General features: G+C 48.8%; 2 protein-coding genes, 1 long non-coding RNA gene and 1 pseudogene across 9 annotated transcripts; 3 read left to right on the top strand and 1 right to left on the bottom strand.

Moving 5' to 3' along the window:
• Positions 1–18,207: 18,207 nt before the first annotated feature.
• On the top strand, positions 18,208–84,500 carry TRAF3IP1 (TRAF3 interacting protein 1). Of its 5 annotated transcripts, none has more exons than XM_036858712.1 (18): positions 18,208–18,395; positions 21,546–21,614; positions 22,040–22,201; positions 23,997–24,140; positions 24,248–24,649; positions 27,054–27,125; positions 28,189–28,264; positions 31,221–31,322; positions 32,833–32,928; positions 37,569–37,670; positions 40,221–40,241; positions 41,210–41,294; positions 41,735–41,818; positions 44,510–44,633; positions 44,850–44,883; positions 47,685–47,761; positions 81,563–81,786; positions 82,259–84,500. In XM_036858712.1, exons 1-18 carry the CDS (start codon positions 18,273–18,275, stop codon positions 82,422–82,424), a joined length of 2,163 nt encoding a protein of 720 aa, XP_036714607.1. In that variant the 5' UTR covers positions 18,208–18,272; the 3' UTR covers positions 82,425–84,500. The 5 variants fall into 5 exon arrangements, with proteins under 5 accessions (XP_036714607.1, XP_036714608.1, XP_036714609.1 ...); XM_036858713.1 differs by having other exon boundaries at positions 44,510–44,615; XM_036858714.1 differs by lacking the exon at positions 32,833–32,928 and having other exon boundaries at positions 82,259–84,499.
• LOC118898646 lies at positions 46,096–46,195 on the bottom strand (annotated as a pseudogene).
• Positions 84,501–101,020: 16,520 nt separating the features above from the next.
• ASB1 (ankyrin repeat and SOCS box containing 1) lies at positions 101,021–121,978 on the top strand. The gene is made up of 5 exons (XM_036857646.1): positions 101,021–101,147; positions 104,983–105,124; positions 107,219–107,521; positions 114,524–114,909; positions 116,097–121,978. The coding sequence occupies exons 1-5, from the start codon at positions 101,108–101,110 to the stop codon at positions 116,300–116,302; spliced, it is 1,077 nt and encodes a 358-aa protein (XP_036713541.1). The 5' UTR covers positions 101,021–101,107; the 3' UTR covers positions 116,303–121,978.
• Positions 121,979–123,776: 1,798 nt separating this feature from the next.
• On the top strand, positions 123,777–130,355 carry LOC118898445. Of its 3 annotated transcripts, none has more exons than XR_005020699.1 (3): positions 123,777–126,155; positions 127,417–127,688; positions 129,040–130,355. It is a non-coding gene; the product is annotated as an uncharacterized LOC118898445 (long non-coding RNA). The 3 variants fall into 3 exon arrangements; XR_005020701.1 differs by having other exon boundaries at positions 129,175–130,355; XR_005020700.1 differs by having other exon boundaries at positions 123,777–125,718; positions 125,999–126,155; positions 127,417–130,355.
• The last annotated feature ends 10,640 nt before the right edge of the window (positions 130,356–140,995 follow it).

Below are 140,995 nucleotides of genomic sequence, written 5' to 3' on the forward strand. Positions count from 1 at the left end.
GGCAGAAACAATCACTTCCCCCTTCCAGAGAACTGACTGTCCTTGCTGGATGCCTCACCTGGAGCAGGTGCCCTGCAAAATGATGCTTGCTCTCCTCAAGACCTCCTCTCAGCATGCCTCTTTGATTCCAGCCCTATGAGGGGGATCGGATTTCAGCATAGCTGGAGCAGGGAAGATAAGCCCTGCCCGGGCAAGAAACAGCCCACACGCCGAAGGAATTGCAAGCCTGGTTGACACGTACCACCAGGACCTGAAGTACCTGTGTGATGGCGGGTCTTCAGAGTGCTGCAGGGGGAGGACTACCAGGCTAGGTTGGTGGCTGGAGAAGAATTCACTGGCGTGGGGCACTCTTCTGTGGTTTAGAACTTAACGTTTTGGCAAGAACACCGGGAACTGGCTCTAATCATTTCTTGGGGGTGACTCCCGTGGTGTGCTGGTAAAAGTTTAACACCTGGGTCTCTGGAGGGAAAGAATGTTTGCCATGGTGTAAATGTCCCCACTGTGGCCAATTTCCAGCTACCAATGTGACTCTCTTAGGAAAGTGGCAATGCCCACCAAGGCCAAACCGTGAAGAGAAAAGATCCACACCGGCCTCAGTCCGGTAAGGCTGACGGAAGCGTTTCTTTAGAAAATAGAGTGAATTCACTCACTTGCAAGGAGAATTGGGTCTTCCAAAGTTCAACACCTAAAAGACTCTTTTTCACAACTCTTTGTTTAGAAGATTTAAAAAGAGGCAAGTGTTGCCAAATAATCTGAATAAAGTGTTCATTGTAAAAATATTTCTCAGGGTTATTGAGGCCTCTGGCCTCTTGTAGGAGGATTCTGCTGTAGGTCAGTTCCCGCTGGACTTGTAATCATGGCTCTTGAGACGCTGTTTGGGACAAGGACAGGCCAGTCCGCGGTCACAGCACTCCTGCCCTTCACGGCTGTGCAATCTACTGTCGGCCCAGAGGAGGCGGCCCAAGTGTCTGTCCTGAATGAGGGCCCAGGTACTGGTGTAAGTCATCAGGGCTCCAGTGAAGGAGAAGTGGCTGCCAGGCACCCCTGTCTCATCCCCTGGGAATGACCCCTGCCCTCCGGGATGTTTCCTCCCGCCCCTGCCTCTCACATCTGAGCCAGCCCTCGGGGTCAAAGGTCAGGAGGAGGTCACCAGAAAGTCTCAGTGTCCCTGACAGATTGTTCCTCAGTGGTGGGGGGTAAGCATGGCCAGCAGGGGATGAACTGTGCCCAAGCCCCCCGCCCTTGATGTCGAATGTTGGCCTGAGAGAGCCAGACTTGCACTTTATTGAAAGAATATGGACTTACGTTCCAGATGAGGTGCACAATTAACAGCCTATGGTTTTTTTTGTGTTTTTTTTTTAATTTTTGGCTGTGTTGGGTCTTCGTTTCTGTGCGAGGGCTTTCTCTAGTTGCGGTGAGCGGGGGCCACTCTTCATCACAGTGCGTGGGCCTCTCACTATCGCGGCCTCTCTTGTTGCGGAGCACAGGCTCCAGACGCGCAGGCTCAGTAGTTGTGGCTCACGGGCCCAGTTGCTCCGCGGCATGTGGGATCTTCCCAGACCAGGGCTCGAACCCGTGTCCCCTGCATTAGCAGGCAGATTCTCAACCATTGCGCCACGAGGGAAGCCCCAACAGCCTATGTTTTTAGGGGCGTGTGTTTGTGTGACTGTGTACATAGAGGAAAACCAAAAAGGAACATCAAAACTCTTACAGTGATTTTTCCCTGAGTTGTGGAATATGGGTGACATTAGTTTTCTTTTTTATACCATACTTTTCAGTGTCCTTCATATATTCTATAATAAGCATTCATTACATGTTCTATATATTTGTATAAATTCTAGATAATCTACATTTATATATTATAATAAGAATTGTTATAATTAGAAAAATATAGTTTTAAATGTTATAAACTACTAAATATAAATCAAAAATTAATTTTGAGTTTTTACCATGAATGGATGGTGAATTTTATCAAAATTTTATCAATTTTATGCTTTTTCTGCATCTATTGAGATGATCATGGGGTTTTTGTCTTTTCTTTTGTTGATGTGGTGTAACACACTGATTTGCAGATGTTGAACTAAAAAATTAATGTTGAATAGGATGCTTAGTATCAGTTTAAAATGGCTGGCTTTGTAACCCCAACAGAGATGAAGAATTGGGACCAGAGCAGTAAAAAGCAAAGACACTGAATTCTTCATGCTGTGAAGTTACTATTTTTGTTTGACTTCTCTTCATTTCCCAGTTTTTGTCTTCAATAATTACATAAATATGAGTTTCATGGTGTTTTGAACAACCACTGCTAGAGATTTACCAAGCATATATTTATTGTCCAAACCTTTGCAGAAATGATAAACAAATAAAATATTCTACAGAGCCAAAGTCAGATGATAGAACAATAAACTAACCACAGAAAATAATGTGACAGACATAGGTCAGGCACAGCCATGAGTGCAACAAACGAACAATGGAAATAAGAGCAGTGGGCTTTCAGGTGGGGCAGAAAACACCTAATATTTGGGGGCTTTTAAGAGTCAGGCCAAGACACAAATGCTACAGAAAGGTAAAAAAATAAAATAAATAAAATGATGAGCTTGGCTATATCTGTGAAACCAAAAAATGTAGATGTGGCAACATTGCAGAAAGGCAAAGCAAAATTTGTGCTTTTGGGTGTACATATCTTACATGTACAACCATATGAAGCATTTGTGCCAATGGGGAGTGCAGGGAGGGAAAATGTGAAAGCAATACGCTTCTGTCGGGTGGGTGGAGTGGAAGTGGCTTCCTCACTGGTTTTCCAAGCTCTGTTTTGCTTGTACAAACAAACAGGGGATGCTAATTCCTGTGCTTTCTCAGCTAGATTTTAAACAAAACAAAACAAAACCTTCTAAGCATGTTTGCTTAAAGACCATGCATCTAGCACAACTTATAATAGCCAAGACATGGACGCAACCTAAGTGTCCATCAACAGACGAATGGATAAAGAAGATGTGGTACATGTATACAATGGAATATTACTCAGCCACAAAAAGAATGAAATAATGCCATTTGCAGCAACATGGATGGACCTAGAGATGATCATACTAAGTGAAGTAAGTCAGACAGAGAAAGACAAATATCCTGTGATGTCACTTACATATGGAATCTAAAAAAATGATACAAATGAACTTATTAATAAAACAGAGACAGAGAAAACAAACTTATGGTTACCAAAAGGGAAAGGGGGAAAGGATAAATTAGGAGTTTGGGATTAACAGATACACACTACTATATACAAAATAGATAACCAATAAGGACCTACTGTGTAGCACAGTGAACTACATTCAATATCTTGTAATAACCTTTAATGGAAAAAAAACTGGAAAAGAATATATATATTCAGTTATGCATATATATATAAATACATATCACTTTGCTGTACACCTGAAACTAACACGACATTGTAAATCAACTCTACTTCAAAAAAAAAAAAAAAAGACCAGGCATCTCTCATGAGTGGGATTTTGGGGAGCTAAGGCGGAGGTGTGGCAAGAGGCTCTTCCTGGAGCGGGTCAGGGCAGTGCGGGGGAGCCCTGGGGGCGGGCGGGGGGCTCCCCCTGCCGCTGCCCGCCGCCTGCGCACAGCTGGACCCCCGAGGCTTTAGCGCACCTCCAGGTCACTTTTCAGCCCCTTCCTCCTCCGACCCCCTGAGGCTCCGGGTTGGAACACGGGTTGCCTGCTTGTGCTCCTCCATCCATGAAGACTGGACGTGGCCCTGGGTGTCATCTGGGTGAAGACATCAGGCCCCGACACGACGGCGTCGGTCAGCGCTGGGTGAGGGCGGATTTGCATCCTGGAAGTCGCCTCGTGCAGAATCTGTCCCAGGCTCTCACCTTCCGCCGGCCCTGACGCGGGGACACTGTGTGCCCATGCCCGCCACCCGTCCCCGACTTCCTCTCTGTCCTCACCCTCGGGACTCCAGCGTTCTTCTAACACTCGGAACTCCTCATCCAACTGCCGCTTTCGGGAAACATCTGATGGCATCCCTGCCCCGGATCATGGAGCCTTTTTTATTCTGAGGGACTAAGTTCTCGCCACCCTGGCTCTAGGTTTAAGAGTGCTCTTCTCCAGATCTGTTTGGAACGCACTCTTTTTTCCAAGGACAAGCTTCCCCTCATCCTATCCAAAGGTTTTTGCCTTTTTAAAAAAAATTAATTAATTAATTTTATTTTTGGCTGCGTTGGGTCTTAGTTGCTGAGCGCGGGCTTTCTCTAGTTGCGGCGAGCGGGAGCTACTCTTCGTTGCGGATTCGCGGGCTTCTCATTACGGTGGCTTCTCTTGCTGCGGAGCACGGGATCTAGGCGCATGGGCTTCAGTAGTTGTGGCAAGAGGGCTCAGTAGTTGAGGCACATGGGCTTAGTTGCTCCGCGGCATGTGGGATCTTCCCGGAGCAGGGCTCGAACTCGTGTCCCCTGCCTTGGCAGGTGGATTCTTAACCACTGCGCCACCAGGGAAGTCCTTTGCCTTGTTTTTGTTTACATCTTTTGTCCCCGACATTCCCCTCAATATTCTCTTCCCTCCCCCTCGTTGTTCAGGTCCTCAAGATTTCAGGCCACATCTGTGTCACTCCAGAGATGAACTCTCCTCTGAGACACCCTTTGCCGGCCAGTAAAGGAGCTCCTGGCAGGCTTGTACGTGGAGCTCCTGACTGGGAATTGTCCCTCCAGGTCTTTGGAGGGTGCTCAGGCCAAGGCTGCGTGTGATACCTGGGAGAGCCATGTCTGTCCCTGGGGGCTCTGGGGCTCCGGCTGCATGGCCCAGTGAGGGGTGTGTGTGTGTGTGTGTGTGTGTGTGTGCACGCGTGCGCTTGTGTGTGCGTGAATGCCTATCATCAGGGACTAGCGTCTTTCACCGGCATCAAAAGACTGACCCACTTTCTGCAGCCACCTTCTTGTAGCCGACGAAGCCTTTGTTCAGTTGGTATGGGAGGGCGGAAATGTGTCTCCAGTTGGGCCGGGTTGTTTTTAAGAGAAGTGGTAGGGGCTTAGCAGGTGGGAAGGAAGCCTGGCCGTGGCTCTCCTGTGAAACCTCACCTCCTTTCTTTCTGGAAAATTTACAAGACTCTGGTTTCCTTTTGCTCAGTCATAATGGAAGCCTCTCTTTAGGCATAAGGTCAACGGGGCGCAATGGAAATACCCTGAAAACATCACCCCCTGTTGGTACCTGGGATTCAGGCCTGTGAAAGCCCCCGTTCCCCGTGGTGATGGACGCCTCACGGGCACCAGGCTCAGCTCTGGCACACGGCTGAGCCCTGAGTTTGCAGAGAGCTTCAGTGAAAGGAAAGTTGAGTGCACTAAGCATTTGCTGAGAGCCTACTAAGTCCCAGCAAGTGGAATTGGTTTTGGTTTGTTTGTAAAATTTCATTGCACTTACAATAAAACCAATTGCTTTAACTCTTAAACTGTTCCATGCTCCTCCTGCGCGTGGACCCCCCAGGAGTCTCAGGGGTGGGCCTGGCCTCACTTAATGGCTCCGTACAGTGATGCAGCCCTGCTTTCTTCTAGAAGCTGGCATTATGCCTAGTGTTAGCTGTCCTAAATTTGTAACAATTGTTGGGCACATATAAAATTCATCTGTTTGGACTGCACAAAGTGAATGGACAAGACTAACATTTAAATTGTTAGCCAAATTCTGCCTTTTGAAGAAACACATCACGCCTGGACCTCTGCCTCAGCTTTTTGTTTGCGTTCAGTGAACATTGTGGGAATTGATATAAATGTTATTTTCCTGTTTCTCTGGCTTGTGTTATTTTTGTTTTTACAATGTTGATTTGATTTGAAGGCGAGTGCATCAGAGGGAAATAAATATCAAATCTTGTTCAGATGGTGGTAAACAGGCTTGTTTGGGGGATCAGAGACCAACTTGATGGACAAAGTAAAGGAAAAGGAGTGGGGTCGGTGAGGAGGGGACAGTGCAGGCCTTGTGGGATGTGGTAGGGGAGGGTCAAAGGACATCTGGGGTCTGACCATCAAAATGATCCCCAGGACGTGGCCTGAGAAAGGGGTTAGGTGGATGGGCCCTGGGGACCAGCTGAGGTGGGAGTCGAAGGTCTCACAGGAGATGCAACCTTGGGCATCCTTTGGTTTGTTTTTATTTTTTAATCTTATCCAAAAAAAAGTATGTTGTGTATAGTGTGCAGAACAGAGGCTTGGGTTTCATAATTCATGTAGCCGGATTTACAGCTTATTTAAAAATTCAACCATGTTCCCATTTGTTTGTGCTTGAGGAGGTCTGACCTTACATTGGGACCCCAACTTCCGGTGGTGACTCCTTTTCCTGCCTGCCGGTCTGTGGGCACAAAGAGCCCGAAGTGACTGGTGACAGCCATGACTTACAGTTCAGTGGCACTCTTACTGGGTACCCTGGAGGAAGTGGTCTCCCTCTGGAGGAGAAGCACAAATTCTCCCAGTGAATGCCTGGAAGTGAAGGAAAGGGCACTGCTTCTAGTTTTACTCCTTGGTTCCCGGACCTATGCATTTTATCAATTGGAGACAGCAATTTATAATGCTTTAGGGTACGTTCCGTGTCCTAAAGGATGGAGTCGCATCATTATAGGGTATTTTCTCCCACCTGGGACCTCAGCTTAGCCTTCAAGAGGAGCGCTCCATCACTCACCTGGGCGCGCAGCTTCTGGGTGGAGAGGTGAACAAGAGACCTTGTGGACCCCATGCTCATGGGCCTAATGCCACACCCCCTTTGCTGTCAAGTGGGTCCTTTGGTCTGGAGCAGTATTATGTGCTGCTCTATACCTGACGATCGAACATTCTTATAAGCCCCAGAGAGTGACCATACAGGCAGGAAGAACAAATCCACACTTGGAATATGCGTTGATTCAGCCAATATGAATCAGCCAACATGAATCATTGCCCCTTTTAGGGTTTGAGGGTTTAGGTTTAGGGTTTTAGCCTTATGGCTAAAGGGAGTTTGCGGATGTCATTAAGTTGAGGATTCTTAGATGAGAAGGTGATCTTGGATTATCTGGGCAGGCTCAATTTAACTATAAATGTCCTTAAAAGTGAAAAAGGGCAGCAGGAGGGTCAGAGTCAGAGAGGGAGATGTGACGATAGAAGCAGATGTTGAAGTGATGTCATTGCTGGAAAGAAGTCACGAGCCAACGAACTCAGGTGGCTTCTAGAAGCTGGAAAAGTCAAGGAAGTGGATTCTCCCCAAGAATCTCCAGAAGGAACACAGCCCTGCCATCACCTTGATTTTAGCCCAGTGAGACCCATTTTGGATTTCTGACCTCCAGGATTATATGATATTAAATGTATATTGTTTTAAACTCCTAAGTTTGTGGCAATTTGTTGTAGCAGCAACAGTGAAACTAACACACCAAGTTTCTCCTCCCTGGGAGCTTGGGAAGATTGCATTTCACCTCTGCCTTTCAGGGACACTGAGTGAGGCTGTAGTGTAGCACTGCTGTTTTTAGGCACATTTTGTGCCCCACCCTGAGCCAACCCATCCACATAGGAAGCTCAGCTCCCTTCTTCCTCTGTCGGCTGGTCACAAGTGCCACCCTAACCCAACACAGCAATAGGTGGAGGTGAGGGGCAGGCAACTGGGGCAACAGCAGTAGGTGATACGAGGGTCTGGGCTTACGAGGTTTGCTTTCGTCCTCTGGCCCTGCTCGTGCCCGATCCTGACGTACTACTTTCTTCTTCCAGTGGATCGCAGTTGGCTGTGCCTGTTCTTGCAACTTGGAGGGTCTGGTGGAACCCAGCTCTAGTGGCGTGGTGACCACTTGGTGTCTTGCGGTCAGGCACTCCTCTAGGACACAGAGGCGTGCCAGCAGCTACTGGTCTTTGCTGCAGGTAGTGTGTGGCCTTGCTCCAGAAACCTAGGGGTCTGTGTTGTGATTCTCCTCCTGGGGCTTGCCATAAAATTACCACAGGTTTAGTGGTTTAAAGGAATATGGCACCGTTTCCCAGCATAGGTACCTCTAGAACCACGGAATCTTCTAGATCATATGGTCTAAGTGGCAGGGATGCTTGTACCACAGCCTGCACCTGCTAGAGTTCTTTGCTGTTCTGGGACCTTTCCCAGAGCCACTTGGTAAGTACAGTGGGACATTATTCCCAAGTGTGGCCACTCTGCCACCAACATCCGAAGAAGCTACGAGGCGTTGTGGGTCTTTCTGAGTGGTGAGAAGTGCAAAATGCAGCATTTGTCCTTTCCTTTGGAGCAGATGTCCGTTAAGCTCCAAACCACTGGCCTCCTAAACATTGGTGCTGCAGGCCCCTGAGTCTTCACAGGGTTTCTCTCCCGCCCTCTGCAGCAGGTGTATCTTTTTTTTTTAAAGAATAATTCCCATTATTATTATTATTATCATTTTAAAATTTATTTATTTATTTTTGGCTGTGTTGGGTCTTCGTTTTTGTGCGGGGTCTTTCTCTATGTGGCAAGTGGGGGCCACTCTTCATCGCGGTGCGTGGGCCTCTCACTATCGCGGCCTCTCTTGTTGCGGAGCACAGGCTCCAGACGCTCAGGCTCAGTAGTTGTGGCTCACGGGCCTAGTTGCTCTGCGGCATGTGGGATCTTCCCAGACCAGGGCTCGAACCCGTGTCCCCTGCATTAGCAGGCAGATTCTCAACCACTGTGCCACCAGGAAAGCCCAGGTGTACCTTACCAAAGCCTCTGATGTGTTTTCCTCTTGTTCATCTAGTTTAATTAATATGATACCACTAATATGCTGGACCAATATGGTGTCATGCAGAGGTCCCAGACAGTCCAGACTATGTTAGGACAGAGGGAAAAGAGTTAACATAACCCTGGGGCAAGACCATCAATGTGTCCTCTGTCCATCCTAAATGAATGTAAACTGCCTCTGGTCCTCCTTTTTAGTAGGGATGGAAAAGAATGTATTGGCTGCCTGCCACGGACTTGAGAATGTGTTGACCTGCTCTGGAAAAGATACAATAATTGGGGCTACTACTTGTTTGGGTTTGCAGTACTCCACTGTCATTTTCCAGGATCCAACTGAATTTTATAGGAGTTAGACTGATGAATGAAATGGCTATATGATGGGGAAAACTATCCATCTTAAGAGTGGGGCAGATCCCATTCTTATAACTGCTGTCATTCTCACCAGTATACAGTATCATTTTGGTTTACTCTCCTGGCCGAGGTTGAGCAGGGGCTCCCATACAGCCTTCCCTACTTCTATAGCTCTTATTCCACAGTCCAAGGACCTGGCCAACACGGGGCTTATCCCACCAGCTAAGTATGTCCATTTCAACTATGCGTTTAAGGGCTTGGGAAATGACCACCAGGTGGGTCCATAGACTCAGTGGACCTCACAAAATCTAAACAAACCTACAGCTAACTGAAGCAAATCTTGGCCAGGACTTTATTTATCACTCGGCCCTGAATGCCCTCCCTCTAACAGGGGCCATGATGATGTTTCAGGCCCCCAGGACCCTGTGTCCAATATTCCTTGAAATGGTTGTGTATACCTGCCCCCATCCCCCCAGTGTAGGGCTACCTGGATGAGTGACCTTAGGTCCCTTTGGAGAAAGACTGGGCGAGATTATGGCTGTATTCAGTGGCAGTGATGTTGGGAATCTGGGCTTTCCTTCAGTCAGTGGGGTCCAGGTCTGAAAAGTGAGTAAGGGATAGAGGCATTTAATTGGGGACAGATACGCTCAGCCTCTGGATTATCTTTGATTTCTTTGGTTGCTTAACCCTCACTGGCTGCCTGTGCATCTGGCCCCTAGGAACACTGTGTTCTATCAACCATCTTCATAGCTGTCTGCATGTCAGCTCCTGCTGCTTACCACGCCAACCTTGCCACTCTTTACCGTAATTGTATCTACCCTGTTTCTGATCATTAAGCACCGCTACTTGGCCTCTATTATTCTGAGATCCTGTCGTCCCCATTGTTATCAGGGAGCTCAGACTCACAACACCATCTCCCTACCACGAGCCCCCGCCGAGTGCACTTCTCACCAGTCATTGCTTTGGTAAAAGAAGTGATCCACCAGGACCTCCCATGGAAGCAAGTTGGCTGGTGGGTTTGCTGGCGTTATATACTATATCTACTCTAGCAGGACTACTTCTCTGAGCCTTTGACCCTTTTCTCCACCATATCCCGTGGCAGGGATGGCAGTTTTCCTTCACTTAGTGAAGGCCACAGCGTTTTGCAGGCTTTCAAGAACCACACTAACAACTAACATGAATGGGACTGATATTTGAACAGGACATCTGGATTGATGTGCTCAAAAATCTAGAATCTCCACATTCCCCTGAATCTTCTGGGCTTACAGAAGTGGTCCACTCCTCCCCGTCCATTCCTAGTCCCGTCTCCCTGAGCCCTTGCCAGGGTCGTAAGTCCTATACTGTATGGCAGAAGTCCTCCCATACTGACTAACTTTCTCTCATCCAACTTTTCATTCTATCCCCTGCTGATCTAGCATGTTGGGATGCCGTCCCAAATACGGTCTTCAGGCTCTGCTGGGTCCTGCAGCTCCTGTAGGGTCTAGTGCCTTCTCCCCTTAGCGGGCCCAGCAGGCCCAGACAGGTCATGTCGTGGCTTGACCCTAGTGACAGCTCTGGGGCCAGGAGGGGGCTAATGGGGCAGATCCCGAGAAAGGCGCGTGTTGTCTTGCATGCAATGACCTCTATATTGTCTTCGAGAAGGGGGAATGCTAGCCCTTTACGGGGAGGGGTGGACCACTTCTGGAAGCCCAGAAGATTCAGGGGAATGTGGGGATTCTAGATTTTTGAGCACATCAATCCAGATGTCCTGTTCAAATCTCGGTTCCATTCCTTCCCAATCAGATGTCTCATCTTGGCACAATAGACTTCCTGGAGTTGAGAAATAAACCTTCTCTGGAGCTCCACTGCCCTTAAAATTAATGTTGGACCCGATCCTCAGCTATTTCTGATCTTTGGCTGCAAGAGACAAGAGTTTCTTTACGACCTGCCAAGGAGGTCCTCTGACCCTCAGACTCAGCCTTCATTGTCTTTATCCACTGCCCTGGCAACCCCACAGCCACCAACTGACCCCATGGTTCTTTCAGATGCTGAAGATAGCGCCCTCTTGCTGGACTTCCATCCCTCCAGCGCTGGGGAGATTTTTCACAGTTGCATCCCTACTGCACCAGATGCTCCGTTCTCCCACTCTTACATTAATCATGGGGATTTCAGTTCAGCTGGCCAGTGGGTGATTCTGCTTCAAAGTCTCAGGTTAGGGGCTGCTTCCCCTGACCACTCCTGATAGCAACTGTATTAGCTGGAGGTCCCTGAGAAAGTGGGTTTGTAGCCCCAACTCGAATGGGGACTCCCCGGGGGGGAGGAGGGTGGATGTAAGCCGCTTCGGTTGAATTTCCCCAGAGAGGAACTTAGCTGGGAGCCAACAAGGACCAGTACTCTTTGTGGAGTGGGCTTTGGTCCGAGAAGCATCTGGGTGGCCGTCCACAGCATCCGTGACGGTGGTTTCAGACTTTGGCTCATTTAGCCAAGATGCACCGTGTGTACCGAGGAGACAGCAGAGCAGGCTCCTGTCTTCCTGGAGCTTGCGTTCTAGTGGGGAGGAGGCACCGTACATCCCTTTATACAATTCTCGTTTAAGTGCAGCCCGGAGGAAGCCGATGGGCGGCCGTGGGCCACCCGACGAGGCACCCGGAGGTGCAGGTCAGGGGAAGCTCCCCGAGGAATGACCCACAAGCCTACAGGGCTTGCAGGGGTGGTAGGCTGGCATAGTTTGGGTGGAAAACTCACAGACAGAAGCTGTACTCTTAAACTCCGCTCTGAGGCGTGGACGGTGTGGCTCACGCTGGTAGGCGCTCCAGAGGGGCTGGGCCCAGTGAGGCGGAGGGGCAGCGCTGAGCTTCCTCAGGCCTCGGCACCCGCCCGCCTGCCCTCCTGTGACACCTACTCTGGCAGAAAGCGCCACGTCCACGTGTGTGCCTTGTCCTCGTGCTTTCGGGCAAACCGTGGCTGACTTTGGACACTAGTTAACCAGGCTTTCCTGGAAAGGGCTTGCTTGGGTCTCTGACAGCAGATGATTCTTGCCCTTTGTTTGAGAACCAGCCCCCCTGTTCAAATAAGAGGAAAGCCATGGACGCCCCCCTCTTCCACTCCAGGAAGGTGCCCTAAACAATTATTCTGTCTGTGTTGTCATGGATGTAAGGGCCCTCCGTCAGATCTCTAGGTCCTGGGAGACCCCGGTTTATGAAAATCCTGGTGGAATCTGGCTTGGCCCGGATTCTTCCGCGGGGCATTGCTCCAAGGGCTTGTCATTAGGGATAATTATCGGAGGAGGCATTTGAGCTTATCTATTTCAAATCCCTCACTTTCCCGGTGAAATAGATGAGGACCAAAAAGGCCAGAATTGACCAAAGTCACACAGCTGGTTACAGGTAAAGTGACAGCTGGTCGCTGCTAATTTGGGGAGCTCACCACAGTACCAGGTAAACTTCAGTCTCCTAAATGATCCTGTTAGATGCAGTTATATTTGAATGGGGTATAAATGGGCACCCAGAACATTCACCAACAAGGCATCAATACTGTGGTTTTTCCTAAGTGGGGGCTTCCTCTGACAACTTTTAACTTTTGTTTATGATTGAAAAGTTATTATTTATTGAGAAATAAATCTAAATTACAATGAGGTATAAAGAAGCAGAGAAATGTCCCATTATCCCAACTCCAAGATCATCTCTGAAACCTTGGGACTGCTGGACTTATTCACACACTCAAACACACTCACACAAGTACACATTTAACATGACTGAGATCATATTGTCCACATAACATCATAGTTTGATTTTTTCATTTAAACTTGCGGTATAAGTGAACCATGTTACTAAGAGCCCTTAGGAAAGAGCAATTCTACTAACCGCATAAGCTATTCAGCGTTTGGCAAATAGGTATTGAGTATTGTATGCATCTGACAATGTTGAAGGTATAGGGGATTCAGAGGTGAGCAAATCAACCTGTACTCATGGAACTCACTTTCTGGGGGGCATCTGGGGTGGGAGAGGAGACAGAAAATGAAAAGGCAGATATGAATTTTAAAAATTACTTCCAGAGAGTGATAAGTACTTTGAAGAAAATAAAGATAACAGGCTGGAGAGTTCAGATGTGGTTTACTTTTGACATCTCTGAGGATGTCACATGTGAGCTGAGACCCAAATGGCAAGGATGCAGCCATATGAAGACCTGGGGGACCAGTGTTATTCAGCTGAAAGGACCAGCAAGTTCAAAGGTCCTGGGGCAGAAATGATCTTAGCAAGTTTCAGAACAGATAGAAGGTTTTGTCTTCTAGGCTCACTTGGAGAGGAGGGGACAAAGCCTTCTAGGCAGACCCCTCAGGTTTCACAAAATGATGTCAGTTACCTCGTGGCCTAGATGATGGAGTATACAGCAAGGCACTTGACTGGCCATACAGACTGATACCTGCCCTTCTGAGGCTGTCCCCAGGCTCTGGCCACTTCTCCTTCTCCTGGTGCCTGCCTCCCAGCCCGTCCCTCTGGCTGACCTACATTCTGGGCTCTTCTCAGATGTGGAGCTAAGGATTGGGCCTCCCCAGCCTCTGTGGGCCTTTGTCTCTAGGAATGTTCGCCTCTCAGGCAAGGGAAGGTAGGGCCTGGAAGCGACCTTGCTTTGTGGACTTTCCCTCCTGGGGTGAGTCCTGGCCACAGTTACTTCATTCATTCATTCATTCAGAAACTGCCGATTTCAAAAGCATCTCCTGCCAGGCTTTTATGTTTCAAACACTTTCTTTGCTGTGATTTTCTCTAGTTATTTAATCAATTATCTTTTCTTTATGAATGGCGCTTTTTTTATGTTCTCTGCCTTTTTCTCTAATCCTTTCATGACTCTGAGGCACTCAGGGGGAATTCAGGTTACAGACGCCCCACTCCCTGCAGCCCCCAGAACTGGAGGCCCCAGGCTGGCACCCCCTCCTCCCGCCCCGACTCCTGAGGCCTTGGTTCCAGGTCTCTTTCCTGGAGTCAGGAATCCTTAGCTGCATCCACTAGCCCTGCTTTCCCAGGGCCCAGAATGCCGGCGCACCTGCCTTCCGGGTGGGAGGTGAGGACTCTCGTAGGGACAGTGTTAAGGACGTGACCTACGGGGACGCATGTCCACTCGACGGTCACTTCCGCCCAGACAGGCCCTCCGTGCGGGGTGGTGACCCTGCTCCCTTGTCCCAGATCTCAGATCTCACACCCCCCTCACGGTCCCCCAGGGAGGGGCCAGGCCTGTGCCCTCCGGCCTCCACAGGGCCTCCTCGGCCTAGACGTCCCCCTGCTCGCCACAGCTGTGGGAGAAACACGATTCCTCCTCACGCGGCACTGGCTGGGGCCCTCGGTGGACCCTCGGGGCCAGAGGACTCTCCATAGCCATGCACCCTCCCCCACCGCTCACAGACAAGCCGGTTACTGGCCACAGCTGCCCTGGCTGCTCCGGGCCCAGAGGAGGATTCTGCCCGGTGTGAACTTTCTGGGCAGGAGGCTGGGGAACCTCTGTTGAGAAGGCAGGGCACTTGGGGTCAGAGGCCAAGGTCAGTGACCTCCCTGAGTTCCCCCTCTGCCCCTGCTCAGGCCAACCCCAGCCAGTGTTCAAAGCTCACAGGTGGGTGCTCCTGATGGGAGGCTCTGGGCTCCCTGCTTGGCCGCGGTGGGCAGGTGGAGGGAGGTCCGGGTGGGACGCGCCAGCTCTCAGACTCCACAGCATGTGCTGCATCTGGTGCAGCCCCGAGGGGCTCCACCTGGCCGCCTGTGCCGGTGAGTTCCCCTTCCTTCTCGCCCTGACACCTGGAGGGCAGGAAGCGGGTGCATCCTCATCTAAGGGCTGAATCACCTCAGAGCTTTGGGCCAAGCTTCATGAACTAAGGGCCCAGCCATGGAGAAGTACGCAGTCCCATTATGGTCTCCCTTTTAATAGACTTCCAGGGGGCCTGAGGTGGGGTCGGTGGTGGATGGGGAGGGGGAAGGGAGTGAATACCATTCTCCATCGTGATGTGAAATACTAGCACCAGCGTGGGTGAGGATACTCAGAAATGATGAGGCAGTTGGGAAACTGGTTTATGCTTCTTTATGGCGTTTGATGGACTGTTTAAGAATGAATGTTTGGGCTTCCCTGGTGGCGCAGTGGTCGAGAGTCTGCCTGCCAATGCAGGGGACACGGGTTCGAGCCCTGGTCTGGGAAGATCCCACATGCCACGGAGCAGCTGGGCCCGTGAGCCACAACTACTGAGCCTGCGCGTCTGGAGCCTGTGCTCCGCAACAAGAGAGGCCGCGACAGTGAGAGGCCCGCGCACCACGATGAAGAGTGACCCCCGCTCGCCGCAACTAGAGAAAGCCCTCGCACAGAAGCGAAGACCCAACACAGCCATAAATAAATAAATAAATAAATAAATAAACTTCTTTATTAAAAAAAAAAAGAATGAATGTTTGTTCTTGGGAAACAGGACACATGTGTGATAAAGATAAGTGTGTGGACAGCAAGGAGAAAAACAGGAACGTGAGAGCCCTGGAAGGAGCCTGGTTCACAGTGTCCACCATCACCCAAGGGACCAAAGCGCCAAATGCCACAGGGGACTGTCCTACCAAGACCTTGGGTTGTGAGTCTGGATGGGAGAACCCAGACTCTGGGAAATGTACTGCTGGGAGAAAGGGAATGGATGGGAAGACAAAAGCTCCCATGGGTAGAGAGTGGGGTTTCCAGAAAGTCAGGAAGATTTGATAAGGCAGGGGTCAGAGGATGGAGGTGCTCTGGCCGAGGGGTGGACTTGGAAGTTGGGAAGCAGGGTTAATAACCGAGGGCCACCCGGGAGGGAACCTCTCCGAGAGCACGATGCTCCGGGGCCTTTCTTCCTCATGGACCGTGGAATAGCTCTACACAGGGAGTGTTATCAAATGCCTTCCCTCACAGCTTGTCACCTCTTAGGCTTCTCTCAACCGCTCAGTAAAGTCTCTTACAGCCAGCCCACCTGCATGGTGAAGTGTGGAAAGAAATGATGTTGACACTGCCGGAGGGAGATGAGCTCTGGCTGTTCACTTGGCCTCTGGCTAGATAACCAATGCTCACGTGGTCCTGGATGCAGCTAGCAGCAGAGAGGGCTATGGTCCTAGGAGCAGTGAACAACAGTGGATGTTGTGGAAGTTGCTTACTAGAAGGTATGTAGTTCCACAGAAATCCCCAGCACCTAAACAATACTCAGCACACAGCAGTGATTCAATAAATGCCTGAATGATACTCTGTAGGCTATCTTCACCAAATATATATGAATGCCCATGAAAATGAAAAGTGTACATATACATGAAAAGTGCTTGAAATCAGTAATTACCAGAGAAATGCAAATTAAAACCATAATAAGATACTATTACATACCTATTAGAATGACTAAAATTAAAAAGACTGACACATCAGGTGTTGCCAGGGGATATGGAGCAACTGGGAATCCCATACGTTGCTAGTGGGAGTGAAAACTGATGCAGCCACTTTAAAAACAGTATGGCTGTATCTTGTAAAGTTAAGCATATTCTTACCATATAATCCAGCAATCCTATTTCTAGGTATTTATCCAAGAGAAATGAAGACTTATGTTCATACAAAAACTTGTATGTGAATGGTCTTAGTAGTGTTATTCATAAATAATAAGAAACTAAAAGCAACTCAAATATCCATCAACTGTTGAACAGATAACCAAATTGTACTACAGAATACTACTCAGCTGCAAAAAGGAATGACATATGGATGAATCTCAAAACATTATAAAGGAAAGAATTAAACACAAAAGACTATGTACTGTATGATTCCATTTACATGGAACTCTAGGAAAGGCATGGCTATAATGACAGTTGCAGTTGCCTGGGGCTGGGGTGGGCGAGGAGATGAACTGCAAATGAGCAGGAGAAAATGTTTTAGGGTACAGGAACTGTTCTGTATCTTGATTGTGGTGATGGTAGCATAATTGTGTAAAATTACCAAAATGCATCAGGCTGTACACTTAAAATGGGTGAATTTTATCGAATGTCAATAATAATCAGGGACATCCCTGGTAGTCCAGTGGTAAAGAATCTGCCTTCCAATGCAGGGGACATGGGTGCAATCCCTGGTCGGGGAACTAAGATCCCACATGCCGCGGGTCAACTAAGCCTGAGCGCCACTACCGAGCTCTCACGCCTCAATTAGAGAGCATGCGAGCCGCAAACTACAGAGCCCCTGCGCTCTGGAGCCCAGGCCACAACTAGAGAGGAGAAAACCCGCACGCACGCCACAGCTAGAGAGGAGAAAACCCGCACGCACGCCACAACTAGAGAGAAGCCCGCGCGCCGCAAGGAGCGCCTCAACGATAGATGCCACATACCGCCAACGACGATTCCGCGTGCTGCAACGAAGACCTGACGTAGCCAAATAAATAAATAAATATTTTAAAAAATCAAATATAAATTTTAAATTAAAAAACTCCACATCCAAATACATCTTGAGCAAAGAACACATAAAGAATGTAGCGCACTGAAAATGGTAAAAATGAATGTAAATAAAAATTATAAAGGTATCCAATAGAAGAACTAAAAACAGACTACAAAGCTTCAAAATTGATAGAAGGATCTGCAGTGAGCCTGTGCGTGGCGGATGGAAGACAGATGGGACAGAACCACAGACACCTGGTAGAACAACAAGGGAGCGGCTTCATCCTGGTTACAAAGCCCTGAAGCATCGTTTGGTCCTCATCTCCCTGGGAGTTAGGGAGGCTGGCACATATTATCCCTGCTTTATAGGAACAGAAACAGAGCCTCAGAGAAAAGGAGTTACTCTTCCAAGAAGCCATATTAAGTAACAACAGGATAAGGTATGTGTCTTTCGGGATAACTAAGTCCAGTCCCCCTGAAATGAATCTTGGAAGCTGTGTTGCCGCTCTCCAGTCCTCGGGCGGTCTCCTCTAACGCGGGGCGAACAGCTTTTTCCCGAGGCTGCTGAGCGGTGGAGGGGTTCGGCGCTGTCACCGGGCAGGGACGCTGAGGCAGCCCCACCGCAGACGCCGCCCGCGTGCGCGCGCAGCCAGACAGGGGTCGGGGCGCCGCCGCGGGTCCGTTGCTAAGGCCGCGCCGCCCTGGCGACCGAGGGCTGCGGCCCCGCGCACGCGCCTTGGCGGACTCCGGTGCACTGTGGGATGGAAACTCGAGCGGCGCGTCCAGGCCGGACCTGGCGGCGGCGGCGGGGCCGGCGGCGGCCGGGGAGCGGGGCTTAGGCTCGGCGGCCGGCGAGACGCGGGCGGCGCCGCCATGAACGCGGCGGTGGTGAAGCGGACGCAGGAGGCTCTGGGGAAGGTGATTCGGAGGCCGCCGCTGACGGAGAAGCTGCTGAACAAGCCCCCGTTCCGCTACCTGCACGACATCATCACGGAGGTGAGCCCTGGGCCGGGGCGGGGGTCGGGGTGCCGGCCGGGGTTCATTGGGGTCGGGGCCGGGGTCCCGGTGCGCTGTCTGGCTGCGGACCAGGGGTCAGGGCCCTTGTGGGGGTCGGGGTGAGGGCCGGGATGCGGGTCGGGGGTCACTGCCGGGTTGGGGGTCGGGACCAGGGCTGGCGTCAGGGTCGGACCTCGCGTCGCTGAGCGCGGCCCCTGCCCGAGGAGCCGGGCTTTGGCCGGATTCCGCGGCGCCTCTGCTCTCACCCCTGCGCTCCCTTTCGCGCCAACCCCCTGGGCCCCCTCTTCCGGGGAGACTCCCGGCCCCTTGGGGAGCATTCTTATTTCTTCCCATCCTACCCATGTATTTCTTAGAGCACATCTTCCACTCTTCCTGGCAAAGCTGTTTCTGTGATTTTTTTGCTGCGGTGTCTAGCATGTGGAGAGTGCTTACAAATCCCGGGAGAATGGAATCATTCTTTTTTTTTTATTTTCTATAAACCCCCTCTCCCCAAGTTTCCCTGCACCTGCTCCACTGTGGTCACCACATACTGGATGCTTAATCGGTACCTGTGGGTGAATTGATTGAAGGTGGTTTTAGGGAACCTGAAAAGGAGAAGCTATAAAAGAGCACGTCAGTATTTGCTGATAAACGGCAGAGCATGTCTTGAGATTGGTTGTCTGTAAACTTCTCCCCACTGGCTGGTGAATTCCTGAGTGACGCGGACGGTAGCTTGTTTGTTGGCATATCCTGGGTACGGTACACAGAAGGTGCACGACAAACATTCATTGTTGAATGGAATCGGTCAAGGCTCCTGTAACTCAGGGTGGCAGCGCCCATTTCCTTGGTGCACCTGAGTGCAGTGTTGACCTTGGGAACTCGGGCATGCTCTTGGGGAGTTAGGAGTCAGCTCGAACTTGCAGGTGTCCAGGGGCTCAGGCTCCCCACTCTTGCCCCATGTTTGTCCTTAAACTTCACTTCTCACTCTTTCCAGTAGGTGCGGCGTCTTACACAAACTTTGCTTTGCTTGTTTTTGCTATCTTACCTTAGCTAACAGTGTGTGCCTCTCTCTGTTAAAAACCCTAATCATGCTTACAGCTCTCTTGAAACCCACCCACAACCCAAGGGCTGCCTTGACTGGCCTCCCCTTCCTCCTAAGCTAGTGCAGCACTTAGACCTGCCCTGGACAGTGTTTGGGGAAGGGACGTGGCTGCGTGGAGAGCCTGGTGGGAGCCGGGCCTTGAGCTGCATCACCCCTGCCCTGTGAAGTAGGCAGGTAGCGTCCTCTAACCCAGGAGGGGTCAAGTCACTTAGCCAGGAGGTGAGTGGCCAACTACAGCGGTTGCCGCCCAGCCTCACACTTTCATTTTCTGCGTGATTCCCATCTCCTCACTGAAACAGAGCCAGGAAGGAGGCTGGGGGCCATACCTCGTCCTGTGGGTCTTGGTGTGGCCCTGGGCTCATGGTGGCTGCTGTCCCCACCTCCTGGAAGGTCGGAAGGAGGAGGAAGGTTCGGGCAGGAATCGACTTGGTTGGCCAGGTAGCCAGGGTGTGGGGAAGGAGTTCCGTGTTCCCAATTGGGACCCACTGGTCTGCTTTTCTTCCTCAGGTTTTTCCTAATGTCAAAATTAATTTCTCTACCTGTGTAAAGATAAATACGTTAATTGTCACCTACTCAATGAAGATGTTAGGACAATTGACATCTGGAAAGCATTTTCAGATAATATGTGCAGATCCTCATACGAAAATTCTTCACTGCCCCGAGTACTGTATTCAAATCTCCGTGTTAGTATTTTAGCTACTGCTAAACCAACTCTGCCTCTTTCATAAATTGAAGCACTGATCCTGCGAAATTCATGTCTCTTGTTGGTTAAAATGATTGCTCACAAGTTTAACTGTCAGCACACTGGAAAAACCTCAAAAGGTTTTTCCTTTTGAGGATGCAAAAGTTCCAGGAATGTTAAATGCAGGATACTCTTAATATTCCACCTGTCTTGTCAGGAAAAAAAATAGCACAGCTGTTCAGTAGTTTGAGGAATGAAAGCTAGCTTAATTAATAGCTAGCTAGTTGTAGCTTGGTCTCAGAGAAGGAGTGTCATATTAGTGTGGGACTGTCTTTTTTTTTCTTTTTTAAGGTAATAAATACTCTTTATATCTGACCCAGGACACACACATGTAGGCAGTATTCATCCTTACTATGTACAGTGCAGTCTGATATTTTCTTATCTGTTTTATTAAAAAAATGCTTATTGCTACCCATTACATTGACTTTATAGTGACCTGCCGCATTTTGAAAACCTCTGGTCTGAGAGAAGCCAGGGCCCTGGTGTGTCTGGAGGTGGGGAGGAACGGAAAGCATCACCACCCCCAAAGCCTGACTGAGGGGTAACTGGGAGGTCCAGGTTGACTGAGGAGAGGAAGAGGTGGGGGGAGAGCAAAGGTGATGTGGCACAGAGCAGCCCTCTGTCCCAGGAAGTGAGTGACACGGTGGTGAGGAGAAACCCAGCTGGGAAGTTCCTCTTCTTCCCAAAATCCATGCTCTCCACTGCCCTGAGCCGTCCTCGCAAGAGGCCGTTTCCTGTTTGTGGACCTCTCGGGGCCTCCTCGTGGTAGTGAGGCTAAGTCCATACTCCTGATGGCTTCGAAGGCCATCCAGTCAGGCCCCTGCTGACTCCCTGGCCTCAGGCTCCTCTTGTCAAACTTCTTCTGACCCCTTGAACAGGACCTAGTTGGACCTTGTGGGACTGTTTCTTTTGCCTGGCACGTGCTTCCTCAATACCTGCTCCCCCAATTCTTCTCCCGTAAGCTTCTGGTCTTAGTTTAGATATGATTTGCTCTGGGAAGTGTTCCCTGACTCCCCGGGGCCTCCTGCACTTGGATTAGGAGTGATCCTGTCCCCCCTTGTAGCCCCGCGGGTCCATCGTGTTTACCTGTCGTCACAGCCAGGCTGAGTTCTGTGAGGACCAGGCTGGCTTCTGCCCGGGACGAGGCCTTGCACGTGGCAGATGCTCAGTGCTCGTTGTGTCAGTGGGTGAGTGACATCCTGGGGCGTAGACAGATCCAGGCGGCCCTTAGCGTGGGCAGTGGGCGAGGCCAGGGCACGGGCCGTCCCGTGGGGTGCTGACCACGGCCTCGCTTTATCTTTTGCAGGTGATCAGGACGACTGGCTTCATGAAGGGCCTCTACACAGACGCCGAGATGAAGTCCGATAACGTTAAGGTAGGTTTGAGGCGCCGTCCCTGCTCGCCTTCGCGAACAGGGTTTTTGTGAGTGGCGCGCTGTGCTGGCCCCTCGCTCACTGCTGACCTGTGGCTGGCATGCGAGGCCGGTGGCTCTGGGAGTTGCCACGTGCCCTTCCTCACTTCGTGGTCTTTGCGGCAGCCGCCTAGCACGCTAACGTTATCCTGGAGAAATGGAATGAGTGTTCCAGAGGTTAATGCTAGCCCACCACCTAAAACTAAAAGCTTTACCGAAGATTTTATTTTGGTGGTGGTTGTTATAAAGAGTCGGGATTTCTAAATTTGACACACATCTAAAAATAGCTTTTTATCTAAACGGGAACTGTGCCTGTTGGACGTACTGAAGATAATGCAAGCTCTTTTTGAAGTATTTTAATATTTGTGTTTTAAATGGAAATCTTTCAGGATAAAGATGCCAAAATTAGCTTCCTTCAGAAGGCCATAGACGTGGTGGTCATGGTCTCCGGAGAGCCACTGTTGGCAAAACCGGCTCGGATCGTGGCCGGGCACGAGCCTGAAAGGACCAACGAGCTGCTCCAGAGAATCGGAAAGTGCTGTCTCAACAAGGTAGCGCCGCCCCCGAGCTGGAAGCTGCCGGCACGGGAGGGATGACCAGACGGGGAGGGCAGGCCACCCAATGGAGCCAGAGGTGTTTAAGGAGGGGGTTTTAACCCTGTGCTTGCAATCTGATCCCACCTCTCCTGGAGCCTCAGAGTTGCAGAAGTAGTTTAAAGCTGTACGGTGAAACAGATAAGGCAGTGCTACGCACAGGGTCTACGAGCTGTCAGTATCACACAGGGACTCCGCAGGCACTTTGCTCGTGGGCACGTGGCTGGAGGCTGCGTGCCCAGCCTACTGAGCCCTGCATTCTCTCTCCTTCTGGGCCTCCTTTCAGGGCAGGTGACTATTTCCAACCTGGTGGCCGGAGCAGCTGCTTTTCTTCGTCTTTGGGGCTTGTGGGACGTCCCTGTTCTCTGCCCGCCTTTCCAGCCTCTTGGGTCTGCTTCCCTCCCTCTTTCCCTCCTCGCCTCCATCCCTCCCTCTCCCCTGGTGGGTGTTTGCAGAGCTGTGCTGCCTTCAAAGAGATCCTGTTTCACTGGTGCGGGGACTGGATTTCCTGGGATCCTCACCATGGGCTAGAATCTTGCCTTTTCTGGCCTCAGAGTCCAGCTGGGGCCGTGGGAGCAGGTCATCCCCAGGGCCTGCCTTATTTGTGGGATCTGAGTAGCCCCCAGGGGAGCGGAGTTGGACCTTTATCACGGGCGTGGCTAATAGAGCCCTTCATGGACCTGATGGGCTGGGGGCTAACCTTCCATGTTACCAAGATGGGAAAGGTGGGTTTCAGCTCACACAGCAGCAGTGGGAGATGGGGAGTGGGATCAGACTGGCCCCCGGGGCCTCAGGATAGCCTCGCCCTGGTGTGCTGGGTCCAAGGCATGGAGACGCAGAGGCTGATCTTCCAGTGCGCTGGCTTCTGTCCCCCGTCCCCACCCCCAGATCCTTCTCGTTGATCATCTTTCCAAAAAAGCAAATCTGACTAGTCTTCCTGCTGAATCCCTTGCCCCCAGCTCCGTGCACCGCTCACGAAGCCCCTCTCCTCTGCTCCTTTTCTCTCGTCTCTCGCCTTGTGCCTGCACCCCTGAGGTCTCCTGCCCTGGTCTCACTCCCTCGCTTGTGCTGCTGGTTTCTCTGTGCGGAGCTGCTTCCCGGGAGCCGTGTGGGATTGGCTGCTCTTGCTGGAACCCCCGTCGTGTTCCCCCAGCGCACTGACTTTTGCTTGTTGTATTTGGCCGCCTCGCTGGTGTGCAGTGCATCCTCGGCCCGGGGTCTAGTGCCTGGCGTGTAGCAGTCACTCAGCGCAGGCTTGCGGAAAGCGGAAGTGTGTGGGCCAATGGGATTCCTGACCCGAGGTGTTCAGAGACTCTGGGGGGCGGTCAGGGATGCTGCAGAAGGGATTTTGGCATTTGATGGGTCTCCAGGTAGATCATTCCTTAGGCCCTTTCGGTGCTGGGCCTCTGTGGCCCCGTGAGAAGTGAAGGGTGTTGTAGCGTCGTGTGGTCAGCTTTGGTGTCCTTGAACAGCACACACGTCCACGCTTGGCAGCTCGGGTAGAAGGGACCCAGGGTTCATTTAGCTTGAGCGGACTGTGCTGTTAGCGCAGCAGTGCTGGAGGGGACGGTGAGAGGAGATGCTGTACGTTGTCTGTGGTAACGTCCATTTCCTTTTAGTATTTTATCCTCTGAAATCAATTAGGAGACAGAGGTTCCATTTAATGAGCAATCTTTGACTGTTGACATTCATGTTTATTAAATGTACTAATTTCATCGCAACCTTGCATTTTATTTCCTCACGTGGGGACAAGCTCTCCAGCGACGATGCGGTGAAGAGAGTGTTAGCCGGAGAGAAGGCGGAAACAAAAGGAAGGTCCTCACTGACGTTGAAACCTCAAGAATTGGATAATAAGAACGTGAGGGAGGAAGCGTCCAGGGTCCCTAAAGATAAAGCGGTGAGTGCAAGTCACGTGCATCTGAAAATGAAGTGATGAGGCTTCTTGTGGTTCAGGTAGACAGTTATAAGTGATATTGTTATCCAGCTTTTTTTTTTTTTCCCTAGGATAGAAGAAACTCTGAAATAAACGAGAGAAATACAAGCGGAGGTCGAAAACAGAAAGAGGAATTAAAGGAAGAAAACAAACCAAGAGAAAAGGAAAGGGACAAGGAAAAGGCCAAGGAGAATGACCGAGACAGACACAAAGATCCCGAGAGAGACAAGTACCACGAAGGGGAGAGAGAGCGGGCCAAGAACAGGGCCCGGCCGGAGAGGGACAGGGCCAAGGACGCAGAGCGGGAGAGGGAGCCGAAGAACGAGGGCGGGAAGGAGAAGGAGAAGCGGAAGGAGAGGGAGAGAGAGCGCGAGCGAGACAGGGGCCGGGACCGGCAGAGGGTGCGGAACGGGCAGCACGGCGGGGACCCCGACAGGGAGAAGAGCCACGAGCGTGATAAGCCGGAGAAGAAGGTAAGTCCTGTTGGAAAACCTCTGCCTTTAACTTGGAAAGGGTTCGTGGTGTTCTCCAAAATGCCTTTGGTCTTGGTTGTAGTGTGATTAGGAAACTGGATTTCTTTGTCACCAATTGAAAATTCTGACAGTCGTGGATTCCTAGGAGAACCTTAAAGTGACACTGGGTTTTGCTTCTCCTGTCTGCTGTGTGTGTGTCTTTGGGCGTTCTCCTGGAGACTGGGGCTCAGTGGGTCCCGTGGCTTTGTGAGCAGCGTTTCCAGGCAGCCTCAGTGTGTGTGGTCCCTCGGGGTGTGGGCAGGGCTGCGTTTATTAAGGATTAGAGCTACTTTCTAAGTCTCTGAAGCATTAGCAGATGAGTAAAATGAGACCTCAGTTTACTGAATTTTGTTTAATTAAATTTTCAGGTAAATTTAGGATTTTCCAGAAAATTCTTTTGGTTTCAGACACTGTTTTTTAGATGTGCAGGTTATTTCGGACTCGCTGTAGATAGGGTAAGTCTCCTGGCAGGGCTGGCGTTGCAGATGCTGGTTCTTGTGGGGACATCATATAACTGTAAAGTGTCCTGGGCAGGTCCTGGAAATCCTCTGGTCTCCAGCTGCTAGAAAGGAGGAAGCTGAGGTCTGGAAAAGTACAAGGTCTGCTGGGTGAGGCGGCCAGGCGGTGAGGGGCCAGCTTGCTCTTCCCTGCCGAGCCGGCCTCTGGTTTTGTGGCCTTGCATCCCTGGCACCGGGAGGTGAGCGGGCCCCGTGGGACAGACTGTGCGCCAGGCCTGGAAGCTGGTCTGCTCGGTGGTTCTGTTGGCTGTCAGTATGCTACCTGGGACCCTGGGGTCTCCCAGGGACACCCCGGAGTCAAGTAACCCACCACGGCGTATGTGTCATAAAAGCCTGGTTTCCCATAGGGGTTTTAGAAATAACAAAGACCTTCCCCGTCTTTTGCTTCTTTTTAGAGGTCTAAGAAAAGTCTTTTTCACTGAGCCGGTTTTAGTGTGGTGCTTGGACATTCTAGCGCACTTTACTGTGCACGAGGCAGCCCCTGCCTGGGGCACCTTCTCAGCCCTCCAGGCCTTCAGACCCAGTGTCCCACCCGTGATGTTCACTGAGGTTGCTGGTGATGTGACTGGTTTTTTAAGTAGAGAGACAGTTCCAAAGAGAACTATTATAGGTGGATATATGGGACGTATTGGAGCCATGAGCGAGTGACGGTTTTGTTTAACGGTGTGTGAGACCAGGGTGAACGGACTGCGTTCCTGCTCCCAGCTGGCCCTCGTTGGCCGAAGGCAGGTGTTCAAAGACTTGTCGTGGTGATTTTGCTGGACTGGCCCTTCTGTGTCTGTCTGGGGCTCCTTTGTGGAACAGGGCTCTGGGGGCAGGCTGCTGTTTCCCCCAGGAGTGGTGGGACCCCCAGAGAGCCGAGCCTCGAGGCTTCCGGGAGGGCAGCTCCGGGGAAGAGGAGACTTGGCTCTCACGCGGGCCCTGCTGGGCAGTCTGCAGCCTCCGGTCGAATCCCATGACTTAGAAGAGACGATGGTGAGACATTCTCAGCCTGTGGAACAGCAGGTGTGAAGGCACTCTGAGAAGTCACGGGTGTGTCCCCGTGTGGCGGTGGAGGATGAGTGAGGTCAGAGTGGCCACGTGTGGGTGCTGCCCTCCTCCCATGTCTGCAGGGAACTGAGCACTCTGGGCTGGGGGACCCCAGGCACAGAGCCCGGCCCGCACAAGAAACTACTTCGGATACGGTCTGCTACCTTCATAATTAAGTTATGAGGACAGTTAATTGTTGGAGTATTCAACAGGCATCCATTGCTTTTCACGGAGGAAAATCTCAGTGATTGTGTCTCTTCTACTCCTTATGTCGAGATATGTGTTTCTGAGAGTTGATTTAAGTGTGAGATTTTTTAAGGTGTTGATTTAACATGCTTACAGTTTTCACGTCATTTTTGTTTTGAGAGTGCTTTCCTGATGTGGCGTCTGAAGACTTTGCTCAAAAAGAACCGCTCCATTGGGAAGTGAGAGTGGTTCCTTCACAGAAGATAGGAGTGGGGCGACTCCCTCGTTTCCAGATTCCCTGTGTGTCCCTGGAACACCTCCAAGGAGTCTGGCCTGGTGTAGGGACCGCGTGGGCCTGGGAGACACTGCCCCCTACAGTCCCCTGCGAGGCCCCGCCTCTGATGCCCTTGGCCTCCTGGTCAGCCCCCGGTGGGCAGAGATCTTGGATGGGCCTTTGGAGATCCAGGCCACACGGCGACCGCAGGGGGTCGGGGCTGGGATGTGACGTGGTGCTCCCGTGTGAAGGGTTATCTTGTTGTTGGTCAGTGTTAGAGGAAACATCTCGGTGCGTTTTTAGATGTTACAGACTTGAATAATTCTAGAGTTTGAAAAAAAAAATTTTTTTTTTATAGTCCTCAAGCTCAGGAGAGATGTCTAAAAAGTCGTCAGATGGATCTTTCAAAGACTCCAAAGCTGAAACAGAGGTAAAGTTGAAAGAATAATTTTGAGAGACGTAAACCCGTAGCTGTATTGAAATAGTAGGTGCTGTGTGGTCCTCCCCCCGTCCACGGAGGCACGGGGCGGGGCGTGGCGGAGGCTCACACACAATAGGGCCATATTTATTTTGTTGTAAAAGTACCGATTTAAATGGTTTACTGCCTGTAAAGTAGGTGGAGTGTGTTTATCGTCTGCTTCTCTGCGGTGGACTCTTGGGTCTCCTCGTACCTTTATGTGACAAGTATGATGTATGGTGTACGGAAGGGTAGGGCAGTCATTTGGGAGAGGATGGAGGTGGCACTTCGGAGGAGTCTGGGAGAGGATTAAGTCACAAGGCAGACAGGGACCGGAGGGCCGGCTGGAGGGACCCGTCCAAGCTCCGCCTGGCCCGGTGGGACCCCGCAGTGCATTTCCTGTGGGTGAGGTACAGGCCAGGCCGGGCTGTCTTGGGGAGGTTAGACTCACCCCAACTTCATCGTCCAGTCTGCATTTCAGAAAGTGTATCCGGGCAGCCACAGGCAAGATGGACAGGCGTGGAGTGGAGGCTGGGAGGCTAGTTAAGAGGCCCTCATGGCAGGTTGAGGGAGGGGTCGGGCCAGGGAACTGAGCCAGCGGTGGGAGGGACGGGATGTGCTGTTTTCTCTGATTTGCACTCTGTTTAAACACATCGTGTACGTTTTCACTCTCAGAGTCGTTCACAAATGCGTTGAAGTAATTAAGCATGTAGCGACAGAAGTCGAGTCCTCGTAAACTCATCTGACGAGACAGTGATTCTCAAGGTGTGGTCAGTGGACGGCTGACCTTTTTAGGGCTGTACCAAAAAGTGGAATTCTGCATTTAGAGTGAAAGAGCTTTCAGCTTCCTTCTAATTCACACTCTTAGGTCTTAAGTGCTTAGCTGCACTGACTTGGAGTCAGTTCCCCTTTGAACGCGTACGGATATTGTTGTGTTTCCTATTTGTTCTTCCTTGAGCTTGAATAATAAATCTGCTCATGATGTTGCTCTGTGATGCATCAATTAATTTTGTTTTTTCATTCTCTTTTCTTTAAGACTGAGATTTCCACTAGAGCATCCAGGTCAGTGACGACAAAGACATCAAAACAGCGATCCAAAAATTCAGTGGAAGGTACTGCAAAATTTATCATACAATGTAGCTGAAAATACTAGATTCTTTTTTTTTTAAATTTATTTTATTTTTGGCTGTGTTGGGTCTTTGTTGCTGCGCGCGGGCTTTTCTCTAGTTGCGATGAGCGGGGGCTGCTCTTCGTTATGGTGCACAGGCTTCTTATTGCAGTGGCTTCTCTTGTTGTGGAGCATGGGCTCTAGGTGCGCGGGCTTCAGTAGTTGTGGCACGCAGGCTCAGTTGCTCCGCGGCATGTGGGATCCTCCCGGACCAGGGCTCGGGCTCGAACCCGTGTCCCCTGCATTGGCAGGCGGATTCTTAACCACTGTGCCGTCAGGGAAACCCAATACTAGATTCTTTGCTTTAACCACAACATCTAGTAGGAAAAAGCTTCTGTGACTAGAAAGCAGATTTGCCTTTGGAAGGAATGAACAAAGACTGTGTGAAAACGATGAAGATACATGGCTTTCACACCCACACGCCTGTGCATGCCCTTGCACACGTGTGTGAGCTCACGACACCAGGGGCAGAGTACACCTGCGTGATCTGTGTTCCAATCTAAAAGGTGTGATTGAATGTTAATTTTCCAGAAATATTTATCAGTCATGCGTGTCTCACTGACTCTTCTGAATGGGTAAAGCTGGTTTAGTCCTGATGCAAGATGGACATCAGGAGCACCCTGCCCTTAGACAGGTGATGTTTATGCATTTAAAACATAGCAGAAAATGTCACTGGCAGTCATGCTAAAAGCTGAAGCTGAAGCAAACGGGCCTGGCCTGGGTTTGCCCGAGGATGTGCCTCCTTATGACAGACCAATAAGTAGGGAAAGAATGTCAGTCCAATGCAGGGAAGTACAGTTGGAGGCCGGCAGTGTCGGAGGCTTTCAGTGGAAGCATGAAGTTACTTTGAATGAGCAGTACTAGTTCCTGAAAAGTCATCCTTTTCCTAAATTGTAAAACTTAAAGAAGTATGGCAAGAATGTAGTAGTTGGAATTTTTCACTGAGAAATTGAACTTAGGTGGTAAGTTCCACTCTTTGACATCGATAAATGCTTTAGTGAACTTTTTTGTGCCAGAAACTTTCTCTCCCTTTTGGGCGATCTCTGTGGGATAGGTTCCCAGGGTATAATTACTGGCACAGAGGGCCATTATGGACATTTAAGGTTTTTAGCTACAGTGGACACTGTCTGTACCCTCTACCCCACACCTTCTCCGGGGATTTGTTTGAAAGGCTTGCTGATTTTGATAGATGGAAAACACTCAGGGTCTGAGTGTTCTTAATTTGCATTAGCTCCCTGTACGTTAAGGACATCTGCCAATTTTTTTTTTTAAGTATTTATTGTTTTATTTTTTTTATTGGGGTATAGTTGTTTTACAATGTTGTGTTGGTTTCTACTGTATAGGGAAGTGGAGTTCCCTGTGCTAACAGCAGGTTCTTATTAGTTATCTATTTTATACATATTAGTGTATGTATGTCAATCTCAATCTCCCAATTCATCCCACCACCACCCCCTGCTGATTTTTAAATAAGTATTTGTTTCTTATATTTTTTTTCCACTTTTTTTATTCTAATTATGTTTGGTTTCTGACTTGCCTAGGTGTTTAACTTTTATGCACTGGAAGCTAGTAGTCTTTTTTTTGTAGTTTGTCCAGAGATTTGAGAGATGAAGGTTTGTGTTTTGTCATACGTTTTAATATTTAATCTTTTTGGTTATCTCTTCATTTTAATTCATGGTGTAAAATGAGGCTCTGAATTTATTTTTTCATAATAACTCATCAGGTATTCCAGGGTCACTTACTAAATAATTGTTCCCTTCCCTCCTGCTCTGTGATCTCCCCACATGCCTTTTGGAGTCTGGAGTCTGGTGTTTCTGTTTTTGTTTTTTCTCTACTGTTTTCTGTTTCACTACTAGTTCCCTATCATTTTTCTTTTCAAAGAAGTTTTAAGCCCTTTTATTTGCTATTCTTCCAGATGTGTTTTATAATCAGTTCATGAGTCAAAGAATCCCACCTCCCACAAAACAAATGGATCAGGATGTAATTGGACTTGGGTGAAACTCAGGCTTTCGTTATGCTGGGAAGATTGAATACCTCTACTTTCAAGTTAGACAGGGGTCTCCTCCTCTGTCGAGACGTGTGTTGGGTGCTTGGGTGTGTCTGTCAGTCAGGGATTGCTCGAGTGTTTGTTTTGTTTTCAGTTTTTTTGGAAATGGTATCTTTCTTCCCCTCATTAATTTTTAGTGATCAGTGTTGGAATATAGAAGCTTTATTGATTTTTGTAAATGTATCTTAAATCTAGCTTGTATTGGATCTTAACCCATAATTGTTCCATTGATGTTTTGATTTTCTAAGCTGATGGTCGTATCATCTGCTTTTCTTTTTTAATAACTCAGGATGTTTGCATCTGAGTTAACTGGTAAGATTGAACTGTAGGGTTCCTTTTATTTGATCTTTAAGAGATTTGGTTATCAGAGAGTTGCCAGCTTTATGACATTAAGGTTTCCTGAGCTGTCGACAAGTTGGTGAACTCTTTCTTCCCTGCCTGCTAGTCGGGCACTGACCTCACCCCGGGTCCTTGCCCAGCAAAGCTGGCACTGCGCCCTATCCTGCTGCCTTGCTTTAGCGGGTAGCATTAGGGAAAGGGTCCAGCACCCAGGAGGTGTGCGAGACACAGGCCCTCTGTGCTCCCGCCGAGGAGAGAAGCCTTGCCTTTACTAGAGAGGGAGGGCATCACGTTTGTTAGACATACTTAGAATCTTAAGGCCATACTAGAATCCCTGTAGGATCCAAAAAACATTCTACATAAGAATATGATAATTTTTGCTTATTCTTAACTAGTGGAGACTAGCAGAGCAAATCACTTTGAGTTAGTGGGTGCATTTTAATTTCATTTGTTCGATAAATATGCAGCATCACAGATTAAGTTTAATACGTATTTTCATTGTGCAATTTCCTGTTAGGAAGAAGGGATTCTAGAACCAGTGAAAATAGTCTCTCCCCTGAGAAAGAACGTAACTCTTCCAGCAGTAAAGCTGAGAAGGAACACACCGGGAAACAGCTCGGTAAGACTGAGTGAACCCCGGGAGGCTGCGAGGGAGGGTTTGCGACTCGAAACCTTTAGCCGCCTGATGCCTTGCTTCCGTCTGGTCATTAAACAGACGGAGCCCTGTGGGTGGTGCAGAGGAGATGCGCCCTGTTTGCCGCGGGCCCGGGCGCCAGAGCACTGTTCTCGGCCCCACGTGCAGCAGGGGCAGGGGGCCTGCGGGCCCCCTTGTCTGAGCCGCAGGGCTGCCCCCGCCGTGCGCGGATTCCCGTCCGTGACTCCGTCACTGGCCGAAATCATCCATGTGAGCCTTCCTTTCTTAATTCTGCAAATATCTGTGGAGTACCTGGCCTCGTGGAGAGTACGATCTAGAAGGAGAAGACAGATAATAAAGAGAACTCAGGATGTATACATTCGTGTTCGTTAGCCATGAGTCTTGAAGGGAGATGAAGCCGAGAGAGGTGTAGGGGGGGCGTAGGCAGGGAGGGCCCCTGAGGAGGGGGTGTCTGGACGGAGTCCACTAGCGTCACAGAGCACATGACCTGTGGGTGTCCAGGAATGGCCAGAGGCCCCGAGCTGGGGACAGGCCTGCCTGTTTGAGTGACTGGAAGCCGGGTGGTGAGGCTGGAGCAGAGAGAGGGCAAGTGCCAGGAGAAGGGGCTCGTGAGTGGGCAGGCTGGGGGCATGGTAGAATAGGTGGGAGCGAGGTCCCGGGGGGCCCAGCAGGACAGAGACAGGCTCTGGCTTAGGTTTGAGAAGCGCCCCCGTTAAAACTGCAGGGGCGGGAATGAAGGCCGGAGAGCAGGTAGGTGGTGCTGTGGCGTCCAGGTGAGAGGCCGTGACGGCTGGGACCCAAGGGTCACTGCTGCAGAGATTGGTGGGTGGGGTGGGGTAGGCTGCCCTCACGGAAGGGGCGACAGCGCGCCGATGGACTGCACGGCGCCTGTTAGAGAGGAATCCCAGGTGGGGTCAGTCGGGGGTTGTCCGGCACCTCCGCGATGTCATTTACTGAAGTGGGGAAGGCTTTGGGAGAAGCTGGTTGGCGGATCGGTTCTAGAGGCCTTAAGTTCAAGATGCCTGTGCTGAAACAAGCAGGTGGAGGTGTTGGGACAGCGGGCGGGCGTGTGGGCCTGGGGTTCAGGGGGAGAGCTGGAGAAGCTGACGTTGAAATGAAAAACTTGGGGGTTCCCAGATTAGCGTGTGGGCCTTCATGCAGTAATGGACTCCGGGGAGCGTGGAGCCCAGGATTCGAGGGTCGGAGAGGAGGAGACGGCTCTGGCAGAGGAGACAGAGGCCAGCAAGTTGGGGGGGGTTGGAGAGCCGGCGCCCTGAAAGCCAGGGGGTTCCGGGAGAGGGAGGGGCTTAGCCAGCGCTTCTGAGACGGTCCCGTGGAGGCTGAGAGTTGACCGTTGAGTTGATGGGACAGTTAGTTGGTGACCTTGGCATAAAGCCTTGTAAATCCCAACCAAAGCAACCAAACGCAAAAACCTTTGCAATAGTTTAATCTGTTGTTAACTGTTTTATGTCAGGAAGAAAGGAGGATGATATTTCAGCTAAAATTTTAGACCCCATAGTGTCTGGATTAAATAATGAACCAGATCAGGAAACTACAACTTCAGAAATAGGTAAGAAAAATATATTCTTTAGTTTAAATTCCTCGCCACTTTGGTATGAAATATTTACATCTCACTGTGGTTATCATTATTCTTTATTTTTCTAACCACTTTAAAGTTCATCAGATTTTTTTTTCCCACAGTGTACCGAAGAACAGAAATGACTTGATAGTCTGTTTGCTTTAATTTGCTAAGTTTTATGATAAAGAAGATTAACTCAGCTTTAAGTTAACCTTTACATGCTTTATTATGTGTAACATCTTTGCATCTAAGTCAAAATGCTTTCTTTATCTTACTCCTGGAATTTTAAAAAATGTCTGGATAGTTAGAGAAATTATCTTTCAATTCTCCTGCGTGCTCTGCTGTGTTGTGTTGAGAAAATGCTCCACAAGAAATATTTTAAAGTGCTTGCTCGGCGCGGCCGGGGAAAGTGTCCCCGTGGCTCCCCTTTTACACTCGAGGCTGGCGTGTGTGCACCTCCTCACCCTGCTGATGCCGTGTGATTAGACACATGGATCTGGAATTTCGGTGGGGTGATCCAAGACCGTAACTGTATGTAGTCTTCTGTGATGTTTAACTACATTCTTCAGAAATATGGCAATTCTTGAGTGACATTTGAGGGGAAAAATAGCGTAAATCTTGCCCCCAGGGAAAGATAAAAATTTGTCTAGGCTGAACTTGCCTCGGATCTATCTGGTGTTTTAACATTCTGTAACTGTAGCTAGGATAACAATAAGCCCATCTTTCTGTACTCGCGTTCTCCCTTTACTAGTTTTTGCTTTTCTAAGACGGTTGTGTCTGCAAGCCGTCTGCTCCGTCGCGGGCTCAGCAGTGATGGTCTGTGGTTATTCTGTTCCAAGCAGGTCAGCTCTGTGTGGCTTATCTGGGTCTTGAGCAGTGTGGGAGGACTGAATGACCTAAATTGGGACAGAATGAGTTCTTACGGATGAAAATGCTTTTCTCAGGGGCCACGCACGTTGCAATTCAGCTGCGTCTTGTGATGGTTTATTTCATTTCCGCGGGAGCTTTTCTCAGCCACAAGCGGATCCTGTGGGGGGCAGCACGGGGCAGTCCTGGCACCGCAGGAGAGGGGAGTGGGCGGCGCGAAGCTTGAGGGAGGGCTTGCCCTGTGCAGGCCCTGGATGGCCCTGGTGGGCACACCTCACATCCAAACCCAAACCTGCGTACCTGCTGGCCTGGAACGAGCCGCACAGGTGTGCTCTCTGAGCCAGTGCCTCCTTGTGGGTACACGGGTGTGAGAAGACCTGCCTTGAGGGTAAACGAGGTGATGTTCGTGAAGTGGCCGGCTTGTCACAGACGTGTCGTACACCATTGCTTTAGTACCGATCACGTTATGTATAAAGTTTACCGAGAGCCCCGAGTCAGGGTGAGTCAGTGGTGTTCTGAGATGGTATGATGGATTTAAAATAAATTGGGGTAGTTCTTTAGACGTATGTTAGACTTTATGGATCTTTACAGATCTTTATCTGCATGTGTGAAAATAATAAAAGCTCAGTGTTTAAAAAAAAAAAAAAAAAAAAAAAGCTCAGTGTTTAAGAAGCACAGAACATTGCAGCAGGCGATTCTCAGTTGCGTGCTTTGCGGAGATTAGAAGGAAGCCTGGTGCCACCTGGTGGCCGCCAGCAGAGTCCTGTGCGCTCCGTGTCCCTGGGTGGTCCCGGTGAGCCTCCCTCCCCGCAGACCCTTCCTCCCTGCACACACCCCGGGTCCCTGTCGTCACAGACGTCGTCCTGCACTGGCAGTCATTTTACTTCCGGAATTCAGGGTTTGCCAGCAGTTGTTAGGGCTCCTTAAGTTCCCAGACTGATTGTGGCTTCCAGATCCAGGCCACTGGGTCTGTCCTCCCGGTCCCCTTCCTCTCCTGGCCAGCACTTCAAACCAGCGCCTGGCCGTGTCGTGCTGACCGCTCCAGGGCTTGGCCGGCCTGCGTTATTACCATTGGGGTGCCCGGGAGAATGGGTGGGCTTGGTGGTTCTCGTTTGCCTTTGCAGGTGGATTGAAGAATCCAACAAGGAATTTATCCATTTCTTTTCAAAACATGAACGTCTCCTTCCCCTGCTCACATCGTCACGCAGGCTGTCTGAGGAGACTCGCTCCTTCTACAGCTGTTTGATCGTCTTATGTTTTCCCGGAACCTTACACCATCCATGTCTTCAGTTTGCTTGGGTTCGCTCATTTCATTTTGTTTTATTGTTTAGACGTTTTCATTATGAAAAATACAGAAAATACATAGAAAGAATAGCATGATTCACACCCATGTACCTCTCACGTAGATTCAGTAGTCCTAACATTCTGACATACTTGCTTCATCTGTAGTGACATAGTTTTATGAAATATTTCAGAGTATTTAAAAAATATTTTAATACTTTATCTCTAAATAATTCCATTTAAATACTTCAGCATACACCTCAAAAAAAAAAATGAATGTTCCTACATAGTCGTAAAATTATTGTTGCACCCAACAGACTTGTCATTCCCCAAGAGCTTCTAAAACCCACTCTGCATTCTTATTGTCTCAACGATGTTATTTTTTTAAGAACCAGGATCTAGAACACACTGTATGTTTTTTATTATTCTTTTGGTCTCTTTAACCTCTTTGAATCTGGAATAGCCTCCCTCCCCCCACCTTTCGTTCCAGAACATTGACTTTCTGGAGAGGTGAGGTTGCTTGTCCTGTATGGCGTTCCCTCCTCTGTGTTTGTCTGATTGCTTCCTTGTGGTGTCATTTAACTTACGGCACACACCCCCGCCCCCCCGTATTTCTGTTAGATCTGAAGGCCTGATCAGATTTGGGTTGAAGAGATTGCTTCACCCTCACCCCTACGTAGGTGATGCTGTGCCCTTTACCTTATGTCCTGTCAGGGTGCACTTAATGTCTCTGCATCCCATGATACGATGCTAAGGCTGGTCACTGGGCCAGGCAGATCCGCCCATTTTAAACCCTGGTTATTTGCATTTACCCTCAGATGTAGTCAGCACCTCTGTGCAGCTGAACTTTGCACAGAGGCCTGGCAGAACGGCAAGCTGCTTGTGCAGTGCTGTGGGCTCTGCGCTGCTTGGTGAGTTTCAGGGAGAGTGACTGGTGCAGACACCGTGGCCCCAGCCGGTGCCCCCAGCTTTGCGCAGGTGATCTTATTGGGGTGAGAACCCCCTCAAGGTGTGGCGCTCTGCCCACGTCCTTACCTGCGGGGCTCAGTAATTGCTGCTAACTCAGACAGCAGATTGTGCTAATGCACTGATTTTTTTTTTTTTTTTTGCCAATTCATAGTAATTTTAATTTCTTATGGGTGTGTTATTTTTTTAAAAGCTGTTGCTTGGCAAGCTGGTTAACCTGCCCTCTGATTAAGAATCGATTGTAGTATTATTAGTGAATGATAGTCTGTTTCTATGTTCTTTCTGTTTGTGTGAATTTGGGGTCTAGTAAACCTTACTTAAGAATACCACTAGAAACGTTAAAACAACCATCATAGGCCTCTCAAAAAAGTAAAGAAAGAAAGAGCTTTGAGGAGATAAAATTGTGCAGAGTGTCATTGGTCTCCTCAAGCTACGGACAGAAATAATGCATTTGTAATTTACTTACTGTGCTGGTGGGTTTTGTACAATATAGAAAATATTTGATACTTTCAAATAACATATGACAACTTAAAGTTATTGGGGTGTTTTCTTCTAAAATTGATAATCTACAGCTGCCTAGCTTATACTTACTTTTAGATTTGTTTGTTTTAGAACTTAATGGTATTTCTTGTTGGTCCTATGAGATATCATAAATAATTAACTATAGACTTGAATCAGACTGTTTAAGTCAGCATCGTTTTTGCAGATCAAAAAAAAAATTTCCTCAGAAAATTATATGTTGTCTATTTTATGTAGTTCCACTATATAAAATCAAGCAGTTCTTTGATAGTTAGTGACAGTTTAATTCTGATATAAACTATTTCTTTGAGTACTTTTAAGAAATTATAAGATCGTGTTTCAGGAAAGGGAACATTTTCCTAGTTTTATTTTTGTCTCCTGATCCATTTTAGAGAGTGTGTGGGAGCGTCCTTTAGTAACGGGTCAGGTTTCCTCCCTGGGTCCTGCCACAGTTCAAAATCTGTTCCCCCAGCACCGCTCCTTTTGTTTTTACTAGGAAAAATGTTTTATTTCTCAGGTATTTGGTGTTTTTTTCTATTTTTATAAACATTCGCACATCAGTCAGTAATCAGGAGGCAAGTATTTGGGAGCTTTTGACACGTCTAGGGCTGTGCACGAGGCCAGAAATATTTTTCCTTTTCCTCCTGCTTTCCTGAAGTTGCAACCTATTTGCAGCTTGTGACTCCCAGGCCTGGCTGTTGTGGGGAGATGAGGGGAGACTGGGAGTGTCGGGTGGTCCTGGAAATGGGGGGCCAGGTGCTTTGGCTGTGGGAGCCCAGGCCTGTGCCTGGGCCACGTGGGCGGGGTCTGCTCACGTCTGGGTGCCCCTTCCCGCTCTCCTGATCCCAGAGCCAGGCCTGGGAGGAGTGTTCTAGGTGCGTTTTCTAGAAGCTGCCCTGGGTCATCCTTGGGAAGCTTGCGGTGGGGAAGCATAGATAAGTAAGGTGCCGCTGATGACCAGTTCCCTCTTAATAACACATTTAACTGTCTTACATCAGGAACAAAGGAAGCTAATACTCACTCAGCTAGTGTTTCTGATGCGAACTCATCTAGTCTGCAGCGAGAAAGTGCTGAGCCAGAACCAGCAGTAAAGCAGAAAGGTGAGAAGGGGGCCCCTTGTCAACCACGCCTGTCCCGTGAGGGAGACCCAGCACCCCAGATGTGGCGCTGCTTGTGTGGACGCCTCTCATCCCAAGGCCATGGCTGCAACCACAGGTTCCCTGGGTCTTTGACCCCCCCAGAGAGTCCAGTCCCTTGTTCTCCACACCATCAGGACAGAACGTGGCAAGTGGCTCACTTTTGCCTGTTTACAGAAACTAGAAAGCATGTTCTAGTCACTGCCTGATGGCAGCAGACTCTCCTGTGTCCCCAGTGTTCCTTCTGAGATACTGTGGCAGAGCCCGGGGTGTCGGGACGACAGGAACAAGCCTCAGTTGCTGCTGGGGGTCCCAGAGGCCGAGCTGCATCCCCCAGGTTTCAGGTCCAAAGAGGACTTTTAAGCAGCTCAGGGCACTGTCATGACTGTGACTTTCTGTCTGTGATGTTCTCTGAGTGTCTTAAGTCCTACCTCAGTGGGGTTCTGCTTTTGGCATAATTTTTCTCAGCAGTAAAAAGAAGTCGTGGTAAAGTCCACGTTCAGCATTTGCTTTTTAAGGCCCTGGAGCTCCTTTGAGCATGGAGGGGTGCACGTGCCCCCTGGCACGTGAGTCGTGCCCCAGTGCCAGGCCTGGTGCTGGGTGTTGGGACCGGGGCAGCAGGGGCACGGCCAGGTGAGGGCCGACGTTTGTCAGTTTGTTCCAGTAGAAAATGTTGGTTGAAGGCCTATACTGTGTGCTAGGCCCTAAGGCAGTGAGTGCATGAGTGGGCAGAAGCCAGTAGGTGCCCTAAGCGGTGCTGGGGGTGGTCTGGGGGGAGGGACTCTGCACCCTCTGGGGAAGGGTCAGGGAGAGCCTTTGGGCAGGGGCAGGGGTGAGAGCTGGGGCCAGTGGCCACGTCAGGGAGCTTCGCAGCAGGAAGCCGATGGCGTTTTTACGATGCGTGGCTGAGCCCTACTCAGATGGCCTCCACGTGGGCAGCGCAGCGCGTGGTCCAGAGGCGAGAGCGGCCTGGGCTGTGGCGTGGCGGGGAGGAGGGAGCGGCCGAGTCTCGAGGCGCGCAGACACCTGAGGGCAGCCTCCCCGAGCTCAGGGGGGGCGCGGCCGGCTGTGAGGGTGCGCTCACCTGGGGCGAGGGACGAGGGGGACAGAGCGCCTGCACGGGCCGCCTCGGCCCCGGAATCTGGGGAGGAGGTGGAGCCGCAGAGGACCTGGGCATCCGCGAGGACGGGGCGCCCAGGGCCCGGGCCGATCTGTGGGCGGGGCTGCCGTGTGCCCTCACCACCTGGGCATCAGCTCGTGACTCAGCCGCCTTTCCGGGACCCACGGCCTGTCCCCAGCGACGCCGAGGGCATGGGCTTTGAAGAGAGTCTGGGGGTGTGGCGTCGGGGCCCCGGTGGCCCAGCGGCTCTCAGGCTGGTCTCTCTCCCGCGCACCAGGCGACAGGGCAGCGAGGAGGGCGGCTGCGGCCGCTGCGCGTCCTGCTGGGCAGCCCCCGTCACCCCGTCTTCCAGAGGCTCCGTCTGGAGCCACGCTCCCCAGGCCTGTCCTCGCCTTGTCCCTCTGTGGGGCGGGACCTCCGGGAGGCTCTGTGTCCCACGCAGATGGGGTCCTGGAGGGCTCCCGGGTCCCCCCGATGCCCTGAGCGGGGGCCCCCCCGCCCCTAGAGCCGCCCTCTTTGGGGCAGCGTTTCTGTGGCTCTGACCACGGCGTCCACAGGCCACCCAAAGCGCTCGAGGTCCCCCCGCCGGCGCACAGCTCCGGGGTCTGAGGGGCGCTTGTCTGACACGTCTGTGTGTCCCGAGGGTAAGCTGGGCCCATCCCCGGGGGGCGTCTGTCCAGGCCCTCACCTGAATCCAGGGAGTTTTGGGCCTTCTGCACACGCGTTCATGCATTTTAGGAGTGTAACACAGAGACCTTCCTGGGTCCACCCACCCCTGCAATGCTTCACTCGTTGACTGTGGCCGCGTCGGTCACGTTTGTCCCCATAAAGCGGCACTTGAAGAGAAAGGGTCCTGGGGGAAGAGTGCCAAGGCAGGCCCGTGTGGGGCAGAGACACTTTCTTCTTATTTAGGAGCCGATGGAGAAACACTCGCTGCTGAGTTATGTAAGACGGGCTCTTGTTTGCTTCCATCCAGAGCCTTGAAAATGCCCCAAGGTGTGTTCGCCAGTTCACCCCTGGCTCGTCCCACACACGTGGAGTCAGTCCGTCCGTGGCTTCGAGGCTCTGTCACCTTCTCCCTCTTCTGTTTCGTTCATTCATCTCTTTGATGGATACGCTTTCTTCTCATCGCTGCTTCCTGTTTTCATGTATAACATGTTCTGATTCATAGTTTTGTTTGTTCTTTGTCTTTCTCTCTTTGAAAATAAAACAGTGGCAGTAGGAAACTAGAAAAAAGGCTATGAGGAAATGACCATTTTTTTCCCCAGTAGACATCCAAAATTATTAATTATGTATTTTTCTCTAATCCTGTTCTGCTCATTTAATATACTGAGGTTTCCTAACACAGAAGTTGATTTTCTGATGCACCTTTTTTTTTTTTTTTTTTTTTTTAGGTGATTCTCCTAGTGATGCAGGTAAGGAATAGCCTTAAGTAAATCTGTTTGGTATCAATTGTGTACGTGTGTATAGTTATTAACATGTACTCTCAGATTTATGTTTTACAAATTGTATTAGTGAAAGTAACTTAAGGAAACATAACTACACCAAGTTAAGATTTAATTTTCATATTTTATGAAAATATGTTTCAAAAGAATACATTTCAGAATTTCTTCTGGAGTGTAAACTGTATTTCCAATAATCAAATTCTGATTTTACTATTTTCTAATGTATAAAGTCCTTTTACTTTAAATACCAAGAGTAAATTTAATTGTCTTAATATTCTAGTTTGGGCTTACTATTTACTGATTAAATATTTATCAAAATGAACAAAACTTTATTCAGATTATAAAAATAATATGGTACGGAGCCAAAGTAAAAAACCTTAAAAATGCAGAAAAATATGAAGAAGAAAATGAAAAGCACTGGCAATCCCCCTGCTCATAACTTGAACGAATGTCCTTCTAGAACCCCACCTATGTTTAGGTAATTATCAGATATGTTACCTACTCTGTTGACTATACATACATTAACATGATGACTGTTTTATACGAGGGTCTCACAAACCGCAGTTTCCTGAAGTTTCCTAGTGTCTGTCACTGTTGTAAATGCTGACGGGTGAGCGTCTTGACACGAGGTTACACGTGTCCGCTTCTTTCCTTAGCTTGTATTTCCTTTAAGTTCAATTGCTGACTTGATTAACCTACCTTTTGAATTCTGTTTCTTGAGACGTTAAACCAGTTTGTATTCCCAGGGTTTGAGTGTGCCCGTTTCCCCAAATCTCCCCCCAAATTTAGATATCAAGTGTCTGTTTTAACTTCATCAAAATGATAGATGAAAAAAAGCTCATTTATATTTGCAGTTGTTTGATTGCTGTCTCTTCACATATTTACCAGTTGTTTGTTTCTTTCTTTGTGAACTGCTGGTTGGCTTGCTGTCCGTGCAGAAGGAGATGTTGGACCTTCTGGCCAGGAGAAGTGTGAGGTGCCGGAGAATTCCGAGCTGCCAGGCGAGCTCCCAGCCGCCGTCAGGTTCGTGTGCTCTGGTTCCCGCCCGGGCAGCTGCCCTGCTCCTCTCCGTACCTTCCACAGCTCATTTAATGCTTGAGCTTAATTGTGAGGAAGTATGTGTACAAAGAAAGCAAAAACTGTTTAATTTTCTTGTATCTGAGGTGTAACTAACTCACATAGAATGTTTTAGAGATTTAGGGAAGTTCGTACTTGAGGCTAAATTATGTCATGGTTTGATTCCTGATAGTTATGTTACTACTTTTTGTACCTTAAAATTAACGAGAATCTAAGATTAAAAGATGGGTACTTTTAGACTTGTCAGGTTAATGGAACGTTCTTACTATTCTGCAGACTATGTCCTAACTGGCATATTGATGGTGGCCTGGAAATTAGCATTAACATTAATGTGGGTTTTCTTCTGTCCACTTTGAAATGTGCAAGTGTTTTGTATCCCTTTTTAGGAGGATACCTCGGCCCGGGAGCGCACGGCCCGCGCCTCCCCGGGTCAGGCGGCAGGAGAGTGCGGAGGTGCTGACGTCGGACAGGTGAGGCCCTGGCATTCGCGTTGGCACCGAGGGGCAGGGCTTCCCTGGCGCTGGTGGGACAGGGATGGGTGAGGATCGTGTGTGTGCTGAGAGACGGGGGCGGAGCAGGCAGCAGACGGTGCAGGGAGCACTTGCTGTTGAGTAAAAGAGAACCCGGGGTAGACCCTGACCTCAAACCTCGTGCCTGCCACACACTTCAGATAGAAGTGAGGGAAAACACAGGTGTTCGTGCTCGTACGGTTATGTCTTTACAGTTACGGGGAAAGTGGATTGCCCCCATCTCTAGATAGAGGATTTTCTAAGCATAAAAACAATTAGGGGAAAAATAGGATAAAAAAATTTAAAGGCTTAATTGCACAAAAATTAAAAAACAAAAGGTGGTCAGAAAGTCATGAGCAGTATAAAGACAAGCCTCAGGCAGGGCTTATAAATTTTACAAATCTACCTGTGGATCCAGTACAGAAAATCAGAACAAAAAACTAGGAAGATGAAAACAGGCTGGTCGGAGTGGGCTTCAGATGGAACGGGAGGCGGGGCCTGGAGGCGGCGTAGCCGTGTTTTACGTGTGGTTGCCGGGGAAGCGGAGGGATGTCCAACGTCAAGGGAAGTTAGGGGTCTCTGTTTTTAAGACGAGACGGCTCGCACATTTTTCTGGTGCGGGGGATGGTCCAGTGGAGAGGGGGAGGCTGGAGATGCCGGCGTTGCGGGGTGGGGAGAGGGGATTGTGGGAACAGAGCCCCTGGGTGGGCCAGGACGTGTGGAGGGAATGGCCTCAGAGAAGGCCGGGAGCTGGCGGGTGGGTGAGATCCCGGGAGGTGATACCCTGGCTCTTCGTCTTTCTCCTGAGCCAACAGCGAGTCTGGGGGAGGAGGAGCAGGGCTCAGAGGAGAGAGGACGCGGTGGATGGCGTCCTCCACGAGAGGGGCTGGTGAACGGACGAGGGCAGAGGTCCTCATCCGGGGGCCGCCCCAGCCCGGGGCCACGTCTGGGGACGTTTTGTAGCATCGTGACTGGGGAGGAGGTGGAGGGGAGGCCCTTGGCATCTCGTTGGGGCTTGGAGCCAAGGATGCTGCTGAACATCCTGTGGAGGGCAGGCAGCCCCAGCCCAGAGGTCTGTGGGGTGCCTCCCGGGGCACGTGGGGTGAAGTGATGGGTCACCATCGCGTGGACGTTGTTCTCCAGCCGGAGTTGGGAAGATGGGTGGGGGTGGTCACAGTGTGGGTGCTTGGATTTGCGGTTAAGCATTTGCTGTCAGTGGCAGTGACAAGGCATCACCCTGGGAGTGTGGCTAAGAGACGGATGCGGGAGAATCTGGGGACCCTAGAGCCCAGGGACTGGGAAGGATCATTTCTCAGCCCTTGAAATCCTCAAGAGTGAAGCCAGGAGCCTGGAGTGCAGGGGTGAGGCCCGGGATTGGCAGATGGCGGCACTCATAATGGGGTTCAGGGCGAGACTCTGATTCTCGGGGAATCTCTGACAACGTGAGATTCAGAGTTGGGAGATTTTAGGGAGAAAGATCCGGAAGCCTCCATAAGCACAAGGAAAACCTTGACCCTCCTCGGGACCTGGCGGTCGGAGGCCAGGAGGAAGGCCTCGCAGGGCAGGCATGTGGCGGCAGCATTTGGGGATGAGGGTGAGGATGGAGAGGGTTTGCTGAGGGGAAGGATGCGGGGGAGGGTTTCGGGAGTTGGAAGTGGTGGGATGTAGGCCGACGGGGTGTGCAGAGGGCGTGGAAGACCAAGGACGAGACAAGGTCAGTCCTGGTGGGGCAGGATGGGCAGCTGGGAGTGTCTGAGGACCCTGGGGATGGAGCCGAAGGTGTTAGTGGGAAGCGGGTGTTGTGTTGAGAGCTCACACCCTAGTGCAGGGACTCCTTCCGGACCTCCCATCCCACTGAAGGGTGTGTGTGCGCGTGTGTGCTGGAGAGATAGTGGCAGGGGGTGAAGGGTATTTGTTGAAGCGTGACTGTGTCAGGTTGGTAGGGAAGAAATGAGGGCAGGAGGGGCTGGTGGGGAGCCATGGAGTGTTTGGGTCTGGGGGCTGTGGTCCAAGTGCAGGCGCAGCAGAAGTCAGTGCCTAAGCAGCAGGCAGCTGGCGGTGGTCTGCAGCAGGGTGACAGTAGGCGGGGCAGTTCCGGCGGTGGCCACTGGAGGCAGGAGAGAGCCCTTGGATGGAGGCGGTTACCAGGGAGACCAGGTCAGGAGCCCGTGGACATCGGACTGGTCCAGAATGATGGCAGGCCCTCGGGGAGAGGAGGTGTGTAAGTGAGGGTGCTGGGCAGGGGCGTAGGTCAGGGACAGCGCCCAGCAGCCAAGTGAGGGGCCTCGAGGAGGCTGCTGTGTTCCCGTGAGAGGCCAAGGAGCGGGGGTCTGGGGCGGCGCTGGCCAGCAGCGCCACCAGTCACCCCTGCCCTGAGGTTTGCGACTTGGGAGACTGGGCCTCTCCTGGAGAGGGGCTGCAGGCCCAGGGCTGGGCCCACAGCGAGCCCGGCTGGGAAGAGGGCACGGCGTGGGGGTGGGGCAGCACTGGGGGGCGGGGCCTGGCGGCTTTCCCCAGACTTCACGTTTGCAGACTGCGTCTCAGCTCCGGCCTCCTCTCAGGGAACCTCAGACACAGTTCCAGACGCTGGGATTGATGAGGACGTGTGACCTGGAGAATGTTTCTGATTTAATCTAATTTCTTTTCATTTAGGACAGGAAGTGGTAAAACCATCTCAAATGTGATCGTGGAGTCACAGAATTCTGACAATGAGGACGACGATCAGTTCGTGGTGGAGGCCGCCCCCCAGCTCTCTGAGGTGTCAGAGCTTGAAATGGTTGGTCAGCCGCAGCGTATGTGTTACAGTCACACTCAGACAGCACTGGAGTTAATTCTCCACTTTGAGATTTGTGTAGACAGAATTTTCCTCCAGCGTTTCAGTTAGTTCTCTGCCATCTTTAATTCTGTCACCTCTGCTGAGATGCATGCAGGCATGAGTTTGAGATTCCAACAAATCTGAATCTCCTTTTCTTCTCCTTCCTTTCCTGCTCAGATACAAGCAGTGGAATTAGAAGATGAAAAGCATGGTGAGTCGTGGGGTTGTGTGTGCACACGTGTGTCTGCTCCGTGTGTTTTGAAAGGATCTGGTGAAATGAGCTTTGCCTGCCTGGGTTTGGTCAGGGGTCTGAGTAGCAGTAGATAGGATGCCGTGGGCACGGATGCCTCCTCTGTGTGTGGTTTATTCTGGGAGGCGATGGAAGCTGCTGGGGGGGGGCGTGGCCAGGACCCCGGAGGGCAGCCGTAGGCAATTGTGGGGATGACATCACTTCTTTTCTGCACGGTTAGACTGTGGGATTGGATGACCCCTGAAGTCCTTCCCAGGTCGACAGTTCTGTCATATTGTTTTCTTCCCAAGCACAATGTCTTCTTTGATTTCAAACATTTATAGAAGCAGAGAGAATAGTCTCGTGAACCCCTGACTGTCGGGCAGCTTTTGCAGTGAGCGGTCATCTGGTCTTATCTCAGTCTCCACCGACTGCTTTCAAGTCCTGGAGAGCATTGTTTCTGCCATAAACATGTTCTTTTAAAAAACATAAACCATAAACTCCATTATTATATATAAAAAAAGCAGTCATTCCTTAATATCATCAAATGCCTGTTTTTTTTTCCAGTTGTTTTGTGTGTTTTTTTTCTAGTTTGTGTGAGTCAGAATCCAAATACGGTCCCTGTGTTTGCATCTGGTGGATCTAACTCTGAATCCTCTCTTAGCCTGTAGGTCCCCTCCCACCCCATCCCCCTTGTAAATTTATTTGTTGAAGAGGCTGGTCGGTTGTCCAGCAGAGTTCCTCACAGTTGGGTGTTGCTTGTCACACCCCAGTGTTGTGGGTTTCTTCCATGTTCTTCGGTTCCTGTAAATTGGTTCTAGAGACTTGGTCAGATTCAGGTTTTTCGAGCAAGAACACTTGACAGGTGGTGTTGGTTCTTCATCACACCTGCCCGTCTCTGTGCTTGGAGGTCGGTCTCAGTCCGTTGTTTCATGAGGGTTGCGGGGACCGTGACCATTCTCATCCCACCCCCTCCCCCCTCCAGCACGTTTTGGTTGGCAATCTCCACACTGTGTGGCTTTCCCTCTGCAGGAATTTGCCGCTCCGAGGCCCAGCTTTGTGCTTCCCCTTTATTGATCAGTTTTCTTGATAGTGCATTTGTCTCCTGGCACCTTCAGGGGTAACTAATGAGGGCTTTGGTGGTGGTGGTGGTTTTTTTTTTTTTTTTAATTTTTATTGGAGTAGCTGATTTACAAAAATATGGAACGAATTTGCATGTCATCCTTGCACAAGTGTCATGCTAATCTTCTCTGTATCGTTCCAATTTTAGTATGTGTGCTGCCGAAGCAAGCGCTTGATGTCTGTATGATGTCATGGTTTTTAACACACTTGACGTGTTCCATTTCAGTCCATCTCAGTTTTCTCCTTGATGTTCTGTTGTCCAGTGTTTGACCGTGGGGGCCTTTTGACACGTCCCAGTGGACTTTGTAGCTTCCTTGTTTTTGGTAGGACAGATGTTTCAGGCTCGTTTTGTGTATTTCCCCGCCCCGTGTCTCTAAGGGCCTGGCTGCAGCTTGCTTCTGGGTTGGTCATTGTTTCTGAGGGTTTTCTAATTTTTTTTGTAGGAAAGTATATCCTGAGTTTGTACTGGTATTTCCAACTTAGATTTATGATTGCAGGGTTCTTCCTAAGTTCTTTGATTTTTGCAGGTACATTCCTGTCTCGTGCCCCAATCCTGGCTCCCAGCAGCAGTAGCTGTTTGTTTCTTTACCCTACATTGTGCACTCACAGCAATTTAGAGCAACGCCACTGGTGGTTAACAACAACGTGATTACTGGAAACACCTTAGGATCGTTTTTGGCAGATCTGCTTGCCTTTTTATTCTTAGTGCATATCCCATTAGGGATGTACAACCAATTCTTCTCTGTTCGGTTATGCTTGCCAACATGATACTGTTATGTTTATTTATTTATAAAAAATTAAGAAACAAAAGCAAAAAAACAAAATGAAAAAGTCACCATCATTTCTGTCCTCAAGGAGCAATTAGAAGGGACTCTTTCATGATATTTGCTTCATGGTCCCTCAGAACTGGAAAAAAAGAGGCATTTGCTCCTGTGGGTTTTCTCCGATGTACCTCCAGGGTCTTAGGGCTCTGGTTGCAGGGCATGATGGGAGAAGGTGGACGTGGTGATAAGTGTGTTTGGCCTGCGTAGCTGTAACGGGGGGTGGGGCAGGAACAGGGTCAAGGGGAAGGAGGCAGGTCTGATTTCAGGGTTTCGGATGAACCTCTTCTTCCTCGGGTCTCAGTCCTGCAGAGTACGGACTGTGGTACTGCTCCAGCTTCTGATTCAGTGGAGACACGATTTCAAATATGAGCTAACAGTTCATGATGCTTCAGGGTTTCGATACTGTTATGTTTATAGTTTCATTTTGCTTTCAACTTTTAGGCTTTGAAATTTTTGATTTAATTTTGTTTTATTTATGTAAAATATTCCCTTATGTAAAATATTCACATGGTTCCAAGGTCAAATGTACCAAACGAGATATATTCAAATGGTTTTTCATATGATATTTACCCCACGAGTAATCCTTTTAAAAAAAAAAAAGAAAAAGTTGATGACTTGTCCCAATATAAAAAAAGTATTCGTACTTAGTCTACAATAGGCTGAGAGAATTGCTTTGATCTTTTATCATATAATGATTATCTGAAGCTGTTTCAGTATAAAAAGAGAAAGAATAAGAACTAAGTATTCCTCCTCACCCCCAGCCCCCCACCCCTTTAGAACAGGATAGCTTCTTAGGGCAGAGAATCACTTTAACATAAAACCACTGGTTTTCAACAGGAGGACTTGTCAAAAAAATTTTGGAGACTAAGAAAGATTATGAGAAGTTGCAGCAGTCACCCAAACCTGGAGAGAAGGTAACAAAATGATTTTTGTAAACAGTGGCATTTTAGCAGTCTGTTTCACACATTTACATTTAAAAATTAGAAGCATCTTTCAAATGTTGTGATTATCAGTAATGTCTGTTTACATGTTTACAAGCCTCTTCCCATCTCCCCCACCCTCCAGTTGGGAGAATAGAAGATTTGGGGCTTTTGGGGTGCGACGTTGCTTCCCTGGACCCACATCCAGTCCCGTCCCGGGTGGGGCAGTGGCCTTGCTTGGGAGCTCAGGAGTCAGGGTCCAAGGCCTGTTCTGCTCTGACCCCATGTTGACCCCTTCCTGCCTGGTGCATCCCTTCTCCCTGCACAGAGCGGACAGGCTGTCCGCATGGCCCTGGCTGATGACGAAGGAAGAGTCGGGGCAAGTTTTCAGGGCTGGCTTTTTTTTTTTTTTTTTTTTTTAAAGCACTTTTCTTTTTTATAGCTACTTTATTTATTTATTTTATTTTATTTTTGGCTGTGTTGGGTCTTCGGTTCATGCGAGGGCTTTCTCTAGTTGAGGCAAGTGGGGGCCACTCTTCATCGCGGTGCGGGGACCGCTCTTCATCGCGGTGCGCGGGCCTTTCACTATCGCGGCCCCTCCCGTTGCGGGGCACAGGCTCCAGACGCGCAGGCTCAGTAGTTGTGGCTCACGGGCCCAGCCGCTCCGTGGCATGTGGGATCTTCCCAGACCAGGGCTCGAACCCGTGTCCCCTGCATTAGCAGGCAGATTCTCAACCACTGCGCCACCAGGGAAGCCCCAGGGCTGGCTTTTAAATACACGTGCTATTTGTATCTGGCCTCCAGCCGTCTCCCGTACAGGTGTGTGATGTGGCTTTGTTGGAACCCACGGCCTCGTACCAGCCACTGCCCTTGGGCACGTGACCTGGGGTGAATACCTGCAGGCTGGGTAGTGTGCCTCAAATGCCACGGTGAGGTTTCCGTTATCGCGCCTTAAAAAAATAAGAATAAATCTTCCTTTTGGGGTTTTTTAACAGAAGTTTCTTGGTTAGTTAGCTTTATCAGCAGCCAACAATTCCAGTAAGTTTTGCATACACACTCCCACAGACACCTTTCTTTCCTTCCAGTTGAATGAACGGTTATTTGTTTTAGATAATTTTGCTTAAAATGTCCTGGTTTGGCATGCAGATACGGTCTGCAGGATTAATAGCTACTGAGGAGAGCCGCACGGTAGAGCCCACCGTTAGAGGGAGCCCTTTACAGCAGTAACGGGAGAGTAGCGTAGCCCGAGTTCTGCCGGCAACACCACCGCCAGCTCTTCTGAAAGGAGAAAAACTCTTTCTGCCGTTTATTGTCTATTGCTGTGGAATTTTAATATGTCATAGTCCTTTTCATAGGCCTGAGGACTTGTCCCGGTGTCCCTGGCAGTGTTTCTGCAACCCTCTTGGAAACCTCCAGTGTGGGCCTCGGGCTGTTACTGTAGGTAACCTTTGAAGCTTCAGTTGGTTTAAATTTTATAGCTATGTTTTTCTGCAAAGCACACTAGGCCTGTGTTTCAGTTTCCTCTGAAGAGTAAATTTCAGATTAGTAGATCTTCTGACTTCAGAAGATAAAAGGGAAAAAATTCCCTTGTTTGGTGAACATTTGCTGCTTTAAAGAAGTACAGTTAATGAGTGTTCTAAAGTCAGGGGCGATGTGTATTACAGTTGAGCGGGAAAAGTCAGCAAGTTTCTCTGCTTTTTTTTCTTTGGTATGTTATAGACATCAGATTTAAATTTAACTTGTGGGTCTTCTAAAAACATTTTAATTAGATTTTCAAAAATAAGTTAAAATGTATAGGAAAAGTTGAAGTGCTTTCTGTCCTTGCTCTAATCCTGTTCTCACGAGGGCAGCCACTAAGATGCATTTGGTGTGCTCCTTACTTTTATGTGTATCTGCATTGCTTTATGAGCTTGTAACTTTATCCTGTTGTTGATTTGTTGTGCAAGTTGCTTTCTTCAGACAGCGTGATGTTTCTGAGACCCTGCCTGTTTTGATACCGGTAGATCCAGTTTATTCATTTTAATTGATGAATGGTATTCCAGTGTTTGTCAGTAATTAATTCCTTTACTGATGGACGTTTAGGATTCTTCAGCCTTTCGCTGTTGTGAACAGTGCTTCCACGGGCTCCTTTGCATGTGTCCTGGCACACAAGAGCCAGTGTCTCTCTCCAGCAGTGGTCAGGACGCGTCTTCTGTAAAAGGCCAGGGAGTAAATATTTAAGGCTTCAGTGTCCGTTGCGACGTCTCATCTCTGCTGACGAGCTTGCAGGCGGCTATAGCATAGATACCAGTAAACAGATGTGTGGCTGCGTTCCAGTGAGACTGTATTCACAACAGCAGAACCAGTCCTGGGCCTGTGATTTGTGACCCCCCTACTTTAGAGGCCGTGCCAGGCCTGGAATTGCTCTGCCAGAGCGTGGGCAGAGCTGCAGTTTCACCAGGTACTGTCACAGGCTGGACCGATTTGTTCTCCGAATGGAATGAAAGTCTCTGTTGCCACACATCCGTGCAGCCACAGCCAAGATAACGAACATGCCCACCACCCTCAGAAGTGGCCCTTGGGCATCCCTCCCACCCACTTCTCTCCATGTCCCCCCCGCCCCCCAATCCCCAGCAGCCGCGCATCTGCCTTCTGTCACTTTAGTTTGTGTTCCTAGAACTGTGTATGAATGGACTCATTTGGTATATACTTTTTATTGGGTCTGGCTCCTTTTATCCATCCTGATTATTTTGAGATATCTCCACGTTGCATCCTGTATCAACAGTTCACTTTTTCTTTTACCGCTGAGTAGTAAGTAGTCGGCGGTATGGGTGTACCGCCGTGCGCTTACCCATATATCAGCCAAGGAACATCTGGGTTGTTTCCAGTCTGGGACTGTTGCAGACAAAGCTGCTGTGAACAAGTCTTTGTGTGAACAAATACTTTCATCCCATTGGGTAAGTACTTAGGAGTGGGACTGCTGGGTCATGTGGTAAATGTATGTTCACCTTTTTAAAACACTGCCAGACTGTCTTCCAGGGTGGCTGCACCACTTTCCGTTCCAACCAGCAGTTGAGTTCCAGTTCCTCCACGTCCTCATCCACACTTGGTATGGCCAGTCTTTTTAATTTCTTGTGGTTTTGATTTGCATTTTCTTAGTTGCTAATGATGTTGAACGTCTTTTGTGTGCTTGTTTTTCCATTCTAATATCTTCTTTGGTAAAGTGTCCCAATTTTTTTGCCCCTTTTAAAATTAGGCTGGTTGTTTTCTTCCTGTTGAGTTCTGAGAATTCTTCTTATATTCTGGATACGAGATCCTTATCAGACATGATGTGCAAATATTTTCATCCAGTCTGTGGCTTGTCTTTTCCTTCTCTTAACAGCGTCTTTCAAAGAGCAGCAGTTTAAAATTTGAAAGCAGTCAGATGTAGCGGTTTGCTCTTTTTGTTGCTTGTGCTTTTGGTGTTGTGTCTAAGAAGTCTTGCCTAACCCTCAGTCATAGAGGTTTCTTCATATATTTTCTAGAGGTTTCATAGTTTTAGGTTTTATATTTTGAGTTAATTTTTGTGTAGAATGTGAGGTATATTGAAGTTTATTTATTTATTTTTGCATATGGTATCCAAATGTTCCAGCATCATTTGTTAAGTTGTCACCCTTAACGAATTTTTTGGCCAATCTGAAGGATGTACGATTGTATCTTCTTGTTTCTTTAATTTAGTATTAATAGCAGCACACATGTGTTGCCTCCCTCTGTGCGAGGGGCTTTGTGTTGATTGCTCTGGCCTCATATCAACTGTCTGGTGTCGGTTCAGCCACAGTCCTGTATGCAGAACTCCTGATGCCAGAAGTATTTGGATTCAGAAGTGTGATGTGGTACATACACTGTATATCCTCTAATCCCTACTGAGGTCAGAGGTAATCAAATGCATGAACAGTTCCACAACAGCCTGGATTAAGAGTACCATTAAGGGGGTGGGCAGAATGCTAAATATAACCTCACATGAGTTTTTGTGCCAAGTTTATGAAAAAATCTTTCCATTTTCAGCGCTTGTGGGTTTTGGAATTGACACTGTGGTTTCTTCTCGTGTGTTGCCTGTTCACATCTTTGCCCGTTTTCTTTAGTGGTGTTTGTCCTTTTGTTATTGGGGTGTGTGTGTGTGTGTGTGTGTGTGTGTGTGTGTGTAAAATGGTTGCATATGTCATATATCCTATAATAATAAATATCATATATGGTATATGTTATGGTTGCATATATTACATGTGTTATGGAATAATACCTTGTGTCTCATGCTGTAAACATCTTCCCAATCTGTTACTTGTCTAACTTAATGTCTTTTTATATACAGAACTTTTCTATTTTGATATAAAATTTAATCAGCCTTTTTCTTTGTAAATTGTTTTGCTCTTGCCTTAAAAAAAAAAAACTGTCCTATCCTGGTAATAGAGATGGTCTCAGCAGTTTTCTTAAAATAGTTTGTTTTCTTTTTTACATCTAGGTCTCTAATCTGGAGTTTTTGTTTATGTCGTGGGTAGGGATCTGCTTGTTTTCTCCTTGTAAGTGGTGCCGCCCTCTAGTGAACCCAGACCCCTCGTGTGTGGGTGTATTTCTGAGCTCTGGTGTGTTCCTCCTGTTTTAAGTCCTATGTTTTTATGTCTGGGAAAGACATTCTAATTGTTCCCTTCCACTCCTCCCGCACCCCAGGTTGTCTTGGCTATTATTCTTAAATCTTTCTGGCTTTGTATGAATTTTAGAATCAGTTTGTGTGGCTCCAGGAGAAATCCTATTGTGATTTTGACTGGAATTATGTTCATCCTTCTTGGTTTTGCTTTGGCTGCTCACCCTTGCTCCATTGCCTTGCCTCCCTGTATAGCAGAACTCCTCGGTGGAATTGGATGTACTCACCAGCTGCAGTTCACCCCTTCCCGTCCTCTTGTGGATGACTCTTCTGAGTTGCTCTTGTCAAGGTCACCTGCCTTCCTGGTTGTTAAAGCCGCCTCGTGTAATTCTCAGGCCTCATCTTACTGGAATTAGCAGCAGCACCTGATTCAGTGGGGCGCTGCTCCTTGATGTGCCTTCTCCCTCTGGCTCCCAGGACAGCAGCATGCCTCTCTGGTGCTCCTGTTCTGTGCCAGTCACCCCTGCTCCGTGCCGGTCACCCCTGCTCCGTGCCGGTCACCCCTGTTCCGTGTTGGTCACCCCTGCTCAGTGCCGGTCACCCCTGCTCCGTGTTGGTCACCCCTGTTCGGTGCTGGTCAACCCTGCTCCGTGCCGGTCACCCCTGCTCCGTGCCGGTCACCCCTGTTCCGTGTTGGTCACCCCTGCTCGGTGCCGGTCACCCCTGCTCCGTGTTGGTCACCCCTGTTCGGTGCCGGTCACCTCTGCCCCGTGCCGGTCACCCCTGCTCCGTGCCGGTCACCCCTGCCCCGTGCCGGTCACCCCTGCTCGGTGCCAGTCACCCCTGCTCGGTGCCGGTCACCCCTGCCCCATGCCGGTCACCCCTGCTCCGTGCCGGTCACCCCTGCCCCGTGCCGGTCACCCCTGCTCGGTGCCGGTCACCCCTGCCCCGTGCCGGTCACCCCTGCCCCGTGCCCGTCACCCCTGCTCCGTGCCGGTCACCCCTGCTCCGTGCCAGTCACCCCTGCTCTGTGCCGGTCACCTCTCCTCTGTCTCCATTGCTGGTTCCTCCTCCTCTCTCACTTTTCTTAGTATTGGCATCTCTGTGTTGCTAGCTTTTCTGTTCTCTCAAACTGGTCCTTTCTGTTTGTTTTACCAAGTCACTTTCCTAAGTGAGTCTATTCCATTTCCTATTTCGTTTTGAGTTTATTATGGTAATTAATATTTGAATCAGGATTAGGCTTACCTGTGGGTGGAGGAAAGATCTGAAGCAATAGTGGCTTAAGTGAGGTGGAAGGTCATGAGTCAGTCTGGAGGTGGTTGTGATCCGGACCCTTCTGCCTCCTCCCCCCATGCGTGACTTCCATTCCTCAGGGCACCTCGTGGGCCACAGTGGCTGTCGGCTCTAGCCTTCACGACTGCGTTCCAGCCAGCAAGAAGGAAAAGGGAAGTAGGAGAAGGGCCCACCTCTTCTCTTTTAGGCTATTTAATGGAAGTGATGCACACTGCTTCTACTTACATTATATTGGCCAGATCTTTGTCACGAAGGGGTCGATGAAGTGACACCTTTATTCCAGGCATCCGTGTGCTTAGCTAGCAATCAGAGGTTCCATTAATACAGACGAGAACTTGCCAAATTTTCTCATTGCCTGGCATGGTCAGAAAATGATGATTTTCCAAGGCACTTGGGTAAGTGGCGGAGGCTTCCTGCCTGGCTAGGGGCCGAGGGTTCTGGAACCAGCACGGCTACCACATGTGGGCTGCACACAGGGCAGGAAGCTTTGCTATAAGAAGGGAGATCAGACACGGGGGTCAACCAGCAGTCCCTTCCACAGTGCTTCTCTAGGAAGTTGCTTATTTCATGCACATTTTACAGAGTCACGGCAAAAAGATGTTTCAAGATACTTTTATGATTTAAAAAATATATCTATAGTTATAGTTTTCCTTTTCTTCCAAAATTTTTGCGTCTTTTTTCCTTTGATAAGACTTTGAAAAAACTATTGAAGGAGACACCCTCTAGCAAAGAATCAACTTTTGGTTTTGTAGATATTCACTTTTATTTTCATTTCATTGATATCTACTCTTTATTCTTCCTCTTAATTTCTTTGGGTGTTTAGTTTTTCTAGCCTCTTGAGTAAAAGACACAACTCATTTATTTTTAGTCTTTATCATTTTAAACAAATATATTTAAGACTGGACATCTCCCTTTAAGCATGCTTTATATCCTTAAGTTTAAAATTTTTTGAATACTAAAAACACCTTGAATTTTAATATGAAGTAGTTGGTTGTTATTTCTTCTTTAACATGTGGGCTATTTAGGAGTCTGGTCTTTAGTTTTTAAACATACAGGTTTTTTAAAAGTTTTGTTTTGTTTTTTTAACAGTATCTAACATAGTTGCATGTTCAAAGAATATGGTCTGTCTGATGTTGATTATTTGGAATTGAGACTTTCTTTGTGGCCTCGTTTGTGGTCAGTTTTTATAAATGTTTCAGAGCGCTTGCAGAGTATGTTTACTTTCTCTTTGGTGTCCACACTTCAGTGCACACTGTTGATTTCAGGGAGAGGCGATTGGAGGACTGTGTGCAGACCATATCTATCGATGATCATTATTGATTTATATGTATTAATCATAATATTAATTGCTGATCTTCTCTCTCTTACTCAAAAATTCCAATAGTAGGTGTTTTTTCACTGCTCTCACATAACTTGTAGTGTGCCCTTAGTTTCGGTACTTTTTATTTTTTTGGAAGGAGCATTTTTTTCAGTGCTAAGGAAATACATATTTGTAATCTGGGCATCTCTCCAGCCTGTCTTTGAAGTTGTGTTGGAAGAAAAGCCGTTTCTTATTGTGCTAATGGACTTGAGGAATACATTATAGAATAAATATGTGAGTCAGATTGCTTTGAGCATTTTCTTCATCATCCTGACTTACTTGCTTTCTTTTCAAGAGGAAATATAAACTTCATTAATAGTAAGATATTAGCCCATGCCAAGTATTTTTTTCCTTCAGATTTATGAAGTTTTTGAAAAACAACCAGAAAAGCAGTTTTATTACAGTGTTCCTTATGCTTTAAAAATGCTTGCTTTTTAAGCTTTATAAATGAAGATGCTTTGGAGAATAACCAGCAGTGTCAAAGATGGTTCACTCAGTTTAAAGTTCCATTTAAAGATTTCTCACTCCTAATTTTTCAATCTCCTTTTATATAGTCTTCTCTCGGGTGTTTTTCATTTTATATCTGTTCTGTGAATGTTAAAGTTCAGATGCTTTTTCTTTTCATTTAAATTCTTTATTTTGAAATAGACTCAGAGAGTCTATTTCTCTTCGTAGATTTCTTTCTCTTCGTTTATTTAAAGTTTTGGTGATTTTATTACTCTCTTCATCTTCTCGGTCACATAAACCATGTATTGTACTGGGACTGCTAGAGGTCATACATCTCTTCAGATGAGAACCTGAGCATGTGTTGAATTGGACCTGCATGTATGTATTTCACTGCCCCTCTGAAGGAAAGCTGTCATAAGGACCTAAGGTAGCACCCACACGTCTTAGAGATTATGGATGACTGTCTTCAAGAAGCACTTATTTGGGCATATGAGAACCTCTTGTATCTTGAAATGCCTCTTGATGGATAAACTGATCTTATCACAAACATGTTATATTTTAATTGTAATAAGTAGAATATAGCTAATAGTAATTACCTAAATTCTTATATGAAAGTCAGGGGTTTCGGTCGTATTCTCTTTTACTTTGGTGATCTGAATAGATCATCAAGTTATTTCTCATTTTGGTAGCTAGATGGTGCAATTTCATTACAAATTCCTTAACTCTGTCAGAAAAATGCTATTCCAAATCCCTGCTTAACTGAAATTCTGCGCCTGATAAATACATTCTTAGTTTGGAAGTTCATGGTCCTAGTATTATTGGATGTTCTTTTGCTAAGAATATTGTTCCTCTTTAAATTGCTATGAAAGAAATAAAGGGGGACGTATGCTACGATATTTCTTCACTGGTGAGACTTTAATAGCTAAACTGGGGAACCACTGAAATTGATTGTAATCATGAAGAGTTATAGGGTTTTTGTTTTTCTTTCTCTGTTTATTTGGAAATAAGGTGATAGTTTTATGTTCCCAAGTAGTGCAGTGTTTTCCAGTACACAGGCTGGGGATTTGGAGTTTTAGATATAAAATTAAAATAGAATTATCAACAGTATCACTTCAAAATACTTACAGATAATATACCTTGGATATACTATAGACCACAAAAGTGGTTTAGGAACCATCAAAACATTATATGTATCTGAACTTTGTGAAGATAATTATGAGGACATAGGCCTTCTCTGTATATCCTGTGATGTGGTTTGTTATGTGGATCAGGAAACTTTACCTGAAAAAATATATATGTGACTTAACAATTTGGATTATAAGAATTAGCTATAGTCTTATAAATATTTCCACATTGAATGGTCATCATCTTCTCTTTAACATGTTTACTCAGTGAATGATAATGTGACAAATAAATATTTTATTTTTACTCAAAATGTCAACTTAAAATTCATATCATATATCTATACTTTCCTAGATTTTAGTTCTGTCGCGATAAGTAATTTTGGCCTCAATTCCAAAGTTCTCTGCTTTGCATAAAAAATATCTTTAGTTTGATTGATTTTGACAGCCTAAGTCTGTAGATGGACATTCAGTTACTAAGTAGTATGGAGCCTGGGGTTTAACTCGACTCACTGTGACACGTTAACGAACGCAGGAAGGGACTGTGCTATGGAAGCCACAGGGTGGACGTCAGTTGGTTAGGGTTAGGATTCAGAGTGAGTTTAGACAAACTGACTGTAGAAAAGTGCAGGGGGTAGTCTGGGGAGCAGAAAGTAGACAAATAAGAGAGATTTCGTCACACGTCACAGAAGCTCCAGCTGCCAGATTCTGGCTCTGTCGACAGGAAGAGACTGCAGGTGCGCTGCCCTGACTGAAGGGTAATTCTCGCTAGTTTGTGGAGGTAGGAAGACTAGAAAATATCCATGAGACGTCATGAAACTGTTTTTTAAGAAAAAAAAAAAAAGAACATTAGAAATCAAGGCTTACAAGGAGTGGCGTAAAAATGATCTAGCTGAGCCACTGCCGGCTCAGCCTGCCTTGGCTGGCCTGCTGGTGCAGGTCTGGCCTGGTCCCCTGAAGCCCGGCACAGAGCAGCCTTGCAGGGCGGGTCCCCAGGTGTCTCTGCTGGTCCAGGTGGACTGCAGGTCCGTGGGTGACGGAGGTGGGAGAGCCACGTTCCCCATGCGGCATCTCCTGTGATCTCATCACCTTGCTCAGAGCCCTGCCCGGTACCATCGACGATTTACAGTGGGCCCTCTGCACCCATGGGGTCTGAATCCACAGATTCAACCAACCTCAGACAGAAGATATTTCGAGAAAAATTCCAGAAAGTTCCAAAAAGCAAAGCTTAAATTTGCAGTGCTGGCAACTGTTTACATGGCATTTACATTAAATTTACAGCTATTTACATAGCATTTGTACTGTATTAGGTGTTATAAATAATCTAGAGGTGATTTAAAGTATACGGGAGGATGTGCCTTGGTTATATGCGAATACTTTGCCATTTTACATAAGGGACTTAAGCATCCGAAGATTTTGGTGTCTGGGGTGGGGGGGTGGTCCTGAACCAATCCCCGGATACTGGGGGAGGACTGCATGGCCGAGGAAGTTGGGGTCCGGGCGTCTACATACCTTGCCGAGGTCTCACGCCCAAGGCCTGGGGCCCACCTCTTATTCCACTCCTGGGCAGAGGGTCTTAACGCAGTAGGGCCCGTGGGCTGCTTGGGGACACATTTCAGATTCACCAGAAACCGCCCCCCCCGCCCCCCCCCCCCCCCCCCCCCCCCCCCCAGTTTGCAGGGGCAGAACCTGTGCTGTGTGGATTGGGTGGAGCTGCTCATTCCTAGAACTGGTTTAATCCTGAAATCCCATATTTCTTTGTCTTCACTTTAAACAAAGACATTTATTTCCTGGTAACTATTCTTAGTTATTTTTGTCCATCCTAAAACATACCCATTTGTGCTTACTGTTTTAAGTGAGAAACATGTTTATTTTACTTTGCTAGTTCCCATCTCTTTATTGTTCCTGTGTGTTTACTTATGACTTGAAAAGCAGCTTCCAGTGAAGCACTGTTGCTGGAGGGACCAGACCTGGATGAATAAATTAGGTTTCCTTGAGTTTTTAATGTAATCTGGGCCAAACGGCCATGGCACAGAGACTGAGATGGAGGAGCCAAGGGCACGGCTCTGTCACTCTCCCGGGGTCCAGGTCACAGGGGTATTGTAGAGTCAAGGAAAACTGAAATGCTTGGCATTAAAATACTTTGATTTCCTACTTATAGCAGTGATGCATGTATAATTTTTCATATTGGAACATTATCAAGGTTTTCTGATCAAATCTCTAAAACATTCCTTCTGGCCGAAGACCTCTCCCCACCAGGCGGAACCCTTTAATGACTAATAAAGCCTTTCCATAATCCTTGTTGTCACAGAGGCCAGGACTGATGGCCACTTAGTGAAGGGCTTGTTTTATGTCAGGGTTTTGCTTTACAAAAGCTATAAATTTTAGAGAATATTCTTAAATCCCTTAAAGAAAAAAAGTTCTTAAAGTAGAAATGTGTATTTTTTAGACATTGCTATTTATAAATTATTTACAAATAAATACACTGTATCCTAATACTCTTACATGTGTACTCCATATTACAAACAAGATGTGTTATAAAAGTTTTATTTGTTAGGTTTTGAAACTCAGGAGTAATTTCCGCAAATTAATATTTTTGAGACTGATTAGGTTTCCAGGTAGCTTTTAAAAGCTTTATCGTACTACAAATAGAGTCACTTGCAGTGAAAAATGATAGACAATTATGTTGTAATAGTAACAACTAAACACGGCAAAGAAAATACTTTTAAACAATTTTAAAAGCTACTTTTGAAGAAAAGCAGATTTAGAAGCAGGTCAAGCATTGAAAGTTGTGAGGACCACTTTTGAGCACTTTCAGATACTTCAGAGATGACTGATTGGGATGTTTAATGTGAAAAAGGAGCGTGTGTCGTGGTCCTCCTTCCGGGGCCCCTCCCGCTCTGCTCCTCTGGTTAGTCTTGGCTCCACATTCAGCCCTCGAGTGGGTGAAGCCGGCTTAGGTTCTAGGGAAGGAAGGCCTTCTCCGAAGCCCATCCTGGGGTGGCAGCAATAATCATCGTGTCCCAGAGTTGGTGAGCTTGTGTTATGGGCCAGGCCCTGAGCCCCGTGCCTGGATATGTTGCCACAGTTATTTCTCACAGTAATCTTACACTTGGAGAGAAGTTGCACGTACAGTACAAAGAAGTTTCCCCTCTGAACTCTCTGAGAACGAATCGCTGGTATCACTCCCGGGTACTTTCCTGAATAAGTTCTCTGGACAGGGCGTTCTCACCACTGCAGCAGGGCCGCCTTCCGCAGGGCATGAGCACTGCTACGCTGCTGCCCTCGTTCCCGTCCTGGTGGGAGTAGCCCAGCAGCGAGGCCCTGCTCTTCTCACTGGGCCCTGTCACGGGGCATGTGGTTCAGTCTGTCCCGTTACTGTTAGTGCTGCCTCGGTCTCTGGTGTCTGCCAGGCTTCTCCACTGTCAGGTTACTTTTTGTAATAAATAATACTTTGTGGGGAAGTGCTTTGGAACCACGTAAGTATCCTGTTCTTCACTAACTTTCAGTTTAATTATTTATATTACTATGGGCTCACAGTTTCCAATTTAGTTTTATCGTTATTTTAACGCTCAAATGGCCTCTGATTTGGCCAGTGGGGGCTCCTTCAGACTGGCTTCTGTGTCCTTTCATTCTGCCCCTGTCATTCTTTGAGTTCTTCCTTACTTTCTGGTTCACCAAGATGTTCTAGGCCTTGCCTTTACTTTCCCCGCCTCAGCCCTGGCATGAGCCGTTTCTCCTGGTTGCTTGCAGTGGAGAAGGGTCTTTAGAAACCGAAATCTGCTCACTAGGTGTGCTCACTGCTCTTGAAGTGTTTCTGCTCTCAGGCCCTCTCGTTGGTCAGAGCTAAAGAGAAAAAGTGTGTGAGTGTGTGTGTGTGTGTTCCAGTTTTCTGTTGCTGTATTTGTACTTCTCTTTTCCAACAGTGTGAAACCTGGCTCTCATTATCCTTTGTAGGTGAACTTGTACATGAGTCCCCCTTGCATGTAACCGGTCCCCGTTGCTGCTGTCACCCCTGGCCTGTGTGGCTGTGCTCTTCACCCACCTTGGGTTCCAGCAGCCCTCGCCGGAACACCAGTGTGACCGCTGCGCTGTGGACGAGCTCCCCGTCACTCCTGGGCTGGCCAGTCTCCCCGCGAGGGTGTCCTCTCTGCAGCCTGCGCTGACTGCTGCGCTCTTCCTCCCTTTCCCCTCCCCACCCTGGGCCCCCGAGGCCTCCCACCCTGTGCAGATGCTTTCCTTGCTCTGCCCACCTCATGGCTTCAGGGCGGAATGGTTCGGGGGGAAAGGGGCCGGGAAAGGCCACTTCCTGACGTTCCCTCGGAAGGGAATCTCGTAAGGTGAGGACCCGTGCATCTCATTTCCCCCTCCCGTGGCTCGCATAGTGTTGGACATAAGTAAGTGATCATTACCTGTTGACTAGGTGAATTTCAGAGCTACTGAACAAAAGTTAGAAGAGAAAGAGGGACATGGAGGAGAAGGAATGCTAACGCGTGAGGAAGCCCTTGGCAGAGATGAAATAAACAGGAGGGGCAGCAGCCTCGGGAGCCCCACGCTAACCATTGGCTGGTGCTTCCAGCCCCTCCCGCCGAGCTCTCCTGGTGCAAAGCCCCGGACGGCCTGACCGCAGGCCGCCGGGTGGTGGGGAGCCGGCACAGCCCCCTTGCCCTGCGGTTTTCTGCCACAACTTGGAAGTTCGTGGTTTGAACAGTAATTCAGATTTCCGAGTAAAGTGTGATAGGCATGACGCTTAAATGGTTTTCTGACCTAGACTAGTGTGATGTTAAACATAAGAGTATGCTTTTTAAGAGGTGCTTTGGTACTTTCACAAAAGCAGGAAGCTTAACCTGCGGTGGGCCTGCACTTAGAAGGGTTTTTATGTTCTGGGTAAAAAGAGAACTCACAATACTGGCAGTATTGTTGGGATTGAGGGTTTTTTTGTTTGTTTGTTTGTTTTTAACTATTCTATAGGTATACCGTAGGGCAAGAAACAGTAGGTTCTTTTCAAAGGAACCAAAGTCAGATTTGCTTCTACACTTCTCAGCAGCCCTAAATGCCCAAAGAAAATGGAATAATAATAGTGGTTATAGCATTTGGAGAGAAACAGATTGACCCAGGATTCTTATTATTTAGTCAGGTTGGCATCTCGTATGCAGAAATAATGAAAGGCATACCCAGATAATGCAAGGGCTCAAAAAATATTGCTCTTGGATTCTTCTTGGAAAAAAATGATTGCCTAAAATACAGTCTATCTAGATAACTAAGAGATCAAAAAAAGCAGCCCAAGCCCACCCCTCTGGAAAGGGGAAGGTAGGCCTGGCCAGTGCAGGAGCTACTGGTCAGATGCATTTGGGCACCAGGAAGTGGCTGGTCTGAGCTGAAAAGTGTGCTGTAAGCTTAGCAGACGCAGCGGGTTTAGAAGATGTAGAAGGAAAGAAGACAGAAACCATCTCGTTAGTAATTTTTATATTGACTGCATGTTGAAACAAGATTTTGGACAATGTTAATTAAATTGAAGTTAATTTCACCTATTTCTTTTCCCTTTTTTAACGAAACTAGAAGAAAATGTTAAGTTATGTATGTGGCTCACACGTTTGTAGTGGGCATCATTGGTGTGAACAAAATGAATTAAAATTGAGCATTAAAACCAGTTAAGCAAAGAGAATTTGAATGGGCTACAGAATTAAATGTGAAATCCTTAAGACGGCTTTCAAAACGTCAGTTTTATAGAAAAATAACACGGTAGCAGGTAGTGGGGTAGAGAGTCAAGGGAGGTCAAGTCGCATGAACGGCGTCATTTATTCGCAGCTTTTCCTTGTCCTTCTTCAGTGTCTCTTGATTACTCAGTTCTTAATTTTAATCTAGTCAAATTTCTCAGTCTTATCCCTTATCATTAGTGCTTTCTGTGTCTTCGTTAAGAAATCCTTGTCTCTTCTAAGGCCAGAAAGGTATTTATTCTCTTTAAAAAACTAACGCTTTGTTATGACATTTAAGTCCTTGATCCATGTGGAGTTGATTTTCCTGCATTCCTTGAGGTAGAGCTACAATTTTTCCCCACAGTTTTTCCTCCTTTCCACTCTGATCTGTGATGCTGTCTCTGCTGTATATGAAGGCTCTTCCTGGATTCTCTACACGAGCGGCTAGCAAACTTTCTCTGTAAAGGGCCAGGTAGTAAATATTTTCGGCTATGAGAGCCGTGCGGTCCGTGCCCAGTACTCAGTGTGGCCATTGTAGTGAAAGCAGCCGTAGACAACACGCACATGAACGTATCCATAAATAAACTTTTATTTGTGGACACTGAAATGTGAATTTTATAGGACTTTCGTGTGTGTCACAGAGTAGTATTCTTTAAATATTTTTTCAAGTGTTTAAGACAGTGAAAGGTCGCCATTCTCAGCTCATGGGCTGCATGAACAGCAGGCGGCGGGCCAGCCTGCGGGCTGTGGCTGCACTGTCTTGCTGGCCCTGCCCTGTCCGCCGTGCTTCAGTCCCTGTAGCTTTATAATAAGGCCCCACATCGGGGAGTTTGGCTATTACTGGCCCTTTCCACTGCCATGTAAACGTTACGACCAGCTTCTTGAGTTCAGTGGGCGTGTTCATGCACAAGATTCTGCATTTATTTAGTTTTCTTTTGGGTCTTTCCGTAAATGCTGAGGATCTTCTCTGTAGAGGTTGTGCACATCTCTTGTTAGATTCTGTCTGGGTACTCCAGAGTCCGTTCAGTTATTGTAAGTGCTGTATGTTTAGAAACTGTTTTCTGTTTGTTGCTGGTAGGTAGGAGTGCTCTTGATTCATAACCAGCTTCCTCGATAAACTGATTATCTTCACAATGCATCTGTTGATGCTTTTGTGGTCTATGCTGTAGTAGCCACTGGATACTAAGGTAGATGATATTGAGATGCAGACGGGGGGCTCCAGGAGGCTAAGGGACTGGTCAGCACGCAGCGGGGACTCCCACCCAGGCCTTCTGACCCCAGCGCATGCGCCACCTTCAGTCAAGGCGGCTTCACCTCCTCCTTTGCGGTCCTCACGGTTTTCTTTTTAGGGTCTAATTGCTCTGGCTGGGGTAGTAATGAAATAGTAGTAGTGAGAGCGAGCAGTTCTTGTTTCCTTCCTGATTTTTAATGGGCATGCTTCTAGAAGTTACCCCTTCCTGATACTGTTGTAGCAAAAACAAGTTGAGAAAGTACGATTTTTCCCAGTATGGGGCTTTTATCTTGAAAGGGTGTTGATTTTATTAAATGTTCTTTCAGCATTGATTGAGATGATTCTATTGTCTTTTTTTAATTTGATAAATATCATTTATAGCTTTTCTCATTTCTTACATTCCTGGTATAAAACCAGCATTGCTATGATATGCTATCTTTTTTATCCACTGCTAGATTCTAGTTGCTGATTAGTATTTTTCCACTTATATTCGTGGGTGAAATGGGCCCCTGATTTTCTTCCTCATGTCGTCTTTGTCCTGTTTTTGTCCCCAGGTTAAGAATGAATTGGGGAGTGTCCTTTTCTTCTCTCTGGAAGAGACTGTAGATGATGGAATGGTATATTTCCTGACAATTTGGTGGGACTCACCTGTGAAACCATCTGAGTGTGCTATTTCTTTTGTGGGAAAAATTTAAACTACTGCTTTTATTTTTGTATTAATTATGGGCATATTCAGGCTTCTGTTTCTTCCTGAGTCAGTTCTGGTTATTAATTTCTTTTAAACTATCAAGCTTATTGCAAAAAAGCATTTTTTAAAAAATTTATTTATTTTATTATTTTATTTATTTATTTTTCGGCTGCGTTGGGTCTTCGTTGCTGTGCGCGGGCTTTTCTCTGGTTGTGGCGAACGGGGGCTACTCTTTGTTGCGGTGCGCGGGCTTCTCATTGCGGTGGCTTCTCTTGTTGCGGAGCACGGGCTCTAGGCACGCAGGCTTCGGCAGTTGTGGCACACGGGCTCAGTAGTTGTGGCTCGCAGGCTCTAGAGCACAGTCTCAGTAGTTGTGGCACACGGTCCCAGCTGCTCTGCGGCATGTGGGATCTTCCCGGACCAGGGCTCAAACCTGTGCCCCCAGCATTGGCAGGCAGACTCCCAACCACTGCGCCACCAGGGAAGCCCGCAAAAAAGCTTTTGATAGAACTCTTAAACATTGCTCTATCTGTAGTTTAGGTTTTTTTTTTTAATTAATAGTATTACTTATTTGTGCTTTTTCCTTTTTTTTTTAATCACGTTTTACAGAAATTTGTCTGTCACTCTCTTAAAACCACCAAATTGTGGCTTTGTTGATCTTCACTTCGTATCTTTGATTTTACTTCTTGCTGATATTTCAAGTTTTCTTTATTTCCTTCCTTCTACTCTTTGAGTTTATTCTGTTTTGTTTTGTTTTGTTTTTTAATTTCTTAAGTTGGACACTTGTTACTAGTTTTTATTTAGCCTTTTAAAAAAACCTTAATTTAAACTTGTTTTATGATTATAAGTTATTTTGTTTTAGAAGTCAGTATTCGGGACTTCCCTGGTGGTCCAGTGGTTAAGACTTCGCGATTCCACTGCAAGGGGCACGGGTTCATCCCTGCTCAGGGAACTAAGATCCCGCACAGTGCACAGCGCAGCCAAAGAAAAAAAAAGTCAGTGTTCATTCACTCACCAGCCATTTATTGATCACCTGCCATATCCTGGGCACTGTTCTAGGCATCTAATCAGAAATGGATGTTAAATGCTATCCAATATCTTTTTGGCAACTGTTGAGATGATCATATATTAATAGAATTCCTAATGTTGAGCAGTTCTTACATTCCTAGAATAACCTTTGCTTGGTCATAGACTATTATTTGTCCACTGCAGAACTATATTCAATTTACTACTATTTTAAAATAGAAGTTTGTATCTTTATTCAAGTGAAATTAACCTGGAGTGTTTGTTGGAATGTGTCTCTGTATTGTCGTTAGGTGTTACGATCAAGATTATGTTGGTTTTATAAAATTCGTCTTTTTCCTGTGCCCTAGACAGTTTAAGTCAGAGGAGTGATCTGGTTCACAGAGGTTTGATGGAGCCTTGAGGCTGGGTGCCCTTCCTTCCTCTCGGACAGAGGTTGGTCCCCTCGGGGGCTCCTCTCCCCAGGGCTGCTGTCAGAAGCAGGAGCTCACTTCTTATCTGACGACAGCCTGAGACCAGTAGCTCGGAGCTCACAGGGTTCCCTGGTCCCCAGCTGCTGACGGTCACAGGTTCCCATGCTCTTGCCTGCGGGCACATAGGTCGCCGGCAGCGAGGCCTGGGTAGGGGTCCTTCTCCTCCACACGTGGGTCAGCTTGCCCTACCGGCCCCCCCCCCGCCACAGGGAAGCCCTGGGAGGGACCCTGGGTGCAGCTGCCCTGCGGGGGCTCGGCGGGATCCCGGAGCTGAGGTTTGTCCCCTCTGCGCTCCCTCGGTCTGTCTGTCTGTAGGAGGTGGGGCAGGGCTGGTGTCAGGGTGTAATTAGCAGCTTGCTTTCCTGCGGGCAAGCCGGCTTCTGGCCTCTCGGGCCAGGTGGCCAGTGTCAGGAGCTGTCACAGAAACCCCTGCTCAAGTCCCCGCTCACATGTCGCCTCTTCAGAGAGGCCTCCCCTGCCTGCGGGCTACACCAGTCCTCCCTCCAGCCCCTCACCCACGAGTGTCCGACCCAACTATTTTCTTCATGGCATCGGTGGCTAACTGGAATTGTAGGATGTGTTTTTGGACTGACTTGAGTGCTGGAGGAGCGAAGAATAATGAGTCCCGGCTTCAGAAGACCTAACGGTGCCGTCTGTGTCTGCAGGGCACCTGCAGCGCTCTTGCCGCTGTCCTCAGCGCCCTCAGGGGGTCTGGGACCCGAGCGTCCTTTATTTGAGTTTCCTTTGCTCCTCCTAGCCCAATGCTCATCATTAATTCTGTGACATTTATTTTCTGCTGAAGACCTCTGATATCCCGTTACTTCCAGTTACAGGTTTGAGTGTTGGTTTCTTCTCCATTTCACATGCCAACCGTGAAATTCACTGGGGTCTTAGCCCAGTAACTGCCTTTGGGGGTTAATGGTAAATTTGGGTGTGATTATTTTATCTGGTATTTTTAGAGCCATTAAATATGGTAAGAATTTAGAAGTCTAAATATAAAAAAATAAAACTGGAGCCAGAATGATAAGGACAGATTGGAGCAATAGGCTCAATAGAAAATGATAAATATTTTAGCAAGACATTTAAAGTAGCAAATTCAGTTAGTTAATAAAGGGATGGAAAGGAAAAGCAAAATAATTTAATAATACTAATGGGCATTTCCAGAGACGATAGTGAAAAGAGAAAAACACTTTTAAAGTATATTTTTAAACTTAGATTCATTTGCTGCCACTGCCTACATCATGGGAGGTGATTATAAAGTATAAAGCAAGTGAACTTTAGAACCCTGTATCCTTTGAAATTTCCTTAAGGTACGTCTGCTCAAACAGTCTGTGCGTTAGCCCTGTCCAAAGGGTCTTGTTAAATATTGGTGCTGGGTCTGCCCCAGACCCATAGGTCAGTCTTTGGGCAGGATCCTGGTGTGGGTATGTTTAAAAACTTCCCCAGCTGATTCTGATGCACAGCCAGGAATGAGACGGTGCCTTCAAGCTTCTGCTCCACGTGGTCGTTGATCCCTGGAGGGATGAGGTAGGAGTTGCTTAACCTGCGCGTCTGGTTCCTGTGCACAAGGGCTGATCCCATTAAACCCTTAGAAGACCTGGGGTCAGTGCTCGGGGAGGAAAGAGCCCGTCCACTCCCTCCATCCCTGGGTGGTAGCAGTGTCCTTCTTGGACCTGGCTCATTTGGGTGGGGGGCGCTGTGGAGCTGTGGGCTTGAGGCAGGTCTAAAAGCATCGTCCTAACCAGTAGGGAGCGCGCACTACCTCCTGCCTGGTGGCCTGTGTGCTCCAGCTATAGCTTCTTCCTCTTGCTGACATGCAGGGGGTGGGGCCTGTTCCTCGCCGGTGCGTCTGCCCAGGTTGCTGTGTCAGGAGCAGGCACTGTTTCTTGTTGGCCCCGGCTTGCATGAGCCTAGCCACTCCAAGCTTACTCACTTACCCCGTGGCTCTCCCCCCTTCCCCAAAGTGAGATCATCCTAACAATATTTTACGAGAAATGCCTGCACACACCTTTTTAATCTTTGAGCTCCTGAGAAATCTAAATAACAAATACAGACTTGTAAAGAGATGAGAGGAATGTGAGATGTAATGAAAATGACATAAAAGGATGTTAATAACTTTGATGTCCCTGAAGACTTATTAGTTGATGCTTAAATGTGAATGCTGTAGCCATGGAGATGCCATGGAGATGCCTTGGATGGAAAGCAAGGGCCCTTCCTGGGAATGTCTTCTCAGATTTAAGTTCCTCTGAGTGCTTGATACCAGTTTTCTCCATCTGTTGAGCCTGGCGCTTCTGGTCTGGTCGTCTGAGGGTACTCCCAGAGTCATCCGTCCTCTTTACAGAATGGCCACTGGTTTTCTTGCCTTGATGACAGGACTCAGTAGGAGGCTTGATACTTTTTCAGAATTCTGTTTCCATGGAACTTCTAGGGCAGATGGGGCAGCTTGAGCCCAAGAGTTTATCTTCCTCTCTCCTATTAGTATTTGCTTAATATACCTAGGTGTGCCGATGTTGGGTGCATATATATTTATAATGCATATGCATATATATATGCATATATATTTATGGTTGTTATAATCTCTTGATGAATTGACCCCTTTATCATTATATATAATGACCTTTTTTGTCTCTTCTTACAGTTTTTGGCTTAAACTCTATTTTGTCTGATACAAGTATAGATACCCCTGCTGTCTTTTGGTTTCTATTTTTGTGGAATATCTTTTTCCATCCCTTCACTTTTAGCCTATGTGTATCTTCAAAGATGAAGTGAGTCTCTTGCAGGCAGCAGGTACTTGAGTCTTGTTTCTTTTTATCCTTCCAGCCACGCTATGCCTTCTTTCTCCCAGTTTTATTGAAATATAATTGACATATAGCACTGTGTACTTTTAAGGTATACAGCGTAATGATTTGACTTAAATATATCGTGAAATGATTGCCATAACAAGTTAGCTAACATCCGTCATCTCTTATAGATACAAAAAAGAAGAATTTTTTTCCTTGTGATGAGAACTCTTAGGATCTATTCTCCTAACAACTTTCATATATACTGTACAGCAGCGTTAGCTATAACCATCGTGTTGTACATCACATTCCCGGTACTTATTTGTCTTATAACTGGAAGTTCGTACCTTTTGACCATCTTCCTCCAATTCCTTCTCCCCTTACCCCCATCATACTGTATTTGTCTTTCTCCGCCTGATGTATTTCCCTTAGCATAATGCCCCAGGGTCTACCTGTGTTGTTGCAAATGGTAGGATTTCTTCCCTTTGTGTGGCTGAATAATATTCCACTGTGTATAACTATCTATCCATCCATCCCACAACTTATTTATCCATTCATCTGTTGATGGACACTTAGGTTGTTTCCATGTCTTTGCTACTGTGAATAGAGCTACAATAAACATGGGGCTGCAGATAGCTCTTTGACATGGTGCTTTCATTTCCTTCAGATATGTTCCCAGAAGTGGAATTGCTGGGTCTGCTCTATGCTTTTTGCTTAGAGAATTTAATCCATTTACATGTAGGGTAATTACAATAAGTAAGGACTTACTAATGCCATCCTGTTGTTTTCTGGCTGTTTTCTGATTCCCATGTTCCTTTCTTCTTCTCTTTCTGCCTGCCTTTGTGAATTCATGATTTTCCATAGTGGTATGCCTTGATTCTCTTCTCTTTATCTTTTGTGTATCTACTGTAGGTTTTTGCTTTGCTTTTTTTTTGTTTGTTTTTTTTTTTGGCTTTGTTTTTTTCTGAGGCTTACATAAAACATAGATATAACAGTCAATTTTACACTGATAACAGCTTAACTTCAATTGCATACAAAAACTCTACCCTTTTACTCCCCCTTATGTTTTTGATATTGTGATCTACCTCTTTTTATATTGTGTATTTATTAACAAATTATTGTAGCTTTAGTTACTTTTAATACTTTTTTCCTCGAACCTTTATACTAGAGTTAAGTGGTTAATACCTCCATCACATTACAGTACTAGAGTTTTGTTGTTGCTGTTGTTTCGTTTGGCTTTAGCAGAAACGCTAGACGTGGATAAGGCTTTATGACATTTCTTCTCTGTCTGTGACACTTTAGAAGGCACGATTTACATGGGATTGTCTACAGTTAACAAATATGCTATTTTTGAGACATTATGGCTTCTTATTTAACGGCCATAAATCTAAGAGTAACTATATGTCGTGACATACGAACTATGAGGTCCCATCTTGAGATTGCTTCCTTCAAAATCAGCATTTTGTTTCAGATGAAATGTTTTAAATTTGGTTAATACTACATTTCAAGAAAAATAATTGCATTTATACATGCACCTATTTATTTATTTTTAAAACGAAAGCAGGTTTATTCAGTGAGATACACACTCCATAGGCAGAGTGTGGGCCATCTTGGAAGGGAAGAGGCCAGTATCAGAGTATTTTGAATTTGACAGTATACTTACCTTCACCAGTGTGTTGTATATTTTCATGTTTTCATGTTACTAATTAGTGTCCTTTTGTTTCAGCCTGAAGAGCTCCTTTCAGCATTTCTTATAAGGCAGATCTAGTGGTGATGAACTCCCTCAGCTTTTGTTTATCTGAGAAAGTCTTATCTCTCCTTCATTTCTGAAGGACAGCTTTGCTGGATAGAGTATTCTTGGTTGGCAGTTTTTTCCTTCATCTCTTTGAATATTTTATCCCACTCTTTCCTGGCCTGTAAGGTTTCTGATGACAGATCTGCAGATTGCTTTACGGGGATAGCTGGAAGTTACAAGCTGCTTTTCTCTTGCTGCTTTAAGAGTCTCTTCTTGTCTTTGATTTTTGACAGTTTTATTATCGTCTGTCTTGGAGAAGATCTCCTTAGGTGAAGTTTGTTTGATGAACTGTGAGCTTTGTGAACTTGGATGTCCAAATCTTCTTCCAGATTTGGGAAGTCCTCAGCCATTATTTCTTTAAATAAACTTTCTGCCCCTTTCTCCCTTTTTTCTTCTGGGACTCCAGTAATTTGTAGATTGCTTCTCTTGATGGTGCCCATTGATCACGTAGGCTTTCTTCACTCTTTTTAATTCTTTCTTTTCCCCCCAGACAGGATAATTTTGAAGTTCTTGTCTCCTACTTCACAGATTCTTCTTCCACTTGAACCATTCTGTTGTTGATGCTCTCGTCACATTTTTCATTTCATTGGTTGTGTTATTCAGCTCCGGAATTTCTGTTTCTATCTCTTTGTTAAACTTCTCATTTTTTTTCCTATATTATTTTCCTGATTTGTTGAACTGTCTGTGTTTCCTTGCAGCTCATCAAACTTCCTTAAAATAGCTATTTTGGGTTCTTTATCAGGTAAATTGGAGCTCTCCATGTCTTTGGTATTGGTTACTGGAAGAGTATTAGTGGTGTCATGTTTTCTTGATTTTTCATGTTCCTTGAGTCTTTTTTAAAAAAATTTATTTATCTTATTTATTTATTTTTGGCTGTGTTGGGTCTTTGTTGCTGCACGCAGGCTTTCTCTAGTTGTGGTGAGCGGGGGCTACTCTTTGTTGCGGTGCGCGGGCTTCTCATTGCGGTGGCTTCTCTTGTTGTGGAGCACGGGCTCTAGGTGTGTGGGCTTCAGTAGTTGTGGCATGTGGGCTCAGTAGTTGTGGCTCGCAGGCTCTAGAGTGCAGGCTCGGTAGTTGTGGCGCATGGGCTTAGTTGCTCTGCAGCATGTGGGATCTTTCCAGACCAGAGCTCGAACCCACGTCCCCTGCATTGGCAGGTGGATTCTCAACCACTGCGCCACCAGGGAAGCCCCTTGTTCCTTGAGTCTTATGTTGCTGTCTTCATGTTTGAAGTAGCAGCCATCTCCTCCAATCTTTACTAACTGACTTTGGGTGATAAATATTTCCACCAGCCCTGCTAGGGATTCTGAGGCTTTCTCATCTCCTATGCGTACGCTCGCTCCATGTTTCTTGCTGTTTCTTGCTCCTTCCTTCAGCAGAATTCCTCAGCTTCTATGCCGTCTCTCCGCCCTGCAGCTCCCGGCTGGGTGATGACAGCCTCCGTCTCTTTTCCCAGGAGTGGAGCTCAAGCTGAAGGTTGTGGTCTCTCCCTCCACAGACTCAGGCTGGCTCTCTGCACATGCTCAGTAGCCGTCCATCAGAGCTTGCTCTCACCATGTGGGGATCACACACAGGAGTGGCCACAGGGTGGGAGTGCGTGTGGGTGAGGCACGCTGAGTGCTGGGGGGCACCCATGGGCCAGCTGGGGGTCCGTAGGTGAGGCGTCCCCAGCGGCTCGTAGGCGGACTTGTTGGTGGAGTCTGCAGTGGGGGTAGTAGGATCTGCATCAGTTTAGCTACCTGCCACTCTCCCAGCCACTCCGAGCCCCCCAGGCGTGCAGCTCACGACTCTGGCTGGGACGAGAGAGAAAGGAGCCTCTTCGGCAGCTTCCCGCACAGCTGGGGAAGCGGAGTGCCCACTGCGGCGCTCTCACTGTCCCCCTCGGGAGAAATCACAGGCCGTGGTGGTCTCTCTTGGCCCTAAGCTGTTCCACCTCGGGGAGGAGTGACACCACGGGTGAAGTCAGGCTGTTTCTCTTTCCGTCTCCACTGCATCCACACTTGGATTGTTTTGCTCTGGTGGTGTGCCGGAGCTCTCCGCGGAAACCTGGGTTTGCGCAGAGGCTCCCATTGTGGGTGATCGCCTAAGACGGCATTCTCCAAGGGCTCCCTGCCTGCAGAGTCAGCACATCCGCTGCCCTGTGGTGGAGTCCCGAAAGCTTGGTGGCCCCTACTCTGTGCCGCAGTCGGGAGATGGTCCCCACGTGGAGAGCGGAGCGAGAGCGGGGCGAGAGCGGGCTGGTGGCCCGAGTGTCCCCCTGTCCGGCTCTGAGCCGTCCAGACGGCCTTCGTCCGTCTCCCGAGCATGGGTGCCCCTGACATTGTGTTCTGTTTTATAGTTGTTCCCTAGTTCGGTTTCAGTTTTGTTATTTGGGCAGAATCTACTTGGTGTAGCTTAAAAGAATTGCAGAATCCTAAAAATCTCCAGCTAGAATGAATTTTAGAGATTTAAACAAAGATAAAGAAATACATTCATGGTTCATGGTTCATGGTTACGAATTCCTAATCTTATTTTTTTCTAAAGCATATATTTTATTATATGATTAATAGTGAAATAGAATACACTCTAGGAATGGAAACTCTATTCCCTAGTGGATAAATATATTTTTGTCCATTTTCTTTAATAGTCAGTGTTTCTTCTTCTTTTGGGCTGCCACATCCAGGAAAGAGTCAGTTGTTTCAGTTAAAAAAAAATTCAAGTCAGCTGTTGTAGCATCCTTTAAACTTAGCTTACTTACCTTATATTTAACCAAGAAATTATTCTTGAACCAAATAAAATCACTAGTGAGTGTGTTGTGTCTCAGGTAAAATCACTAGTGAGTGGGTTGTCTCTCAAGAATAAATGGCACATATAAAATTCAACATCCATTATTGCTACAAGCTTGCAGTGAACGAGGGGCAGGAAGGTACCTCTGGCCACAGGAGGAAGAGTACCTGCATCGAGCAGTCTGCATCCTACACAACAGGGAGGGGCTGCAGGTGTCTCCATGGAATTCAGGAACAAGGATGGCTGAGATATTCTGGAGGGTCTAACTGGTGCAAAAAGAAATGAGGTTGAATTCTGGAAAGGAGACAGGGTCACCATCATTTGAAGATGACAACAGTCTGCCAAGTCAATCAACCCCCTAAAAGTTAAAACTATTTAAAAAATTTATAAGGTGGCCAGTGACAAAATAAATACACAGAGGTCAGTATTTTTCCTATATGTCATCAATAACCAGTTGGAAACGATGTATATCAGGTCCCCCATCCAGAACTGGAAACAAAAATGTAAGTTTCCAAGGCATGTGTGCATTTAATAAGAATTTATAGTAACTGTATTGAGAAGCCACAGAATTTTACCAAGAAATATAAAAGGTCTGGAAAAAGTCGAGAGAGACGTTGTGGTTCTGGATGGGAACTCAGTATTATAGAGATGTCACTTCTCTCAAGTTAACTTGTAAGTTTAATGCAATTCCAGTAAATGTTCAATGGATGTTTTGGAATTTGGCAGGGAATATTCTAAAGTTTTTCTGAAAGCATAAATATATGAGAATAGCCTTTCATAAATATGTTTGAAAGGACCAGGTTTAGGCCAGTGATGTCATATTCTTAACTTACTTTCATTACTTTAAGTAGAGAAGGGATCATTTTAGCTGGGGATCTGAGTTCTACATTTCCCTGTTGCCTGCTTTGTTAGTGTCAGTATGGTCAATCCTCCATGTGACAAGATGATTTTTAAATTCTTTCCATTTTCAGGTCAGTCCGAAAGGCCAGGCTGAAGGTACATCTTCTCTGTTCTGTGCGCTAACCTTTGGCTTCAGCCTCAGTGACCCCACGCCAAGCCTCCGTACTCTTATCTCACACACCAGCCTTCCGAGAGGGTTCCTCATTCCTTTCCAAGGACATTAATGTTTGTAGAAGTAGCTAACATTTAATGATCTTTTGATTTTTCTCTGCACCAGGTTCTAGGTGGTTCCTTATATGCATTTCTTCTCCTGTAGAAGCTTACCCATCGGATATTCTCAGTCGTAGACAATATAATAATTATAACGACAGCTGACATTGATAGAGCACTTACTATCCCTAAGGAATTGCATACATCACTTCATTTAATCCTCACAGTAATTTATGAGATAGGTGTCATCCCCATTTTCTAGGTTAGGAAACTGAGGCACAAGAGTTATCTTGCCCAAGACTATGTAGACAGTCGCACAGGTAGGACATCAGTGAACCTCACACTATGTAGCTTCTCATGCATACGTTCTAAAAGCTTCCTGCTCGTGTTTATTTCTTATCCGTAGTGGCTGCAGTGAGCAGATTTTACCAGCTGGGAGGTTTTTTTTAGCAGCATGTCCCTGACTTGGACCGGCGGTTTTCTCTCTGCTGCCAGTGTTCAGTAGTTATACCCGCAGCTGTCAGATTGTGGAAATGCCATCGGAGTCGATGTTCTTGTATATGCACAGAAGTAAAATACTGGCTTGTGAAAAATATTTGATGTAAATTGGTACAACCACTTTGGAAAACTGTGTGACATACGTACCCGTTGACCCAGCAATGCCACTTCTTGTTGCATGCCGTGGAGAATCCTGTGCCTTTGTGTGTTAGGACAAATGTATAAGATTGTTCCGAGTTGCCTTGTTTGTCATGGCCCCAGACCAAGAATCACCCAAGTGTCCACCAGCAGTGGAGTGGTTGGATAAATCATGGTGTATTCATATGATGACATAGCCATTCAGCAATGCAGATGAACAGAACGCATGTGCTCGTAATTACATGGTTGATTCTCAAGTACAGCTTTGAGCAACAGAGGCCAACGCATGCAGATACATGTGTGATTCCATTTGTCCTGTGCACATAGGACAGGCACACGGGTCAGCAAACAGCAGAGCCCGTCACGCAGACCCGGGACTCGAACACCAGGGACGGCAGACTGACAGCGACTTTGGGCTTTGGGGACCCTGGCAGGGTTTGCTTTCCTCACCCAGATGATGGCTGCAGGTGTCACTTTATCATTTTGTTAAACCGTTCATTTATGTCTTAGGTGCTTTTCTGTGTGTGTGTAAAGGTTAAAGTGTTTGATTCTAGACTGTTTTACTGTGCGTTCAAGATACCAGTTTGACCCACACTAGAAATGAATGTGTGGTTTACAGAGAAGTTTGGTGATGGAGTATTTCTGGATGAACAGGACGCTTGGAATCATTATTCTGTGGGTCTCTGCTTTTCTCATGTAACTTGGATGCAGGCATTCCTCGGTTTATGAAGAAAATGAGCTTTTGACAGGTTGTATATAAATTGCTTCCTGAAGTCATGGGAGAGTATGTTATTTAAAGCAAATACTCACACTCTTTGATTTTTTTACCCCCCTCCGCAATTAATCAGGCCTTTGTTTATCGGGTTGGCTTCACGTAGGGTAGAGCTCTGCTCAGGAGTGTCCGTGACCCCTCAGATCAGCGGCGGAGTGGAGGGCAGTGTCGTACCCCAGATCCCGCTTCTGAGAGACTTCTAGCAGAATCTAAGGGTCAGGCTTTCAAGCATTATTTTAACAATAGTACTTTTTTGCCCTGAAGCATTGCAATTGAAATTTAAAGAAACAAATCTCGGAGGTCAGCAGATTTTATGTGTATGACTTATAATAATAAATCATTATAAATTTAAAAATCACTGTAAACACAAATGCCCACAGTTCTGGGGACAAGCATGTGTGTGGTAAATGCAAATAATGTTAAGTCCCGGGAGTAACTGCTCACCTGAAAACTCTTGGAAAGTCCCTTTCTCTGAAGGGCGCGCGCGAAGTGGCCGGCCAGACGCTACCAGCTGAGCAAATAGTCTGCAGCCTCGGCGTCAGGAGGAGGGCCGGCCAGGCGGGAGGGCGGGCGTGCGTGCCCGTGGCACACAGCTGCCGCCCCTCTGTGTCACCTGCAGCAGCTGATCCCCGGGCAAGCCACACGCAGGAGCTGCAGGCTGTGCCGCGTCGCTCAGAGCGATCTCCGAGCTCAGCACTGCAGTCTTTCGGTAAAGACTTTTAAGGGCTGATTTCCTGGTTTGGGTTATTTATAGAGTGGCGATGGGGAGGGGGATGTGTCAGGAAGGAAGGCAAATGATTTTTCGGTGAAAGAACTTGTCTGCCTGAAGCTGGACGTACAGCTTGTTGGTTGGTGCTGACAGTATGCCAGCGTATTTGTCGGCCTTCCACCGTGCCTCGAGCTGTGGCGCCTGCACTGAAGCGGGACCTCGCCAGCTGCGCCTGCAGGCCTCGCAGTTTCGTCCTTCGTGGTGGAGAAATTTATGAGAATGGTTACCGTTCATCGAGGGCTCACTCTGTGCGAGGCACTGAGCTGCTTATTTTATGTTATCCCATTTAATCCGACCTGCAGGGTAAATATTATTACTTCCATTTTATGGTGAGGAAACCGAGGTACAGAGAGGTCACGTCAAGCTCCCGAGGCCGTAAAGTTGGGAGGCGGTGAGGCGGGCTGGGACGGGCTCGGGTCCCGCAGAGCACACGCTCCCGGCCGCTCGCGCCTCGCCCATGGGCCCTCCGGTGTTCTAGGCGGTTTTAGGTACTATTTTGGGTCATGATACAGTTTTGTTATTTTTTGCTCTTCCGTTTTCAAAAATTAAGCATATTTCATGTGACTAATTCCTGTGTGGTGAGTATGGTGGTGGATTCTCAAATTCTACCGTACATGTTAAAAGTCTGTAAAACAAGGGTTTGTAATGGTTGTGTTTGTCTGGAAAGTTGCTGATACAGCAGTAGAAGCTATGTGTAAATCAGAGGCTGTCGTCAGTGGAGGGTGCTTGTACAGCACATGATCAGTGCTTGACTTATCCACCCCACCTGCCACTTTAATTAAGTGAAAGTTAGAAAAATGCCAGAATTTTGATATTTTCCAGCAATAATAAAAGCCTCTCCCGACTATCGTAAACCAAGCCCAAATGTATCTTGTTTAAAATTCTTAGGCTCTTAAAAGTAAAATTATGACTTTTAAGATTAGTGTTCCAAATCCTGCTTGGTTCACAGAAACATGAAGGACTTTGACAGATGACCCCTTACTGTCCTCATCCACGTTGGGACTTTTGCCGATTTTGCAAGACGTCATGCCTGTTAGTCTCCATCCTAAGTTCTGTGCCCTCAGCAGTTTTGTGTTAGAGACGTGATGCCAGATACATAGAAATTACTTAATAATCATTATGAGTGGGTTTAAATAGAATTTTAAATGTCTCAACTAAGTCAGTAAGTAGTCAATATAATAAAGACAACACAGTTTTTCCTGGGAAGTCGTTTGTCATTGTATTGATTCATTTTAGTCATTTAGCATTTTAATTTAAAAGCATTTTTATAGCTACTACCTTTTTTCTTTAATTAAACTTATTTTGAGATAACTGTAGATTCAGATGCAGTTGTAAGAAATAATAGAGAGATCCCAGGGACGCCTTACTCAGTTTTTCCCACTGATAACATCTTACAAAACCGAGTGCAGTATGACACCCAGGATGCTGACCTTGATACAGTCAAGATACAACATCTCCGTCATCACAAGGATCCCTCTTGTTGCCCTTGTATAACCACAGTCCACCCTCTACCTTCCACCCCACCCCGTCCTGAACCCCTGGCAACCACTAATCTGTTCTTCATTTTTATAGTTTTATCATTTTAAGGATGTTATATAAATGGAATCATGCAGCATGTAAGTTTTTTTCTTTTTTAATTTTTAAATTTTTATTTATTTATTTTTGGCTGTGTTGGGTCTTCATTGCTGCTCACGGGCTTTCTCTAGTTGTGGCGAGCGGGGGCTACTCTTCGTTGCGGTGCGCAGGCTTCTCATTGCAGTGGCTTCTCTTGTTGCGGAGCACGGGCTCTAGGCACGCGGGCTTCAGTAGTTGCGGCACACGGGCTCAGTAATTGTGGCTCACGGGCTCTAGAGCGCAGGCTCAGTAGTTATGACGCATGGACTTAGTTGCTCCACGGCATGTGGGATCTTCCTGGACCAGGGCTCGAACCCGTGTCCCCTGCATTGGCAGGTGGATTCTTAACCACTGCGCCACCAGGGAAGCCTGCAGCATGTAAGTTTTCAGACTGGCTTTTTTCACTCAGCATAACTCTCTCAAGGTCCGTCCAGGTTGTTGTGTGAATCAACAGTTCATTCCTTTTTATTGCCGAGTAGTATTCCATGATACAGATGTAGCATAGTTTATTTAACTACTCACTCCTTGAAGGGCATCTGGGTTGTGTCCAATTTTTGGCTCCTTTGAATACAGCTTCTGTAAACCTACCTGTACAGGTTTTTGTGTGAACATGTCTTCTCTTCTCTGGCATCAGTGCCCAGGAGTACAATTGCTGGGTTGTGTGGCAGTTGCATGTTTAGCTTTTAAAGAAACTGCCAAATGGTTTTCCAGAGCAGCTGTACCATTTTACATTCCCACCAGCCGTGAATGAGGGATCCAGTTTCTCTGCACCCTTCCCAGCATTTGGTGTGGTCGCTGTTTTTTGTTTTAAACACTCTGATAGGTGTGGAGTGTTATCTCATTGTGGTTCTGATTTCCATTTCCTTAATCGGTAATGATTTTGAACATCTTTTCACGTGCTCGGTGGCCTTCTGTATATCATCTTTGGTGAAATGTCTGTTCTTTTGTCCATTTTCTAATTTGATTGCTTTTTTTGCTGTTGACTTTTGAGAGTTTTTACATTCTAGGTACTAGTCCTTCACCAGGTCTGTGGTTTGAACATATGTCCTCTCACTCTCTAGGCTGTCTTGCATGCTCTCAACAGGGTCTCTTGCCCAGCGACAGTTTTTAATTCTGATGAAGTCCAGTTTATCAGTTTTTCCTTTAATTGATCATGCTTTCGGTGTCAGGTCAGAACTCTTTGCCTGGCCCTAAATCCCAAGGATTTTCTTCTAGCTTTTTTTCTAGAAGTTTTATAGTTTTCTGTTTTACATTTAAGTCTGTGATCCATTTTGAGTTAATTTTTGTACAAGATGTGAGACTTAGATCAAGGTTCATTTTTCCCTGTGGATGTCCAGTTGCTCCAGTGCCTTATGTTGACAGGCTATGTTTCCTCCACTGGATTGCTTTTGTACCTTAGTCAAAAATCAGTTGGGGGGCTTCCCTGGTGGCGCAGTGGTTGAGAATCTGCCTGCCAATGCAGGGGACACAGGTTCGAGCCCTGGTCTGGGAAGATCCCACATGCTGCGGAGCAACTGGGCCCGTGAGCCACAAATACTGAGCCTGCGCGTCTGGAGCCTGTGCTCCGCAACAAGAGAGGCCACGATAGTGAGAGGCCCACGCACCGCAATGAAGAGTGGACCCCGCTTGCCACAACTAGAGGAAGCCCTCTCACAGAAACGAAGACCCAACACAGCCAAAAAAATAAATAAATAAATAAATAATAATTAAAGGTGCTAATAAAAAAAATAAAAAAAATCAGTTGGGCATATTTGTGAGGATCTGTTTCTGGATTCTTGTTCTGTTCCATTGATCTGTGTGTCCATCCTGCCAGTACCACCCTGTCTTGATTACTGTAGCTATCTGGGAAGTCCTGAAATTGGGTAGCCTGATTCTTCCCTCTTATTTCTTCTTTTTCAAGATGTTTCAGCTATGCTAGTTCCTTTGCCTTTCTATATAAGTTTTAGGGTAATCCTGTCCATGTCTACAGAGAATTTGGGATTTTGGTAGGAATTGTATTAAACCTATATATCAATTTGGGGAGAATTGACATCTTTACTATGTTGAATCTAGCAATTGATGAACAGGGTATGGCTCTCTCTTTTTAGATCTCCTTTGATTTATTTCATCCACATTGTGTAGTTTTCAGTATACAAGTTCTATACATATTTGGTGAGATTTACACCTAGTAGTATTTCTTTTTTTTGAGCAATTATAAATGGCATTGTATTTTTAATTTTGGTATCCGTGTGTTCATTGCCAGTAAATAGAAACACAGTTGATTTTTGTATGTTTATCTTGTATCCCGCAACCTTGCAGAACTCACTTATTAGTTCTATGAGCTTGGCCTTTTATTTGTAGTCCTGCGTACTTAACACATTCTATGTGCCAGGCATTATGTTAAGGCTTTCCATGTGTTTGCCAAAGGCCAGGACGTGGTGGGGCTAGGATCTTGACTCATAAATTACTTGTTCACTTCATCTGTTCATTTGGCAGATATTTAAGGAGCACTTATATGGGCCAGACGCAGGGTTCCTGCCCTCCTGGGGCCTACGGTCTGAAACCGGAATTAGAAGTGACACAAGCGGTTATCTAACTTAATAAAAGAAGTTTAAAAATAAAACAAGACGTTGATTAATTATAACTTAATGCCTCTGACTCATAGTGTCAGTGGGTAAAGCAGGGACATTTAGTCAGCCTGTGTGGAGTGGGAGCACCAGGGGGGACTTGCTAAACAGTGTTCATTTCCCCAGGAAAGGTTTCCCGAGCCAAACTGCTTGTTAATTCTTTTTTTTTTTTTTTAATCAGTCATCAATTTTATACACATCACTGTATACCTGTCAATCCCAATCAGTTTTTGAAATTCAGAGATGTCTGTGGTAAAACCTCATATGAAGGGAATTAAACATTGCTTGTCAAAGAGCCCAAGAACTCCTGGCCAAAACTGAATGAAGCTCCCTGGTCACCTCCATCGTCACCTCCTTCGCCTGCTGCTGCATGAGCCCCTCCCCCGCCCACCCTGCACCCTCGATGCTCACCGGGGCCCCAGGCCCCATAACCTCCGCACCAGCCAGCACAGGCCAGCCCTCCTCGACCTCACCTCCTGCCCCCGCGCTGCCGTTGGCCGCGCCCTCCGTCCGCACACCGTACCTCCCTCTCTCCACCAAGCGGTCCTGCTCTCCTCGGCTGGTGGCTGCCCTCCTCTGGCCTGGCAGGCTGGGTTGCAGAGTCGTTTGAGCTGGGAAGGTGGTGCATCGAGGAGTGAGATGCGGGGCCAGGTCCCCTTCCCGCCAGACGGTTTGGGAAGATCATCCGTGGCCCTGCCTGAGCTTTTGTAACAATAACAGCAGTAAGTTTTCTGGTCAGTTGGGAAATGAAAATCGTACCCTACAGAAATGTGCCCCTCGGACAGCCTTCCAGGGACAGGCCCTTATGGGGCGCTGCTGACGTGCTCACAGAGGGCTTGGCACCCCGGGGCCACTGCTGGCCTAGCCTCACGGTCACAGGCGTGAAGCAGTGCCCCGCAGCCCGGTGGGTCCCGAACCGGCGCTGTCCCCACGCCCATGCCCCTTCCGCCCTTAGCAGGCCCTGTCCTGCCTTAGGAGTGAGGGTGTTGCTCTCTCTTCACTCTCCTCCCACTGACCGTAGGAGAAGCTGCTCGTCTTTGAGTCGGCGTGGAAGAAGGAGAAGGACATAGTCTCCAAGGAGATAGAGAAGCTCCGTGGGTCCATCCAGAGCCTGTGCAGGAGCGCGCTGCCCCTGGGCAAGATCATGGACTACCTCCAGGAGGACGTGGACGCCATGCAGAAGGAGCTGCAGCTGTGGCGCAGCGAGAGCCGCCAGCACGCCGAGGCCCTGCAGGCAGAGCGGAGGTGGGGGCCGGGGAGGGGTGGGCCGGCGAGTGGGCAGGGCCCACGTGTGCCCGCAGCCCAGGGGGAGCGCTCCCGAGAGCCCACGGCCTCTCGACCCTCGCTTTCTTACCTCCTCCCCTGAAGGAAACACGTTGCTTTTTCTTTTTTGTTCATAGCCTAACGTGCATTTCTTTGTAGCAGTTAGAAAAGATCTGCAGTCAGTGTTCAAAAACGAGATTTAGACATTAAAACAGACAGCAAACTTTGCAGTTTGGGTACCATATTTTTCATGTATCTTATCGAAATCCCCAAAGCCTTGTGACTGTAATTTGAAACTATTAATTTTTCACTCTAAAAGAGTACATTTATATTTTTACCCTTTTTCTTTGGATGCAATGACTAATTCACTTTTGTTGTCTTCCATTGTTTTAATTAAGAAGCAAATGTAAAATGAGAAAGATATTTATGAGCCACTGGCTTTGTTTTCTGTCAGCATCACAGACAGTGCTGTGGAGCCCTTGAAGGCGGAGCTGGCGGAGCTGGAGCAGCTGGTCAGAGACCAGCAGGACAAGATCTGTGCTGTGAAGGCCAGTATTCTAAAGAATGAAGAGAAAATTCAGAAAATGGTACATAGTATCAATTTGAGTTCCAGAAGGTGAAAGCTCAAACGTTTCAGAGACTAAAGGTGGTCCTCAGTTTGCACGTAAAAAGGAGGCTAGAACATCCTTACTCCTTACGTTTCAGTTTGAAGACAATGAACAGTTTACAAGGTTATCCAACTAATTTTCAGACCTTTACAGCTTAAGGCATATTCAGTGTATGAAAGACCATGTTTTCCTACCTTCCTCCGGCTAGAATACTTGCTAGTTATAAATAGCTCTTGCAAATGCCTGTGTGAAAAGTTTCTTTACAAGCCTGTTCTTTGTATTTCCGCCGTAGGCTGTTCAGTTCTGTGCCAGATTCTCCAGCAGGTAAGTGGTGCTGGCACAGCCAGGGATGCAGGAGTCCGTGATTTCAGACTCTTGAGTCTAGTGACAGGACTTCTGTGAGTCAAGCACTGAGTGAAGGATGGCTGTAGTTTTTGATAGGAGCTTCATAAATCCAATGAAGCCTGAAAATGAATGAATTATATTTTTAGCTCATTTCCACTTGAAAAGGGTTAATTTCGGCCCATATCTTTATAAGGTACGCACGAACTTTAATTTTTAACCTCTTTGTAATTGCATACACTTTATGTAATTTTCTTACTGGTCCCTTTTATCTTTTGCTTATATTTCCAGCCCTTAAAGTTCATACATTTAAAAAGATTTGAGTATGGCCTTCATGGACATCGTCTGGACATGAGATTGTCACAGGCTGTATCCTCACTTTCTTCAACATTTTGCCCCTGGGTTTTTGCCACGTGCACAGTTGTGTCACTTGCCTCATTCTCTCCAGAAGAGGGGCTTGCTCTCCAAGGCTTCGGCATCATGCCTTTTCCTTCGCACAGGTGTAAGCACCTGTGCACCTGAGAGACAGGTAGCTTAGGGAAAACTGCAAAAGGAAGACTTAAAAGGATACGTGGATTTGCAAAATTTTTTAATGTTAGCATTTTTTTGGAAATTGTTTTTTTAAAGCAAAAGTTTTTTTTTTTAAAACATGGTTTATATTTTGTTTTTCACTACATATAATATTGTAAATACTAAAGTCTTCAATTTGTGTATAAAGGATTTCACTGTTTGGAGACATACTTACGGGTCTTAAGGTCTGGGTCCTGATACTTTTATTTCTAGACACTGTATTTATTATGTAACCCAAGGAGGGCCATTTTAAGTGTTAGAATTTGCCTGAGAAAGTTTTGTTTCTTTAAAAGACTAGCACAAATGGCACAGTTAAGTTTTTCCTAGTATAATTTCCAAAATAAATCTGTTGCAAAGGTAGTTCTATGATTTTCGAAGCTGAGTAAGTTCAAGGTCAGATTATTAAGCTCTGCCGTCGTGAAACATTGGTCTTCTTCTCCTTTCTGTAGTTTACCGTAAAATTCTGTTTGGCGAGGTCCCACTAAACGCAGCATTGGCGGAGGGGAGGCGTGTCAGTCCCCAGTCCTCCACATGCTCCTAGGCTCTTTTCCACTGACTTGAATGGCAGCCACCATCCTAAAGGGACCCTGTTTTGCTTCAAGTTAAGGTGTCCACCTTTAATGCATTTGTACATAAGATTAGAGATTTTGTGTTGCAAAAAATTGCATACATTGTATTTGAGTAAAATTTTGTATGAAGTAGTCTCTCAAATTGTATCATAAAATTTATTTTTCTTTTATACGTAAATCATTAAAAATAATCAGATATTTTTTCTATCAGTGTGTGGGTTGTGCAGTTCAGTTCACACCTGGAAGAAAGCATGTGTAAGCATTTGCATTTTTTAGTTTTCAAATGTGTGCAGTTTGTTTTTCTTTGAAGAAAGTTCAGGGAAATTTATATTTTCACTCATTGTGCCACCCCTTTTCTGTATAAATTGAAGTCTTATATAAGGCAGGTAAGCATTTATCAGAAATTTTAAGACCATTCAGGAAGTTTTAGAAAGTCTCTGCATGTAGTTATTACTGTATCTTATCACAAACGAATTAAATCCTGTTATTTGTTATTTTGATAGAATACACAAATGGGATTATTAAATGTTTTTCTCTGCTTTGGCTTGTAAGTCTTCAAGAAGTACTGGAGTCATTACTTCAGAAATCTTAATTTAAGGGACTTCCCTGGCGGTCCAGTGGTTAGGACTCTGCACTTCCACCGCAGGGGGCACGGGTTCAATCCCTGGTGGGGGGGACTAAGATCCCGCATGCCGCGTGGTACGGCCACAAAAAAAAAAAAGAGAAATTTTAATTTAAAAGTTGAGCTGACATACTTATATTTAAAGGAAATGCATAAACCTTTGAAAAAAAATAACGACTAAAATTCGAGCTTTCTACTTTGATATTCATGCTTAATTTTCTTCTCAATAAGCAACTTAAAAAATGATAACTGGAATCTGTGAAGAGAGATGATGTTATTTAGTGACAGTAGAAGTGCAGTTTAGGATTGGGGGGGGGTCTGGAATTCTCAGTCTGTGACAAGTGCCCCTGAAATATTCCCGGACTTCTTTTCCAAGCTGCCCTGAACTGACCGGGGTGTGTCTTCTGCTGACGTGCGCAGCCCTGGGGCACACGAGCGAGAGGAGAGGTGACTGGACCTTTACCGGCTTGGTGTCACCAGTCACAGGCTTAGGACGACCAGTCTGCTTGAGTTCCCACAAGAATCGGGTTCAGGGTGAGGCCGCACGCAGGACCCTGTGCTCAGGCGGCCGCCCTGAAAGACGGGTTTCCGCACAGACCCAGACCCCCTCCCAGCTCCGGGGTCTTCTGCCCGCTCCCAGGGGGGCAGAGGCAGAGCGCCTCGCTCCTCATGCCCTCCCCGCCCCCAGGAGCCCACCACCCGAGCTGGGAGGAAGCCCCAGGCCTGTCCACTCCCGGGATGAGCCTTTGCCGTGGTGGGGCTGTGTTCACCTCTATCCTGGGATGCCCTTCACTAGTCACAAGGCCTCATGTTTTCCTAAGAAGTGTTTGGGTGAGTACAGTTCACACAAGCTCTGCAAGAGGGCAGAAGGGGGTCCCTGGAAGAGTCCCCTTCTGCCGCTTATGTGTGTTTTCATAAAGGGAGTTTGGGAAGGACTTTTTTTTTTTTAATTCAGCGAGAGAAATGACATTTAAATGGCTTTTTAAGCTATAAAACTAGTGTTTAAGTCTATATTTAGAGCTGAGTTCCAGATTGATTATCAGCTTCTTAAATCAAGCAAGTTGGTCTTTCTGGTGAGAAAATGGGGTTCAGGGACTTCCCTGGCCGTCCGGTGGTTAGGGCCCCGCGCTTGCACTGCCGAGGGCGCGGTTTCAGTCCTCGGTCGGGGAACTAAGATCCCACAAGCTTCGTGGTGCAGACCCCCCGCCCCCCCCCAAAAAAAAGAAAACGGGGTTCAGAAGGAAGTCAAGGCCGTAAGTCAGGGAGGCTGTGCCGGCCAGCCGAGGCGGAACCAGGGCTTTGTAAGCGAGTGCGGTGGGTGCGCTCGGTGTGCGAGCTTCCCCGGCAGCCCCGCCCTCTGCCCCCCCGCGCCGCCGGCTCAGCACACCCCGCGCGCGGCCGGCGAGTCAGGGCAGCTCGGAGGACGCTCCGCCCGCACCAGTCTTCAGCCACCGCTCGTCGGCTAGTTCACAGCGTCTGTCTTGTTCCTCACTGCACTCTCGGACTTCCCGTTCTGTTCTCGGAAAAGGCTCTTAGCGTTGCTGTCGCCGTGACGTAACAAACCAAAAAACACTTAGATCTGCCGTTTAGGATCCCCGTCAAAGCCAGCACTTTGCCGGGTGATGGCGGCCAGCGATCGCGGGCCTCGCTTGCCGGACCCCGGCCTGAACGCCGGGTGCGCGGTGCCTCTTGCGCCCTCCTGTACTTGGGGCGCGACGCGCACCCCCCGGGAGCGGAGCCATAGCCCCGATCTGCTCAGGACGGTGGCAGCCGTGCCTTTTCTTGAGGCATAATTATTAATACATCCCTTCTGCGCCTGCAGGAGGGTCCTGGTTTGGATGACAGATGACCTGCTCCCTCTCCCTGTTTGATACCCAGGAGTGGTGACACATGGCCGTGAAGGGGTGACGGGGCCCCTCTGAGCAGCAGGAGAGCCGTGTGGGTCCCACTGTCGCCACAGCTCTGCCGCAGGTCAGGGGGCGTTCGTGACGCGTCCACACTGCAGACAGGTGACAGGGCCTCTGCTTGCCCGGGATGAGACGTGGATGTGCATCTTGGATTCACGACTGTGGCAGGGCCTTCCCCAAAGGCTCCCGTCTGAGCTGGCGCTGCCTGAAGGGAATCGCAGGGGGCCTGTTGGACGCCCTTCCAGCCGTCTGGATGGAGCTGCAGGAAGTGGGTCTGTGCCGTGTGCAGCTGGCATGACCTTGGCCGGGCAGGACAGAGTCCCCGGAGGACCTCCCCGGGCCGCGGCCAGATGGGACCAGGCTGACCCTGCCTGGAGAGGAGCAGCAGGAAGAGCCCCGGGGCTCCTGGCACCGCCGTCAGGACGCGACGGGCGCGTGGAGACGGCCCCACCCCGGGCGCTCCGTGCTGAAGCCGGCACAGCGCGACCTCAGGAGGTGCCCGTGGGAGCGAGGCCCGGCTGGTCCGCGTGGACGGCAGGGCTGGGCCATGTTCCCACGGAGCCTGGCGTGACACCCGGTGACAGTGTTACGTGTAAATGTCTTTTTAAAAAAGAAAATGACCGTTAACTGCTCTCACGTATCAGTATTCTTAGTCATTCCACATTTTTGTATGTGGCATAACTATAATTTTAAAAATATGGCTTCCACTTTTTTTTTAAAGAGATTGGAGTTTGTTTGTTTGTTTGTTTGTTTGTTTATTTATTTATTTATGACTGTGTTGAGTCTTCGTTTCTGTGCGAGGGCTTTCTCCAGTTGTGGCAAGCGGGGGCCGCTCTTCATCGCGGTGCGCGGGCCTCTCACTATCGCGGCCTCTCTTGTTGCGGAGCACAGGCTCCAGACGCGCAGGCTCAGTAATTGCGGCTCACGGGCCCAGCTTCTCCGCGGCATGTGGGATCTTCCCAGACCAGGGCTCGAACCCGTGTCCCCTGCATTGGCAGGCAGACTCTCAACCACTGCGCCACCAGGGAAGCCCCCCGTTATCATTTTTTAAGTTGCTTATTGAGAAGAAAAATAAGCATGAATATCAAAGTAGAAAGCTCGAATTTTAGTTTAGTCTTGTTATTTTTTTCAAAAATAACACCCTCCATTCCCCTCCGCTGCTCAAAGTTTGCCGGGAGAGGCCTCGCCTTGCCCTCCTCCAGCCAGGGGTGGATGTCATCGTTCTCTGCTGAATACAAACTGCCTTTCAGGAGGTTTCATCACGGCCGCAGGAAACTGGGGGCGACGGGCAGGCAGCTTCAGGGGGATGTGCCTCTCAGGACAGAGACCGATTGCGACAAGGGCATTTGCTAATTTTTCTATTTCACTTTCAAGTAGCCTGAGACCCTTCCAGGGTGTTCCAAAGTTTTCATTTAAACCCCGGGGAAAGTTGTCCTCTGCGATCGCGTGCCTGGCACTGGCTCTCGGGGTTGGCTGTAGCTGCCTTGCGGGTTTCCAGGGCTTGGCACCTTGGTCAGGGCCTGGAATTCCCTCTGTCAGGGAAGCCCCTTCCGCTCTTTTGTTAGAGCTACGGGGAAAAAGAAAGAGCCCTCCTGGCATGGAATTGTTTACAAAGATCTTTCCCTCCCACCTTCTCATATGAGCCTCTCTGGGGCTGGGAGTCAGGCCTTAGCTACCCATTTTACAGATGAGAAAACCGAGGCTGTGATAGCAAGTCTCAGGCCTCTGCCAGGTCTAAGCCCCAGGCATGTTGTCCGGCTGCCTTTGGGGTGAGCAAACCTGGGCTGAGTTGAAGAGCATGAGGCCGGGTCCAGGGCTGCTGGCCTTTGGGCTGAGAACACATCGCTTGCCGGTCCCCGGGGTGGGTTCCTTGTTCTGTCATCTGGGTGAGCACACAGCTAAGAAAGGGCGAGTCAGTGATTTCTAAAAGCCCCTGTTTGTTTTGGCTGGCGCCCCAGCAAGGACGCCTCCCCGCCCGAGTCTGTAGGGTGACGGTCACCCCCTGCCCATCTCAAACTGCACACCTGAGCCAAGACCTTGATACCTGGCCCATCAGCCCGAGGGCCACAGCCACTGGGCTCGTCGGCAGGACCCACCAACCCACCGGGCACAGCAGGTGCAGCACTTTGAGGGGCCCGGGAAAGTGTTGTAACTTTTTATAATAAAACAATTAACTTCTAGGTCAGAGTAAATGTTTGAATATATAATATTAATACAACTGCCTTTATAACAATGTGGTTGTAAAATAGAATTTTTAATATTTCTTGTGAAAGAAGGGCCCACAAAGGCACAAGTGCCACGGACCATCGTGCAGCCTGAGTGCCGCCCGGCCGCTGGGACTCACTCCCGTCCCGTCCCAAGTGTGGCTGGACCCACCTCGAAGGTGACCTCACTCCTCACTTTACCCGGACGCACCCAGGGAGTGGAGCAGAGCTGCATTCTTCCAGTGGGTTTTCCATTTCCAGGGATTATGGTTCTGAAGGAAAGCATCTTTGGGGCAGTTTCAGTACAAACACCGGGATGCATTTAAAAATAGAACTTGCAAATAGAAGCTCTTAAACCGTGGCTTTTAGGCAGGCATTAAGCTCGTTCGGATGGATGCAAAATCAGAACCTCATATCAGCGCGTGGACGTGCCTCTTGCAGCCCACAGTGCTGTGGAAGGAAGCTGTCCCCTTAGCAGTGGCTTCTGTGTCCCGCTGCCAGCACACCCCGCGGGCAGGGCTTGTGGACCGGCCTCCAGCCCTCCACAAGCCTCCCGCCAATCGCCTGTAAAACTGCACACCCATCTCAGTATTCCCCCTATTTTTACAGCTGCCAAAACAACCATTTGTGGTTCTAAAATAAAACTCTTATTAGACTCCTTAGCAACGGAATGAAAAGGTCACAGTTTATAAAGAGAAGAATTGTCTCTGGGGTGAGCATTCCCCCTCATTGTCCCCCCAGGAGGAGCCTGGCAGGGCCCTGCCTGAGGGGCACCTCCAGACCTCCAGGGCCACATGCCCCAGACACTGGCACCCCGAGGGCCAGAGCACAGGTCGAGGGGTGCACGGTGGTCTGGAGCTGCTCGTACGAGCGATTGTTAAACTTTCCGGAACTCTGCGAGCTGTTGTGTTAAAAAACAAAAGTAGTGGATACTGAAAACGGATCGCTTCTTAATTATTTTATCACTTTCTACTCTCGTGTCTGCCTTTGGGGCTATCTGTATGGTGGAATACTACTGTTGTTGCATCTCTCCCTGAATCCAAATTCAGTTAAGTCCCTTTTGGCCAAGGTTGAAGTATTTACACCATGGAAACTGGCAACTTTGATAGAGTGAGAGTGATAATAAAGTATGCGTATCTGTAGCCATTACACGGTGAATAGCACAAAAAACGGAGGCAATTCATTCCAGTGTTCAAAAATGATTATTCAGTTCAGCAACCTCATCACTCGTGTCACTGCCAAACAAGCGAAGTTCCTCTTCAGGAATTGTTGTATTTCTTTCCTCTTACTTGTTAAAATAAATGAAAACGTTAACCGACATTCAGGTCAGAACTACACTTGTTTGTCAGTTACAGCCATAGGTTGACTATGAACACAAGAGTTCAGCAAAAATCCACAAAAGCATTCTGTGAGAATCGATTATGACCTCTGTGGAATTTATAATAGAGTATTGTATCTTATTGTTTGCAAGTTGTGTGCTACACATATTTATACCACTAATATTTTGAGAAAATATTATTATGTATTGTCTCATTGTTGATATTTATAATTCCCTTCCCTCCGATCAAGGGAGGAGACGTCTTCTGTTTGGATCTCTGGTTCTGGCTGGGGGCTGGAGGGCCTCCTGAAAGTTCTGAGTCCCCTTGATTTAGCAGGCTCTGGGGTCACCGAGGTGCTCCCCGGGGTCTGGCATGGTCGGCTGGGGATCCAGGATGAGAGAAGAGCCAGAGGACTTAGGGGGGCATTGCAGACAGAGCAGAACTGGCCTCATCCACTCCAGGGGTCCCGCCGGTGGCACCCCTCACCTGGGAAGGCGGAGGATGGAAGCGGGGGTCTTGTGTCCTTCTCTGACCACCCAAGGCCCTTCCATTGATCCTGCTTGAGTGGCTGGATCAACACGCAGGGGACCGAAAGGTGGGTGCTGGGGGTTCCTTGTGCTCTGCCCACACAGCTACTGTTACTTTCTCCCCAGTGACATTCATTGTTTCGGTTTCCTGCTTACTTAATTTTTGTTCAGTTAGAAAACAGCTTCAAGAAGGAGATAAACATGACTCATAATCCCATCTTCCAAAGTTAACGATTTATATGCTGGTTGCTGGTATCTGTTTTCCCATCTTTAAATTTTTTTTTTTTTTTTACAATTGCATCTATTTTTTATGCATATGCTACACATACACCTCAGCACATATATTTATACTGTTGAGACAATGTGACTTATATTGTTATGCAATGTTGACTCCTTATCTTCAGGAAAGAATTTAGTGTATTTCCCCCTTGTCATTTTGTTCTCTTAACCATCATGTTGATAGCTGAATACTATTTCATTGAATGGAGGGCTTATTTTGGTTCAGTTGCAAATATTTTCTCATTCCATAATCGTTTCTTCTTTGGCCTGTTGTCAGATGCATACTTCCCCCTCCCCCGTTTTATCTTTTTGTTCTTGATTTCTGGTTTGATTGCATCACATGAGAGAATGGGACCAGCCACACCTTTGAGCTGAGTGGAGGCTGCATATGGCCTAGCATGTAGTCAATTTCGTAAAATGCCATATAACTTTTTTTCACAATTTATCACTTTATTGGGCTTAACAAACAACATTTTGACATGTCATTATCCCCCCTTTTATTCTTATTGTGGTAAAATACACATAACATAAAATTCACTATCTTAACCATTTTTAAGTGTATATTCAGTGACATTAAGCACATTCACATTGTTGTGCAACCGTCACCACCATCCATTGCCAGAACTTTTGCATCTTCCCAAATGGAAACTCTGTCCCCATTAAAGACTAACTCCCCATCCCTCCTCCTCCAGCCCCTGGCGACACTCATTTTACTTTCTGTGTCGATGAATCTGACTCTTCCAGGGACCTCATATAAGTGGAGTCATGCAGTATTTGTCTTTTTGTGACTGGCTTCTTTCACTCAGCACAGTGTCTTCAAGGTTCATCCATGTCGTAGCCTGTGTCAGAATTTCATTTCTTTTCAAGGCTGAATAACATTCCATGCTATGGATGGACCACATTTTGTTTACCCACTCACTTGTCAGTGGATACCTGGGCTGCTTTCACCTTTTGGCTATTGTGAATAATGCCGCTATGAGTGTGGGTGTGCAAATATCTATCTGCATACTTGCTTTCCATTTTTTTGGATACATACCCAGAATTGGAATTGCTGGATCATATGGTATTTCTCTGTTTAATTTGTTGAGGAACCACCATACTTGCCTACACTTGTTCTTCTCATGTTATTTTGAAAAGAATCTGTACTTTCAAGTTGTTGCATACGATGTTGTATCTATATTTGCCCATTCTGTCAAGCTTATTTTGAGTGTGGAAATAACCCTGCAAACTCACTAAAGGTTGCCCAGAGAGTGAGTCAGTGGGAACCACTCCGCCCTCACCTACTCTGCCTTCTTTTCATGGGGGGCAGGCTGCACGCCCAGTATCCCCGGTGTCCCAGGCCACGACATCACCATCTCTGGGGCTGTTGGCAGCCTTCTCGGGCCCCCTGTCTTTGTAAAAAGTTGTACTCAGAGTGGGACTTAAACTAAACAGACTTCCTCTAGGAAACACACACAATCACACTGCTGTGAAAGTTGCTTTTATGGACATTTCCCTGAGAAATATTTCTCTCTGGAAAAATAAATTCACAGGATGTAATTAAAACCATTATATGTGTATGTTGGCCTGGGCGCTTCTTAAGTGCTTCACCAAATGGGCCACCAAATAAAGAAATGAAGGCCGGCTTTGTTCACATCTAGTAACAATGACCTTTATTAACTGTAACCCAGGACGTTCTTCTGTTACTTTATGGATTCAGAAGTAGCCTTGGCCCCTTGTGCAGGGCATGCACCCTTGGTCCTGACCCCGGTGTGACCGACCACTGCAGGGAAAAGCAGAGCAGGCAGCGCTGTGTCACCTGGATGAAGGTGACCATCTCAGTGTCCACTGACAGTTGAATGGCATGTGTTTTCTGGCTTTCGACCTTTGAGAAAATAAGATAAATTCATGTTGTCTTCAAACATCATAAGTTCTGAGAAGGAAAGTGACCAAAGCAAGGCGCTTTGAGCAGCACGGCTTAGAGGAGCTACGTGCTGTGTTGGCTCCTTTGGCCACCTTCTGGCTCTCCTTTTCCCAGTTCTCTGGGGAACTCCTCCTTCACCCCAGTGCCCTGGTGGAGGACCCAGCCACGGGCTTGCACTGGTCTTTGTGTCAGCACATGGCCCAGCAGGACAGTCAGAGTACTCTTTGGGATGAACATGTGATGTGGGCTGAGAGGTTTCTCCTGCAGTTACTGAGTGAGGAGCTTGAAGGCCTGTGGTGATGCAACACAGAAGAAACTGTCACAGTGGAGACTGCACATGGAGGAAAGCAAGTCTGGAGGTGGGTGAGACCTAGGGCCAGACTTTGAGCTCCTGGATCCAGCTGTGCCTGAAGACCATCCCACCCTTGACATCCCATTCTGTAGATGTCTTGGTAGGTGTGATGGTTCAATTTTATGGGTCATCTTGGCTAGGTTATTGGTCAAACACCTGTCTGGGTGCTTCTGTGAAGGTATTTTATAAATGGAATTAGCATCTACAATTCACTGACTTGACTTTAAAGAGATTACCCTGGATAATCTGGGTGGGCCTCAGCCAGTTGAAAGCCTTAAGAACAAAACCAGGTTTCCCTGAGAAAAAGGAATTCTGACTCAAGACTGCAGCATAGAAACCCCCTGTCTGAGCTTCCAGCTTGCTAGGCTGCCCTACAAATTTGGGGCTCAAGATGACAACACCAGCTCTTGTCTGAGTTTCCAGGCTGCCAGCCTGGATTTCACACTTGCCAGCTTTCTCAATTACATGCGCCAACTCCTTGTTCCCTGGGCAGACCCTAAGGCAAGGGTTTGTGTGCAAGTGATTTACTAAGGCAGCGGCTGCCTGGGGAGGGGGGCGGGGAGTGGCAACGGGGGACATGGAAGAGTGGAAACAGGTGGAATCTGATTTCAGGCCTCAGCTGGATCCCGTGGGGGGCTCTGAGGTATGAAGTACAGTCAGAGTTTGCCCTGCCTCAGGTAAGGGCTGCAACTCCCGGGTCCTTCTCTCTCTCACCTCCCTGCAGTGGTTCCAGGGCACCAAGAGCTTCTGCTACAACAGGCCAATAGATTCTTCTTTCCTTTACTGGTTTGAGTAGAGCCTCTCCTGACAAATCATCAACTCACTGTGATGTTCAGAGGGAAACTCTGAAACCGAGCAGGACCCTGTGGGGCTCCTGGGCACCGAAGCCTTTCCATGTCCCCTGCTTCTTGTTTGTAGGGACAAGACTCCAGCCTCCATGACCTTCCCTGAGTTCCAGAGGGCAGGTTCAAACAGCTGCTAATCAGGGAAGGGAGGGGATGCAGAGACAAGGCAGGAGCAGCCAAGAAACAATAGGGCAGCCTTGGGCCAGGGTCCTGGTCCCTCCTCAAGGGACACACATAACAGTGTATTTGAGCTCTTTACAGAACTAAAACCCCCAACAAATGGAAGATGTCAGCATTCTTCATTCCAGAGCACATCACAGTTTGATAACCTCATCAAGGGACCACCTGAGGCCAGATGAAAGGAACCAGAGAAGCTCATTAGGAGGAGACCACCTGAGGCCAGATGAAAGGAGCGCAGGCGCTGCACACACCCTGATCCTTACCAGCAATCCCGCCCTTGAACCACTGCGATAAACTCCTCACCAAATCTTCCTGGGTTGGGACACAGTTTCTGAGGGGCATGTGGCCCTCTTTGCCTGGCAAAGCAATAAAGCTGCTCTTTTCTACTTCACCCAAAACTCCAAGGTCTGATTCAGCACCGGTGCACAGAGGCCGAGCTTTTGGCAACAACCCCTCAGCTACAGACCACAGCAAAGGCTTTTAATTATCCAGGTGGCCAGACTCTGCTGGTCGACACAGCCTGTGGAGTCCAGGCTTGGAGCAGGGGCTCCTGGGCCAGAGGAAGCTGATCATGGCCGACTGGCTGGCCAGGGCTCTGTCCCCAGAGCATGAATCCAGAGACCCAGGGGGAGGTGGATGCCTGAACTGATGGTCACCTAGGGTCAGGCTGGAGTTTCTGACTCAGTGAGACTGAGGGCTGCCAGGGGCAGAAGCTGAGAGACGGCCGGGCCGAGGAAGTCCATCTGCAGAGAGGGGATGGGCACACGCACAGGACAGGCAGGGAGAGAGACAGGGAGGGTGCTAAAGAGACAGAGAGAGGGAGAGAGAGGGACAGAGAAACACCGAGGTTCAGGGAAACAGTGAGAGACAAAGGCAGAGACAGAGAGAGATGGAGAGAAAGGGAGACTGTATTACTCAGAATAGCTGCAGCAAAATATATCCCATCTCACATCCTTTCTTTGGACGTGACATTGATGTTCCTCCACAGAGAGATAGGTGGGGTCCATGCTGGCATCTTGAACACGGGCGGACCTTTGTAACTTCTTGGACCAATAGAACACAGCGGGAATGATGCTCATGGCTTCCGAGTGTCGTAAGACATGCATCCCCCTCCCTCGATCCCTCTCTCCTCTTTGTCTCCCCTTCTCTCTGGATGCTCCCAGTGGAATCCGGCCACCACGTTGTGAGGAGCCCTAACCACGTGGGGAGGCCACATGCGGGTGTTCCTTCCGCAGCCCCAGCTAAGCCGCAGCCAACAGCCAGCATCAGCCCGTGTCCCTTCGGATGGCCCACCCCAGCCTCGGGGTCTCCCGGCTGAGACCTCAGCCATGAAGCAGAGCCAAGCCATTCCCGCCGTGCCCGGTCCAGGTTCCTGCCGCACAGAAACCATGCGGGATGGCACACGACGACACCTGGTGATTATTGAAGCCACTGCTTTGTCACCTGGCAACACAAAGAGACACACACGGCAGGTCAAGGAGAGAAACAGAGCAGAGGCTGCTGGGTCCTGTGCAGCCAGCCTTCCAAGCTCAGCTTGGCCTGACGCCCTGGCCACCCCGTGTCCCCAGACCAAACCAAAGGCTCCTTGTACTTGAACCAGCTTCCGGGGACGTCTGGTCTGTGTTTGTTTTGCCGCCTGACCGCCTCTCATAGGACACACTTTTAGCTCACGGGGATGCCCAGGACTGTTCAGCGCCGGACGCAGGGGCAGTGGCCCCATGAAGGCCAGCGTCTTCTGTCCCCTCAGCCGGTGCGGGGACGGGGTTGCCCAGGTCTCTCTGGAGTCCCGCGCCCTTTTCCCCTCGATTTCCCACACACAGGAGCCAGCGTGGCTCTGTCCAAACCTGGGTCTGATCACCACACTGCTTGGTAAAACCCTGTTGACCTCCTGCGACACAGCACAGGACCCGGCATCACCAGGTCCACAGGGCCCCCCCTCCCGGGCCCCAGAAGGGCCTTTGCCCGGCGGCCCGGTGCCTCGGTTGCGATGCGTCCTCTCTCGTTGTGGTTAACGTCTCGCCCTCCCTGACCCTGCAGACGTCCTCCCGCTCGCCGGCCCCACTCCATCCTTCGTGGCCCTCACTCCGCGGGTGATTTGTGATCCTGGTCTGTGGCGGGGTGTGGGTTTCCTGTGGCTGCCGTGACAAATGGCACACACACCGGGAGGCTTCAACCAACGGACACGCACTCTTGCTCAGCTTGCAGGGCAGAGGTCTGAAATCAGGGTGTCGACAGGGCCACGCTCCCTCTGGAGGCTCTCGAGCAGGACCCTTCCTGTCTCTTCCAGCTTCTGGTGGCTCTTAGCTTGTGGCCGCATCCCTCCAGGCTCTGTCTGCTCACGTGGCCTTCTTGCTCTGTGTCTGAGTCTCAAATCTCCCTCTTCCTTTCAAACCCAAAGATCTGTCATTGGATTTAGGGTCACCCTAAATGCAGGATGATGGAGATCGTTTACTTAATTACATCAGCAAAACCCCTCTTCCCAAGTAACGTCCCATTCATCGGTTTCAGGGGTTAGGAGGTGGACTTATCTTTTTGGGGAACCACCATTCACCCCACCTACTGGGCCACAGGCTCCATGGTCACCCTGCACTTTGGCTCACCCTGCACCAGGCTCAGTGCCCAGCCGAGGTGGCTGTCACTTCTGGCCGTTTGTTCAATATCAAGTCCCGAGCGAGCTCTTGTGAGGGAATCTAAGTATCTTTGGGGGCAGAAGCAGGTTTCGAGGAAGCTGCACGTCTGCCAGGAGAGATAAGACAGCCCCTCCCGCAGCTGCAGGTCAGGGTGCGAGGAGACGGGGCCCAGAACGCAGGGTGGAGGCTGGCAGGGAGCCCAGGTGCCCAGCTGGTCGGGTGGGGATGGGGGAGGCATCGGCTGAGCTGGGAGGTAGGTCCCCTGGCTGAGGGTGTGGGCGGGCCTCCGGGTGTGTGCAGACATTGGGTTCTAGGTGGGAGGTGGGAGCTGCAGGAGGGGAGGAGGTTGGAGTCTGCATTGTAAAGGGCCCCAGATGCCCAGCGAAGGAACATTCAGGAGTTCTGGGGACCATTTAGGAGTTTGTCGGTCAGAGCGACAGAGCCTGAGTCCGGTCTCTGGTGGGGCCGGAGGGAGGGAGGGTGAGGCAGGATGGTTGGGAGCAATCCTGTGGGGCGGGGGTGGGGGGGGAGGGTTCCAGCTCACTCCGGTTTGAAAACTGGGGTCCTGCGTTCTGGGACCCCCTCAGTCTGGGGCAGACTGGGCTGGCCTGGGATGGGGGAGTCATTCTCCAAGAATCTGCCCCTTCTGCTCCCTGGGGACTCAGGTTCAGGCTTCTCCCACCTCTGGACCCCGCCCCCCACCCCCAGGGACCAGCAGCGCGGTAGGTGCCCCGGGCCGGTGTTGCCTGGAGGACGGAGCAGGCAGTGGCACCGATGCCCGTTTTGCTCTGAGGCTCTCTCTGGACCCGGAAGCGAGTGCACTTCCTGAGGAATTTTGTGTCTTTACAATAATCCTGCAGACAGGGCTCATCAGCCCCATTTTACAGGAGACCGAGGACTGGAGGAGCTGCCCCTTGAGCTGGTTGCTGGGCCAGAAGGACGTGGCCCCCGGCTCCTGGCGGACTCCAGGCTCCGCTCCCCTTCGGAGGGTAGGCACCTCGGCTGAAACCAACTCCCCGACGGGGACTCTGAGGGGCCGAGGCAGGGTCTGCAGAGCAGGGCTGGTCAAGTGTTTGCAGGGCAAAGCCTAGAGTGAGGGCTGCCCTCGCTCGTGGTCTCCTGGGTAAACGTGAGGAGTGGCTTCCTCCTTGGAGGCCAAGGGCAGGAGGGGAGGGGAGCGGCAAAGGAGATCTCCGAAAGGGGGTTGAGGCCCGAGGCCCTGAGAGGAGACGCCCCAAACACAGGCCCAGGGGCCCAGGTTCAGGAGAGCTGCCCGTTTCCCACCCTGAGGGGTGGCCCTCTGCCACCCCGTCCTGGGCTGGGCTCCGGGGGTCGAGCTGCCCGCAGCACCAGCGCCCCCAAGCCCGCGGCAGGAGCCCTCCCCCCGCGCAGCTTGGGGCTCTGGCTTCTAGCTGCCCCAGCGCCTGCAGCGTTTCCAGAGGTCCTGGCTCCCTGCAGGGGGGAGGGCACCAGGGGCTGATTAAGAGAGGAGTCCTTGCCCCTTCCCGGACCTCCTGAGCCAGAAAGCTACTGTTGGACATTTTTTGCTATAAACATTATGCTTAATGAGCACCGCTGTAGCAACATCTCTCACGCATCTGATTATTTCCCTAGAATAAACGCTTAGAAGAGCAATTTCTGGTCAAGGATTATGAACATTTTATGCCAAGCTGCCCTCCAGAAAGACTGGTCCAGACTCCAAGGAGGGATCATTTGGGGACATTGGGTGTTTTGTTTTGGGGACACAGATAAGTGGGCTGCTGTGGGGCAGGCCTGAGCTGTCAGATGGCAGCAGGAGGCGACGGGGGATTTTGGGGTAGGAGGAAGTGACGGGGTGGGAAAATGCCAGGGTGGCCCTGGGACTTGGAGGGGGGCAGGGACAGCCCCCTACTCTGCCTGAAGGTGGCACTGGCCCTGTGTCTGTCCAGGGCTGGTGCTCCCAGAGCTGTGGCAGCACCAGGGAGCTCCTGTTGGGAGGGGGTCGCGTGATCTGATGAATTCCGTCTGTTCCATTCACTCGCAGCCCTTTGTCAGTGGGTGTTTTGGGCTTAAAGGACCTGGAGGGAAGGTGAGACCTGAGGAGAGCGGCCGCAGGGCTGGACGGTCCTGGGTTTGAGTCCTGACTGGGCCACTGTGTGTTGTGGGCACGGTACCAAGACTCCCTGACCTCAGGGCCCTGAAGAAAACAGGGCGAGCGTTAGTGCTACCTCCAGTACCTGCTGGTGTTGAGAGCATTGACCCATGCCCAGCGGGCAGTTAGGAGGAGGGGTGGGATACCGCTGACCCAGTGGGGCCTCAGGTCTTTCTCGAGAACAGACGGGATCCCCAGGGCAATATCAGAGCCAGGCGCCGGCAGGGAGCGACACGCTGCTCAGGCCACTTAACCTCTGGATGCAAAGCCCCTGATATTGGGACGGGGGACAGTGCAGCTGAAGCTGGCTGGGGCAGGTGTCTCAGCTTGGCTGCATTCGAATCACCTGGGAGCCTCAAAAATCCTGACGCCCAGGCCACATCCTAGATCGCCTGCATCAGGATCTCTGGGGTGGGGTGGCATCAGGCTTGCTTTTTTTTTTTTTTTTTTTTTTAAATAACTGTGGTAAGATATACATAATAAACTTTACCATTTTAACCTTCAGGGCACAGTTCTGTAGTGAGTACATTCACACTGTTGTGCAACCAGCCGATCTCCACAACTTTATCATCCTCGCAAACTGAAACTCCAGGCCCATTAAACAGCTTCCCGCTCCCCCTCCCCCAGCCCCTGGCACCACCATCTACTTTCTGTCTCTATGACTTTGACTTCTCTAGGAAACTCATGAGTGGAATCAAACAGTATTCGCCTTTTGGTGACTGGCTTCTTTCACTCAGCTTGATGTCCTTAAGGTTCACGCATGCTGTCATATGTGTTAGAATTTCCTTCCCTTTTAAGGCTGAATGACATCCCACTGCATGGGTAGACTACACTGTTTACCCACCCATTCATCGCCGATGGACACTTGGGTGGTCCAGGTTTCTGAGTTTTTCAAGCTCCCAGGTGTCCCCGAGGTGCAGGTCTGGTGGAGGGAGGGCCAGTGGGCATGGCAAGCCCCTGGCTCCCTGGAGGGCACGTCACTCCTGGCTTTCCTGCCAGTGGTGGTCTCCGCTGTTATCAAGCCCAAACAGAGCTGCAGGAAGCTCCCTTCCCCCAACAGACACCCCTGCAGGGCCTGCTGCCCAGGTGGTGCCACCCACTGCACTTGAGCACTCCTCCTGGGGATTCGAATCCCCTCCGCATGGCTCCGCCTACGCCAGGCCGGTCCTGTGATTACAACACAGGTCGGGCCCGCGGGTCACACGCACGCTTGTTGGGGGGGTCTCCAGCCTCACACGCATCGGTCCCCTGCTGGAGCTCCTTTTCTCCACCTGTAAAACTCGGAACCCGCTCTTCACCTGTCCTCAGTCCCCCCTCCCCGCCCGCCTGCTGGAGACTTCCTCCTCCTCCTGCAGAACCCTTCTCCCCACCGGCGGGGAGCGTGGAAGGAGCCTAAGGAATCCATGCTGACAAACCAAAACTCAGTACACATGGTCCGACATTATTTTAATAAGCGAGTGGGCAAGAAAAGTTATTCCTTTGTTCACTAATTTATTCAATAAACGCTTTGTGTCAGGCACTGGGTTATAGTAATTTGATAGACATGATCCCTGACTTCATGGAAGGAATTTCGGGGGGGCATTCATCTAATGCCACAGTAATACATGCCCAGCCGTGCCGTGCCCCTCCAACTGAATCTGTTGCAAGGAACAGAGCAGGAAGTCCCCCACCTTCACGTCCACGCTCTCCCGGGGCTGCTCCCGGCCCCCGGCTGAGCGCGCGCGGACACACTGGCGCTGAGCCATCGCTGCCCGCCGCAGGCCTCCTTCAGCCGGCACTCCCGGGGGACGCCCCAGCAGCCCGGCTCGGGTGGGACTCAAACCCCAGCCCGAACCTCCCGCGGCCCCGCCCACACCCGCCCGGCAGAAGGCCTCGCCCTTTCCGTGGGGGCGGGGACGGGCCCGACCAATCAGAGTTCCCAGAACATGCAAATTAGCTCCGTCCCCCAGGTGAGCGTGTTTTCCCAGACTCCTCTGCTTCTTCTGCGGAGAAACACAGCCCCTGTGGGGCCCGACGGCGCGCGCCCCCGACAGCCCGCGCCCCCGAGCACGCGTCTCCGACAGCGCGCGCCCGCCGCCGGCGCTCGTTCGTCCTCACATCCGGAGCGAAGCGGGAGGTGGAGGCCCTGGCGCCCTGCTAGAGGCGCCAGAAGCCTCTGAGGGAGGCGCGCGCCCGCCGGAAGCCGCGCCCCCGACGCGGCCCACAGCCCGAGGCGCCGGAAGTGGTCGCGGTCGCGCTGCTTCCGGTCTGCGGGGGGCGCTCCGGGCGGGGGCCGCGGGGGAGGCGGGCAGCCGACGGGCCGAAGGCCGGCACCCATGGCGGAGGGCGGCGGGCGGGCCGGACCTGGGCCCGCAGGTAACGTGCGCGCGGCCGCCGGGCCGCGGGGCGGCGGGGGGCCGGGGCGGCTGCCCGGGCCGGGACCCTGCGTGTTGGCCCGCGGCCGGCCGGGGCCCACGGAGCTGCGCCCCGCAGCCGGGGGTCGGTCAGCGCGGCTCGCGGGGTGCCCGGCTGCCCGGCTTCGCGACAGCAGCCCTCGCGCCGATTTCCCCTCCTGTGGAGCTTGCACCGTAACTGCCAGCCGGCTGGCCTCTAGGGCTGGATAGGACCCCAGCTGTAAAGAGAGGACGTGGGTCACCCTCCAGCTCTGAGCGCAGCGGTCGGGAGAGCCCCCAGAGGTCAGCCCCCGGGAGGGCGGGTGCCGTCTCTCCATCCTGGCATCGGCCCCTCTCACCAACCGCCCCCCTCCGCGCACAGGCCAGGGACAGCGATAACGCCACCCCCAGCGAGCTGTCAGTGACACAGCAGGTCCAGGGGCCCTTGCCCACCGGCAGAGGAGGCAGCCGGGCTATAGTTTGGTTTAGGCGGCTAGAAAGGCCCGTGCCCAAAATAGTCATCTGACTGAGGGTCTCCACCTTGAAATATTCCTGCCAAACAAATGTGAATTTGCGGGGAAGTGCGTTTGCCCGCCTTCGGGAGAGGTTTCCTCTTAACCTGCGGGGTCGGGAGTGGGGGGAGGTTCCCTCCTTGTCTGTCGTCTCAGTTTGCCCCGGGCACCAAGTGCTTCTATGTGCTCTGGACTTTACACGCTCATCTGTGTCTCTGGAGAGAGAACCCTCCAAAGAATTTATTAGTTAGTAATAAACTAAGGAGCTTATTATTCTTAAATGTGCCAAAATTTAAGATATAATGTTGATTTGGAGACGGGTGCAAGTAGTGCCTTTCATCCCTCCCTCCTTCCATTCATTCATCCAACAAACGGTTTATTGAGGATCTGCTATTGGCTGGACCTGTCTGGGGCTGGGGATACTGCAGTGAATAAAAATACAAACAAAGCCTCTTCCGTCCTGGGCTTTGGTTGGTATTGACTTTGACCCCAGGGACAGCCAGGACCTTAGGGTCTGGGACATCACTTCATGTGAGAGTGCGGGATGGACTGAGCGGTGTTCACTTGGGGGAAGAGGACTGACAGCTGCTTCCCAGTGTGGAGAAGAGTCCTGTGGCAGGAAGACTGGCTCTGCCTTACACAGAGGCACTCTTATCAGTATCCAGGCGGTGCTGTTTTACTATTTAGTGTGGTGTTGCAGGCCTGGGAGTAGAGGGGCCACAGTTAAAGCTGAAGTGTTGTGTCGAGTAATTGTGTTGTCATTGGAGAAGCTGATCAGAAAAATGCAAACTTAAAGTTATCTTGGAGCTGGAGCTGGGGAAGAGGAGGCTGTGTTGAGCTGGGCAGGGAGTGGGTCAAAAAGAGGCCAGCAAAGGGAGGCCTAGAGGAGAACTTAGCAAAAGTTTGTCAGTCTCCTTACACCTTCTGAATCTTACCCCTACTTTGAACTTTTTCAGCCTGTGGAGTGAAACCGGGGGATAACTACAGTGGAGGATAGCTACCGAAGGAGGATTGGCACGGGGCCCAGGGGGTCCTTGATGCCTGCCTGTTGGTCTGCTGCAGGTCTGGCTGTGGCATGAGCTCGAGTGACCCATGCGTTTGTGAACCCTCGCTGCTCTGCCCACCTGCCTGTGGCCTTTGTGTCTGACCTCTGCCATTGAACTATCAAATCCTGGAGTGTAAGGAAACGTACGCATCACCCCTGTTGTACTATGGCCCAGCCTTGTATACAGTAGGTACTTAAAAGAGATTTGATTTGAATATAAAAAGCAACTTCAGCATTGGAGAGAGTCCACCTGTGGCAGGGCGTGCTTTAAACTGTGCGTGGTCACACACTAGGACAGCTGGCACGGTGGGGACTTAAATGAAGGCCGCCTAAGTTCATGCTCTTTCCTTATGCCCCTGTCTGTGCAGTTGTTTATAAAGCTCTTAATTATCTAGAGATATTTTGGGCTCCAGTGTGAGGTGAAGAACTCAGTTACAGTTGACCCTTGACAACACAGGGGGTAGGGGTTGCCAAACCCCTGCACAGTCAAAAATCCCCATAAAACTACAGTTGGCCCTCCATGTTCGAGGTTCTGCATCTAAGAATTCAGCCAACTGCGGATTGTGTAGTGTAGTATGTATTTATTGAGAAAAATCCATGTGTGAGTGGACCCTCATAGTTCAGACCATGCTATTCAAGGGTCAGCTATAGGTATCTAATTCTACAAATTTGTTGATTACAGTTGACTATTGAATAACTTGGGGGTTGATCTGCATATAACTTATAGTCGGTCCTTTGCATCTGAGGTTCCTAGGCATCTGTGGATTCAACCAACCACAGATCATGCAGTATTGTGCTATTTACTGTTGAAAATATCTACATATAAGTGGACCCCTGCAGATGAAACCTGCGTTGTTCAGTGATCAGCGGTACTTGTTCTAGTCCTTTCAGGATGTAATAACAGAATAGACTGGATGGCTTACAAACAACAGAAATTTATTTCTCACAGCTCTGTGGTTGGAAAGTCCAAGACTAAGGCACTGGCAGATTTGATGTCTGGTGAGGGCCTGCTTCCTGGTTCCTAGGCGGTTGTCTTCTCACTGTGTCCTCACGTGGTAGAGGGGGTGAGGGAGCTCTCCAGGGTCTCTTTTATAAGGGCACTAACCCCATTCATGAGGGCTCCACCCTCATGACCTAAAGGTCCTACCTACTAAAGGTCCTACCTCTTACTAATCACCTTGGGGGTTAGGACTCCCAGCATATTATTTGGCAGGACATTTTGGGGGACACAAACATTCAGTTTATAGCAACTACTCCTCCCATTCCTCACTGATTTTGTTGCCCATTTCTCACATACCAAGTTTTTTATACTAAGCTCTTTTCTGAGCAGTTGATTGTTTGATTTATTTATCTTTTTATTCTGATGAGAAATAATTTCTGTTATCTAGTAGGGTAGATCTCTTCTCATACATACTAAAAAAAACCAAAAAGTGATTCTTATTTTTATTTCCAAATAAACTTCTAGAAGATTTTTGTCACATCTCATATAAAAACCCCAAAGAGATTTGTTAAACCTCTTAATTTATTTGGTATCACTTAAAATTTTCCTAGCATTGACGCTCACTCAAGTACATGGTATGGTTTTCACCATTTATTCTAGTCTTTATTGTTTTTCTATCTTCATTATATATGGCTGGCTTTCTATTTGTATGCATGTATTTAAAATTTTTCCTTTTTACTGCGGTGCAGCTTATATTCAGAAAAGTAAACCCATCTTAGGTTACCGTCAGATGTGTCACTCACGGGGACTCCCATGTGGCGAGGCCATTGCCCAGATCACGTGACAGAGTCATTTAGGTTACAAGCAGCAGTGTTTTTCTGGCTATTGAGTTTTGCCAAAGTCAGGTGTCCTTTTGTAACGTAGCAGCTGATTATATGGTTTTTACCAATACTAAGACATTCTTGGAATAAATTAGAGTAATTTTATGGTGGCTTTTTTGATACATACTTTAAATTTCACTTTGTTAATATTTTATTTAGGATCTTCTCTATCCTTAAGTAGTTTTGGCTTATTATCGCCCACCCCATCAAAGTTTTAAAACCTTGCCAGGTTTGGTGTCAGGAGTGTGCTAGCTTCATTAAGGGAAACTTTCTACATTTTTCTGGCTCTGGGAGTTTCTGGAGCAGGGGAATGATGTGTTCTTGAGAGTTGGAGAGCACCCGTGTGGGGGAGAGGCAGGACTGGCGGCCGAGGGCGGCCCCTCACGGTTGGCGCTGGCAAGGCTTCCCTGAGCTGACAGGCGCCCCTCTCTTCAGTGCAGGTCCGAATCTGAAGGAGTGGCTGAGGGAGCAGTTTTGTGACCACCCTCTGGAGCACTGTGAGGACACGAGGCTCCACGATGCAGCCTACGTGGGGGACCTCCAGACCCTCCGGAGCCTGCTGCAGGAGGAGAGCTACCGGAGGTGAGCGCGGCTGCCCGCCCGGGGGCTGCCCGCCCGGGGGCTGCCCAGGGCTTGGCCTGTGGGTCTGCACGAAGCTAAGGCTCGGGAGCTGTGAGGGAGGCACAGCGGTCTCCGATTTGCAGGTGGAGACCCTGAGCGTTTCCACTTTCGGAGGATGGGAAAAGAAGCGTGGTCAGACTTGTAGGCGACACCCTGATGGCGAGGGCAGAGAGACCTGAGTTCAAGTCCAGTTCTGTCACTGACCTTTATGTTTTCCAGCAACTTCTGGTGCTCTCTGGGCGTCAGCTTCCCTGACGTTACCCTTGACGACAGCGTCATTACTGTCTTCAACAGCGGCCCTGCTCCCTTGCGAGTCTCTTCTGGCTCTTTTTTTTTTTTTTTTCTTCTGGCTCTTTATCCTAAGGCGCATGCATAAATTCTCCTCCCTTAATTATTGCATCGTTATCCCCCTTTGGGTCCGGACTTCCTGATGGACCAAACCTGTACAGCGTTCCTGATGCGCTCTCCTCTGGCTTCTCAGGGCCTCAGTCATCTGCCTCCAGGGCCTGGGGCTCAGCCTCTGGCCAGCTGTCTCATTACCCAGGGACATGCTCCTTTTGTTGGTAGCGCCCTGCCTGTTGCCTTGCCACATCCTGCTAGCTCCTCCAGACCGGCTCAAGCCCCTCATGGCATCGGAGTCTTGCTGTTACTTTTCCCCACTCGAGACGCCCGGGGAGCACAGAGACTCTGCCTGTTCTCCGTGTGTCTAAGATTCGAGTCTCAAGTAGACTTGAAACTCACCTGCAACCAGAAACTCCTTCAGGCTCTTTCTGTGTTTCTGTTTCCCCTTCAGGGCTAGGATGGCAGTGAGTTGATAGAAGAAATGCCTGTGTATTGATACTGAAACTTATACCACTTTTCGTGGACAGTTCCCAAGAGAAGGATTTCTAACAATACAAGAATAGGTTTCTTTCTTCTTTCCCTTCTAATGTCTTAGCATTATTTCATTAGAACAGATATTCGTGTTAAAAATAAAAAAGCTCCAAATAGCCAGAAAGGATTATAAAGAGAAATTAGGTGGATTGCACATGAATATTTAACATGAATGACTCAAGTCCAAAGAAAACCTTAAATTTGCAGATATAACAGTAGAATAAAGTAGAGTTAAGCTACTAAAATAGACCAAGTATGTTCATATTGCTTCTTCAAGTACCGTTTTTCTGTCTTTCACTCGGGTTCAGTGAATCTCTGGTTTCTTGACGATATTTTTCTATTGCTGTGTACTTTGGTGATGAGTCCTTGGAGCGTTGCTTGGCCTCCTTGGCTAGTGGAAGCTGTAAGCAGCTGAGGGAGGAGCCCTGACCTGCTGCATGTTTCTGGGTCACTGCCTTAGTGATCTGTATTCCTCAGCTTCGTTCAGAGCTGCGCTGGGAGCTTGCGGTGAAGAGCCTCAGCTGGTGACGTGATGGGTCCGTGCACCGCATGACCCTGGCATCCCTTGATGGGGAGTCGTGATCTGAGTGTCACTTGCAATGAGGGCTGAGCCTGGACGGTTTCCCTCTGCTGCTACTGGCCAGGAGTGCGGTGATTCGTGCAGGCTGTCATTTGTGCTGTGTCAGAGGTAGAGGGACCACAGTGGTCACCTAGCCCTGGTGAGGATACCGAGGCCCAGAGAGCGGTCCAGCCTCAGGCCTTCACAGGTGGTAGCTGGTGAAGAGGGGCCTCGGGGCCCTGAGCCAGGTCCCGAGCAGGTATGCTGTCCTCCATCCTGCGCTGCCTCCCGGGCAGGCCCTTCTCCCTTTTGTGGAGCAAAGAGCTTTGGACCGCAAGTCAGGAAACTGGAGATCTTAGCTCTAGTGCTCAGCAGTCTTACCTGCGCCTCGCATTTCCTCATCTGTAGAACTGGGCTCTTAATTTATTGCCTGTCTTGCCTCAGGCGTGGACCCAGCAGGGTGGGTACGTGAAAGCATTTCATGAAGCAGGGCACCTGGAAGCATCATTAAAGCGAAGGCTGCCCTCCCGCTCCCCGTCTCCGGGTCCTGCCCGAGAGGAGGTGGGGCGGCTGGCCGGTCTCCCAGCGCCCCTCGCAGCCTGGCTCCCTGTGCTCTCTCTCAGCCGCATCAACGAGAAGTCTGTGTGGTGCTGTGGCTGGCTGCCCTGCACGCCACTGCGCATCGCGGCCACCGCCGGCCACGGGAACTGCGTGGACTTCCTGATCCGGAAGGGGGCTGAGGTGGACCTGGTGGACGTGAAGGGACAGACGGCCCTGTACGTGGCCGTGGTGAACGGGCACCTGGAGAGCGCCCAGATCCTTCTGGAAGCCGGCGCCGACCCCAATGGAAGCCGGCACCACCGCAGCACCCCTGTCTACCACGCCTCCCGGGTGGGCAGGGCAGACATCCTGAAGGCCCTCATCAGGTCAGTACCACAGGGGCCGGGCCCCCATTGCCCTGCGATGGCCGCCACGGGGAGCGTGGCCGCGTCGGCAGGTTCTCGCAGCCCCATGCTCGTTTCTTGTGTTCTGTGTTTGCCTTTTCTTTCTCTCTCTCTCCAGTTAGACTTGTTAGAGGATTTGTCTGCTTTGTTAGTCTTTCTAAAGGGCTGCTTCTTAGCTTTATCAGTTTTCTTATTTTTTTTACTTACTGATTAATTTCTATTTTTATCTTTATTTTTTCCCATTTTCCTTAATTTTACTTAATTTTTTCCCTAACTTTTTGAGTTGCATGCTTATTCATTTTTTTCTTGATTAATAATGTAAACTTTCAAGGTTATTAATTTACCTTTGCCTATAGCTTTGGCTGTGTCTGCTAAGCTTTTTCTCATTTTTTGAATCAGTATAATCAAAGTTGATTTCCTCTTTGTTCTTATAGTTATGGAGGAGAAAGTTTTAATAAAAACTTCTGTGAACTTCCAGTTTTATTGTATTGTGCTCAGATAACACAGACCATATAATTTCCATTTTGAAGATTCTTTGGGCTTTTTTTAAATTATTTTTTTAATATCCAGCTACGTTGTTGCGGATACTTGTAACAAAGTATATAACCACAGGGTTTTATTTGTATAGTACAAGATGACAGCCTCAGTTATGTTATTCAGACTCCCTCTCTTTTTTAACGTCTTTAACCATTTGATCTGCCCCACATTCAGAGAAGTCTATTAGTCTGTAATTACTGTTGTGATTTGTCAGTTTCCCCTTGTATTTCTAATAATTTTGCTTACCATATTTTGATGCTCATTGGGCTCATGAAAGTTCTTGCTTATGGATTGTGCCCTTTATCAAAAGAAAAGGAAACCATTGGTTTCATTGAGGGCTCATTTATGTAGCATTCTGTAACTTTTAGTTTTAATCTTAGTGGGTTTAAGTAATTCTTTGTGAGCTCACTTTTACTGTTTGACTGTCTGGGATTCTTTTGTTTTTTTAGGTGATGCAAATGAACTTTTATTTCACACTTCAGGAAGTGGATAGTCTCCGAGAACTGCAAAATGGGGTGAAAAGCAAGAAGCTTTTGTAGGATAAAGGGATTCTTTGTTTTTTAATACAGTTAACATTGTTACCATAGCTGATGTTAGGTCTATTACTGTTGTCTTTCTGTGTCTTAACTGTACCTTTATTTTTTATCTTTTTTCCATGATCTGTGTTTTCTTTGCTTTCCCTTTCTGTGGTTTTAGACGGTTTCTGGTCTTATTTTAATTGTACTAACGGTTACCTTTTTAAAAATTTGAGCCAGATTGCATTTTCAGTCTCATGTCTCCAGTGACTTCTTTCTACCAAAGATGCTTCCCTGCCCAGCAGCCCCCGCCACCCGCCCCGGCTCTGGAGGCCATTTGTTCTGTGGCTGGACTGAGTGCAGTTCAGGTAGCCAGTTGTCGGTGTGGGAAAGTATTACAGGAGAGGGTTACAGCATTGTTACGGGCTGCATTGGGGGTGTTCTGAGGAGCAGGGACCTGGCATCCCCCTCGCCCAGTGCAGGACATGGTTTTTTAAATTAGGTACTGAGAATATATTTATTATATCAAAAGGATTTATATATTAAATGGCTATGGAATTGACTTTTGGAAAGATAATTGAGGGTGATATGGTGGTTATACTGGAGGGTGATAAAGATGTGATGATGCTTTTTTCCCCTTCTTTTGAAAGATTTCTAGCCTGATAATCTAAACCACCTCAGTCCCGTCCGTATCTTTGCATCTTGGAGAATGTAAGTCATTAATTTGGAAATGTTTTTCAGTAGGATCAATCCATGAAATTTCATCTTGGTTCCAGAAATCCCATAGGGCATTTCAGTCAATTCATGATGCACAACTGCTTTGAATTAACTGCAGACTTGACTTTCAGATATATTTACAAGTGCCCTTCTTGAGGAAATGTTATTAAGACATTTTGCTGCCCCGCTGGAGCACAGGACATTACTTTTACAGTGAGGTACCAAGAGCATATATTATTCTATTGAAAACTTTTCTGGATTCTAAATTACCAGATAATTGACTTTTGGAAGATGGGGTTAAGTTACTGAACAGATAATACCATCTAAACACAATCTAAACACAACTCCTGCCTTCCCTGTGTCATTGTCCCTCATAAGCAGGGCTCTCTTCTGTCACTGTTGTGATTTGGTGTCCCTCTGCAAGTAACCTCCATTTTGTTACTTCTCATTTTCCTTGATATATATTACTGATGTTTTTTTAAAAAGGTAAGGAGTGGTATTTCTGTATGTGCAAAAGTTATACTGATTTATTGAGTCGTCCTGGTGGTTCCTTGCCAGTGATATTAAAAGCAGTAGGGGAATTTTGGAAAATATTCAGGATTAAAATGAACTGGATCCCATCCAGTATATTTTTATGAGTGGATGAACGACTGTCTTTGCCACAGCTCAGCTAATACCAGATTGTCATATTGCCCAAAATTACAAACATTCTAGAAGACATATCCGTAAGAATAAGGAGGAAAAACAATATCACTGCTTGAAATCTAGTTCTCTTAATTGGTTGAGTGTATGAAATGAAATACCGGTTTCTGCTTGGTTTGGTGCGTGTTTTAGAACGTTTCTCTTTTCACTCCTAGGGTATCTTGGAGGACACTGGGTGATATTTGCATTGTAGTGGCTGATGGTGCTGCACGGCATCAGTGGGAAGCAGATCGTCACGTGAGCTCATTGGTCTGTGCGCTGTCCTTTCTCTTCCTCAGCTCTGTGCTGCTGACAGGCAACAGTGTCACTTCTAGGGGGAAGTTCCTTTGGATGCTTGGAATAGTGCTGAAGAGACGGGTGATAAACCATGATTGATGGCTGTGAGTGTTGGCCAGCTATTTTTATTAAGGCATGGAAAACGAAGCTCTTCCCTCCGCCCTGGACCCCTGCGTGTCAGGCCCCATCATCATTACTTCCTACGTTTTGTCATTTCCTAATTCAGATGAAATATGTGATGACAACATTTGTGAGGCATTGCAGGACTGTCTGGGGCAGTGGAAGCTCAAGTACACAGGTGCTGGCTGTCTGATGTTTACTCACGGTAGAGTTGGGTAACGCCATTTGGGCAGCAGTCTCACAGAAGTGAGGCTGTGCTCTTCTCATTACATCCTCTCAGGTTGCACATGCTTTCTGTTGGTCCCAATACTGCTGATGTTCACTTTCATCTTTGGATTAAGGTGGTGTCTGCCAGCTTTTTCCATTGTAAAGCTCCTCTTTTTCCCTCTGTAATTAAAAAGTATTTTTGTGGCTAGGTACTTTGGAACCATGTATATATCCTATTCCTCATCAGATTTTTAATTTAATCATTTATTTATGTTAGACTCATGGTTTCCTGTGGAGTTACAATTATTCTAGGCTCTTGTGTACTTTGCCTGATTCATCCCTGGAATTAGTCATTTCTCCAAGGAATCCTGGTTTCTTTTTGTGGCGAATGCTGTTTAAAAGCCAAGATGTGGACACTAGGAGTGCTTATTGCTTATGGGGTGTCACTGTTTTCAGGCTCTCCTACTGGACAGAGCTAAGGTTACTTAAAATGTTTCTGTCTACGTTTTTGTATCTGTTATACATTGACAGTCAAAGAGTTCACCCTGATGCCTCTAATCCGATCCAGCACCACAGGGTCCATCCTACTTTCCTCCCTTTCTAAATTTATTATTCTTCTGCAACATTGAGAGACCTGGTTCCCTTACCTTTAACATGTTAGCTTATTTTGCCAATCCCCTGTATTGAACCAGTCTCCTATGCTGCTGCCCCTCCCACACATGCCTCCTCCCCCGCTGTGGGCTCTAGCACCCTTGCAAGGCAGCCTCCTTAGCAGGCACCCTCTTCACTCGGCCAGGACTCCAACAGCTTGAGCAGGCCACCCTCCCTGCCGTAGTCAGCGGCCCCCGCTTAGTGTAAGATGACCCAGTTGGTAGTTAGTGCTTGGCCTGGGCGAACCCTAAATGCCCCATAGAAAGCCATATATTTGGGTGTCCTTGGTTGCAAGGACGAGGGCAGGTCCCTTGAGGGGATCCTGAAGGCTCTGCCTGTAGAGTCGTTTAGAGACTGGCTCTGGTGGAGAAGGAGGCTTCCGGGTCAGGCGGCCCCTGCATCGGCCTGTGTGAGATGCATCCGCACATCTGGGCTGTCTCTGGGAGTCAGGAGAGGAGGGCTCCTGGCAGCCATGCGGGTCAGCTCGGGGACCGTCGTGAGTGCCCCACCTCTGGCGGCTGCGCAAGGCTGCCTCGCTGTGCTTCCTGCCCGAGGTCCTTCTCGGTGAATCTGATGCTGGGACTGGTCCGGCTGCTCTGGGTGTTCAGTGTGCCTGAAAAGAAGAGCCACCCTGGCGGGCAGGACATGATGGCACCAACTGGGTACACAGTTGGGTTAAAGTATTTCTTTTTGCTTGCAATTTTTAAGGATTGCTGTTTAATTTTTTTTTTTTAATTTATTTATTTTTGGCTGTGTTGGGTCTTCGTTTCTGTGCGAGGGCTTTCTCTAGTTGCAGCAAGCGGGGGCCACTCTTCATCGCGGTGCGCGGGCCTCTCACTATCGCGGCCTCTCTTGTTGCAGAGCACAGGCTCCAGACGCGCAGGCTCAGTAATTGTGGCTCACGGGCCTAGTTGCTCCGCGGCATGTGGGATCTTCCCAGACCAGGGCTCGAACCCGTGTCCCCTGCATTAGCAGGCAGATTCTCAACCACTGCGCCACCAGGGAAACCCCGCTGTTTAATTTTTTACAGTATGTATTTACATGGTTCCAAAGTCAAATCTATAAAACAAAGTATATTAAAAGCAATCTAGCTTCTATCCTCATCTGCTTCATCCCTGCCCTATAGATAACCATTTAAAAGGTTTTGTGGTTTATCCTTCCATCATTAAAAAATAGGCAGATATGTGTATGTGTCTAGGTGTGTGTCATGTACACATTGGTGTTGCAGCTTCCTCCCCAGGATAAACAGTAGCGTACTTCACGTTCATCGTCCTGCTTTTCTCACTTATCAGGGTGTCCTGGAGGTCACTGCAGAGCAGTCCTTAGTCCTGCTCCTCATTCCTTTTCAGATGGTACAGTGCTCCTTTCTGTGCACGGGCCAGTCCCTCTTGACGAACCTGTGACTCGTTTCCTGCCTTTGGCTATTACGGGTACTGTTTTAATGAATTGCCTTGTGTATGCATCTTTTCAGAGGTTTGCAAATGTGTCTTGGGACTAGATTCCAGGAGTTGTGATTGGTGAGTCAGAGGGTACATGCATAGGTAAGTTTGCCAGCTATCACCAGATTTCCCTCTACAGGGATTGCTCCATTATGCCTGGCCCCCAGCGATGAATAAGACTTCCTTTTTCTTTAAAGCTCCGTCAATAAGTTTTTGGATTTTTCCCAATCTGATAGGTGAGAAGTGGTGTCTCCGAGTAGTTTTAATTTGCATTTCTGTTATGAGTGAGGCTGAGCATCTTTTCATCTGGTTGAGAGCTGTTGGCACGTGTCTGTATCCATCTCTGGCTCATTTATCTATAGAGCTGTTGATCTTTTCCTTTTAGAAGGTCTTTATATATTAAGGATGTCAACCCTTTGTAACATTTCCCCCAATTTGTCACTTATTGTTTTACTTTACTTATGTTAAAAAAGCTTTGTTTTTATATCTTTTCCTGATCTTCCAAATCAACTTTATAACCTACTTATGTAACTCCAGGGATGTTATTTTTATGTATTTACATTTATAGTCAACTTATTTAGTTCTGGGGAGGGCATTTTCATTTATATAATAAACTTAGGGAAAATGACATCTTAATGATATTGAGTCTTCTTATCTAAGACTATGGTATGTCTTTCTATTTCCTTAGGTCTACTTATGTGACTTGCAGTAGTATTTTATAATTTTCCTCATGCAAATTTTGGACATATACTGTTAAGTTTATGCTTAGAAATCTCACTTTAAAATTTATTTTGCTGTCAGAAATGAGGTCTTTTTCATTTTATCTTTCAACTTGTTTTTGTTTGTATATAGAAGGCTGTTGGTTTAAAACTTGCTACTTTAATAAATTCTCTCATTGCTTGTTAACTGCATTTTCATTAATTATTTAAGGCTTTCCAGACAGTTATATCCTCTGTAAATAGGGAAAGTTTTACCTCTTCCTTTCCAATTTTAGTCAGCTAATTGCTTTCTCTTGTCTAATTGCACTAGTACTTAAAAAAAAAAAAGAGTCTTTAAAACTAGTGGGCTAGAAAGTGGGACTGTGTGCCTTGTTCCTGGCAGAGCTGCTGCTTGTGTTTCCCTGCTAGGCGAGAGGCTGACTTCTGGGTTGAGGAAATATGTTTTATCATGTTAAAGAAATATCCATTACTTTCTTTTTTATTAAGTATTTTCAAACATGCTTAAGTGTTGAGTTTTGTTATATGCCTTTTTTTTTGCATCTATGGAGATAATCATGGATTTTCCCCCTTAGTTCTATGAATATGATGGATTATGTTAATAGAGTTTCTAATTTAAGAACTACCCCTGGAGTAACCCCCATGAGGTCATTGTATGTTGCTTTCTTAATGTTTTTAGATTCTCTCTGCTAACGTTTTATTGGAGATTGTTAAGTTGATATTCCTAATTGCAGTTAGTTGGTAGTTTTTCTTCATGGTGTGGCCTTTGTCAGGTTTGGAGATTGTTGTTTTGTTAATTTCATAAGCTGAATTTGGAAGTTTTCCTTCTTTTTCTTTGCTTTGAAACAGTTAAAATAGCCATGGGATTGTTGGATCTTCAAAGGTTTGGAAGAACTCCCTTAGGAGTTGTTTTGCGTGAGTGGATTCCAAGGTTCCTAACTGCCGTGGTGCCTGCTGGTGGTCACGGGACCACTGTGACTGGGGGCCTCTCCGGTGCTCCCGGTGCTCCTGGAGTTCGGGCCCGTCTCCACCGGGTGCCGTGGCGATGCGTTGGCTGCGGTTGGCCCGCTGTGAGGTCTCACTGTCTGTGTGTCTACCCTGCAGGTACGGGGCCGACGTCGATGTCAACCACCACCTGACCCCTGACGTCCGGCCCCCTTTCTCCCGGCGGCTCACCTCCTTGGTGGTCTGCCCCCTGTACATCAGCGCCGCCTACCACAACCTCCAGTGCTTCAAGCTGCTCCTGCAGGCTGGGGCAAACCCGGACTTCAACTGCAACGGTCCTGTCAATACGCAGGGCCTCTCCAGGGGCTCCCCCGGCTGCGTCATGGACGCCGTGCTGCGCCACGGCTGTGAGGCGGCCTTCGTCAGCCTGCTTGTGGAGTTCGGGGCCAACCTGAGCCTGGTGCGGTGGGAATCCTCGGGCCCAGAGTCGAGAGGCAGGAGGAAGGTGGACCCTGAGGCTCTGCAGGTCTTTAAAGAGGCCCGAAGTAAGTGGCCTTAGTTGAACTCTGACTGGCAGTCTCTTTAAGGCAATTGAATGAACCAAGTTGTAGCAATTAAAAAAAAACGGCCTCCAACTAAGCACTTGGTCAAAACCTTCAGTGAGGACTAGGAATTTTCTAGAATGGTCTTCCACATTGGTCTTCTCTTTTTAAATTCCCAGACACTAAGATTTAATACCAAGAAATCTATCAAAGTGCATGTTCTCAGAGTTCCTAGAATTATGTTCTCTTTACCCCTTTGCCCTGCTTTGTGATCCCAGATTCTTTCACTGGTGTGTTTATGGCTTTTAAGTGTTTGCTTTACAACAAATTGCAAGCCCTTCCTTCTCTAGGGCGCCTCACTTCCCCTTCTTCAGTTCCACTCAAATACCATTGTTCTGCATTGTGTGCTAAGGATGATTTTTGTTAGAATAAGGTCTACAGTTTGCTTATTCATGAAGAAGGATTTTGCCAGTGAATTAAGTTGATGGCCAGGGAGTTTGCAGTTGATCCGTGGCTTGGTCCTTGTTGTCGTTCTCTCTCTAGGACTCAGAAGTTGACCCTGTGCGCCCTCTGACCTGCCCACACCCTGCCCCTTTCCCGTCTGGGTCTTGAGGGCATCTGAGTGACCACCTTTTCCCCAGTCCCTTACCTCCCGCAGAACTTTTGTTTGTTGTGTTCTTGTTATTGGCTTTCCTTAAACCAGTCATTAAAACGTGCTGCTGTTGAGCCTTCCCCGAAAGAGTTGCTTGCTGGCCAGCTGGAGCCACACTGACGAGTCAGGCTCCCTGTGTTCATGCCTGTGTCACAGGCAGAGACACGGCGAGGCTTTTTTGACCCAGAGCAAAATTGTCAGCCTGCCCTCCTCCTGTGTTGCTCGGCCCGTCCCCTTCAGACCCCCTTGGAGCTTCTGGGAGGGCCCAAGAGCAGAGACCGACAGAGGGCAGAGGGCAGTTTCTCACACCTGCTGGGGCTTGCAGTGGTCAGCTCTGTTTCTCTGTCTAGGGAGCTCCACAGAGTTGAGCAGATGACTGGACCTTTCTCACCGGAGCCTGCTCTCCTCCGGAGGTGGGAAGGGGCAGCCAGCATTGGCGCGGTTCCGCTTGTCCTCACAGCCAGCCTTTGGTCTGTAGGGTTAGGAGAGGCATTTAACCTCTCTCCCTCTGTCTCTCCCTTCTTCCCACGCGTTCCAGGTGTCCCCAGGACCTTGCTGAATCTGTGCCGCGTGGCCGTGAGAAGAGCGCTTGGCAAATACCGACTCCATCTGATTCCCTCGCTGCCTCTGCCAGACCCCATAAAAAAGTTTCTACTTTATGAGCAGAACTCACGAGCAGTGGTTGACTGCAGCGAGGAGGAAGCAATCTGCAGAGCAAGTCGACACCGACTCTTGCCCCTGTGACCGCGTCCTGTGCTGCTGACGAAATCCCACCTGGCTGCTGGTGAAGCGGACTCAGCCTTGTTCTCACGGATGGTATTCCATCTCAGGTGCCTGGGGTGTCGGACAGTCCTTAGGCCGGTATCAGCCGAAAGGCTCTTGCAAAACTTAATTTTGTTCTTCCTCAGTATCTCTGTTTTGGAAATAAATGAAATGGGCCTTGAAATGTGAGCAAGTTCATGCTGAGGTTGGAGGCCTGCTAACATCCCCAGTAGGGAGAACTAGCACTTTCCAGAAGTGTGCTTCTGCGTTTGCCTCTCAACTTGATAGCTTGATTAACGCGAAATGAAAAGGAGTCTTGGTATAAAAGTACAGAGATGCAGTTCCTGAACTTACTAGTTTGTTTTCCCTGCTCCTGGGGTAGACGTGTGACATTTATCATACGCACCCCCTTTCCTTGCCGCTTCACTGTTCTCTCCTTGTGGCGGAGGCGTCATGTTAATTGTCTTCATTCAAGGATGGTTTCCTGGCCACATGGTTTGGCTTTACTGCCTCAGAGTCAATACCTGCATTTGTTCACAGCCTCTTTAGGTAACGCTCAGAGTTCTGCAGCGCTGCACCTGTTCTGATACCTACCTGTGCCTAGCATCACGCCAACAGGTCTCATGAGTTCTCTGCCATTTCACTTTGGGGAGCTTCCAGACAGTTGATTGATTTTAGGAGGCCAACGCTGAAATAGCCAGTAATTGACTGCCTACATTCGGACCAAGGACTGTCCAACAGCATTCACTGCCAGTTCTAAAAGAAGAAGATGCCTGTGGCGCTGTTTTCTAGTCCCTGCACGTACCGGAAAGTGGAAACTTGAGTCATCTTCTGGATGGTTCTAAGCTTTCAGTTGCTTTGTGTTCAGTGGACAAAACATCTGGTGTTTGGTTGATTGATCTTCACTTTTTTGGACCTAATGTCTTGGTAGTTGCTCCTAGAACCGTAGAAAGGGGATAGCAGTGGGGTCAGAGGTCTTCCCCTGGCCTGCTGGGGGTGGTGAGAAGTGAGAGGAATGAGCTGGCTTGTCACCTGACGGGCGGCTCGGCTGTGGGCAGGGCTCACTCTCACACGTGGGCTGCGCGGCCAGGTGTGCGGCCATGTCGGCACAGGTGGGCCAGCGGCTGCCTCTCTAGAGCATCCAGGTGCTGCTCTTTCCAGGGAAATCACATCTGGTAATTTGAGGCCTCAGGGCCATTGTGTGGATCCATGGTGATTCTGACCTTTAGAAGTGTTTAGAAACAGGCAGATTTCAAATCTGTGTTTGGATTTTCTGCAATAAGAGAAATCTAATTTGTAACAGTCGAACTAATGATAGGGGTTTATTTAATTATTAGCGTCATTATGTGTCTTCACCGACCAGACAGGCCGTGTCTGGTCCTTGTCTTCCGTGGCTCGAGGATGGAATTCTGAACCCCACCTCCTGTGTCACGGATGGACGGTGTGTTGGAAGGCCAGGCTGGCCTGTACGTGCACGTATGAGGTCTGAGGGGAGAACAGTCATCGATGATTTGGGGGGACGACGTAGCCGCTGGAGGCTTCACCTCATTACAAGCGGTGGCCGAGGCATAAGCGTTGGATGGCTTCTGAGGCCCGAGACCGGGCTGTGTGCTGCCCCTCAGGACGGGGAGCCCGCTTGGCTGGTCGCGTTCAGAGCTGGCAGTCAGGAGAGGCTTCCCGAGAGGAGAGGCGCTGCGGTGGGTGGGTGGCCGACGTGGTCCTTTGCAGCCGGAGCCAAGCGCTGCCGGGCTTCAGCCCAGGCCGGGGGTCAGCTGTGTTCCTGCGGCCCTTGTGGTGGGACCACACCACAGCTGGGCTGCGGCTGGGCCAGGAGCTGTGGGGAGCTGGGGCTCTGCCTGCGTTTAGGGAAGGGTTGTATGGAAGCTCGAGCCACCCAGCGGTGGACTGGGCCACTGGAGGGGGCTTCGTGTCGCTGGGGGTGTGTCTGCACTGGCTTGTCGCCTCCTGGGTCGGGCTGAGAGAGGAGTATCAGGAGTGGTTAGCTCCCCTGACTTTTAAGCTCTTGCAGCTGCCCTATGGCTAGGGTTCCCTGTGGGTGAGCCATGCTGCAGGCTCACAGGCCATTCTGGGTTCGCCCTGCTGGGTGTTTTCTGCAGGGGTCTGTTAGGGACAGAGCCTCCCCAGCCCGGCCCCGGGTAGGAGGGTGGCTCTGTTCTCAGACCTTCTGGAAAGCAGCATCTGGGAATGCTGCCAGTGCGGGGGTCCCAGCCATGCCGGTGCGACCCTGGGGCTGCACCAGCGGAGCGGGCGTCAGCCTCCTTTGCAGGTGAAGTGAGTGCAGGGCTTGTTTCTGGGGGATGGAACCGTTTTTCTGGGGTCTCTCTGGAAGGAGTGGACTGAGTCGCCGCTCACCGTTGGGCCTGGCCCAGAGCTGGCCGGGGAGGCAGTGGGACTGGGGAGAGGTTGAGCCGGCGAGTGGGGCCCCCGAGCGTGCTGTGCTCAGGGCCGGTCCGCAGGGGCCAGGGCCTCAGCTCTTCCTTTGCAGAGACAGGTTGGCTTTCTCTTTGTGCAGCCACCCTTTAGAGCTTTGTTCACAATCCCAGCAACTTTGAGGTTCAGGCTCTAGTTTGACATTTCACAGCTGCCAAACCTGAATCTGCACATAACGTAGATCACTACTTAAGGCCATTCCTGCTTGTTTTGAGTGACGCTTTGCTAAAGCTCCCTTTTTCTTTTGTTGGCAGGGATAGGATACAGAATAGGCAAGAGTAACTGTCTCCATCAGAGCACTTTATAAAATCATGTTTCTAAGCCCTGGGGCACCAGTCCCACATGGCCAGGAAACGTGGTGGTACTTGATGAAGCTGCAGCCCCAGAGCCCTCCACAGGGAGGGGCATGATGGACCCGAGGTCCCCCCAGCCTGGTCCCGGGAGTGTCCTGCTGTTGCCCCTGCTGGGGTGCCTGCCGGCCGCTGAACGGAGTCCTGTGCCTGGGCCTTGGCTGCTGCGGACAGGCGGTGGGGGGGGTGGGGGGGGGTGCGGGGTGTGGTGGAGGCAGCGCTGACGCCTCTGAGGGCTCAGCTGTGGCGTCCTGGGTGGCGTTGCTGCGTGTACTTCCAGAGCCCATCAGAGTCATACATATCTGTGCCTTTTCGTATTACTTACGCTATTTATGTATTTATTTACTTATTTATGCCCTACCTTGTTCCAGAAAAGGGTTTAAGGCAGTGATGCTTAGTTTTTGATGTTCTCTTTTGACATTTGGTAAGTTGTAGTCAACATGCACTTGTTGTTAAACAGGTAGTTTTCAAAAAAGAAAGGACAATTAGCAGTTTCCTGATGTTGAATATGTTTCTGTTATCAGGCCTGAGGGCCATCATTTTAATTTTTTCCTCTTGCTTCCATGAATTGATTCGTCAAATAAAAGGTTCACGCATAAATAGAAAGAGAGGAACATGCAGCCAAGGTCAGGCTGAGCAAAGGAAACTCTGCCCTAGAGAGAAGCGCTCTCCTGTGCTTGCTGCCTCCTGCCTGGCCTTGAGCAGGTCCTGTTCCCAGGGAGGCTGCTCTCTTACACGGGCCGGGTCTGGCCGTGCCTTTCCCACGGACACGTGAGAGAATGTACGTGAAAGCACTTTGCACTTAAGCCATCCCTGCGACGTGTACACTGCTGTCCTTGTGAGCGTGGTCCCTCTTCTCAGTGGACGATGGTGCTGGGACAGCCTGTGATCTTGGTGGTCGGCTGGGCTTGTGCCCCAGGGGGCAGCAAGAGTCACGGCGCCCACGGCATAGGCCTCCTGTGCAGGTCGGAAGTACAAGGACACATGTTAAATAATATAGGAAGTCAAGTTCATTCAACTTAAAGGGTTGTCTTTTATTCTGAGATTACGTCCTTCCTAATTTGGGTGACAAAATGTCCTCTTATGTAATGAAGGTGATACTAGAGGGCAATATTTTTATTTTAAAATGCTCCTGGTTGCAGAATAAAATGTCGGCTGCTCTTTTGTCGAAGCACAGAATTTCTTTTTGAGTTTTCCTGTCTCTGAAATCCAGTGTCGGGGACCCGCAGTCTCGCTACAGTGTATGTTTATGTGCCGAGGAATTTCTCTTGGAGTCTTGAAACGGCCTGTACGTGGTGGAAGGAGAGCCCAGCGTCTGCTCTGCCTGGTAGTCCAAGAACAAGCTCTGAGGTCACTGTGTGAGCTGTTAGGAAGTGCGTGCTTGTGTCCTGCCCACGGCAGAGCAACGTCCCTGGGGTGATGGGCCTCTGGCCTCCCGAATCCCCTGAGGGACACTCCCAGGAGGTTCGCGTGGCCTCGTCAGCGAGGCTGCCCCTGACCTCAGGCCTGCGCACCTGAGGCACCCCCGAGCGATGGCGACGGTGCTGGTGGTGGGCCTTCTGGCGCCGGGGTCGCCGGCTTCTGCTTGTGCCCCTCTCAGCCGCCTGCCACTCAGCGGCCAGTCCCGAGTGGTCTGGATTCCCCGCCAGCTTGGCTCTCCCTCCTGGAAGTGCCTCATTTGGCCACATGACCTCTCTCTCCCTCGCTCGCTTATGCCTCACTTCCCTCCATCCCCCGCCCCCAACCTGACTCTCTTGATGTGGAATAAAATAACTGATGTACACACATGAGTGGTTAGTGGGATCACGTCCTAGGAGAATTCCACGGGGGGGGGGACGTGCAGAGTTTGAAGTGCAGTGATGTGTGGAATATATGCTATGAATTCTAGGAAGACAGTCCGATGGAGAAGAGAGGCGTGGGGAAGGGTGACTTCTGTTGCCTTAACTTGTAATTGCTCAGTGTCTGGAATGCACGGGGAGCTTTTCTTTTTAAAGTTGCTTGGATTTCAGATCTCTCCCAAGTGATGTATGCGTGTGCATACGTGCAGTTTAGTGTGGTATTTGTGAGCAAGGCTCTCCTGTGTGTATAACATCAGTTTGCTGCTGTGATTTAGCCGGCAGTGCCCCTGCTCCGCCCTGCGGTGTTTGCACAGCTCCCGCTGCTTCTGTTTGGTGTCGAGCACGTGAGGTGTGACACGCACTGGGGCCCGTGTGCCTGCACACGGGGAATGCTGACCATCAGCCCTCAGTTTCTCCTTCCTCCTTTGGTAATGACTGTGTGCTTGCCCGCAGCAGCTGGGACCATGACTATTCTTTGCACTTGTGCCTGGTTAAGAGCTTTCAGAAATACAATGGACATCTTTGATATGCTATTGTAACTTTAGTAAATGCTTTATTCCCCTTTAATTCCCCCCAGATGCCTTAATTTTGTGGACTGTTTATCTCATTGGATAGAAGAACTGACCATGTGAAATCTTTGTACATGAACTTCAGGTAGAAGCAGCTGGCTCTCTGGAGAGTTTCTAATGATTCGCAGAGAAGGGCTTATGTAACACAGGAGTTTTAAACTGGGCTCGGGGACCCCGGCGCTCTAGGGAGGCACCCAAAATGCTGCACAGGTTTAAACTGATGGGTGAGCCTGCTTTACGTGGTGGGGTTTCTAGTTTGCAGAGAGTGCACTCCTAAAAGTGTCCGTAACGCGTGGCTTTCAGTCAGGTGACACCGTCCCTACAGTGCTCTGTCGGGCGGGGAGGTCGTGGAGACTGCGGGCCCCTGTTCTTTGTGACTTAGTTTGAAAGTGGGAGGGTGAGGTGTGAAGCTTTGGGAATGAATGAACTAAATAAAGCATTTATTCATCTCTCAGTGACTCCCTGGCATGTCTCTCTGTTTGCTGTTTCGGATGTTTTCCTTGTTCCTCACACTGATTCCCGCCCCCCTACCCCCTACCCCCTACCCCCTACCCCCATGTGTACACTTCTCCTGCTCTACTGAAAGATGGCCTCACTTTCAGTCTACCTCAAAACCAGCTGCATCTGTGTGGCAGAGATTGCTGGTTTTCCTTCATTGTCTCCATCTGTGATAACAGACCCACAGTTCTAGCTGGAGACTTGAATTCTCTGACTAGGTCTTCATTTCCCAGACTTCTTACAGCTCGATGTGGCCGTTTACCATAGCTCCTTCCTGAAATCCCATTGAAGTTACAGGGAATTTTAATTTTTTAAAAAGGCATAAATCCACTAGGATGACTATAAATAGCAACAAAATTTTGGAACCTCTCAAGAAAATAGATGAATGGTAACTGACTTAGAAATACCCGAGGAGACAACGTTGTAAAAAAGAATTGAGAGCATCTGAGAATCTGATTTTATTGCAAAGCTCCCAGAGGCTCTGGGATTGGCAGTTCCAGGTGCCTCTAGAAGTGGATGTGAAAGAGTGAAAGCAGGAGGGCTGGCTGAAGGCCCGTTTCAGAAGCAGTTACAACTCTCCACTCCACACAGTTGGGCAGTTGTTCCTGCCCCAGCCCGGTGGGAGACTGAGGGAGGCGAGACATCGGCCTTCAGTATGTAAAATCCTCAGCTCAGGAAACAGGCTGTATCCTCCAGGCAGGAAATAAAGGAGAAAGAGACTTCTTGAGAGATCTCACCAGCCTAAAAGGAAACACCTAAAGATACCAGTACTGAATGTGGCCAAAGAAAATCACACACTTCTAACAGTGGATTCCAGTAAATCAAGAAAATTCTGAGAATGAAGGCTATGTTTCCAAATTACAAGGACTGGCCAAGTACTGACCACGGCTGGTGACCAGCCACGGCACATCACTGTGGAATTTCAGAATGCTGGGGAGAAAAGATTCTATAACTTCTGGAGCGGATAAACAGGACACATACAAAGTATCAGGAATCAAAATAGCTTTGGAATCCTCACACTGGATAACGGAGGAATTGGGACCTTTCAGAATTCTGAAGGAAATGCAAGTAAAAGTCATGCTCAAAAGACTTGTAGTTTCTTTAAAAATGTATGTTCCATACACCCTTTCTTAAGAAACTATTAGAGGATGTACTCTTCCAGAACAAAGGGGTAAACCAAGAAAGAAGAAAACCTGGTATTCAGGAACTGTGGATCCAACACAAAGAGGCAAGGTGACTCCTAGGAGCACAGTGAAAGCCTTGAGGATGACAGCTGTACATCAGGCACAGAAGGCACCCGATCTAGACTAGATGTGAGGAGCTGAGGCCCCAGAGGAGACGCCTTAATTATTAGAATACCTGTTGTCTCTGAACATGTTTAGATAGGAGTTGGGATTGATTTATTGACAAGTACCTAGGAAACCAAGGGACATAACTCCAAGGAAAACAAAAGGTTGGGCAAGAAAGAAAAAGTTACCACGGTAATACTAGATGCCTCAGCTGTGATTAGTATTTATACAGTCCTAATAACATGCACCTACTACCATAAACGCTATTGGGGGGGTGGAGGGTGGGGAAGTGTGGGTGGGTGAAAGCTAAATGATAAAGAGCAGAATTCATTACAACCAACAGAGGGCAGCAACAAAGCCCAAGGCTGCTTCTTTCTAAGGAAAAAATTGACACATCTCCAGAGAGACTAATCAAGACAAAAAGGACATACAAATCATTTAAAAATTTAAAAGGGCAATTTTATAGGTCATATACAAAGATAAGAGGGTATATTATAAACAACTTTACGATAGTAAATGTGAAAATTTAGAGGAAATGGACACATTCCTAGGAAATAGAATTTACCTAATTTATGGAAGTTACTCGGACAGCCGCGGGGGCAGCTACTGCCGGAAAGGAAGTGGCATTTGAGTACTTGACGCGGAAATCTTGGCACGTCTCCTTTAAGAGGAGGTGAAGCTCCGCCCCACGTGAGAACGCCATTTCTCAGCGCCCGTTGTGATGTACGTCACGACGGTGGAGGGCCAATGAGGGCCCGGGAGGGGGGGCGTTCCTGTGCGTGTGGACGAGGTGGGGGCGGGACTTCCGGAACCGTCCTCCTGGGATGCCGTCGGCTCAGGGGTCGGCCCTTACCCGAAGGACCCGAGAGCTGGGTGGGGCGGTCCTGGAGGATTCTCGGCTGGGGCTCCCTTGGCGGCAGGGCCGCGTGGTCTCCGAGGATGTGGCCTGTGCTTCTCCCAGGAGGAGTGGCCCGGCGCCTGCTGCGTGGAGGTTGGATGTGGGGGAACTTGGCACCTGCGGCCCCGGGGTGGTCGGTGTGGAGTAGAGCGGGAGGCACCGGCCGAGCGGGGCGCTTTTGTAAGCGCGTCTCAGGACGCCCCTCGCAGGTCCGTCTGCTTGGGCGCGTTCCCTGAGATGTGTGGCCCAGGCTGGAAAGACGAGTTGCTCCTGGCTGAGCACCGGGGAGCCGCCGCGGGCAGAAGCTGCAGTGAGGAGGCGTGTGGGAGAGGCTTCGGCCTCAGCGCTCCCGGCTCCAAAGCAGCCCAGCCGAGAGAAACCCAGCAGAGGCGGGCAGGGTAGGGCCTCGTGGCGAGGCACTGTGGAGTCCACGTGTCAGAGAAGCCCTCAGTGTGCGGGGAGGACGGGTCCCCGCAAGCGCCGGCCTCCTCCAGCACCAGGACGGGGAAGGCCGGCAGGAGCGCCGCAGGCTGGGAGGCCGCTCACCCCGGACAGTACGGCAAGTGGGAGGGAGCCTACGGCCGCCACACCGGGGCAGGTCTGAGTGAAGGTAATCCCCGCCTCTTTCAACGGCGGAGAATCCACGCTGGGGAAGAGCCTTATGAGTGCAGCCACCGTGGGAAGGATGCGTTCAGCGAAGGATACACGCTTGTTTGGCACCAGAAGGTTCTCAGCAGAAAGGCCTGGTACTTCCCTGGCGGTCCGGTGGTTAGGACTCCGCGCTTCCACTGCAGGGGGCACGGGTTCGATCCATGGTCGGGGAACTAAGATCCCCGCAAGCCAAAGGGCTCAGCACCGCCCCCGCCCCCCCCCCCAAAAAAAAGCCTGATAAGTGCGGTAATATCAGAGAACCTTTAGCGACATCTCTAAGCTCAGTTGGCATCAGAAAGTTTATACTAGAGAAAGTCCCTTTGAATGCATGGAATGAAAGCATTTTGCCAAAGGTGTGCTCTGATTTACACTGGAAAGTTCACAGCCCAGGAAAGTGTTAGGAGTGCAGCAAACGTGGGAAAACCTCCTGCCAAAACGTCAAGCTTGTGCTGCATGGAAGTCTGTTGAGTATGCCCAGTGTGCGAAAGCGTTAAGCTGCAGGTCCGGCCTCATTCACCCCTGGCAGGTTCACCCTCGAGGAAGACCTCATGGATGCAGAGATGGAGGAAGGCCTTCCACCCGAGAGGCTTCTTCATTCAGCAGCAGAACGTTCGCCGTAGAGAGGCCTATGAGTGCGGCCAATGTGAGAAAACCTTCAGTCAAGGGCTTCACCTCGTAAAGCATCAGGAAGTTCATGCTGGGGAAAGGCCTTAAGTGTGCAGGGGACGTGCTCTCTCCTCGTTCAGCGGAACAGGACGCGCGCCAGAGATGAGCTGCGGGAGCCTCTGTGAGGATACCCTGGGCTGGAAGTTGAGCTTCATGGGGTCGAACGGGATATTCCTGACGAGCGCTAGGTGTGTGGGGAGCTTTCGGGCGCTCTCGCCTGCCCGGGGCCCTTGCCAGAGTTCTCTCGCTGTCAGTGCCCGTGGCAGAAGCCATCTCACCACTCTGCCAGCTGGGAGGGACTCGTCACCTGTGCTCGTTCCAGGCCCTGGAGGGACCCATGAGCAGCCTGGCCTGTTGATGGGCCTCATCTTCCTGACTAGTTAGGGCGTGGGTGTGACCCAGCACTGGCTAGGAGGACCTCAGCTGGGCCCTTTCTGTGGCTCTCAGGGATGGTTTACCTTTTTTCAGGGACATTGTTGGCCTCATGTGACTCGATGGATTTGTCCAGCTTCCAAGTCAGACTTCCAGGGGAACTGCCTGCCTCCCATTAGTCTGCTGGGTGTGGAAATAAAGGCCTTGTTACTGAAGCCACCTTGAACCTGGGGATTTCGGCTTACTGTGTAGGGTGAGTTGAGAACAGGATTGGGGGTCTGCCAGCGTTAAGGGGGCGGGTGGGGAAGGGGAGAGAAAATGACAGGGAAGAGCTCTGTCTCATTTTGGCTTAGTTTGTATTGCTGCCCAAGACCTTCAGGGAATGACTGAAGCTTAGTGGGCTTAATCCCATGGCCTGGAAAGCAGGATTATTTTTGGACACAGAGATCACGCTGAGGAGGGGTGGTTGGTGTGACAGCCCCAGTGCATCTCAGAGCCGTATGAGTTTGGTCCCTTGTATCCAGGGGGTGTCCCACATTCCCCAGCACTGCTGAGGGGAAGCTTTTTCCCGGCACCTCTCTAGGAGCCTCGTCTCCTGAAGTTAAGAACCCGGTAGGCATGTGTCATCGACCATAAGACCTACAGGGGCCATGTAGGAGCCATAATTAGTGCAGAAACACTAGGCGTGATAGTAAGGAACAGGGGAGACTGTGGCAAAGTTAGGGGGCAGTGCGCCCCTTTTAAACACACGTTCACAAGTGTGCTGGTAACTCTGGCTCTGAAAAATGAGAGTGTACAGAAATTCTCCAGGCCTCCAGACGCGTCTCTCTCCAAGCTTACTGTCAGCACATAATTTAAAGGTTCTGTAGTGGTTGCACCTACTCTAGGGCCGAGAGGTTCACTGGGCTGCCCTGGGCTGCTGGGCCAAGGCTGGTGGGCAGGAAACCACCTGCTGGCGTGCCAGAGAAATTCGCTGGGAAGCTGCTTGCAGGGGGTTCCGTTGAACCTGGTGGGAAGCTGGCGGGAGCAGGCCGGACTCCCGGGGAAAGCTGGGAGGCTGCCTGTGGGGAAGTTGAGGTTTCTGGGAAGCCCGTTAGGATACCTGAGGAGCTCAACCAGGAAGCTGCCTGCTGGGTGCTGCTGACACTGCAGCAGGTACGCTCCACCGGTGTCTCGTATGCCAGCCAGGTGCCTAGGGGGTTAGAAAGAGGGGAGGCACTGTGGAACTACGAAGAGAAACCCCCTCTTCCCAGCATCCCTCCAGCACCCTCTCCTGACCAGCTTAACATCGTCCCAGCTCCAGTATCACAGCTGAGCGGTGGAGCTGGGACTTGGGAAGGCTTGGGGGAGGGGTCTCAGACCCAGCCTCCCCTGCAGTCAAGGGGTCTGGCCTGTGAATTGACTTGGGTCTGAGAACCAGGTGAGAGGCAGTTCCTAGCCACAGTTGTGACTCAGGTCAGGGTTTTGGCTCTTAGGCCTAAAGGTTTTTTTTTTTTTGTCCCCCTGTTTTATAGATCAGTCAGTACTCTTATTCTTAGGGGCACCGTGTTCAGTGAACCACTGTTAAAGATCCCTGGGGACCAAGGTGTTTTGATTGCGGGTACACATCTGCTGTCTTTCTTGGTGGATGCACCCGCCTTGCCTTTGGTGGTCGATGCCTGCCGTTTGGCCTCTGCTCCCCTGGAATCCCATCGTCTCCATTGAAACCGGGGAGCCCCCGTCAGTGGCACCATCCCCACCATCACGCGTGCCGTCGAGGAGAACAGTCCCGAAGCTTTCCAAGGAGGTGAGTGCTCCTCTCGCTAGTGTGTTTCTCGGTGCCCGAGTGAAAGGAGTGTCTTCTGGGTCTTCCGGAAGTCCGTAGTTGGGAGGGAGGTGTGCAGGTCACACAGGATGAATCCAGTACAACATTCCCCTCTCCCTAGGCCTTTGGATTCCCTCCTCCATGCCAGGGAAGCTCTGGCATCTCAACCTAGCTGAACGTAGGCCATTTTTGAGGATAAGTCTCAGTCAAACAGTCAGATATGTTGTTTAGAAACACCTCCAGCTGCTCAAGTGAGTGCATTAAATCTGGACTCTAGTCCCTTTACCATCATCCATAAATTTGGCCTGATCTAGTGTTATGTTCCACCCTCCGTGGTCTGACACCCTTAGAATCCACTTCACACGTGTTTCCCATGTTTCTGGTATATATTAGAAAAGGCTTGCTCATTTTCTAGGTGGGTAAGCTAGCCTTCCCGGAGCATTGTGTATTCCTGTCCCACTGGAGCATGCTGTGATTTGACCTTAGTCATGTGTCTGGTGGCAACGGGGGTAGTTGTGCTGGGTCTTGAGAATAGGTGTCCCTTTTCAAGGCATCTCCCCTTGGCAAGGGTGTCACCGGATTTTCAAGCAAAGGAAGATGCCACGGACAAACGACCTCTACTGGTGAGGAAGGCTTAGAACAACTTGGGGTTTTAGGATGATCAGGTCCCTGGATCTAACCAGATGTCCCCACTCCCAGTTTCATGCTCCCACCCTTTCTCAGTCAGTGCCTGACTTTCCCTTGAGATACTGGTGAGACTGAATCTGGCTGTTAACAAGCAATACAATGAACTTTTCTGTATGATTTTTAGAAATAACAGCCCTGTGACTGCAAGAAAAGAAAGAGGTTCTTTATTGAAGTATTCTGGTTCTGTTACTTGTCCTGAGAGTTAAGTCACCATGACTTGTCATTTTCTCTCTATATGCACTCCAGTGCACTCAAAGCTCTATCCCATACCGTACTTCCTGTAGTCATCTTTACTACCATTTAAAAAAAAAAAAAAAGGTTCAGTAGCCACAGGTGCTCCAAGTCACTTGCTTCAGTTAGCACTTCATCACAAGCAACCAAAGGCGAAGGCTTCATTAATTCTGATGCTGGTGCATGGGGGCATGCCATGGATTACTAGCTTCCCATTTCCCGCTGGCAATGAGCTCAACACTGCTTAAGCTTGAAATCACAACAGATCAATTCCCAGATCCCACTTTGCAAGTCTATCTCCTGTGATCACTCCCGGTACCAGTTCTGTATCAGTCAGGGTCCAGTCCAGCAGACAGTAACCACACAATAATATGAGCAAGGAAGGTCTGAGATAAGGATTATTAACTATTTCCAGGGAGATAAAAGAGCATTTGAAGGAATACCCCAAGGGAGAGTACCCACGGAAGGAACAAATGTGGAAGGCAGGGAGCCCTCCCTAAGGCTGGATTGACACCTTGTTGGAGATGGTGGTGTTGTTTTAACTCAACAGACAGACGGCAGAAAAGTTCTCAGGGTTGATCTTGGCCAGAGTTGGTCCATATGACTGATGGGCAAGAGCTCTGAGCTAGTGGAAGGCGGGACCCTCTATCCCCAGCGCCCCCCCTCCTGCACTGGGGTGCCTACGTGATTCACCTGGAAGCTGCCCTGGGGAAGGGAGGTGCTGTCAACTTTGCTTAGAAGCCTGCTGGGTCGTGGCTGGGCTTGCTGGTGAGCTGCTGAGAAGCCCTCCGGGGAGTGCCCTTGAACCCTCTGGAAACTGCTTACAGGGGTGCCACTGAGCTCCCCACCAGGAAGCCACTTCAGGTGCCCTGAAGCTCACTGGGAGGCGAGCTCCTGGGTACACCGCGCTCCAGCCAAGCACCCGGGGAAGAAGGAGGAGAAACTTGCTCTTCCAGTGTCCCTCCAGCTCCCTCTACCGACAGAACCTGACATTGCGCCAGCTGCAAGGAAGACGTGGTCTGGACCAGAAGCAGGACAGTGGGAAGTGGTGTCAGGGCTGAGAGGCCACGCGTTTACCGCCGGCACAACCGAAGTCGTGTTATGACGCTAGCCCACCCTCGATGGCAAAACCCGGCAAAGACAGCAGGAGAAAAAGAATACTGGTCTGTGTCACATGTGCATGGATGCAAAATGCTAAAGAAATCTCAGAAAACTGGACTTAGCAATATATAAACTATAATGCACTAAGACCACCTTGGGTTTATATTGGTGTCCGCTGGCTCTCCACCGAAATCTGTGCTCTTCTTTCATAGTATGGGGCTGTCACCGTGAAGCACCCAGCTGTGACCAGGTGACCTCTTCATCAGTGGAGTGCTGCCTCCAGGCTAAGGCTTTTAGGAAGAGAGCACGTGGGCCTCCTCCCCGTCTCTTTCCCGGTGGTGGGGTGGTGCGGATGATGACCGGCCCCTTGGGGATGGAGGAGTTACCAGGTGGTGGCGTGTGAAGAGCTTCCTGCCAATCCAGCTTCCATCCTGGGCTAAACAGGTGATAAGCTTCTCATGTTTTGAGCTAGTGCCCACTTCGGCTTAGGTATGTATGTGTATGTGTGTGTTTTAGCCTTACCTAGCCATATTTATAAGTTATATAGTTCACTATATTTACAACTTATTAAGGGATAAAAATGATATGATCATGTTAACAGATGAAAAAGTGTCTAATAAAAAACCCCTGACAACGAGGAGTGGAAGGGAATGTCTTTGTTCTGACACAGGTTATTTATAAAAAACCCACAGCAAGCATTATAACTAACTGTGAAAAATTTAAAGCTTTACTTTTGAGTTGGGTCCACTAAGGCAATTAGCAACCAAACAAAATAAACAAATGATATAAGAATTAGAAAAGTGAAAACAGAACTTATTTGACAATGTAAGTGTAGAAAATCCAAAATTACTTACAGGTACATTTTTAGATTAATAAGGAAGTTTTTAAAGTTGTTGAATACATAATCAACTATAAAACCAACTGCATTCTGTGCACCAAAACCAGAAAATTAGAAATTAAGACTTAAAAAGGTGCAATTTACAATGGCATAAAAATCAAGTACACAGGAATATGTATAACAAAAGACACGTAAGAAAACTTTGGGAAACATGAGAGAAGAACCAAATAAGGAGGCTATATAAAAGATGTCAAATTTCTGCACATTGACCTGTAGATTTAATGCAATCCTGATAAAGATCCTTACATGTTTCTTTTTGAATTTGAAAAGACAGTTCTAATAATTATATGGCAACGTAAAAGGATGAAGCTAGTCAACAGGTTCTGGAAGAAAAAGGAGATGCTGAGAGATCTTCCTCTACCAGATTTCAAGACTTAGTATAAAGCTAAAGAGAGAGAATGGGGTTATGTACAAGGGGAGACAAATGGCCAGAACAAAGAACCAGAAATAGGTCAATGTGTATGTGTTTGTGCTTGATTTATGATGAAACAGACCCTGCAGAACAACGGGAGAAATGGTCTGTTGAATGATAATGTTGGGACAATGGGGATCGATATTCACGCACGCACACACGAAAATGGATCTCCACATTTCACCATACTAAAAAGTCAATTCCAGGTGCATTTATTGATAGACACGAGAATGACAAAAAAAAAAAATTGCTGATAAAATAGGGAAATCTTCATGACCTCAGAGTCTTAAAAAAGACACAAAATTCGTAAACCACAAAGAAAAGATTGATAAATTAATCTGCATTAAAATGAAGAAGTTCTGTTCATCAAAAGACACTATATAAAGTGAATGAAAGACAAATCACTAAGTGGGAGAAGATATTTGGGATGAGACAAAGGTCTTACATCTAGAATAAGTAAATAATTTTCTACAAATCAATAAAAAAAGACTGATAACCAAATAGAAAAGACCTGAACAGGAACTTCATAAAAGAGGAAATCCAAATGGCCAACAGACACATGAAAAGTGTTCCACTTCAGTAGTAATCAGGGAAATGCAAGTGAAAACCACAGTGGGAATCCAGTACATAACAGATGGGCAAAAAGTCAGGAGTCGTCACTTGGTGGAAATGTAAAATGGCCCTAGCACTTTGGAAAACAGTGCGGTAGTTTCTTAAAAAGTTAAACATACACCTACCATAGGACCCAGCAATTCCACTCCTAGAGATTTACCCCAAAGAAATGAAAACATTTGTCCATACAAAGACTAGTATACAAATATTCATATTTATTCATAACAGTCCCAAATTGGAAAAATCTCAGTATCTATCAAGGAGAGGAGATAAACTGTGGAAAACCCATATAATGGAGTACTGCCCAGCATGGAAAGGAACGGACTAGTGATACTGCAACAACATGAACCGTGAAAACATGCTCGGCGAGAGAAGCCAGACACAAAAGGCCACATGTTGTATGAGTCCCTTTATATAAAATTTTAGAAAATGCAAACTATGGTGACAGAAAGCCGCCCAGCCTTGCCTGGCGTGGGGCGGTGGAGAGGTGCAGGAGAGAGGGGTCACCAAGGAGCTTGTGGCTATGTTCACTGCCTGCAGTGTGGTGACGGGGTGCACGTGTGTCAGGTGTATCCATCTGTGCACTTTAAATGTGTGCAGTTTACTGTTAAGTCGGTTTATCTCTCAGTAGAGCTGTGAAACCAAACCCCTTGTATTCAGTCAGCAAGAAGAAAAATAAAGCCACACAATCCCGTGCCTTCGGCATGATTGGAAAACTGAGAATAGTACAAACTGCCGATTACTTTTAAGTAAAACCCTACAAGTTTCCAGTGAACCTATTTCTCAAGTTCTGACTGCTGCCCCTGGTGGGTGTTCTGGCTTGTGGGGGGTTGGGGGCGGGGTTCCAAGTCCTCCACTTCTAGCTCCATCTGCCGTCCCCTCCCCACCGTGGCCGAGGAGAGAGGCCGCCTCCACTGGGCACGGTTCTCCTGGGTGTGCAGACGTTCCACTCCCTGTATCTCCACCTGTGGCCTCCCCGCCCCCCCTCGCTGTTTGTGCCCCTGCCCCTCTCGGGCCTCTGTGTACCGCAGTCCCTTGATGCTGGCCACACCCTGATACCTTCAGATGGTCCATGCAGGTCCCTGGAATGCCCTTGGCCCTCTAGGATGAGGGCTCCGTCGCACGTGGGGCGGAGGTGTGGCCTGGCAGACTCTGGAAGCCTGCGGGGGTGTGTTCGGGGCACCGGGACGGGACTGGTGTCCCAGGAGGAGGGAAGTGGCTTTTCGAGAGTGTGCAGTCATGAGATTCTTCGGGTTCAGAATGGCTGGGGTGCTGGGGCAGAGGAGCGGGGGCTGAAGCGGGATGGAGCACGAGAGAGCGTGCCGTGGAGATGAGTTTAGATTTTAGCCTGCAGACCGATGTTTCTTGGCGTGTGCCTTTGGGGGCCCCTCCAAGAACCACCAGAGAGGGCTGGCAAATTCATAAAGAAAACCAGTGAACCGGCATTGATTGCATTCCTTTCACACGTTTGAAGCGTGTGATAGATTATGGTCTTCACAGGAGTCCTGGTCTTAACAATCGTATGCTGAAGGTTCCACAGGGCTGCAAAGCAAGGCTTGTGTTAGCTCCCGGGGGCTACCATCCGGGCAACAGAGTACAGTTTATCTGGGCTTCGTATTTTCATTTAACTTACCGGTTATTGTTTATGCTTAAGTTTTCATCTTAAAAATTCTTTCTGTTGTGTTGTGATAGCCAGAATGACGGCTCTCCCAAAATGTCCGTGTGCTCTAATCCCTGAAACCTGTGGATATGTCCCAAGATGTCCATGCTCTAATCCCTGAAACCTGTGAATATGTCCCAAAATGTCCGTGTGCTGTAATCCCTGAAACCTGTGGATATGTCCCAAAATGTCCGTGTGCTCTAATCCCTGAAACCTGTGGATATGTTACCTAGCAGGGCAGAAAGAACTTTGCCGATGGCATTAAGTTAAGGATCTTGCCATGGGGAGATTATCCTGGATTTTGTCCTTATAAGAGGGAGGCAGGAGGGTCAAGGCGGAGCTGTAATGACAAAGCAGAGGCTGGGGTGATGCACCCATGAGCCGCCTCGAGAAGCTGCAAAAGGCGAGGCAGGGTTTCTGGCCCTCTTGCCTGGCAGAACTCAAAGGGGTTAACTCAGAGCTTCTTTATCAAATATTTTTAGTTGATACATGACGGGATGTGGAAGAATCTCTGTCCCAAGGACGTGGCATCGAATAGTTTGCTTTCGACTTGGATTTAGCCTTGATGTGCAGACTGTGAGTCAGCCAGAGGCGTGTACTCAGAACATGTCTGAGGAGGGACAATTGGAACTTCTGGTCCTGTTTATTACTGAAAATTTATGCTCCAGGAGGATGCGAGATGTGCTGAAAAAGGTATGTGGGGACCCGTGCTGACGGCAAGCGGCGAGGAGGGCGCTGCTGCGTGGATGGGGGTCCACACTCCCTCCACGCCGGCTCTGTTTGGAGCGGGCAGCCGGCCCTGACGTTGGCCAGGAACTGCAGTGAGCACGTCTCCTGTGTGCTGCAGGCGGGCGTGCAAGGCTGTGTCCTGCACATCGGTGTACACGAAGGTCCAGGGCAAGGTGCTCGTGGGTATAAACACCATGTACTGATGACACGAGTGAAGCCAATTCCGTGGTTTCAAGTGGCTTATCCTTGGGCCGAGGACAGAGGGCAAATGATTTAACGGCCTTTTTTACATGCATCGGGGACGTGACCCCACTGTGAGCATCGGGGAATGGCGGCCCCAGCATGAGGACACTGGCTTTGACCCTCCTGGTCGGAGAAGGCCCTGGGCTCAGCCTGGCTTCCACCACAAGCGCTGAGGCTCAGGGAGGAGGGGGCGTGGCCCACCGTGGTCACGCCCCCCCACGTGGCGGCGGGGACTGAGCCAGGGCCTCAGCTCTGCACGTCTGTTTGCGCCTGGATGTCGGTCGCAGTGCCTTCCCGGCCAAAGAAGAGGCCGTTCTTTGGGGAAGTAAGTTGCAGTAGCAACTGGTGTTTTCTGGGGAAACCAGTGCCCTTTGTTCTGAAGGGGCCGCCCATTCATTTGCTGTGTATCCTTGGCCCCTCGTACAGGGCCTGGCTTCCAGTAGGTGCCTCGTAAATGCCAGTGAATGATGTATTTCAGCAAAAGTGAAATCATTTTGTGGATTGAAATAGCTTCCGGAGAGCCCCTTGCTGAGACCCTGACGTGCAAGCCGTCTGGCCCCGGGTGACTGTGCACCAGTGGGTCCCCTGAGGCTCCCTCTCCCCCCGGGTCTCCTGTCTGGGGTGTCTGGCTTCACGGCCAGCAGCCCTGGGGAGGGGGCTTGGAAACTGTGCATTTATGGTTTTGAAATCCAAATGTGATATCCATACTATTTCAGAAGGAGCGTGAGCCAAGCTGTGGTGGGCTGTGGGTTCGAGGGCGGCTCTAGAGCACTGAGGGGCCCAGGACATGGGAGAGCTCGAGTTTCACGGCCTATAAAACCCAAACGGGGCACTAACCTGGTGACGCAGTGGTTAAGAATCCGCCTGCCAATGCAGGGGACACGGGTTCGAGCCCTGGTCTGGGAAGATCCCACGTGCCGTGGAGCAACTAAGCCTGTGCGCCACAACTACTGAGCCTGTGCTCTAGAGCCCGCACGCCACAACTACTGAGCCCGCGTGACACAACTACTGAAGCCCGTGAGCCCTAGAGCCCATGCTCTGCAACAGGAGAAGCCACCGCAATGAGAAGCCCGCGCACCGCAACAAAGAGTATCCCCCGCTCGCCACAACTAGAGAAAGCCCGCGCACAGCAAGGAAGACCCAACGTAGCCAAAAATAAATAAATAAATAAATAAATTTATTAAAAAAAAAAAAAAACCCAAATGGAATTCCAGGTGTGCGAGATAAAACCACACTTAACGTGCAAGTAACAGCCAGGGTGGGTGACTTGAGGACAGACCTCGAAAAGCCTGGTGGACCAGCGTTGCCAATTTCAGCTCGCTCCCACCTCCCCCATCCGTTGCTATGGCAATGCAGGGAAGACCCCCAGGCCCATGCCCGGCACATGGCAGGGGTTCAGAGAACGTTGTGGAAGGGAAGAATCTGCTAAACAGGACTTGGGTGGTGCACCTTGACCCCTTGCGTCACCTCCTGCCCCGCTCCTCCCCTTCCGTCTTCCCCGTGTCCGCCCCTGGCGGCTCCTGCGCCAACTGGGAGAGCATCCCGCCTCCTGTCTGCTCTGTTCCATCCTCCCCCACAGCTGGAAGGAGCTTTCCCGAATGTGGCTCCGCCTCCCACCTGCCCATGTAAATTTCGTCATCTCCAGCTCTGATGTGGCCCCACTGCCCCCACCCCCGCCCCCTGGTCACGTGGAGCCGCTTTGTTCCCCCTTCCATCCCCCACATACCATGCTCCTTCTCACAAGCTGTGCTGGAAACCTCTTGGGGCTGCCCCCGCCCCGAGATGCCACGTCTGCTGGGAAGCCTTCCCTTCCCTCACAGCTAAACGCTGCCCCCTGTGCTCCCCAAGGCCTGTGACCTCACCCCTGAACATTTGTCGTAAGGGTCTGAGTACAGGCTTTGGTCTTCACGTCTGCTCCATGAATGTGTGTAGATCAGGGCTGGGGGCATGTGCTCAGGGAGTCTGTGTTACACAACCCCCCACCCCAGCTGGCCTCTGCAGGGCGGTAGCTCTAAAGCTTTTCGTTTCTTCTGTAGGGTCCCTGGGAGCAGATAAGTTTTACCCTTACGAATTAAAACTTAACCCCCAAACTTCCTCATCTATGGAAATGAGACATTTCTGAAGAAGGACTTTACTTATTGTTTAATACATGCCGACACGAGATGGCGGGTCCCTTGGCAGGTTCTTGCTGAGAGAGGATGAGGTTCCAGGAGAGCTGTTTTTCTGCTCTATAGACGCTGATGATTTAAGCCCTATAGGGTTGCCAGGCAATACAGGATGCCCTGTTAAATTTGAATTTCAGATAAACAGCAACTAATTTTTAGTATAACTACGTCCCATGTAATATTTAAATTTAACTGGACACCCCATATTTTTATTTGCTAGATCTGGCAATTCTATTCGGAATAAACTTGGGGATAAAATTAAAGTTTTTATGAGTATGTAATTCTGTCAGTGGGAAATCTGACCTATAAATAGGGATGGTGAGTATTTTGAGAAGCAAACAAAGTAATCAGAGAGACATTGTTTTTTATTTATGAAACCTGAATAAAACTCTTCTAAATTAGCTTCAAAAAAATTTAAAAAGTATCAGCTATTTCCCAGGTGCTCACCATCCATGCCTCTGATAATGATAACCATTGAAAAGGCCTGAAAAAACATGAATGTTTAACAGAATATTTTCCTAAAGCCTGATGTATTGTATTTGCCTATATTTTTACCTTTTGTTGTTGTTCAGTTTTCCCTCCTGATGTTCCAAGATCCTTCTTTTACCATTTCCTTTCCATTTCAAGATCTTCCTTTAGTCATTCTTTAGGGCAGGTCTGCTGGTGACAGATTCTGTTAGTTTTCCTTCATCTGAGAATGTCTTGGTTCCTCCTTCATTTCTGAAAGGTATTTTCACTGACACTTTTGTTCAGCACCTGACAAATATCATCCCACTTCCTTGTGGCCTCTGTGGTTGCTGATGAGAAATCGTGTCCTTGAAGTCATTTTTCTCATTTAGGTAACACGTTTCTCTCTTGCTGCCTTCAAGATTTTTCTTTGTCCTTAGTTTTCAGAAGTTTCATCATGATGTGTTTCGGTGCAGAGTTCTTTGGGTTTATCCTTTTTGGTCCTTGTTTAGCTTCTTGAATCTGTAGGCTTGTTGTTTTTTGCCAAATTCGGGAAAATTTCAGCCATTGTCTCTTTGAGGATTTGTCAGTCCCCCCTTCTTTCCAGGTCTCTGATGACATGAATGTTGCATCTTTCGTTATAGTCCCACAGGCCCCTCAGGCTCTGTTACTATTATTTTTTTTAGTATTTTTTCCCTCTTGTTAAGATTGGTAATTTCTGTTGTTCTCCCAGTTCACCAGTTATTTTCTCTGCCTTCTCTATTCTGCTGTGGAGCCATCCAGTGAGTTAAAAAAAAACCCCTCAAAACTTTGGTTATTATACTATTTAGTTCTAAAATTTCCATTTGTTTCTTCTTCATATCTTCTGTTTATTTGCTGAGGCTTCCATTTTTTCATTTATTTCCAGTGTATTTATAGTTCCTTGTTTAAGCATGGTTATGATGGCTGCTTTAAAATCCTCGTCAGATAATTCCAGCACATGTGTCATCTTGGCATTGGCATCTGTTGACTATCTTTTCTTTTTCAAGTTGAGATTTCCTTCGTATGACTCGTGATTTTCAGTTGTATCCCAGACATTTTAGGTATTCAGGATTTTATTTAAATCTGTTTTAGCAGGCAACCTCTGCCACCTTGTCACTGGGAGAAGGGAGTGTGACCTTGTCAGGTGGGGTGGAAATCCGGGTTCCCCTCTTGGCCTCTGTTGACACTGTGGGGGATGGAGAGAATGCCCTGCCTGGAGCCACAGGGGTGTGGGGTGGCAGGGTGGTTACCTTGCTACCACTGGGCAGTGGTGAAAGTCTTGGCTCTGCACTAGACCTCCGCTGACACCGGAGGAGGAGGGGGAGGAGGTCTAGTGCAGAGGATGTGTATGCAGGATGTGTGTGTGCTGATTTCCTTTAGACTAAGTCTATATCATAGCTCATCAGCCATCTCAGGGGAAGCCCTAAACCCAGGCTCGCCTTGTCACTGATACTTAAAAGCACCTTAGATTTCAAGCGTTATCTTAATCTTCATAGAAAATGAAATGAAAAACAAAAGCAATAGCTTTACAGAGCCAGGATGTCAAGCAGAGACTGCTGGGGGCTGGTCACAGTGTCTGAGCCCTGTATGGTCTTCATGTTGAAGGAGATGAACACACCTGCCCTAAAGCGAGTCTTCCTATGGACAGAGAACCTTCAGGAAGGGCTTTGGGGCTGTGCGTCTGGGGCCAACTGGGACTCCCGTCTTGGGAAGGTCATCTACGCTCTGGGTCCTGCTTTCCTCATTTGTAAAGCAAGAGGAGGGGCTGTCTCTGGTGAACGACTCTTAAGCACCTTTGGCGTTCCCCATTCTTGTCTGTGATGGCAAAAATCAAAATTATGGAAGGCTCACAGAAGTGGGAAAATTGAATTTACTCTGGCGATTAGAACATGGGGAGTTTGGGAGACTGAATCCAGTTTTCATGAGTAATGGAACAGCATGAAATCGTGGGGATCAGCACTTCACAGGGTCCCTGCACATGTCTGGTTTGACTCTAGAAACAGTTAGCATTTTTCCCCAAAGGCCCTTAAAATCTAAATCGGCATGTCATCCAGCTGTGACACTGCCCTGTCATGGGGCATCTTGGGGATGGGAGGTGGCCCGGGTAGGGCTTGTACCTGGCTTTCCGGGCTGGGCCCTGACTCTGTCCTGCACAAGTGCAGAGAGGATGCAGCGTTCCCGAGGGGTTTCACAGACCCAGAGCCGGTGCCCAGCAGTCAGAGCCTCTCGGGCAGCTCTCTCCTCTTTCTAACATGACAAAAGTCCAGGAGAGAAAGTGCCTCATCGATGGAAGAAGAAAGTGCAAATTGGTGTTTGGACGGAAGGAGGGTTTTCAGATACTTTGGGTAGAGGAGCCTTTGCATCCTTTCTCCTAAACGAGAAAGTTAAGAAACAAAGAGCCATCCGTGGGAAGCAGGAGTGAGTGCTGCCCTGATGAAAGAGACGGGGCGCTGAGGAGGGCCAGTCACCCACCTGTCCCGGGGGGGGGGATGTGCGGGGACGGGCCCCAGGCCACCCGGATTCCCAGGGCGGCTGTGCTGTGGCAGCCAGAGCTGGTCCACTTGGGGTGTTTGTGATCACAGCGCTTCACTGAATTCAGCAGGTACATTGTACCTAGTGCAGAGCTGCGGCTTCTAGAGCCCCAGGGACATTCGGCCCCCAGGGTACCTGTCCTCTGCCGGAGGAGCTCTGAGAAGGCACTGTGCAGGCTTTGCCTTCTGGCAAGAAAAAAGAGTTTCTCAGTAATCAATCACCCCTTCCCCCGCCCCCACCCCAGTTCATCAGAGCCTCTCCAGGGTTGAATCACTCTGGCAGGGGAGCGAGGTGTGGGGAGGGGAGGGGCTTGGCGGACGGGCCAAGCAGATTTGGGCCCGTGTGCAAAGAAAAACCCTGAAGAATGGCAGCCTTAGCTCCATCGCCCACTCCGTTTAACCCAGACCTCTGCCAGGGTTCCAGCAAGTTGAAGGGGGTTTTTATCCTGAGTTTTATTGTTCAGATGTTGGTCCTTTAATATGTAATTTGGCCTGATGTAGGGCTGAGAAAATGCATTGTCTTATTTCACCCTTGACATTTTTATTGCAGGGAATTTTCAAATCTGGGGGAAAGACTGTTCAGGCTGCTTCCTTGGGAAGTATTTAAAGGGAGACAGGTCAGCTACTGAATGCAGGGAAGGAGGAGAACAGTGGGGAAAAAGAGAGAAAGAAAGGAATTTAAGAGTGAGGAACCCCTGTCACAGCATTTTACTTCTCTGCTTGTTCTTAGTAGCATAATTTTCCAGGTAAGATGTGCTTTCCTGATAGGCTTTTTCCCTCCACTAATCAGACGTGAACTGACCCTGCTGTTTCTTCAGCGGGAGGGAACTGTCCCCAGCTCTGTGACCTCGGCCGTTTCGCCTCAGTTCCCTGGGCCTGTGTCTCTTCTTGAGCACGTGTGTTGTCCACAGCTTAGGCTTCTGTCAGAGGTTAAATGAAACCGAACAAGGGACGCTGAGGAAAGGAGCACTGTTTAATCAGGCATGCATCAGAGCCGTGTGTGTGTGTGCGTGTGGTGCACGTGTGTGTGAGAGGGCTCCCCGCAGGAAGCTGCACTTTGCAGAAATCTGATGTTAGGGAGGAGTTTGTTAGGAGAGGAGTGTGAAATAAAATTCATATTTTCTGGCAAGGCAAGAAACATTTAAACATAAAAAATCTTCTCTGCCTTTTGGCCTCGCTTCTCCCCCACTGTGCTCTGCGTGTCTGCATTATGCATGGACCAGACCTCCTCCCTTGGCAGGAATACCCACTCGGCCTCAGCAAGCATTCTCCCAGCATCAGCAAGACAGCTCCTTAAAAAAGATAACACTCCTTCTTGATCTTACGGGGTCAGATGACCCACCAGGATGACACTTAGATCTGGATTATGTAAACTGTCAACGATAACGTCATTCGAAGTACAGCCCTCTGTCTCAAAAAACTTATGTAACTGTGCCTTGACTTCCAGCGGGTGGAACAGTTCTCTGAGCTTTTTGAGATGCTCTTCCCAGGTTATAATTCTCAAATTTGGCTCAAATAAAAATTTCCAGTTCTTTCTTAGATCGGCTGATTA

The sequence above is a fragment of the Balaenoptera musculus genome, chromosome 7 (genome assembly GCF_009873245.2).
Source record: "Balaenoptera musculus isolate JJ_BM4_2016_0621 chromosome 7, mBalMus1.pri.v3, whole genome shotgun sequence".
Classification (NCBI taxonomy): Eukaryota; Metazoa; Chordata; class Mammalia; order Artiodactyla; family Balaenopteridae; genus Balaenoptera; species Balaenoptera musculus.

Bases quoted from the DNA above. Each gene is read 5' to 3' on its own strand.
- TRAF3IP1 (XM_036858712.1), top strand. From the start codon at position 18,273: ATGAACGCGGCGGTGGTGAAGCGGACGCAGGAGGCTCTGGGGAAGGTG. The intron at 28,265-31,220 runs GTACTGCAAAAT...ATTTCCTGTTAG, and splicing joins ATCCAAAAATTCAGTGGAAG to GAAGAAGGGATTCTAGAACC. The intron at 41,295-41,734 runs GTTCGTGTGCTC...ATCCCTTTTTAG, and splicing joins GAGCTCCCAGCCGCCGTCAG to GAGGATACCTCGGCCCGGGA.
- ASB1 (XM_036857646.1), top strand. From the start codon at position 101,108: ATGGCGGAGGGCGGCGGGCGGGCCGGACCTGGGCCCGCAG. The intron at 107,522-114,523 runs GTCAGTACCACA...TCTACCCTGCAG, and splicing joins ATCCTGAAGGCCCTCATCAG to GTACGGGGCCGACGTCGATG. The intron at 114,910-116,096 runs GTAAGTGGCCTT...CACGCGTTCCAG, and splicing joins GGTCTTTAAAGAGGCCCGAA to GTGTCCCCAGGACCTTGCTG.